This window comes from Papio anubis, chromosome 3, assembly GCF_008728515.1.
Source record: "Papio anubis isolate 15944 chromosome 3, Panubis1.0, whole genome shotgun sequence".
In the NCBI taxonomy this organism is placed as follows: domain Eukaryota; kingdom Metazoa; phylum Chordata; class Mammalia; order Primates; family Cercopithecidae; genus Papio; species Papio anubis.
In genome coordinates this window covers 98,101,768-98,235,323 of record NC_044978.1, presented here as the reverse complement: position 1 = coordinate 98,235,323, position 133,556 = coordinate 98,101,768, and the positions used below count along the sequence as shown (strand labels likewise).

The window sequence follows — 133,556 nt, the reverse complement described above, 5'->3', positions numbered from 1 at the left end:
GATTTCTCCTAATGGACTTATGCTTTAATGGTTCCTTACATTAAGTTTTAGTGATAGTAAATGTCACTAGGCTGGTGTCTTCTCAATGCGTATTCTCCAGGTTTGAAGTCTTCTCCATTTTCAAGACTGTGTTTTAATTAAGAGGTTGTATAGGCCAATATTTCTCCAATATATTTATAATTAACATCAGTTAGTTGTTTCTATTGTGTTCATGTTTTATTTCAGTCTTGTAATTTTGCGGAAATTGACATTACTTCTGGCTCCAAAGGAGAACATGTGATCTAGGCTAACCAATCATTACACATTATACCTTCCACAATGATTGATTGGTTTGGTAAAGGGCATGTGACCTGAAAAGGTACAATAAAGCAAATTTTAGAACTTTTTGGGGGATATTTCAAGAACACTAATCCTCTCTTATGCTCTGAAGAGTGTAATGTGTAAATGACAGGACTGGATCTTCTGCAGTCATTTTGCAGAGAAGAGAGAAGAATCTGACACACAGATATAGAGCCTAGAGAATTGCAAAGAAATGGAGCTGGAGGCCTGATAATATCGCACCTTCCCTGTCCCACCTCTGGAGTTCAACCATCAGTGAAGCTTTTTGTTTATTGAGACAGTTGAATTGAGTTTCATTAATTGCAACTTAAAGCGCAGTAATTGACACAAACAAAAACCTTATTACTCTGCCCCCTTGCTTTTTCTAGAAGCATGTTAGATTTTTCTCAGAATAAATTCACATTGGAATGTGCTGATTTCGACAGTTGATAATTGTTAACCAATGTCCCAGAGAGGATAGAATACGCGTCACTTTGACCAATATTTTTCTTTTTTTTTTTTTTTTGAGACAGAGTCTCACTCTGTCACCCAGGCTGGAGTGCAATGGCATAGTCTCGGCTCACTGCAACCTCCGCCTCCCAGGTTGAAGTGATTCTCCAGCCTCAGCATCCCGAGTAGCTGGGACTACAGGCACGTGCCACAACACCCAGCTAATTTTTGTATTTTTTAGTAGAGACGGGGTTTCACTATGTTGGCCAGGGTGGTCTCGAACTCCTGACCTCGTGATCTACCCGCCTCGGCCTCCCAAAGTGCTGGGATTACAGGCATGAGCCACCGCATTGGGCTTATTTTTCCTGTTTTTAAGAAATATTTTTATATCTGTTGCTATGCAGTTTAAATGTGAAGACATTTTCTTAAACATTAATCTTCAAATTTTAATTTTGTTTAAATTTAACAAAGTTTTCAGTGAGCAATTAAAACACCTTTGAGATATTAGTAAAAGAAATAAGAAAAAGAAAAAAGATCACTACGATTATGGTGAAAGGAAAGAAAGAATGTATTTCAGGAGAAAGAGAATATAGGAAAAAATGGGACAAAAAGCAAAGGATAAAAGTCAGTTTTCTAGAAGGGGAAGTTTTGTTGTTTGTTTGTTTGTTTGTTTGTTTTAAATAGAGTCTTGCACTGTCACCCAGGCTGGAGTGTGTGGTGGCTCAATCTCAGCTCACTGCAACCTCTGCCTTCCAGGTTCAAGCAATTCTCCTGCCTCAGCCTCCTGAGTAACTGGGATTACAGGCACCCACCACCATGCCCAGCTAATTTTTATATTTTTAGTAGAGGCGGGGTTTCACCATGTTGGCTAGGCTGGTCTGGAACTCCTGATCTCAAGTGATCCGCCCACCTCAGCCTCCCAAATTGCTAGGATTACAGGCATGGGCCACCACACCCGGCTCTGTAAGGGGAAGTTTTAACACTAACTTGGAAAAGAAAGTACACAGTAAAATTTCAAAGATTTTATAATTTAATGTCATGCAGGAAAACGTAAAGGTAATAGTTTACAAATCATAAGAGAGGCCGGGCATGGTGGCTCACGTATGTAATCCCAGCACTTTGGGAGGCCAAGGTGGGCAGATCACTTGAGGTCAGGAGTTTGAGACCAGTCTGGCCAACGCAGCGAAACCCCATCTCTACTAAAAGTACAAAATTAACATGGTGTGGTGGTGCATGCCTGTAATCCCAGCTACCTGGGAGGCTGAGGCCAGATAATTGCTTGAACCCGGGAGGTCGAGGTTGCAGTGAGGCAAGATCGTGTCACTGCACTCCAGCCCTGGGGACAGAGAGAGACTCCATCTCAAAACAATAAATAAATAAATAAATAAATAAATAAATAAATCATAAGAGATCTTTTAAGGTTGCGTGACAGAAAGATGAAAGACCAGCTCAATACAGACAAATATAATTCAAGCTTTATTAATAAGATTGTTCCTATATTATTTTAATTATGATCCAGAAACAAAAGAGGAATTAGAAAAGATTGCGGAACTGTTCTCTAATGGTATGATCCTAATCTGACTGGATTAAATCTGACTGGACTGCTGTGCTCTGTGATGCTCAAAATGTTGGTTTTTGACCATCCTAGCAATGAGAATAAAAAGCAACACCTGACCCTTTGACAGTGGCATTTATAAAAATGAAATCTCACATATACATGAGGGTAGGGTCCTGAGCTACCTAAAGTTTGTAAACTCATTTCAGTAACTTGAAGAAACCTCTGTTAGTAAGCACTAATTATAGAATCCACATGTGAGAAACATTACATTCATGGGTTGATTGGCATCACTCTTAGTGGATCTGAGATTATGATAAAAAAAATTTTGACTTAGAATTTCTTTGCCAAGTTACATCATTCCTAAAGCATCTCAAATCAGGAAGGGCAGAATAGAATCACATGCTGATGTCACAGGGTGTAGGTGGGTTTGAATGGTCTCTGGTTTAGTCAGCATTCATGCTGTAATTGTGAATTGACAGCTGCTCTGAGACACTAATAAGAATGCTCACCTGCTCATGTGATATGCCCTTGAACAACAGGTCACCCACTGGCAGAGTGGGATCTTCGGGCCAAAGTGGGATCATGTCTAAGGTAAGCAGTAGTCTCAACAGCCTTGCAAGTACATTTTGAAGAAGCATATTCTTGTGGAGAAACCTCTTACAGGCTAGTGACTATGCTCATCCTCAGCAAAATAATCTGTCTGTTCCTTAGATGACAGGTGCATTGCCATCTCAATGAACCTCTCATAGATAGTGTGAGCTGTTCATACAAATCTCAGAAAACAATAAAATCATGCTGGCTGTTCTTTCCAGTTCAGCCATTGAACTCTTAAATTGCAGACAGCCATGTAAGTCTGAATGAATGACCATTCATATACCCTTTCTACCACCCTGCAGTATGGCTTTGCTCAGAATGGCAAGGAGAAAGACTGGAAGAGAAAAATGGTTGCAGGATCTTCTTGTATTTCTACAAGGCTTTGACGGTGCTGAGAACATGATTCATTCTGGTGAATTTTTTCTGTGAAGGAGGCAACTAGAAAGGAATATTGCCTTCATTTTCTAGAAAAAAGAACTGAAGAAAGAGAATTTATAGTTGGCTGATTATAATAGCATGAAAATGCATATCTTCTCTTTATCTAGAATTTTGTCCATCCTGATTAAAATAACAACATCCTCAATAATAACAACTAACATTGAGTACTTGTCATATATTATCTCATTTTAATCCTCCCAACAACTTTATGAATGAGTACTATAATTAGCTGCATTACACGGATGATAAAAAGGACAAGTGTTGAGTTAACCCAGTTTCCTCAGTTTCTTTTTTAAAATTTGTAATTGTTTATTTATCAGTACAAATGATTCCTTAGCCCACATATTCATGTTTCATAGTTCAGGAACATAGGTCAGTGACAAACTTCTGAGGAACTCAATCCCAAAACATTCTTAACATTCCAAAGTCACTTTGCACTCTGAAAGATACCAGCCCTCTTCATCTCCTCAAAATCTTTCATGGAATCATAGTTTCTGTAGAAATCTGCACATGTCTTCTTTCTTGGTTCAGCCATGTAAACTTTAAAAGAGCTGCAACCCCCGGCATTACAAGAAATGCTCTGACAATATGAAATCACAGACACCTGGCCAGAAGTCTGTGCATCTGAAATTTCTTCAAAACAGTGGAAGCCATGGTAGTTATTGTTCTCAACATCGATGTCCTTCCTGGCTGATGGAGAAATGCCCAGTTTCTTAAATATCATCATGGGATTGTAAAATCTTTGGGGAAGCATATAGACTTTAAAAATAACCACTCAACAATTGCTCATTATACTGAATAAAACCAGTTAGCTTTATTTTCTTGTTGCTCATATTTTTTCCTTCTTATTTATCTTTTGTCCCTTGCAGTGGAAACTTTTACCTACAGCAGAAGCCTTAGGCCTTAGCTGTATTTCAGCTTTTAGGAGTCATTTGAGCTTGAGTAAGTCATTTTTTAAATTAATTTAATGTAATTAATTAATTAATTTTATTTTTTTTGAGACAGGTTTTCACTCTATTGCCCAGGCTGGATGGAGTACAGTGGCATGATCATTGCTCACTGCAGTCTTGGCTTCCCTGGCTCAAGCAATTCTCCTGCTTGAGCCCCCCAAATAACTGGGACTACAGCTGTGCTCTACCACGCCTACCTAAATTATTTCAATTTTTAGTAGAGACGAGGTCTTACTATGTTGCCCAGGCTGTTCTTGAACTCCCGAGCTCAAGCAAACCTCCTGCTTCAGCTGCCCAAAGTGCTGGGATTACAGGTGTGAGCCACCATGCCCAGCCTGAGTAAGTCATTTAACTTCAGTTTTCTCTGAAGTTTATAGAATGGGATGAATATTTCTCTGTTTACAACGCTGGGGTATGGTGAGGGTCAGAGGTGACATTGCAAATGAACATGTTTTGTAAAATATTAAGCACTATGTAAACACTGATATAAATATGGCCAGCACAGTGGCTCACACCTGTAATCCCAGCACTTTAGGAGGCCAAGGCGGGTGGATCACTTGAAGTCAGGAGTTCGAGGCCAGCCTGGCCAAAATGGTGAAACCCTGTCTCTACTAAAAATACAAAAATTAGCTGGGCATGGTGGCAGGTGCCTGTAATCCCAGCTACTCAGAAGGCTGAGGCACAAGAATTGCTTGAACCCAGTGGGCAGAGGTTGCGGTCAGCTGAGATGGAGCCACTGTATTCCAGCATGGGTGATAGAGTGAGACTCAGTCTCAAAATAACAATAAAAATAAATAAATATTATTTCTACTTTTTTCTTTGCCTGATTTTTCCCCTTATTTTTCTGAATAAAGATATTGTATTCCTTTATATGTTCATATCCAAATGTCCTCCAAATGGTGTGATTAACTACAGCAGAAAAAGTTAATAGCAAGATTTCTGAAGATGTTCACTTAAAACTCTTTTGTTTCTCCAAGACTAAGTTATTCTTCCAGTAACTAACATGTATTTAGTTTTCTAGACCTTCAGATTACCTCACAGTCCATTACAGCTTCAAAGGACACATTGATATCTTTAAATATATCAAGTGCTGAGTCACCAGATGATCCTCAAAGCTTGAATTCAGGTATCTCTTTATGTGCTTAAAGTCACTGAGAGCAAGGTAATACCCTGGATATTGACACCTTAGAGTTAACTGACTTGAGAGAATTTATTTTATTTTTATATATTTTTGGAGCCTAGGTCTTGCTCTGTTGCCCAGGTGAGTACAGTGACACAATCACAGCTCACTGCAGCTTTGACCTCCCTGGCTCAAATGATCCTCCCACCTCAGCCTCCTGAGTAGCTGGGACTACAGTTGCATGCCACCACGCCTGGCTAATTTAATTTTTTTTTTTTTTTTTTTTTGCAGAGACAGGGTCTCACCATGTTGCCCAGGCTGGTCTCAAACTCCTGGGCTCAAACAATTATCTTGCCTTGGCCTCACAAGGTGTTGGGATTATAGGCGTGCACCACTGTGCCCAGCTGAGAATTTTTAAAAATGTTTTAGTTCTACATAAGAGTAACTCAGGTTAAGAAGAGGTTGAGACATACTAGCCAATAAAGTAGAAAAGAAAGACATTTGAAAAGTATGAATTCAAAAAGTAGACATAATCAGAAAAAAATCATATAAATATAAGAAAAAATTAAAAATAGGGGAAAAAACGCCATAGCAAGGCCTGTGTGTGTGCACGTGTGTGTGTGTGTGTGTGTGTGTATTGTAGGTGGAGGTGGCAGTGGCAAAACATAGAAACAACTTCTCTTTTGAGTTCCCAGATGAAGCTGGGCACTTCCTAATCTCAATTAAGTGAGGCCAACATGATTATAACTATTAAATCCAACTTTTCCCTGTACCATGTGCAAAGAACTACAGAAAATCTTAACACTGGTGTGTAAGAAGGCCCATTGGCTCCAAGTGACTGTTGCAAAGAATAAAGAGTAGATTTTCCCAGCATGCATTCACGGGCCAAAAAAAATTGCTTGTGCCTCTCAGATCTTAAAAGTGAAAACTAGCGTCTTAAAAGCCATGTTTTAAGTGTCTATGTAAATTAAGTATGGCACTTACAGAGACATAAAACAACTTAATTAAAAATATCCCTTAAGAAATTTTACACACAGACACACAGAAGAGAAAAAAACCTATGACTTTTTTTTTTTTTTTTTTTTTTTTGAGACGGAGTTTCCCTCTTGTCGCCCAGGCTGGAGTGCAATGGCGCTATCTCGGCTCCCTGCAACCTCTGCCTCCTGGGTTCAAGCGATCTCCTGACTCAGCCTCCTGAGTAGCTGGCACTACAGGCGTGCACCACCATGCTCGGCTAATTTTTGAATTTTTTTAAATAGAGATAGGGTTTCACAATGTTGGCCAGGATGGTCTCGATCTCTTAACCTTGTAATCTGCCTGCCTCAGCCTCCTAAAGTGCTGGGATTACAGACATGAGCCACTGTGCCCAGCCTAAAACCTACGACTTTAAAAATTAATAGTTTGATCTATTTTTCTTTGTCTTTCTACTGTTTCTTATGATATCCAGGGTCAGGAAGAAAGGGCTAAGTCCCTCTTTCTTCTATTCTTGCTGTATTAGTCATCTATTGCTACATAACCAATTGCCCCAAAACTTGGTAGCTTAAAACAGCAATAAACATTTGTCATTTCTGATAGTCTCTGGAGGTTAGGAATTGGTGAATGGCTGCGTGGTCTGGCACAAGGTCTCTTGTGGGGTTGCAGTCAAGATGTTATTTGGGGCTGCTTAGCTGGGGCTGGAGGATCCAATTTTAGGGTGGCTTACTCCCATGAGTGGCAGAAAGCCTCAGTTCCTGTTCATGTGAGTCTCTCCATAGGCCTGTTTGAGTGTCCTCATGACATGGTGAGTGGCTTCCTCCAGAATGAGTAATTTAAGGGAATAAGATAAAATCTGTCATGTCTTTTATAACTTAGCTTTGGAAGTCACACACTGTCACTTTCACAAATCCTGTTTGTCACACAGGTCACCTCTATTCAGTGTGGGAGGGAACTACAGAATGGCTTGCACACAAGTTGATAAGTCTCTCAGGGACCATCCTGGCGGCTGGCTATCACACTAGTTAAGTCACACCATCTAGTCAGAGCTCCAAATGTTAAGACGGCTGTTGACCAAACCAAGGCTGATGGGAGTGAGAGACCGCCTCTGCAAAGAGGCAGAGACTTGAAATTCCCTTCCAGGAGGAAATATGGTTGAAGTAAATGGGCATGTTTAGCCCAAAACAAAAAAAGATTTGGGATGCAAACATCTTTATTTTATTTATTTATTTATTTATTTTGAGATGGAGTCTCACTCTGTCGCACAGGCTGGAGTGCAGTGACACGATCTCGGCTCATTGCAAACTCCGCCTCCCGGGTTCACGCCATTCTCCTTCCTCAGCCTCACAAGTAGGTCCTACAGGAGCCTGCCACCGTGCCCGGCTGATTTTTTGTATTTTTAGTAGAGATGGGGTTTCACCGTGTCAGCCAGGTTGGTCTTCATCTCCTGACTTTGTGATCCATCCGCCTTGGCCTCCCAAAGTGTTGGCATTACAGGTGTGAGCCACTGTGCCCGGCCACACACATCTTAACATATTTGAAGGACCATCATATAGAAGAAGTAGACTTGTTTTGTGTGTCCTCAGAGACAGGAACCAGAACTAACAGATGACGATGTGGTGAATGACTCTTGAATTCCAGGCAATAATCAAGGGCTTAGATTACAAGAATAACTAAGTCATAGTTCTAGACCTTAAGGAATCTAGTCTTTTATGTGGAAGAACATAATACTTTTGTATATGTTCAATATGCTATAGATATCTAATACAACTATTGTAGTTGTTCAGCTAAAGAAGGAAGTACCGCATGATGTAGACTGGTACATGGTTTTAAAGGCGAGTGTGGGCCAGATGACTTTTGGGTTCATTCTGGTTTTATGAACCTATGGTTCTAGTAGTAATCTCCAGATGGTCGTGAACTTAAAAGATCGTAGTGAAGACAGCTAAGTACAACTTGTATTTTATATTTATGGTGTTGGTTTAAAAGATACTTTTTTTTTTTTTTTTTTTTTAAGATGGAATCTCGCTCTGTCACCAGGCTGGAGTGCAGTGGCGCAATCTCGGCTCACTGCAACCTCCGCCTCCCGGGTTTACGCAATTCTCCTGCCTCAGCCTCTCGAGTAGCTGGGACTACAGGCACGTGCCACCACGCCCAGATAATTTTTGTATTTTTAGTAGAGATGGAGTTTCACCATGTTGGCCAGGATGGTCTAGATCTCCTGACCTCGTGATTGACCCGTCTTGGCCTCCCAAAGTGCCGGGATTACAGATGTGAGCCACCGCACCCAGCCTAAATTAGATACTTTATAGGTATCATTATTATTTAGATTTAGATATTATTCTAGGGAAATCTAAGAGAAACCACATGGATTTCATAGATTTATTATAAAAATATTTTAGAGACCAACTTTGAACCAAATGTGTACACACAGTGTGAAATGATCTGGAAAATACGATTTTATGCATGTAGCCATCCATTTAGTATTTATTTTTAGCAGAGTTGGGGTTTCACCATGCTGGCCATGGCTGGTCTTGAACTCCTGACCTCGTGATCTGCCTGCCTCGGCCTCCCAAAGTATTGGGATTACAGGCGTGAGTCACTGCGCCTGACCCCATTTAATATTTATTAAGCACTAATTATATGGCAGGCACTGTTGTAGGTGTTAGGAAGACTGATGTAAGGAACCCAGATATTTCTCTGATAGTGTTTAAGACTGATGTAGCATAGTGATAAGATTATGGGATGAGGAAAGATCCTATTTTAGTTCAAGTTCTGGCTCTACCACTTACTAGTTGTGTGGCCTTAGCCAAGTTACCTAACTTCCTTGTACTTCAGTTTTATAACGTCTAAAACAGGGATGAAAACGGTACCTCTGTTATAGGGATCCTTATAAGGCTTATAAGGCTAAGTGGGTTGATTTGTACAAAGTGCTTAGAATAGTGCTTGGAATACTATATGTGCTATACAGGTTGTGTATCCCTAATCTAAAAATCCAAAATCCAAAATGCTTCAAAATCTGAAACTTTTTGAGTGCTGACATGACACTCAAAGGAAAAGCTCATTGGAGCATTTTAAGTTTTGGATTTTCAGATTAGGGATGCTCAGTCTATGTACACATTCAGCTTTTTCTCCAAGCATAATTGGTTCTGCCCTCAGGAAGCTCCCAGCCTAGTTTGGATCATCTTCCTTCCCTCTCCCTTAGTGGCCACAGTTGTATGGAAGCTGAAGAGGATCTCTGTTGCTCCCTAAAGGCCTTTTGCATAGTTGTATTGCACACACATTAATCCTAAAGCATTGGAGCAGTAGTGCTACTTTCTATCACTTATATCATGGGCACCAAAAACTCTAAGGTTGGGGCACAACCTGCAAATTTTGGGTCACACGCTCACTCTTGGAACTGGGGATATGGTCAGCTTAATCTAATCACATGTACTGAGGATGGAGCGGATATGATTTACTGAAAATCCTGAGGGTGTCGTTACAGAATGTGTGCCGTTTACACAACAGGCTAGCAAGTGGTGCATGCAGGCTAGGCTGGACTACTGGTCTCCCATTTGGGGATTTAAAAATACACATCTGGCCAGGCATGGTGGCTCGCGCCTTTAATCTTAGCACTTTGGGAGACCGAGTTGGGCAGATCACCTGAGGACAGGAGTTCAAGACCAGCCTGGCCAACATGGTGAAACCCCGCCTCTACTAAAAATACAAAAATCAGCCGGGCATGCTGGCGCGTGCCTGTTATCCCAGCTACTCAGGATGCTGAGGAAGGAGAATCGCTTGAACCTGGGAGGCAGAGGTTGTAATGAGCTGAGATTGTGCCATTGCACTCCAGCCTGGGCGACAAGAGTACACTCCATCTCAAAAAAAATAAAATAAAATAAAAAATAAATACATACATACATAAAAAATAAAAATGCACACCTGATAGTGTCACTGCCTGGCTTCACATCCTCGGCTCCTTTGCTTTTGGCATGCATTTCAGATTTCTTACAAAGGCCACCAAGTTTCCACCAGCCTCTTTGACCTCAACTCTAGTCTGGCTCTGCCTTCCTCACTATGATCCACCCACACTGGGTTTGTTTTGTACCTCATTTGAGCTATGCTCTTTTCTACTTCAAGGTCTTTAAACATGCTATTCCCACTGTCTGGAGCTTTCTCCTCTCTTCTCTCTACTTCCTTACCTCCATACCTTTGCTTAGCTCATCAGCTTACATGTCATTTTCCCAGAGAATAAATCCTGATTTTTTGGAGTGAGTTAGGTGGGTTTACTACTCCCGTGGACCCTTGTGCTTCTGCACAGAACTGATCACAATTCTAATAGTTATTTATTTTTATAATTATCTGTCAGTCCTCCCCAATGGACTTTATGCTCACGAAGGCAGGGGCTGTGTTTGGTTTACTGCTAAATCCCTAGTTCCTGGCACAGTGTGTGCCACATGAGAAGCATTCAATGCAGGTTTGTGGAATGAATGAATGAGTGAACAAATGAGGGTTTATATGCTTTCTCAAGTCAGCTTGGGCTGTGTGATATTGTGAAATACGTATCTGGTTTTTGACTCTGTTTCCTGGCATACAACACCTAAAATGCTTAGAAACTCCAAAGCAATGTCTTTCTGTATGCTAGTGAGTTGACTGTAGGCTGGCAGCTCCTAGGTAGCTTCAGGATGAGAGCTGGTCACCAGAAGGGGCTGAAGATTAAGTCAATGGCCAGTGGTTTAATCAATCATGCCTACATAATGAAGCCTCCATAAAACCCAGAAGGAACAGGATTCTGAGAGCTGCCAGACAGCTGAACACATGGAGGATTACAGGGAGGTGAACAAGAACTCATCCATGTGCTGGCAAAGCAGAGCACCCTGACTCTGTGGGGACAGAAGCTCCTGCACCCAGGACCCTTCCAGACCTCACCCTCTGTGTCTCTTCATCTGGCTGTTTATTTGTAACCCTTAAAATATCCTTCTTGGCTGGGTGTGGTGACTCATGCCTGTAATCTCAGCACTTTTGGAGGCCAAGGTGGGCAGATTACTTGAGCCCAGGAGTTGGAGACCAGCCTGGGCAACATGGTGAAACCCCATCTCTACAAAAAATGTAAAAATTAGCTGGGTGTGGTGGTGCATGCCTGCATTCCCAGTTACTTGGGAAGCTGAAGTGGGAGCATTGCTTGGGCCCAGGGAGGTTGAGGCTGCAGTGAGTGGTGATTGTACCTCTGTCTCAATAAATGAAATGAAATGAAATATCCTTCTTAAGAAACCAGCAAACCTGTTTCCCTGAGTTCTGTGAGCCACTCTAACAAATTAGTTGAACCTGAGGAGGGTGTTGTGGGAACCCCAATTTATAGCCGGTCAGTCAGAAGTTCTGGAGACCTGGACTTGTGACTGGTGTTTGAAGTGGAGGGTGGAGTCTTGCCCACTGAGCCCTCACCCTGTGGGATTTGATGCTATCTCCAGGTAGAGAGCGTTGGAATTGAATTAGGACATACAGCTGGTGCCCCACTGCAGAGTTGAGATTGCTTGCTTGTTGGTGGGGAAAACCCCCCACACATCTGGTCACAGAGGTCTTCTGTGTTGGTTGTGGTTGTTAAGTGGGAGAACAGGAAAAAGCACATTGAGTGTATTTTGTTCCACACAAACAGGCCGCTGTACAAAATACCATAGACTGTGTCTTAGTCCCTTTGGGTTGCTCCAATCAAATATCATAAACTATGTGACTTATAAACAAACATTTATTTCTCACAGTTTTGGAAACTGGGAAGTCCAAGATCAAATGGCTGGCAGATTTGGTGTCTGGTGAAGGTGTTCGTCCTTGTATAGATGGTTGTCTTCTTGCTGTGTTCGAAGATAGTGGAAAGGGCAAACCAGCTCTCTGGGGCCTCTTTTATAAGGGCACTAATCCCATTCATGAGGACTCAGCCTTCATAACCTAATCACCTCTGAAAGGCCCTAATATTTCCTAATACCATCACCTTGAGGGCCAGGATATCAACATACAAATTTGGGGGGATATAAACATCCAGTACATTGTAGCCTGGGTGGCTGAAACAACAGAAATTTAGCTTACAGTTCCTGATAATTTGGGTCCTGGTGACAGTCCTCTTCCTGGCTTGCAGATGACTCTCTTCTTTCCATGTCCCCATGGCACAGAGAGATCGCAAACTATCTAGTATTTCTTCTTATCTGGGCACAAATTCCATCACGAGGGCGCCAGCCTCTTGACCTCATCTCAACCTAATCACCTCCAAAGGCTCCATTTCCAAATACATAATATTGAGGGATAGGACTTCAACATATGAATTTGGGGATGGGGACACAATTCAGTCCATAGTACATGCATGATCTCATTTGATCCTCCAGAAACCCATGACATAGTTTCCATTTGAAGATGAAGAAAAGGAAGCTTAGAAAGGTGAGGCTGCCAATGGCCATTCTGCGAGGTAGAAATGGAACTGGGAAGTTTTCAAATCTAGGGAATTAACTAAGGAATATTTGCCTTAAAAACAAGTCTTGCTGACTCCCGAGGCCCGGAGACGTTATCTAGTTTGGTTTTGAGCCATTTGGTCTGAAGGTAAATATAAAAATATGTGAGGCGAGAATGTAAAGAGAAACTCCAATGAAGAGGAGGCTATGGAGGCATGGGCATTTAGCAAGGTGCAGGGGAGTACCTGGACACAGAGTGAGAGGATCCTGGAAAAGCGGCTTGTCTCCAGGAAGCAATTGGGGGAAGGAGTTTCACAGGAAACTGGATCTTGGAAGGTTGGTGGGGCGGAGGGGAGGTGGGGGGTTGGAATTATGATGTCAATTCTCATCAGGAAAATGTTTGACTCATGTTCACTCACCCCTTTGGCCTTGTTCCTAGGTCCCACACCCTTTTGCTGGCTCTGACAGGTTTTTCAGAGCAGAAAAAAGAAGAAAACACACACACACACACACACATACACAGAAAGGAAAAAAGAAAAAGAAAAGGCATTTCCCTCCCTGCACCGTATACCCAGGCAGTGGGAGTTACAAAGATCTCTCTGCTAAATAGATCTTAGAATAAGAACATTTCTCCCACATCGAGCCAGTGTGAAGATAAGGGTGAGGTTCTCACAGTCCTCTGAAGCCTAATTAAGTCACAGTGTTCTGGAAAGAGCACTAGTAACACTATATCTCAATTCAGATAACATTTATTAAGCTCCTTTTCTGAAGCAGGAACTGTGGAAGGTGCTAGAGTTTTAAGGAGCTCTGTGTCGCTTCCTCCATCTTTGGGAAGTTGTCAGCTATGTGATGATTTAGATACTTTGGGGCACCAGCCCCTTATCTTGACCACAGGTGTGGGCTGTGCCAGGATATACTGACCCTTCTTATTCTCTTTCTTATCTTCCCATTTGCAGCTCTTCCATTAACTGAGTGCAGCCACTAGTCTCCTGACTCCTGCCAAGAAAGAAATTCAGAGGCTGAGGAGGGAGGATGGCTTGAGCTGAGGAGTTCAAGGCTGCAGTGAGCTACGATGGTGCCACTGCACTCCAACCTGGGTGAGAGAGTGAGACTCTGTCTTTAAAAAAAAACAAAAAGACATTCAGGAAAGCTTGGCCCACTCAATTAGACCATTAAATCTTAAATTGTCACATGGCCTTGAGAAAGCCACATAGCATCTCTGAAGTATAGCATATCATAGCATCTCTGAAACATAGCATATCTGAAAATAAATACACCCTTTTTGCTCACCTCACAGGTTCTTAGGGGAATATTAAATGATGTATTATGCACGTGCTTTATAAGCAGTAAAATATTACATAATGCTCTGGTGACCCTCATAGGGTTGATAAGCTGCAGAGCCTTAAGCATCACCTATTATCACCCTGTATTTATTGTGTGCTGGGCCCTCTTCTAAGCACTTCGCAGATCTTAAGCCCTTGAATCTGCTGAGCATCCCAAAGGGGCAGATACTGAACAGGGAGGTTGAGTGACTTGTCCAGGGTCGCACAGTAAGTAGCAGAGCTGAGATTCAAGGCCAGGTAGTCAGGTTCCAGAACCCACATTGTTAAATACCAGACCAAGCTGCCTCCTGTGTGCCCCGCTGATACTCCCTGTGTCTTCCTCCAGGAGCCCCTGGCAGAGATGACAATTGCTTGCCTTAACAATAGATAAGCTACCGGAAGGCAGGGCCTATGCCTCATTCACACACACCCACAGTGCCTGCCACATAGCTAGAGTTCAGGAGATAATTGTTGAATGAACAAATATCCTCCAGGGAGGCATACAATAAGTCTGATACAACTACTGTGTTTTTCCTTCATCTTTTCTTGGCTAACCACACCAATTTCCTTCAGTTGTTTCCAATAGGAGGTTGGCATTTCTCACTGTCCTCATTGACCTCCTTTGCACTTTCTCCACGTCAACAGTGACCCATCTAAAGCTGACTACTGTGACATGAACACTGCACTTGGAGAATAGCCTGACCAGCGCTGGGCTCAGTAGAACTATCCTTTCTTCTCCCATGATGTGTCCTCACTGTCCAGGACTCTCTTCTCAGAAGCCCTTCCCCTGTACTGTTTATATGCTTAATGATACCAAGTACCCGAAGTGACCCTTCAACTGTTACGAGGCAGATAAGTAGACTCCATTAAACCTTTTCCTTCCTTCTTCCCCTCCTTCCTTTTTTCTCTCTCTCCCATTCTTCTTTCATTCTTTCTCGTCCTTCCATCCTTTCTTCCTTCCCGCCTCCTTTTCTTCCTTCCCTCCTCCCTTTCTTTCAGGTCTTTTTTTGTGGTAGGAACTGGTAAGAAAAGGAAAGGGATTCCCTAAGGTTTTAAGGAAACAACAACACAAACCAGGTTATGTTTGGTGAGGGAGCTAGGGCAAGAAACTGCGTCTTCTAATACGGAATCCAGGTAATTTATCAGTTTTTTTTTGGTTTTTTTGTTTTTTTTTGTTTTTTTCATAGCATGATTACTGTGAGATTTCTTGTAAGAAAAAAAAAAAAATACCAGCATCGTTGGCCTCATATATTGGATTAAATTTAAGGGGATCAAGGGACAAGATGTTTGAATTTGGAGATGTCTTGGAAAATCCTGTGGTGGACACAAATGTTTGCAATGTCTCTGCTGGACTCCTGAAATTGGGAAAAAAGAGACTCTCGTACTCATCATAGACTCAAAACCTGAGAAAAAGCGAGATGCGATTATTAGAGAAACCGGCATGGCACGCACAAAAATGTGTCTATTCCAGCCAGGGCTTTTTCTTTTCAGTTGTTTGTTTTGGTTAGAGATGACTTTGGGGAACTGAATGTCCCACTGGACATTCCGAGCTGCGTTGTCGGAGTCGTAGGTCACCGCTTCCAGTCAGCGGAGCCGCCGCCCCCCGGGTCCGCGACCCAGGAGCTGCGGGCGGGGCCGCGCCGGCGGGAGCGCGCGCCTCGGGCGCCGTCCGCGGGTGGAAGCAGAGGAAAGACGGCGGCCTGGGAGCGCGCGAGGCCGCACGTGCGCGCGCCCGCCCGCCCGCCAGCCAGCCAGTCCGCGCGCCCACGCGCCCACGCACGCTCCCGCCCACCCGTAGGCCCGGGAAGTCTCGCGATGCCGTAGCCGGCTGCTCCCGCTGCGGGTGGCTCAGGCTGTTGCTGTGGTTGCCTGAGTTGCTGCTGCTGCGGCGGCGGCAGCGGCGTCTGTGCTTGTGGAGGTGTTGGCCTCTGGGCGGATGTTGACATTGTGTTGTTGTTATTGCTGATGGTAATGGCGGCGGCGGTGGCGGCGACGGTCCCGACCCCATCTCCTCTGTAGCGGGAGCCGAGAGAGCCGACAGCGAACTCCGCGGCCTCGGAGCCGGCGGCAGCGGCGACCCCCCTCAGCCTCCGCCGCCTCGCCCGCGGGTACCCCGGCGCCAATCCCGGGAGTCAGGCCCCTTTGGGCAGGGGCTCTCGGAGGTTCAGGATGGCGGATTTCGACGAAATCTATGAGGAAGAGGAGGACGAGGAGCGGGCCCTGGAGGAGCAGCTGCTCAAGTACTCGCCGGACCCGGTGGTCGTCCGCGGCTCCGGTCACGTCACCGTGTAAGGCCCGGAGAAGGGCGAGGGCGGGAGGTGCGGGCTGGGGTGGGCCCCGTTACTCCACGGGAGCGCGGTTTCCCCTGTGTCCGTCGGGTGTCGGTGGCCTTCGGAAAGAGTCGGCGACCAGGAAGTGAGAACTTGGCTTATTTTCATTTGTTTGGGTCTCCGAAGTGGGGACGGACGCTGTCCTTCCTCCTCCACACACCCCTTTAGCAGGCCCTACAGGCCCGGGCGATGTGACGATCCCAGTAGGCACGGGTTTTCATTAGGGTCTGTCCTGCGGGCCACCCTTCCCTTTCAGGTGTATTGACGGGGAGCCTCCTTGTTTTCTCGCCCAGTTATCCTGTGGTTCTCTGTGCCTTTGCACCCAGTGACATGGCTCAGAGGCCAGATCTGGGTCGTGTGAGACCCCAGTGACAATTGGCAGCGAAGCTCCCTGTCGTGTCTGTTTCACACATACCCACAGTTCTCCCAGTTCTTCCACACATTTCCGCACAACTAATGCAAGTTCTTGTAGTTGTACGTGATAAAAATACATAGTTGAACACAAATTTAAGATGTGCAGAAAGAAATATGTTTACAACAACAACAAAAAACTACGTGAGGGACATACACTCTGCTCAGGTTGCTGAGGGAAAACTGTCCTGAAGTTCCTCCTTGGGGCACGAACTTGGGGCTTCTTAATTTGGAAAGTCCCACTAGTAACATTAAAAGTTTGGTATTAAACAATAAGGAATGAAAGCTTTCAGAAAGACCATGACAAATAAAGGAATGTGAAGACTTGAACCAAATAATGAGCTGTCCGGAAGCAGGAAGTTTTGTAATGTTTCTCTATGAAGTCCACAGTTTTGTACCACTTGATGTATTGATACTCTCCCGTTTTAGATCTCTTGTTCAAATCATAGATCAAACTTCCATACTTGCCAGGTATCTCTGTACTTCTTCACTTTTTCAGTAAAAGAGCCAGCAAGTCTGAAAATATCTGGAATAGTCTTCATTGTATTTTGGTGAAGAGTGAGTGGGATGTGCTGTGAATAACTTAGGGAAACAGTAAGACTTCTCATACAAGTTTGTCAGCAAAATAATTGCATTTCTCATATGACCAGCCGTATTGTTGTTTGAGTATGCTTATGTAATGCTTTGATTTCTTTAGCACCTGTTAGTTTATATTCAGGTGACTTAACAGGGTAAAAACACTGCATAATTGCCATCACAGCACCATGACAAGACAGTGGAATTTATCACCACAGTAGTACTTTCTAAGTGTTGTCACCAGCCTAAGAAATACAACCAAATATCATGGATATTAAACTTTTAACATATATCACAGAATTCATAACCTGCCGTTTCATTTTATTTTGACTTTTATGACCTTTTTGCATTGTTTTAAGCCTCAGGAGTATGTGGATGCTTAAAGAAGTGATTTCCACACTTTGTCATGCCGTCTATATCCCTCCTTCCACATTCCTCATATCAAAGAAAAGCTAAATCTTGTCATTTAAAAAGACGCCGCTGTGGTTGTAATGTTACTTCTGTTAAGGAGAATAAAAACTAAGCACTTTGTTGAAAGTGGAAAATGTAATAGTGGACAAAGTGCTCAGAACCTAAGTAATCAGTAAACTTGATTGTGGTTGGCTACCTGGAGAGATTAATAGGGTAGCAAAGAATTATTAGTGGTTTTCAAACTTAGCTGTCCATTAGAATCCTGGGTGACTTTAAAAAAAGACCCTTGTCTTTGCTCTACCCCAGGCCAGTTGAAGGCCAGGTACTAAGTGAGGGTCCTAGGCATGGATAGTTAAAATTATAAATAAATAAATAATACAATCTCACAGGTGATTCTCATGTGTAGCCAAGATTGAGAACTATCTAGGTTATAGGGAGGGACTATCTATCATCAATAAACAGTATGCCTTTTTACATTGGGAGTTAAATCTCTGATCTTCCTCAGCAACTTCCTCCTTCTCCCATTTATCTTGGTTCTGGGCTCTGGGTTAAAATCTATCTCAGCTACTTCCTGGATAAATTGTTTATTCATGACCTTTAGTTGAGATGGGGGTAGTTACAGTCGATACCTTTTAAGATTATTAAGGATTAAATGAGATGGTACATGAAAAGAATTTATTGCCGTGTGTGGTACTATGTTCAGTAGATACTAGTTTTTATTATTCTCCTCAGATATAGTTTTACACTTTGAGAAACAGGTGTAAAACAAAGTACTAAAAAATTAGAATTGCCGTTGTCAAACATAACAGTGATTCACTTTAGTGTTATTTTTCCATTTCTAAGCAATGTGTATGTGCTTAAATTACTGTTTGAAGTATTTTGATGACAATAAGGATCTTTCTGCATTGAAAACTTAAGCCTGTTTTGTGGCACATAGGTAATAATACAAAACTTTTTTTTTTTTAACATGGCTCTGTCATGCATAATTCCCAGGCACACCAGCACACTATGCCAATGGATAGCCCAGTTAGCACCTATAAAGGTTTTTAGAATTGGTGCATATGTGTTACTATGACTGTTGAGGACATTCCGTTTTTCTTGCTTTAAATATAAATGGGAGGAGCTATTAGAACAGTTGTAGTAAGACTGGCTAAATTTGTCACTGCCCCTCACACCCCCTCCCCCACCTTTTTTTTTTTTTTAACTGAGGTGCTGATCAGAGCAGTCTTCCCTTACCAATTTGAAAGTAATTGACCATGTAAACTGAATCATCTGTAGTCTAGATCAGTCTGGAAGGATATAGATTAATCCATATGTTTTTCACAGATGTAACTTTGAGTAGGCCTTTACAGTTGACTATTTCTGCTCTTTTTTTCTACTTTAATATATTACAATACTACTGTTTATTTTTAGAAACTATTGTATTCTCACGTGACATGATTGGCATGTCATTGTGGTGATGTGAGAAAGAAAGTTACCTTCCATTCTCTAGGTTGGTCTCTAGGCATAATCAGATTTTTGTGACATAGGATGCAACATGTCTAATTTGCCTAAAGTCTGCTTTAAAGTGGCTTTTAATACAAATATTTTCCTTTTTTAAAATACAAATGTTTTCATCCTGACCCCAAATCAGACTTATTTTTTATACTTCTCTCATGATCAGTATTCTTTTCTGACATTCTTCTGTTAAGTATAATATTTCCCTTCATTGTTAGATTTCTATGTAGCAATATGGAGAAATCTTGTGCAGAAGCATATTTTGAGGAAAGTGGTATTGGAAGGAAGGAAGATAAATGATAAATTCCTATTATTGCATAATATTTTGGTACAAGTAACCTAAAATACTTACACTTACGATTCAATTAAAAGTAGATTTTCTTTTTGCTTTCGTGGTGACTTCTCATATAACTGACGATGAGGAAAAATAGTTTCTAAAAGCAACAGTAATACTGTAAAAAGACTGTTAGGTAGTCTTGATCAGATTGGTTAATATTTTAAAATTATGGAGTTCCTTATGTTTCAAAATATATTTGCAAAATATGTTGATCATTTATTGAAGAGTTTCATTTTTCACAGTAATAACTCTAAAAGATGTGTCAGTCTAAAAGTTAGAATTTAAAAGTAGTTTTAGGCCAATATTTCCTAGGTAATCTATCATTATAACAGACATTATTTGCTCCCATCCCCACTTCTACCCTTGTTATATCAGAATCAAACTTGGGACTTTCCTAGAGTATGTATAATCTTTGACTTCTAACTCAAGCCCTGTCATAGAGCCAAGTTATTTTGCTGAGATTTGTTTCTAATGATATTCCCTTGTAATTTTACTGTGTCTTCATGTACTCTCTTCTGAGGTGTAATCTTACCATCTCCACAAATAATTCCTTATCCTTCAACACCAGTTTTTATCAATGGCTGTCAGAAACCACTTTTTGCTTGTTTTCCTTCCAGATATGTTATGGAAGATTAAAGATTTAGAAATGTGACTTGAAAATGTTTGGAAAGTACATTGGGATGATTTTTGAATAAGAGACATCACAAGAACACCTTAGTGTTTATCGATTTTTCAAATGGTAGAGTTAGTAAAAAATTGTCTTGAAATGTGTCAGTATTTCGGGACTGCTACTAGATGCTGTGGTTAGCAGTAAGAGACCTGAATGTGAGTTGCCAAATTACAGAATCATTTCAATAAAACAATTTCATTAAACTTTATAATTCCTACCTCTTTCTCCCACCCAGCATAATATTTAAGACATATTCTATTTATTTCTAAAGCTTAAGCTTTCTGTTTTCAAATTTTTGAAGGCCTCATTAATGTATCTCCACAGGATATAAAGTTCTTGCGGGCAGGGGTTGTGTTTATTGATCTTTCTTTATTCTTTAATATAGTGTCTAGAATACTATAGTTCCTATAATATTTTCTAAATGAACGAAGTAATTGTATACATCTTTGGATTTTGTCAGAATTGCCAAATGAATCACTGTTTTCTTCTCTTTCTGCGTCTCCTAACAAAGGCAAACGATATTCTGTAACTACTTATCACATTGAAAAGATAAATGCCTCCTCTGTTTTAAAAAATGGAATCTGGTAATTGTGAGGAGATTATCAAATTAAGGTAGATTTTTTTTAATAACTCTTTTTGGTTTTTTTTCTCAAGAGTTGTTTTTTTTTTTTTTTGAGACAGAGTCTTGCCCTGTCATCCAAGCTTGTGGGCAGTGGCCCGATCACAGCCTACTGTAGCCTTGACCTCCTGGCTCTAGTGATCCTCCTTTCTCAGTCTCCCAAGTAGCTAGAACTACAGGTACATGCTGCTATTCCTGGCTAATTTTTTTTAAAAAATATTTTTTTGGTTTTTGTAGAGATGGGGCTTCACTGTGTTGCCCAGGCTGGTTTTGAACTCCTGACTTCAAGTGTTCCTCCTGTCTCAGCCCCACCAAATGCTGGGATTGTATGTATAAGCCATCATGTGTGGCCTCCCAGAGATTTTTCTTATTCCATATAGTTTGAGAGGAAATTAATTTGATTATAATTTGGACATATCTTTGGTAATATGAAGAAAAAATTCTGTGCGTTTTGTTTGGACCAACTACTAAAACTTCTTAATGCATAGATTTTCTTGAAGAAATGAGAACTATGATAATTAACTGAGGTTTCAAAGTTTTTACTGTATTTGAATTTGAGAATTTATATGACATTTTGGTCCAAAGAGTTCAGTGTTGGATTTTTACCTACCAAGGGATATGAAATTGATTAGTACTTAAAATTTTATATGACTAGCTAAGTAGAAAAGAGGGATTAAATGGTGAAAAGTGAATTATATGTAATTATTATGATAGTAAATAATCAAATACTATTCTAAATAATTTAAATAAATAATATTACTCTAAAGAATAATACTATTAAGTTGAGATCTACTCTTGATTTCCAGCTGGAGTTTATACTGTTAACAGGTTAAAGGCCCAGGATATTAGGCTAGCTGTATACTCAGAAAGAAATCTTTCAAATATCTGATAGCTATGTCTGGCTTAGATTTCTAATCTGCTATAAAGCTATTTAGATTTTATTCTTAATAAAATTAAGCTTTAAATATAACATGTAGCAACAGATGCTCTTAAGTATCCTTTTAGTGTCTTCCGTGTAAGATTGTGTGTGTGTGTGTGCTGTGTATGTGTGTGTGACTTATGACCCAATCAGAATCTTGGGTCTGGAAGGGAAGAGTTTAGGGATTTTTAGTTTTGGTAAGAGTGCTATGTGATTCTGTCAGACATATTTGGGAAGTAATATATGGTAATGTGGAAAAAGTATGGTCTTTGATATCAGGCAAATTGGTTTCAATTCTCAGTCACTTCCTAACAGTAACCATAAGCAAATTAACCTTTCCCAACTTCAGTTTTTTCTTCTGGGAAAGAGGATAATATCCACCTTAGAGGTTATGTGTGAGTCAGAATTTATCTAATTAATAGGCATTCAACAAATTATTACTTATGACATACTTTGATGTTTAACCCTGCATGCACATTTTTTGGTTACTCTTTACCATTTTGTGGGATGTCAGTCTAAAATGTGATGTATGCTTTTCTGCTTTAAAACAAGATTCTGAGCATAGATCAGAATTATCTAATTGACTAGAGGAATAATTTAATCAAAAATGGCTGTGAGATTGGTACACAGTGATGCATTAGTGGCCCTGAGGTATGTTGGAGTTTGAGAACCTTCTCTAAATGGCACTTTCATTTAAATTTCATATGTGGGCTGTTCTTTTTGGTTTACTTTCCTCTCTCTTTGTAATTGATCAGCTGTACTTGGAAGTAAAACAGCCAGCCTTATTAGAACTGCATAGAAAGTAAGACAAGTTCATTCTGATTGTTGAATGTAGATGCTTGGGTTTCGATGCTTGGGTTTTAGTACTTGGGTTTTACAATATTTATTTTGTTTTATCGGAGTATATTTTGCTTAATCTTTGATTATCAGCTGTCTTATTGAGGTTTCCTGATAAGTAATTTAATGAGTATTTGTTAAATGACCATTTTTCTGCCAGGTATTGCACAAGGCTCTACGTATACAATGAAACCCAAAATGAAACACACATAGTTTCTGCCTTCATGGAGTTTACAGCTAATAGACAAATTTTGTCTGATAAAATTGCAGTGAAGGAAATGGATGAGATCCTGTGATTGAAAATAATGTGATTAGGGAGAACCTCTCTGAGGAAGCTAACATTTAGGAAGGACGAGAGTCCTGTCAAGAGCCCCTGGATCTGGAGAACAGCAGGTACCAAGACTCCAAGCCAAAACAAGCTTGACTTGCCTGAGGAACTGAAAGGATACCTCTATATTATGGCTAGAATATAGTGAACAAAGGGGATAATGTCTTGAAATGAGGTTAGAGAGTTCAGTAGGGACCAGAAAGGATTGTAAAGGGATTAAGATGAAATTTAGAAGGTTACTGAAGTAGCCTCCATAAGATGTGATAGTGGCCCTAGCTAGGGTGTTGATCTCTAGATTAAATGAGTTATTACAATTCTGGGTATAAACTATCAAATTTCACAGCTTTTCCTATGATGTATGGAAATACATAGCAATGGCCACTTTTGCTGTCTGATTCCTCAGTTGTTGTGTGTGTTTTGGTCTGTTTATTTTTTAATTTTAGCTTTGTGTAGGCTGACGTTAAATAACTGGCTACTTTTACTGTTCACTGGGAATTATTTTGATGGCATACCTGCACTTTTTGTTCTGCTGCTGGGGCAGCTAGTATGCCAAGAGAATAGCATGTGCTGGAATTAGAGGGAGTCCCACAAGGTCATAGATTTTTGAAGTGGGAACCCTCGTAAACGTGATATCCTTTAGCTATAAGGTGTGTAGTATGTGACAGCCCTCAGTACATGATCCGTTAGATTTGAGGAAAAAATTGTGTTTTTTATATCTTACATTTAAAACTCAGTTGCATCCACAGGAGCTGAAATGTTCTCACAATGTCCCTGAAGAATATTTTTTTTCTCCTTAAGCTTTTTTTCTGTCCCACTATCTACTTGGATAGAGTTGGTTGGATTTGAAGGTTACCTAACTTTGTTATTTTGATTGATAAAAGGTGAATGTACTATACATAGTGAGCTTCCTGCAAGAGCTTCTTGTTTTATTCTCTTTGATCTTGCATTGTAGTCATAATGTGGGCTTTGGTTAGTTCAGTGGTGGAGTTCCTATGTACCCAGTCTCCTTTCTTGGTCTTTTCTAAACTACTCAATTATAAATGTTACTTGAAATGAATATTTTTGTTAGTCTGTATTGTAAATCAGTTCAACCATATATTTTGCTTAAGTGAACATAATTTAGCATCATTATTTTGCTCTTGAGTTATAGAATTATTAAGAATATTCTAAAATATGTATAAATCAGATATACAAAAATTTTTTTCTTTAGTACAGAAAATTTAAAAGTTGTTTAGATCAGCTGCATCCCTATATCATCAGAAGTTAGTTATACTGTGCATTTTCGTGGGTATACACTTGTATAACTTTCACTGCTTAACAACATATGTAATCTGTTAATAATGGATATTATAACCTTAATAATTAAAAATGAATAAAATGCTAATGCTAGGTTATTATAAGACTATGTATAATGGTGAGGTTTATGATAGAGTAAATTTAACACATGCTTTAGAGAATTAAGTCTTTGATTTCACTAGTTTCCTGAATGAGATTAAACTTTCATGAAACCGGATGAACTCAAATATTGTTCAGAATGTGGTTACAGAGTTAAAATTTTTAGAATTATTCTGAAACCCAAAAATGTGTCTCTAACTCCAGGGTTTCTGTATCTTTTGGATAAATAGAGTATACTTTCAATTAGATCCCATCCTCTTTGAGCTACATTGATATTCAGACATATGTTGAATCAACCAGATAAACATAAAGCATGATTTATATACATCAAAGCCTGTTAGTTTTTTTCCGTAATTATGACTTTATCTCCAAAAGTAGCTAAAAATTTGAGTTCATTGAACTCAAAGTTCAGCATTAGGAAATAAGCTCTCTCTGCATGTGCCATCTGTATAACCCATGTGTTCAGTTTGAAATTTCTAGTTCATATGCTCATAGGTCTTGTCATATCTATAGGAAGATAAAAATTCTCTGTATCTGTGGATTTGTACAGGTTGAATGTCACATAATCCAGAATATCCAAAATGGAATTCATGATCTACACCCCAAATCAACTTCAACGGCAGCCTTCCATTGTCAGTTGATGGCAGATTGAGGACACTATTTGTTTAGCTCAAAAACTTTTTGATATGTTCTTGATTTTCCTCTTTCTCTTTCACTGCATCCATTTTGTCTTGACATTTTGGCTCTGTCTTCAAAATCTGGCCCTATTTTGCCACCTACACGGCTGGAGTGAGTTGCCAGTATCCCTTCTGCCTTACACTTAATATATTTCTTAAGTCAGGCATGCTGGCATGTACCTGTAATCCCACCTACACGGGAGGCTGAGACAGAAAGATCACTTGAGCCCACGAGTTTGAAACTACCCTGGGCAACATAGCAAGAATCCATCTAAATTACAAAAAGATATATATATATATATATTTTCTTCCGCCTGTCTCCACCTTTCCACTTTTGCCTCTCCTCTTATACAGTCATTTTGGTACATCTGCTATAGTGATCCTTTAAAACATAAGTCAGTTCAAGTCTTTTCTCTGTATCAGGCCCCTCAAAGGTTCCCCATCTTCTTCAGAGTCCTTTTAATGTTCTACAAGACCCTCCCTGATCTGGCCCATCATTACTTGTCTGCTGATATCAGTTTCTTCTTACTATTGGCTTCAGTTTATTTTGACTTATAGTTATCGATGGCTTTACTACATCTTGACTTCAATTTAAGCCCTCTCTGTAAGCCCTCTCTCTGTCAGCTCTGCATGTTACTATCTATTTGTCTTATGTTCAGATACCTCAAGAGAGAGCTGATTGAGTTAGTTAATGTTATCTAAGTTAGGCAGGACTGTTTGGCCTTGCCATTCCACGTGCTGCTAGCCAGCCCAGGGATTAGCTGTTCTTAAAGCAGATGTCCACTTGTGATCTAGTTAGCCAAAGTATTGGGAGTTCCTAGTTAGGCATGCAGAGTAACAGACTACACTCTCTAGTATACATGGTTTTCAGCTGTGTAGCGTCTTTTCAGATTGTTGTATTATAATTAATTTAATTATAAGATATTTCTGTTTTAAAAATTTCACTGTTAAAAATATCACTGTAACTCAGAAGAAAAGAAACATCGAACATATATTTTTGATTAAGGGCAAAACAAGTTGAAGCAGCAGATTCTTGCATTTCTACATTTAAAAGGCAAAATTCATTATGAGTTCAAAACATGTCTTAATTTAAAATGATAGTTCAGTAGTGAATGCCAGGAGACATTGTTAATATAAGAAGATACAAGGAACATAGAAGACGTAAAAACTGAAGTAAGAGGGACAGAGGATTATATGGACTTGAACTATGGAAAAAATTGAAATGCATTCAAGAAAACTGTTGATTAGTGAACCCAAATTTCCCTGTTTACTTATCTTAAAATACCTAGTTAATGCCAAATAAAATATTCAAATAAGAAAACAAAATTAGGATGGTATTGTACGTTATAAAATATTTGTCTGCTGGGTGTGGTGGCTTACGCCTGTAATCCCAATACATTGGGAGGCCAAGGTGGGCGGATCACTTGAGGTCAGGTGTTCGCGACCAGCCTGGCCAACATGGTGAAACACTGTCTCTACTAAAAATACAAAAATTAGCCTGGCATGGTGGCAAGCACCTGTAATCCTAGGTACTTGGGAAGCTGAGCCATGAGAATCACTTGAACCTGGGAGGCAGAGGTTATAGCGAGATGAGATCGTGCCACTGCACTCCAGCCTGAGCAACAAAACGAACCTGTCTCAAAAAAATAAAATAAAATAAAATACTCATCAATTATTTAGTTAACAGCAACTATGCATTGCTGAAAAATAGCTGTTATTTAAAAAAACAACAAATGACACAAAATGTCTTTAATACCCCCTACGTAAAATAACACTACAGAATACTTGATTATTCATTAACATATCTGTGCCACTGCAGCTATTTTCTCTTGATACATTTCTGGAAGTAGAATTACTGGATCAAAGGGTAGGAATTTTTTTTTTTTTTTTTTTTTTTTTTTGGAGACTCAGTCTCACTGTTGTTGGCCCTGGCTGGAGTGCAATGATGCAATCTCGGCTCACTGCAACCTCCGCCTCTGGGTTCCAGCAATTCTCCTACCTCAGCCTCCCGAATAGCGGAGATTACAGGCGCCCACTACCACATCCGGCTAATTTTTGCATTTTTAGAGTGACAGGGTTTCACCATGTTGGCCAGGCTGGTCTCGAATTCCTGACCTCAGGTGATCCACCTGCCTCGGCCTCCCAAAGTGCTGGGATTACAGGCATGAGCCACCACACCCAGCCAGGGTAGGAATATTTTTTAAGACCCCTTTTATGTACTACCAGATTGCACTCCTGAAAATTCTATCAACTTGTGAGATTTTTGTTCTTTTTAGTTAAGATCATGATATACTGAATTTTCTTCTTCAACATTTTCCTCCATTGAGAAAGATGGTAAAAATACTGAAGATATATAAATAAATCTAAAAATGAAAGGGAGGGAAGGTGAAGAAGTTTATGTTCAATGATATTTCCATGTTTTTGGTTTACAAATTTCATATTTAATGGTTGTTTAATATTCTGTTATATTGAGATAATTAACCATTCCTAAAATGTTGTAGATACATTTTTATATTTGTGAATAAAGATTCAATGAACTTGTTTATGCATAAATTTAATCCACATTTCAAGTTATTTTTTAGGTAATATTACATTTCTAAAGAGACAAAGATATAAATATTTTCAGTGCCAAATTAATCTGAAATGGTTGTAACAATTTATAGTTCCATTGATAGTGTGTGATATTTTTCCATCTTGACCTTCTTGCCAACATAAAATATTTTTTAAATGTAATTTTATTAGTCTTGTAGATAACTGGATTAAGATGCCACCTACTTTAAATCATAATTTAAAAAATTATCCAAGTGCTACTTCTAGCTTTTTGGATTAGTAGAGTGTTTGGTTATTAGAGTCTGAAGGGGGTTCGGCTTCCTACTCAGTGCAGGAATCGTTGCTCTTCTTTCAAGTACATCAAATTATTATTTTATTGGATGAAACTTGGCCTTTCTAATACTGTGCTAAGCCAATTGTACTTTGTCTTAGAATAAAGGAAATTATTTTTACCATATTTAAAAACTTTTATGTAAACTTGTGGGTACATTTATAATGCTGTCAATTGAAAGCAAAACATATATGCCATTTTCATTCTAACAGTCTCTGCCTTCTGCTGAACTTAAGAAACCAGAACTAAGGTATTGTCAAAATTAAGTGGTTTGTGTCAAAAATAAATCATTAGAGGTGATATTTTACAGTTATATTATCAAACAAGAAGTGTGACTTTTCTTATCCATTTAATAAAATAGGATGGTCTTGCTAAAATTCTACCTGATACTATTGTTTTGGTTGGTCTAGATTTGGAAAAAAAAAGAGAGAAGGTTTTGGCAGGGATGAAAACCATAGCAAAGGAGATATTTGCTGTGGCCTATGCCAAATAAGAAATTCTGACGTTCAAGCTCTTTGCCTGGAGAAAGCATGCTATATGAAAGAAGACTTGCTGAAAAGAGTGATTTTCTACTACTCTGATGAGAACAGTCTTATTAGTAAAGAAGTGTGTAGGAAAGCCTGGATTGTGGTAGTTTGAATAATGAATGAGAGGTAACGTAAAGATGGTTAATGTAAAGGAGTCTTTCAAAACATTAGTTGAGGAGGGAAAGAAATAGATGCCATCAGACATTGAGAGAGAAGAAGAAATAGGGATTCACAGTCTCAGGTGGATAGACTAATTCAGGTTTGTAGGCTGTGTTTAAGTAGCCTGAAGCGAGGTAGAAATACAGTGGATTGCAGTGAAGACTAGAGGAGATGCAACCAGAAGTAAATGGTTGGTTTTTGGAAGTTTTCCTCCATTGAGAGATGGTAAAATTACTGAAGATATAAAAGTAAGTCCAAAAATAAAAGGGAGGGAAGGTAAAGCAGTTGATATTCAATGACTTTTTTTTCTCTCAGAGTTGACAACTGTGGTTATTTGCAAAAAAATGTTGTGAGGATAAAGTGGAGTACCTAAAGACAGGTGCCACAACTACGGAGTATGGAAAAGGGAACTTATTGGGGATGAATAAATATTGTTAAAATAATACTCACTGAGGTTAGAAATAAGATATATATTTTATATATATATTATTAATGGTGATGCATTTGTAAATGTGATTTTTCTTCAGTAGCTCCAGGCAGTGTGAAGAAAGTAAACAATTTAATTGAACCTGGGTTGGCAAGGGACACTGTAGAGATGATTAAGGGTGTTTGTTGGAGTACGTTCAAAATGATTCACTGTAGTTCTGGCAAATAAGGAAGGAAATGGAGTCATAGGGAGCTATGGAGGGGTAGGAAGTAGTAAATTACAACCAGAGGCCAAAAAACAAATTTAGTAAGGATGGGAGAAATGAAATGATTGATGGCAGTGGTAAGAGGAGAATTTTACAGTTCAGAATTTCAGAGGTGATACAGTCCCAAGTGATGACAATATGCAGAATATATCACAGTGAGTAGGTTGCTGAATTAGATGGAGGTGCAGGAGGTAAAGTTATTTAGAATAGATAAGGTCAGGAGTGAACTGTAGTTGAGGATTTCTAAGAAAAGAGTGGCATTTCAACAGGGTTTGTGGTTAAAGTGAAGATACGTACAGGTATGTGGTGCTTAACTATGGGGACTATTCTGATAAATGGGTCGGTAGGCAATTTCATCATTGTGCAGACATCACAGAGGGTGTGTATACAAACTTAAATGTTGTAGCCTACTACACATCTAGGCTATATGATATATAGCCCATAGCCCTTACGCTACAAACCTGTACAGTGTGTTACTGTACTGTGTATTGTAGGCAGTTATAACACAGTGGTAAGTTTCGTGTATCTAAACATAGAGAAGATACAGTAAAAACACAGTATTAAAATCTTGTGGGACCACCTTCAAGTATGTCCTGACTGAAACATTGTTATATGGCACATGACTAGGTTTAAGGTTTGTTTTGTTTTTTAAGATAAGATGTAAGGAGGTATCCTGATAGCTGCAGATCAGCAGATTGAGGGTTTCAGAGGAAAGTGTTAAAGGAGTTTGGAATGGAAAAGGTCTATCAGGAAAGATAAACCTGAATTTGATGATGATGAGAAAGCTGGATAACAGATTGGAGTGGTTTGCACTGAGTTATGACTATAGACTGGAGGAATGTAGAGATAGTGAAATGGGTGTATGTAGGATATGAGTAAAACAAGCCTGTTTCAAGATTCCGTTTAGATTTAGGTATAAAGTTGGAGTTCCCCCTTCGAAACTTTACAGTGTATATTACATGAACTTTCAAAATTATCTCAAATTACATAAAAGTAAAATTGGTCTCATATGTGATTTCTCAAGGAAACAAAGGAAGCTGTAAAAGCCATAAAAACCTGTATTGAAATGTTGCATGGAATGTGCTCCATAGTTGTAATTTGAATGAATTCTCTTTTCTCCAAGTACTGGTAGACTTCTGATAGATAAAAGCAAAATAGGTTGTTTTTGTTATGTCTTTTATCTTCTTGTTATATTTACCATTCTTTGAAAATAGTTTAAATCTTTTATCAATTCTAAAGCCATGGAATATTTTAACCATGATTCAAGAAAAGATCTTTTAGGTAATAGGAATAGATATAGGTATAATACATGTCTACATTTTCTTTCATACCATCTAATGCACTGACAAATAGGTATTGAATGGAACCTAAGAGAGTTCTTGGTAGCACTTTGTCCGTTCCTACTTTTTTATTTTTTCTCTCCTTTTTTCCTTATTCTTCCCCTTCCCCACTCTTTTTCCTGCATTTTGCTTCTCATCTTATTGCTTGTGTAGGACACCTGCTAAAATTCACAGCTATTGTTTGTTTCCACCAATAACATTAAAAGTTGGAAAAAATTGCTATCCCACCCATTAAAATAATATGCTTTGTAGTTAACTTTTTAAGATATAAAGGTGGTAGCTCAAATTAAATGAACCATTTATATTTTTGTTTACATACTGCTGGTTAATTAACATTCAGCCCCTTATCATTATGCAAAAGTTTCCCTTTAACTGCTAAAATAATTGCTTGTTACATTTCATGAATTGCTTATTACAGTTATTTTATCTCAAACTTCCATTTTATGTCTCAAACTTCCTCCGTATGTGAAAATGCTTTCTATTGACTTGACCTTTAAATTAAATGGTCTATATTTTTGGCAGCAATGACATGTAATAACATATTCTTCTTATTTTTTAAAAATAGATTTGGACTGAGCAACAAATTTGAATCAGAATTCCCTTCTTCATTAACTGGAAAAGTGAGTGTCTCATTTTTGTACTATTTATATGCCTCAAAATGACAGTTTTCTGAGAAAATTAGAAAAAAGTATGCTTATCAGTCATGTTTCTTGACATTAATATTGCATTGTTATTATTTCTTAAAATTTTTCTTTAGGTAGCTCCTGAAGAATTTAAAGCCAGCATCAACAGAGTTAACAGTTGTCTTAAGAAGAACCTTCCCGTTAATGTACGTTGGCTACTTTGTGGCTGCCTTTGTTGCTGCTGCACGTTAGGTTGCAGTATGTGGCCAGTTATTTGCCTCAGTAAAAGGGTAAGTTGAATTATATATTATAATTTAAATTTAGAAGTGGACAAGCAAGTCTTGCATTTATCTAGTTTTTATTTTTATATTGAATGAATCACCTATCCTGAATATAACATGAATCCAGGAGAGGAGTGAGTCAGTAAAGTTACTATATATCCAAGTGCTGTTATTAAATAGCCATCTAAAAATTATATTTGTAATTTTAGGAGCAAAGAGTAGTGTATAGCATTGTCTCTATCTGTACATTGATGGTGGTGTGGTATAGTGATCAAGGATGCTGGCTTCAGCTCTACCATTTATCTCTATGACCTTAGGCATATTTCCTAACCTCTTTCAACCCTACTTGACAAAACTGTAAAATATTCACACGTTCATCTACTACTTGAATAGGATTATTGTAAAGGTATAATGGAAATGTTTGGAGAGCTCTTAGCTGAATAGCTCAAAGGAAGTGGTTAATAAGTATTAATTAATAGTATTCTTACTAATAGTAAGATAGTACCCATACAAGAAATAAAATGGTTATGATGGTTGTTTCTAGTTGGTAAGATTATGGGACATTGTTTTCTTCTTTTTATATTTTACAAGTTTTCTGTAGTGAGCACAAAGTGATTCTGTAATAAAAAAAAAGTAATTTTAAAGACTCATTATTTTGACTACTTATAATAAAAAATTCTGGCCAGGCACAGTGGCTCATGCCTGCAATTTCAACACTTTGAGAGGCCAAGGCAGGAGGATCACTTGAGGTCAGAAGTTCAAGGCCAGTCTGGCCAACATGATAAAACCCTGTCTCTACTAAAAATACAAAAAATTAGGTGTGGTGGCAGGTGCCTGTAATCCCAGTTAGTCAGGAGACTGAGGCAGGAGAATCGCTTGAACGTGGGAGTCAGAGGTTGTAGTGAGCTGAGATCGCGCCGTTGCACTCCAGGCTGGGCAACAATAGTGAAACTCTGTCTCAAAAAACAAACAAATATAATTTTAAGATGCTGGTAGAGATATGACAAATTATTACAGATTGAATGCATTATATTTTTGTTAAATTTTTTAAAAATGGTATTTATATGTATAAAAATGATATTTTTTTATTTTTTAAAAAACATATATTTAAAAAAAATAGAGACAGGGTTTCACTATGTTGCCCAGGCTGGTCTCGAACTTCTGGGCTCGAGCAGTCTGCCCTCCTTGGCGTCTCTAAGTGCTGGAATTATAGGCGTGAGCCACTGCACCCAGCCAAAATGTTATTTTGTTAAGATGAAAATGAATGAACAGTTTTTTTGTGGCTACGTTTTGATAACCAGTAAGAGTAGGAAGTATGGATGAGCTAATTCTCTTTGTCCCTTGATTTCTGTTACAAAATAGAAGACATATTCCTACTAAAAGTTTTTAAATTGGTACATTCTATTGATAGGAAGGAGTTAATGCCTTTGTAATAGAATGACTTTTGTGATATTTACTTCAATATTTCTAATATTCCTTTTTTCTAAAAATGGTTATTTTTTTCCATCGTTCTTACCAGATTACCTTTACACCACAGAACATTTTTTCATCTCTGGATCCACAGTTGATTTTGTTGCTCTTGTAGTTTGGATCCCCTCACTCCCTTCTGCTATGTGGGCATTTCCATTGTTTCAGTGCCTGCTATGTCTCACTTGATTGGTAATTGCTATCAGGTAACCCAAAAAATCATAAGAGTTTTAATACTGTAGATACCTTTGAGATCTGACTTTTTTGTTTGTGCTTGGTTTTGTTTTGATACCCTTTTTTTAAACCTTTAAATGAGTAGCATAAGATACTGCAGTGTTTGTACAGTGTATTTAGAAAATAAAGGTAAATGAGTTAAATTTTGCATTCTTATCAACTTGAGATCCTTTTTGAAATGTCTTCATTAAATTCCTTATGTGAGATGTAAGATTGACTTTTTTAAGCTAATTTCATCTGTAGTTTCTGAAAGTACATTTCATTTAGCATTGTAGTGTTCAGTCTAAGGTCTCTCTTTGTATTTTATATGACTAGATGGAATATTTATTTGATACATTTAATTTTATACGGACCACTATCCAGGGAGCATAAACAAACATGACTTGCTTTTTAAAAAAGGCATACATATCTGTGTCTTGGGTGTAAACTGTTATATAACCATGGTAAGAGTGACACTTCATGCGTGTGTGAAGGATATTACAGGCCCTGGAGAAAGAGGTGCTTTGTAAGATGGGAGCAAAATAATTTGGATTTTTTTCCTTTTTTTTTTTTTAATTATACTTTAAGTTCTGGGGTACATGTGCAGAACGTGCAGGTTTGTTATGTAGGTATACATCTGCCATGGTGGTTTTCTGCACGCATCAGCCTATCATCTACATTAGGTATTTCTCCTAATGCTATCCCTGCCCTACCCCACAACCCCGACAGGCCCTGGTGTTTGATGTTCCCCTCTAGAGCAGGGATTTTTAATGTTTTATTTGCCATAAATCCTTTTGATGGTTTAGGGAAGCCTATGAATACTATCTTAGATGCTTCATATATATATTTAAAAACATTTAATGTATTCTAAATGTATAAGGTAAAATACATGGGATTACAAAGGAAACCGATTATATAAAATATAGTTATCAAAATACTAGAAAACTTCAATGTGATTTATAAATATGTTTATTAATGCATACAAAATAAGATAGCAACAGATCCATGGTAATAATATGATAGGAAGAATCTGTGATTTCTTTAAGTGATGAAGGTACACGTCCTGTTTAGTCTATTGCAGTTAGTTACATACATGCATGACCTAAGGAAATGTAATGCATTTCAGTTAGTGGTTAAAAAGATGTGTTTTCATTTCACTCACTTTCACAGACTGCCAGAATTCTGTCTAAGTACTGCATGTTAAGAACCCTCGATTGAGAGGCATGAGATAAAAAATTGCCAGCCTGTGAATTTCTGTTTTCTTACTTGTGATGGGAAATCGTTTTATATGCTTAGAATGGTCTCCGACTCTAAGACATATCAGGACCAAAGGCATACTTGATACGCAGCTCAGTGTTTTTACTTTCTTGATATTATTCACTGATTTGGAAAACTGCAGTTCTGTCTTGCCTTTAAAATCCATCCCCTCACAAGGTCAGGAGATTGAGACCATACTGGCCAACATGGTGAAACCCCATCTCTACTAAAAATATAAAAATTAGCTGGGCATGGTGGCACGTGCCTGTAATCCCAGCTACTTGGGAGGCTGAGGCAGGAGAATCGTTTGAACCACGGAGTTGGAGGTTCCGTCTCAAAAAAAAAAAAAAACAACTATCCCCAACTTAGTGCCCTCTTTTTATGATCTGTTATTATTCCCAAGACCTTGTTTTTATTCTGTTCTATTATTATTATTGTTACTATTTTTTTTTTTTTTTGAGACGGGAGTTTTACTCTTGTTGTCCAGGCTGGAGTGCAAGTGACATGATCTCCACTCATGGCAACCTCCTCCTCCCAGGTTCAAGCAATTCTTCTGCCTCAGCCTCCTGAGTAGCTGGGATTACAGGTGCCTACAGCCACACCCAGTGAATTTTTTTTTTTTGAGACGGAATTTCACTTTTGTTGCCCAGGCTGGAGTGCAATGGCGTGGTCTCAGCTCACCATAACCTACACCTGCCCAGTTCAAGTGATTCTCCTGCCTCAACCTCTGGAGTAGCTGGAATTACAGGCTCCCGACACCACGCCCCGCTAATTTTTGTATTTTTAGTAGAGACGGGGTTTCACCATTTTGGCCAGGCCGATCTCGAGCTCCTGACCTCTGGTGATCTGCCTGCCCTGGCCTCCCAAAGTGCTGGGATTACAGGCGTGAGCCACTGCGCCCAGCCTGTTCTATTATTTTGATTGTTTTTTAGACCTGCCAAATTGCCTTTTTTCTTAACTACCTTTGCCTATTTTTGAAAATTGTTTTTTAATATACAGTAAAATTTTTGTATACAGTTCTGTGATTTTTGATAAATGCATAGAGTTTTGTAACCACCACCAGAATGATGATACATAACAGTTTTCCGTAAAAAACTTACTTGTGCTGTCCCTCTGTAGTTGAACCCTTGTCAACTCTTAAACCCGGCAACCAGTGATCTGTTGTCTATCCCTACAATTTTGTCTTTTCTAGAATATCATATAAGTGGAATAAAATAGTATATATAACTTTTTGAGTCTGGCTTCTTTCATGTAGCTTAGTGCATTTGAGATTTATCTATTTTCTCTTATGTATTAATAGTTTATTTTTTTTTATTGTTGAGTAGTATTCCATTGTATGGATGTATCACAGTTTGTTTATCCATTCATCACTTGAAGACATTGAGTTGTTTCCAGTTTTTGAATAAAGCTTGCCATAAACATTCACATGCATGTTTTTGTGTGAACACAAGTTTTCATTTTTAGGAAGGGGATTGCTGGGTTATATGCTAAGTGAATGTTTAATTTTATAAAAAAATTCCAAACTGTTTTCCAAAGTGGGTGAACCATTTTGCATTCCAGCCAGCAATGCATGAGAGATCCAATTGCTTAGCATCCTTGCAGGACTTGACATGGTTAGTTTTAGAAATTATAGTCATTCTAATAGATATATAGTAGCATCTCATTGTGGTTTTAATTTGCATTACCATCATGAGTAATGATGTTGAGCACCTTTTCATGTGCTTATTTGCCATTTGTACACCTTCGTTAAAGTGCTCATTGAAATATTTTGCCCATTTAAAATAGTTATTTCTTGTTGAGTTTTGAGAGTTCTTCATATAATTCTGAAAATAAATCCCCTAGCAGATATGTGCAAATATATATTTACAGTCTGTAGCTGTCTTTTCATTCTCCAACAATATCTTTGGCAGAACAAAAGTTGTTCCTTTTGACAAATTCATCACTTTAAAAAAAAAAACAGATTGTACTTTTAGTGCTGTATCTAAGAATTTGCCTAAACCAAGGTCATGAAAATTTTCTCCTATGATCTCTTTACTTTGCTTTTAGGTGTGTGACCCATTTTAACTCAGGTTTTAATATGGGTGTGAGGTATGGGTCAAAGTTTTTTGGTTTTTTTTTTTTTTTTTTGCATATGACTTTCTAGGTTTTCCAGTACCATTTGTCGAAAAGACTATTCTTTCTCCCTTGAATTGCCATTGTACATTGTTAAAAATCAGTCAACGATACCTGTGTAGGTCTCTTTCCATACTCTATTCTGCCCTATTGATCTATATGTCTATCTTGATTAAATATCACAATGTCTAGTTTACCGTAGCTTTTTTTTTTTTTTTTTCCTGTTTTAATTAAAAAGGAGACAGGGTCTTGCTATGTTCCCCAGGTTGGTCTCGAACTCCTGGGCTCAAGCAATTCTCTCATCTCGGCCTCCCGAAGTGCTGGAATTACAGATATGAGCCACTGCGCCCATCCTACTGTAGCTTTACAGTAAGTCTTGAAATCAGGTAGTTTGAGCCTTTCAAATTTTTTCTTATTTTTCAAGATTGTTTTGGCTATTGTGATTTCTTTACCTTTTTGTATAAATTTTAGAATTAGGTTGTCAAATATCTATAAGAAACACTGGTATTTGATTGGAATTACATTCAATTTACAGATGAATTGGAGAGAATTGACATCTTAACAATATTAAGTCTTCCAAACCAAGAATATGACGTAGTCTCCATGTATTTAGGTCTTTGACTTTTTTTTTTGTTAGAGCTTTGTAGCTTTTTGCGTAGCATATAGATTATGCTCATGTTTTATTAGCTTTATACATAAGTATTTCTTTGGGTTTGTTGCTATTGTAAATGGTAATTGCTTTTTAAATTTTGGTTGCCAATTGTTCACTGCTAGTACATAAAATACAATTGATTTTTGTATATTAACATCATGTCCTTCAACCTTGCCAAACTCGCTTATTAAATTCCAGGAACTTTTTTGTGGATTCCTTGAGGTTTTCTACACAGATAACTATGTTGTCAGAAAATAATGACAGTTTTATTCCCAATCTGTGTACTTTTTCTTTTCCTTCCCTTTTTCACGGTGTAGGACTTCTAATAAAATGCTGAATAGGAGTGATGAGAGCAAACTCCTTGCTTTATTCTTGATTTTCTCTGTTTTTCTGTTTTCACTTCCATTGGTTTTTTGTTTTTGTTATTTCTTCTTGATTTGGATATAATTTACTCTTGTTTTTTAGTTTCTTAAGATAGAAGTCATTGATTTGTCATTTCTTTTTTTCTTATATGAGCATTTAATGCTCTTTCCCTCTGTTTTTCTGTTTTCACTTCCATTGGTTTTTTGTTTTTATTATTTCTTCTTGATTTGGATATAATTTACTCTTGTTTTTTAGTTTCTTAAGATAGAAGTCATTGATTTGTCATTTCTTTTTTTCTTATATGAGCATTTAATGCTCTTTCCCTCTAAAGCACTGTTTTGACTATATCCTACACATTTTTATATAGTATTTTTGTTTTGATTTGTTCAAAGTTTTTGTGATTTTCTGTCCGACTCGTGGATTATCAAGAAGTTTGTTTAAACCTCCAAATATTTGGAGATTTACCAGAAACTTTTCTGTTACTGATTTCCAATTTAATTTTATTACTGTTAAAGCATATACTTTGTGTGATTTCAGTTCTTTTAAATGTGTTAAGTTTTATTTTATGGCCTTGAATACAGTGTATTTTGGTAATGGCATGTTCAGAACTTCTATTTATATTTTACTAGCTTTATTGAAGTGCAAGTGACATACAATAAACGGCACGTTTAATGTATATTATTTGATGAGTTTTGTCACATGTATACACTTGTGTGCATCAAGATAGTGAACATATTCATCATTTCCAAAAACTTCCCTGTGCAAGTGCTGATCTGCTTTCTGGCACTATAGATTAGTTTGCATTTTCTAGAGTTTTATCTAAATGAAATCATACAATATGTATTCTTTTTTGTCTTCTTGTTTTATTTTTTATTTATTTAATTTTGAGATAGGGTCTCATTCTGTCACTGAGGCTGGAGTTCAGTGGCGTAATCATGGCTCACTGCAGCCTTCCCAGACTTCCCAGGCTTCACTCATCCTCCCACCGCGGCCTCCCAAGTAGCTGGGGCCACAGGTGCACATCACCACGCCTGGCTAATTTTTGTATTTTTGGTAGAGACAGAGTTTCGTCTGTCAAACTCCTGAGCTCAAGCAATCCACCTACCTCAGCCTCCCAAAGTGCTGCGATTATAGGCATGAGCCTCCATGCTTGGCCGGCCCCTTTTTGTCTTTTACTTACTGTGATTTTGAGATTCAACTATGTTGTTGCATCGGTAGTTCATTCCCTTTTATTGCTGAATAATGTTTATTATATGGATATGCCATATTTGTTTATTTACCTGTTGATAGACATTTTGGTCTATATAAATAAAGCTGCTGTGAATATTCTTGTTCAGGTCTTTTTATGGACAGACACTTTTTTTTTTTCACTTGAGTAAAAATTACTGAGTGGAATGCCGTGGTCATATGTCATGTGTATGTTTAGCTTTCTTTTTTTTTTTTTTTTTTTTTGTGGTGGTGGTGGGACAATCGTGGAAATGCATTTAAGGAACTGAGAAACTGCCAAAAGTGGAGGTACTATTATTTTATGATCTCATGGTATTGTAGGATAGATTCTGTTCTGCTACATCCTTGTCAACATTTAGTATAGTATTTTAAAGAGTTTAGGTATGTGTCCCCTCTATATCTCATGTTGAAATATAATCCCCAGTGTTGGAGGTGGGGCCTTGTGAAAGGTGATTGGATCATGGGGGCAATACTTCATGGCTTTGTGCTGAGTTCTCTGAAGATCTGGTTTTTTAAAAGAGTGTGGCACCTCCTCCAACCCCCTTGCTCCTGCTCTGCCATATGAAATGTCTGCTGCCTTTCATCTTCCACCATGATTATAAGCTCCCTGAGTCCTCCCCAGCAGCTGAGCAGATGCCAGTGCCATGCTTCTCGTATAGCCTGCAGAACTGTGAGCCAATTAAACCTCTTCATTATAAATTGCCTAGTCTCAGATATTTCTTTATAGCAATGCAAGAACAGCCTAACGAGAGATTTTAGTACCACTCTGTTGATAACTGATAGAACTAGTAGACAGAAAATCCCTGCAAATATCAGCCAACTTAACCGAATTGACATTTATAAAACACTCTAACCAACAATAGGTAAATACACATTCTTTTGAAGTACATACAGATCATTGAGATAGTTCTTATTCAAAGTAATTAAACAAGTCAATAAATTTAAAGGGATTCAAAACATACAAAGTATTTTTAATTTACACAATAAAAGTAAATTAAAAATCAGTAAATGAAAAATCACTAGAAAATCCCCAAATATTTGAAAGCTAAATAAAATGCTTCTAAATAACTCATTGGTCAAAGAAATCAAAAGGGAAATTTAAAAGCAGAATGAATTAAATGAAGATTAAAACACAAAATGTCAACATTTGTGTGATACTCCTACAGCAGTGTTCAAGGAAGGAAATTTATATCACTGAAAGTCTACACTAGAAAAGAAAGCCTCAAATCCATGACCTCTGTTTTCACCTTAAGAAATTAGAAAAACAAGAGGAAATTAAATCCAAAGTAAGGAGAGGGGGAAAAAAATAATAGTGGTCAGACTGAAACCTATGAAATATAAAACATAAAATCAATAGAAACAATCAGTGAAACCAAAAACTGATCTTTGAGAAGAACAAAAAAATTAATAAATCTCTAGCCAGAGTGGGGAAAAGAGAAAGAAGAGATAAATTAACAATTTTAGGAATGAAACAGGTGACGAGACTAAGAGGTTTTAAAGATAGTAAAAGAATGATTAATGAATACTATAAACTGTATGCCTATAATTCAGCACCTTAAAGTGGACAAATTCCTTGAAAAAGAGAAACTATAAAACTTAACCAAGATAAAATAGATGACTTGAAAAGTCCCATATCAATTAAGTAAATTGAATTTGTAATTGAAAAACTTCCAACAAAGAAAATTCCAGGCCCAGATGCCTTTACTGGTATATTATTACAAAATTTAAGGAAGAAATAATGCCTATTCTACACAAACTCTTCTAGAAAATCAAGAGAAAAGAACTCTTCCCAGCTCACTTTATGAGGCCATCATTACTCTGAGGCCAAAACCAGACAGAGATATTATAAAAGAAAAGACAGAAGAATGTTCCTCATAACATAGATATAAAATTTCTAAAGAGACTTTTAGCCTATCAAGTCCAACAAAAACATGAAAAGAAAAACACATATGGCCAAGTACATTGTCCTTCCCAGGAAGGTAAGTAAGGTTGGTGTAACAACCAAAAATGCAATGAATGTAACTCAACATATTTCTAAACTAAAAAGAAAAACCACACAACAATCTCTAAAGTGGCAGAAAAGGCATTTGACAAAATCCAGCATCTATACTTGATTAACAGTCTCACAACCTAATAGAATAAAACTTCCTCAACCTGATAAAGGACATCTACAGAAACCATACAATTAACATGACACTTAATAATGAAAGTCTGAATGCATTTCTTCTAAGATCAAGAACGAACCAAGAGGATGTTCTCACTACTACTAATCAGTGTTATTCTGGAGATTCTAGCCAGGCAGTAAGGCCAGAAAAAGCAACAAGTATAGTAATAATACTGTCTTGATGGGCAGATGACATGTTTGTCTATGAAGAAAATTCAATAGAATCTTTAAAGAAACTCCTAGAACTAACAGGTGAGTTTAGCAAAGTTGTACCCTATCAACAAAAAATCAAAAATTAAAATGAAAAAATACAATTTTTAAATAGCATAAAAATACTAAGTACTTACAGAGAAAGCTGAAAAAAATATATAAGACACATACACTAAAATCTACAAAATATCACTTAGAAAAAAACTTAAAAGACTTAAGTAAGTGGGGGAAAATATTGGTTCATGTGTCAGAAGAGGACATTTTTTGTTTGTTTGTTTTGAGACGGAGTTTCACTCTTGTTGCCCAAGCTGGACTGGATTGGTACGATCGTGGCTCACCACAACCTCTGCCTTCCAGGTTCCAGTGATTCTCCTGCCTTAGCCTCCCGAGTAGCTGAGATTACAGGCATGCGCCACCACACCTGGCTAATTTTATGTTTCTAGTAGAGACAGTGTTTCTTAGTGTTGGTCAGGTTGATCTTGAACTCCCGACCTGAGGTGATCCGTCCGCCTCAGCCTCCCAAAGTGTTTGGATTACAGGCATGAGCCACCGCGTCTAGTGAGGAAATACTTTTAAGCGGCCAATTTCTCCAAACTGATCCATAGATTCAGTGTAATCCAAAGTAAATTCCCAACAAGACTTTTTTTTTGTAGAAATTGACAGGCTGATTCTAAAATTCATATGAAATACAAACAACCTACAAAAGCAAAACAACTCTGAAAAGGGAATACAAAGTTGGAGAACCAAAACTACCCAATTTCAAGACATAATTATAAAGCTACAATACTCAAAGTAGTGTGGTACTCGCATCAAGATAGACAAACAGATAAACAGAAGAGACAGAGCCAAAAAATAGACCCCTTTATGAACTGATTTCCCCCAAAGGTAGAAAGGCAATTCAGTAAAGAAAGAACAGTCTTTTAAAGAGAGATAATTGGTAAAATTAAATACCTATACATTTTTTAAAAATCCTTTAATCTATACATTAAACCGTATTTCAATAGAAAGTTTTAACTCAAAATGTAAAACCTAAACCTATAGAACTCTAGAAGAAAACATGGGAGAAAAATTCTTGTGACCTGGGCTTAGGAAGAATTACTAGGTATAACATTAACAGCACAATCCCTAAAAGAACACCAGACAAATTGGACTCCATAAAAATTAAAAATTTCTATTTTTGAAAACTATTGGAGGATTTAAAGACTAACTACTGACTGGGAGAAATCTTTGCAAAGCAGATATTTTTATCCAGAATATATAAAGAATTCTCAAAACTCAACAATAAGAAAACAATTCAAGAAACATTGAGCAAAAATTTAGAACAGACACCTCACCAAAAAAGATATATAAATGAAAAATTAGCATCTTTTCAGATGCTCAACATCACTAATCATTAGGAAAAATGCAGATTAAAACCATAATGATAACATTGCATACTTATTAGAAGGACTGAAATTAAAAAGACTATGTTAGTCTGTTCTTCCATTGCTATAAGGAAATACCTGAGACTGTATAATTTATAATGAAGAGGTTTAATTGGCTCACGGTTCTGCAGGCTGTACAAGAAACATGGCACTGGCATCTGCTCAGCTTCTGGGTAGGACTCAGAGAGCTTATAATCACAGTGGAAGATGAAAGGGAGCAGGCATCTCATATGGCAGAGCAGGAGCAAGGGGGTTGGGGGAGGTGCCACACTCTTTTAAAAAAACATCTTCAGAGAACTCAGCACAAAGCCATGAAGTATCTGCCCCCATGATCCAATCACCTTCCACCAGGCCCCACCTCCAACACTGGGGATTACATTTCAACATGAGATTTAGAGGGGACACATACCTAAACTCTTTAAAAGACTATACTCACTGTTGACAAGGATGTAGCAGAACAGAATCTATCCTACAGTAGTATGAGATCATAAAATAATAGTACTTCCACTTTTGGCAGTTTCTCAGTTCCTTAAATGCATTTCCATGGATTGACTGTAATTGTGGGTTTGTGTATTTATTCATGCAGCTTATGCTGTATGTATTTTGGTATTCTATAATTAGGTATATAAATTTTCAGGATTTTTGTGATTGACCTCTTTATCATTATAAAATTGACCTGTATTTTTCTCTGAAATTTGCTTTGTCTAATATTCATAGTCATTCCATTTCTTTTGATTGATGTTAGCATGGTATATCTTTTTCCATCCTTACACTTTTTTAGCTCATTTGTAGCTTTTATTTAAAGTTTGTTTCTTATAGGCAGTGTTGGGTCTTACTTTTTTATTCAGTCTGACAATCTCTGCCTTTTAATCAGGGATTTTGACCCATTTACGTTTCTTGTGATCATCATCATGGCTAGGTTCATCTTTCATTTTGCTGTTTTTTCCATCAGATTTTTAATTTACATTTTTTTCTCATTTTTTGCCTTATTTTCGCTTTTCTTTTTTCTTTTCCTTTCCTTTCTTTTCCTTTTCCTTTTTCTTTTCTTTTCCTTTTCTTTTCTTTCCGTTCCTTTTCTTTTCTGTTTCGTTTCGTTTCGTTTCGTTTCTTTTTTCTTTTCTTTCTTTTTTGAAACAGAGTCTTACTCTGTCTACCAGGGTGGAATGCAGTGGCTCAGTCTCAGCTCACTGTAACTTCCACCTCCTGGATTCGGGAGATTCTTTTGCCTCAGCCTCTTGCGTAGCTGGAACTACAAGTATGCGCTACCATGTCTGGCTAATTTTTGTGTTTTTAGCAGAGACGGAGTTACGCCACGTTGGTCAGGCTGGTCTCGAACTCCTGGCTTCAAGTGATGCATTTGCCCCGTTCTTCCGAAGTGCTGGGATTACAGGCGGGAGCCACCACACCCAGCCTCATTTTTTGCCTTCTTATTTATTTATTTATTTATTTATTTTAGACAGAGTCTCACTCTGTCACCCAGGCTGGAGTGAAGTGACTCAATTTTGACTCACTGCAACCTCTGCCTCCCGGGTTCAAGTGATTCTCCTGCCTCAGCCCCCTGAGTAGCTGGGATTATAGGCATGCGCCACCACACCTGGCTAATTTTTGTATTTTTTTTTTAGTAGAGATGGGATTTCACTCCTGACCTCGTGATCCACCCGCCTCAGCCTCCCAAAGTGCTGGGATTACAGGTGTGAGCCACCGTGCCCGGCCTGCCTTCTTATTTTTGAAAATAATAATTAGTAAGGTAACGTTCATGTAACATAGCCATTTAAAAGTGAGCAATTCAGTGATGTTTAGTATATTCACAGTATTGTGCAACTCCCACCTCTATCTAGTTTCAAAACATTTTCATCACTCCACAAAGGAATCACACCCTTACCCATCAAGCAGTTTCTCCCCATTATTCCTTCCCTGTAGCCCCAGGCAACCACCAATCTGTGTTCTATCTCTATGGATTTATTGATTCTGGATATTTCATATAAATGGATCATACAATATATGACCTTTTGTGTCTAGCTTCTTTCACTTAGCATAATTTTTTGCAAGTTTGTCTACATTGTAGCATGTATCAGTACTTCATTTTTATGGGTTAATACTCCATTGTATGTATATCTCACAATTTGTTTATTTATTCATCCATTGATGGGCATTTAGGCTGTTTCCATTAGCAGTTGTTGCTGTTAACATGGATGTGCATGTATTTGAGTACTTGTTTTCAGTTCTTTTGTGTATATACCTAGAAATATGGTAATTCTGGTTTTCACTTCTTGAGGATCCAGAATAGTGTCCTCGTGAAGTAAGACCCTCCTGGGTACTCTGAATTATAGCATCTTCTAGTCTTGCTGGTGGAAAGAGGCACTATGCTAGAATTTTTATTTTTTATTTTTTGTAGAGATGGGGTCTTACCATGTTGCCCAGGCTGGTCTTGAACTCCTAGGCTCAAGCAATCTTCCCACCTCAGCCTCCCAAAGTGCTGAGATTATAGGCATGAGCCACCATGCCTTGCCTTACACAGGATCTTATCTGCCTCTAATAGTTTCTTTACTTGCTCAGTACTCACCTTGATATTCAGTAAGGACTATCTGCAGATCCTAGAGTTCGTTCTCTGTTCAGCACTCTCCTCTGGTACTGTGCTTTGTGACTTCTAGCTGCCCCAGTCTTCCTATTCTTTCACTTCTGTCTTTTTAACTTAGGGAGTCCCTAGGCTTTGCCTGGTTTCTCCATCCATTCATTGTGGCCTAGAAGCTCTAAGTCAGTGAGTTTGGGAAATTGTAGGGCTTGTCCAAATTGTTTCTGTTTTCTCAGGGATGACTGTCTTTCATTTTCCATGTCCTGAAAACTATTTCAGATGTTTTGTCTTTTTTTGATTGTTTCAGATTAGAAGGTAAATCTGGTGTCCATTGCTACATCTTGGCTGAAAATGGAAGTCTAAATATCCTGTTTTTATAGAGATGCTCTTGACATATAAGTACCCTGTTAGGTGCCAGGGATAGTATAAGTCTCTACTAAGGCTGGGCGCGGTAGCTCATGCCAGCAGTCAGCACTTTGGGAGGCTGAGGTGGGTGGATCATGATGTCAGGAGTTCGAGACCAGCCTGGCAAACATGGTGAAACCCCGTCTCTACTAAAAATACAAAAACTAGCCAGGTGTGGTGATGCGTGCTTATAATCCCAGCTACTCAGGAGGCTGAGGCAGGAGAATCTCTTGAACCCGGGACACAGAGATTGTGGTGAGCTGAGATCATGCCACTGCACTCCAGCATGGGTGACAGAGTGAGACTCCATCTCAATAAATAAATAAATAAATAAATAAATAAATAAATAAATAAAATTCTCCTCAAAGAGCATATAGTCTATTTGGAGAGTCTATTTACAGGGTAAGCTTGTAGGCACTTTTCTTGTTTTTCATGAAGTAGCTCTGATAGCAGAAGACAATAAAAATGTATCCTGGCCGGGCGCGGTGGCTCAAGCCTGTAATCCCAGCACTTTGGGAGGCCGAGGCGGGTGGATCACAAGGTCAGGAGATCGAGACTATCCCTGGCTAACATGGTGAAACCCCGTCTCTACTAAAAATACAAAAAACTAGCCGGGCGCGGTAGCGGGCGCCTGTAGTCCCAGCTACTCGGGAGGCTGAGGCGGGAGAATGGCGTGAACCCGGGGGGCGGAGCTTGCAGTGAGCCGAGATCTGGCCACTGCGCTCCAGCCTGGGAGACACAGCGAGACTCCGTCTCAAAAAAAAAAAAAAAAAAAAAATGTATCCTTAGGGTCTGGAAATATGAAATAGCCACCAGCAGTCACAAAATATATTTGAAATCTCATATATTAAACATTAATTTGAATTTTACATTCTATTACCTGGTATATATTTGTGTTAATAGGCTATTTAAAATGACTTAACATTGAGTAAACTGATAATCCCTAGGAAGATAAGCATATTCATCCTATGAAATTGCTAGATTTGGCTACCATTTCTTTATGCTGCCAGTGTGCTATTCTCTGGATTTCGTTTGTTAATTCAGTGAATATTCCTGAAGCAGCACTGTGGGCTTGGTACTGTTTCAGATGCCTAGGTTAAATGGTTTCTCTTGTGGATTTAAACGATAGACAAAAGCAGGAAAATAAATTCAAGGTTTCAAAGAGTAATCAATGCTTAGAAGTCAGTAAAACAGGAAACTTTGATCTTTTAGTAGGTTTCTTTGTAAGAGCCTGAGAAACTTACAAGTGAATAAAATGCTTCAGCTTTATTAAATAGGTTTTATGACATTTTCTTTGCAAAGCTTATTTTTGTTATACTTTGCTTCTTGGCTGTACCAGAATTATAGTATTATAGCTTAGAAAATTCATATTCAAGTAAATGGATATCACATATTGTATGTGCCTTCAGTCTGCCCACTTTTTGAAGAAATGTTTCATAATTTTACTATATACTGTGCCGTAGTATGTTTTTGTTTTGGTTTGTCTTCCATCCTAAGCAACTGTTAGTTTCAGTCTTCAGTCTTCTAAGATTTTGCACATATATTTTCTATCGCAACTTTAATGACTTTATAGACTTTGTTTATATCTGCTTTCAGCCTTCCTCCTGTCTGAATAAAGAACCCTAAGTTTTAGACTGTTTATACACCAACTTCTTAACCTTGTTAGTTGTCTTATCTCCTTTATAAAAATGCTTTACTCTTTTAGATACGCTAACCAGAATTATGCCACTTTCTAAAAGTGGTCTCTATATGGATTTGTTAAAAATATTGCATATTTTCGTTTCCTTTGTGCTTTTATTTATATTTAAAATTATATTAGGAAATCATTCATTTAGGAATAGGGAAATGGCCTATAACATGTGGTGGCTAGAACTTACATTTTGGTGCTAGAACTAGCTGCTTTGGACTGTGACACTTATCAATCCACTCACTCTAAACCCTTCCTTGTAGTGTTGTTTTAAGAATTACAGCAAGTGGGCCGAGCCCTGTGGCTCACTCCTGTAATCCCAGCACTTTTGGGAGGCTGAGGCAAGTGGATTGCGTGAGGCCAGGCATTCAAGACCAGCCTGGCCAACATGGTGAAACCCTGTGTCTACTAAAAATACAAAAATTAGCTTGGCATGGTGGTGCGTGCTTGTAATCCCAGCTACTCAGGAGGCTGAGACAGCAGAATCGCTTGAAAACCCAGGAGGCGGAGGTTGCAGTGAGCCGAAATGGCACCGCTGTACTCCAGTCTGAGGCAACATAGTGAGACTCTGTCTCACACACACATACACACACACACACACACACACACACAAAGGTAAAATACATGTAGGCTACTTAATATAGTATTTTGCTTATAGCAGGTGCTTAGTTCAATGTAGTTGCTGTTGTTATCATTTTAGTATTATTATTCCCAGTGTTTGTCTTCTTAACTACTGTATCCTCAGTGCTCTCACAGTGCCTAGCATCTACTTGGTGATCAATAAATATTTGTTGAATGAATGTATTCATCTGGCCTTTAAAATCCTGGCATTAGCAAGATCATAATGTTTCATAAGATATGGTACTTACTAATCAGAAGAAGATTCCCTGATAAATAGAAACATCTTGCCTTTTAGAATAAGTAATAGGAGTTCCTACTGCTGTAGGAGCAGTGTGATACAGTATAAAGGATAGTAAACCAATGTTTGAAGTTGGGTGACCTTGAGAGATTCACTTAAAGCCTCTCTCAGCGTTAGGTTTTTTTTTTCCCCTTTCCTTTTAATCTGAGCAAAGGACAGGCCAGCTAATTTCTCAGATACTTTCCAGTTCCAAAAATCTGTAGTCCTCTTGAAAATTGAGCTTTGTAGGTCTATAAACTATTTCTATAACCATGCTTTAAAAAGAAGCCAGGAGTGGTGCATGCATCTATAATTCCAGCTACACAAGAGGCTGAGGCAGGAGAATTGCTTTAACCCGGGAGGCGGAGGTAGAGGTTGCAGTGAGCCAAGGTTGTGCCACTGCACTCCAGCCTAGGCGACAGAGTGAGACTTCATCTCAAAAAAAAAAAAAATTCTCAATGTTGATTTTTATTTTAAACCTTAAGAATTAGCATTTTAGGCCAGGTGTGGTGGCTCAAAAGCCTATAATCCCAGCACTTTGGGAGACTGAGGCAGACTTTGATTACCTGAGGTCAGGAGTTTGAGACTAGCCTGGCCAATGTGGTGAAACCCCACCTCTACTCAAAATACAAAATTAGCCGGGCATAGTGGTACATGCCCGTAGTCCCAGCTACTTGGGAGGCTGAGGCAGGAGAATCACTTGAACCTGGGAGGCAGAGATTACAGTGAGCTAAGATCGTGCCATTGTACTCCAGCCTGGGCAACAAGAGCAAAACTTTGTCTCAAAAAAAAAAAAAAAAAGAATTAGCATTTTAGTAAATATAAACATATATGTGTATATATATTTTATGTAGATTTATAAATTTATTTTATGTATTTTATATTTTTTTAATATATATATATTTTTTTCTTTTGAGATAGGGGCTCTCTTGCCCAGAGTGGAGTGCAGTGGCATGATCATGGCTCACTACAGCCTGGATCTCCTGGGCTCAAGTGATCCTCCCACCTCACCCTTCCAAGTAGCCGGGACTACAGGCACACACTACCATGCCTGGCTAATTTAAAACAAAACATTTTTGTAGAAATGGGGTCTCTCTGTGTTACCCCAGCTGGTCTTTAACTCCTGGGTTCAAGCAGTCCTCCAGCCTCGGCCTCCCAAAGTGCTGGGATTACAGGCATGAGCCACCGCACCTGACCATCATTGTAATAAATATTTTAATATAGGTTTCTTAGGTTTTTACTTTTCTGAATTTTTTAAAAGATAATTGCTATTTAGTTTTTGAAATGTTGGCTAAGATGCCTATATTTCTCTCATGTCAAGTATTTTGTATGCATACAAATAAATGGTAATACAGTTCACTATGTTTTTTTTAGTTGAGATTCTAGTTATGTTTCTTCTGAGTATCTTTACTCTCAAGTTCAAGTTTAGTTATCCAATAATTGTGACTTACTCTGGCTAGGGGTATAGTAGTGTTGAGAATCTAAATGGGAGAAGTGAATAGTAAAGTTTTGTTTTAAGTTAGAATGCAACATTGTAAGACTTAAAGAAATTCAAAAGAAAGTGAACCTGGGGGAATCATAAGCAGAAAGCTAAGAATATTGGTATATGGGAGGAATATAAAATATCCTTACTCAGTCATACCGATGTATTAAAAGTTATCCAAAACTTTCAGAACTGATTTACTCTGTGTTTGGGATTGACCATTTATAGTCAGTAACTCTGAGTCATAAAATGAGAAAGGAATTGAACATTTGGATGAAGAATCAGATAAAGAAAAATACCTCTAACATACATCATATTACAGATATTGAAACAAGGCAGAACAAATTCGAAACTATATTGAAATTCTAGTGAAGTGGGAATCCCGAAGAATTTCTAGTGAACAAGGAATGATGGATGAAATACAGTCTTATAACTGCTATTATTATTGATTGAAGATGTGGAAAATCAATGACTTTTTTTAGAATGCTATCCAAGTTGCCTTATTTTGGTAAATATAACAAATATTCATGTGGTCAATAATGGTCTTAATCTTCATTACCCTATATTTCTTGACTTTCATATGATTTTATTACAGAGGTTTTTCAGGAACCTGATCTTTCTTGTGCAGGGGATATTTATACTGTTCTAATGTACAGATAGACCCAGCAATATAAAATACAACTTAGAGAAATTTCTGTCGAGTAAATTTAGAGAAACAAACTTGAGTTATGGTTTGTATTAAATCAGAAACATCTTATTTTTACATTTAATAAAAACTTTCACATCATATTTGATGTTTGACTTTTTTTTTTTCTTTGAGACGGAGTCTTGCTCTGTCACCAGGCTGGAGTGCAGGGGCGCGATGTTGGCTCCTGCAGTCTCCACCTCCCCGGTTCTAAGTGATTGCCCTGCCTCAGCCTCCGGAGTAGCTGGGGCTACAGGTGTGCACCCACCATGCCCGGCTAATTTTTTGTGTTTTAGTAGAGACTGGGTTTCACCACGTTGGCCAGGATGGTCTTAATCTCCTGGTCTCATGATCCGCCTGCCTCAGCCTCCCAAAGTGCTGCGATTACAGGTGTGAGCCACTGTGCCCAGTCGATGTTTGACTTTTACACCTACTTAAATGTAATTTAAGATAGAAACACTTAGTTTATAATACCAGTTATTCCAAATTGCTAAATTCCTGGTGTTTAACTTGAAAGATTTTGCTATAAAATGGAAAATGTATGTTGATATGCAATGAAATAATAGACCACAAGGAAAAAATGAAGAGAAAGATAATTATTGTATACTGGCTATTAGCAAGGCACATTATATACATTCTCTTTTGATTTAATCTTCATAACACCCTGTGTGGAAAATATGGTAATATCAGTAAATTATTGAGTCCTTACTTACTATTTACCAGGGATGGAGTTTATCAGTTTATGTGTACTGTATTCTTACAAAATTATGAAAGCAGATATTCAGATTATTTTAAGGATGAGAAAACTGAAGCTCAGAAGTCAAGTAACCTATTTGAGATCCCCAGTTTATAAAGTTAAGCCAAACTAGAATTCCAATCACTGGGCTCAAAATCTCATGCTTTTCCCACTATTTTAAAGAACTACAAAAATCAAGCTATTTTTTATTAAAATTTGACGTTATACCTAGCAGCAGAAAGATAGGTTTTAGAGCTTTGGAAGGAATTTAAAAGATTTCATGAGTTAGGAAATTCAGGCCTATGGGCTGAATTAGGTTATAATTTACCTAATTTGTCCAATTGATTGATAAATGGTAACACTATCCAAGCATTATTATATCAACTTTTGCAGTACTTTAGTTTTTCAGCGGATTTATCTTTGTATTTTTTCCTAATATTTAAATAAGTTTGTATTTCCTGAAGACACAGTAAAGGAAAGAAGCTATAAAGCAAGTAAAGTGGGTATAGGAGAAAAAATGTACATTTTAAGTAGATTTTATACAAAGTTATAGTTGGACAACCAGGAGTTGATATATTGCTTTTGCTTCTGTTTTGCTTTTATAAAAACAAATGAAAATCAACATCTTGTCTTTGAAAAGTTATTTATTAGGTTCCTACTCCCTAGCAAATAAGTTTACATGACTTCTGGTAAAGTTATTTTTCTTCTAGTGTTAGATCCTTTCTTGAAACTTGTGTATTTACTTTTAGAGAGATTGGGAATGACATGTAATGAGTTAATGCAGTGAAGGTGGGACGGGAACTCTGAATGAAAGAACTGGGTTTTCTGTATCTAGCCCTAGGCATTTAATTTGTGGTTTCTTGCCCCTTCTTCACTATCTTCTCTATTATAAGATACAGAATAATGAAATAGGTTTGACCTTTTTGAAATCTTATTTCAGTCCCTTTACAAAAGGGATCCTACAGAAAAGATTTCTCATAACTAGAGGAATACATTTACTACCGTTCCATTTTAAAGCATGCTTTGGCTTTGAAACTTAAACGAATTCTTACGTAAATTACTGCCATTATTATGAACACCAGTGAAAATTTGTTTTTAATGAAAATTAAACTGTGTTACTAAGTTTTCATCATAAAAATGATACTCATAAAAGTGTGAACTTTGAGCCTTAAAAATGCAGAGGTAGCACTATAAAGATATGCTAGAATCCTTAGAAAATGTGTTTTGTCAACAGCTGGCTGACATTCATTTCTCTGTAAATATTTAGAACATAGTATTGGTGTCGTGGTTTATACAAAGATTTGCACCTATCTTCTTCTGTGACCTCAGTTTTTAATATGAGATACTGTATTTTTCAATTCTAGGGTGTCCATTTGCTGTTTTTTAAAATAGATTCCAGTTCTCTTTTGAAATTCTTCATTTTTTTTCATCCAGCTTTCTACTTTCTTTTCTTGAACACATTAATCATAGTTTTAGAGTAACTTGATTATTCAAGGCCAATAGCCTTGTTAGTGGCTTAGATAACTTGCATGTCATAGATATGTTATTTGTCTGAGGATAATATTTGTAAAAAAGTTCTGACTTATAAAAATTTTTCTTTACAAAGTCAGGAATGGCCTTGAAATTAAGAACAAAATATAATTGAAGTGAAACCATTAAGATTTTAAAAATAAGGGAAGAAGGATGGATTCAGTGAAGTGACTGCATTAGTCAAGAAGAGAAAGGCATAAAAGTAGACAAGAAAGAGAAGTAAACAGATTAAAATGATACTTAAAAGACAAAAACTCAGAATTTGGTGTACTAGTAAATAAAAAAGGTGAAGGGCAGAGGAGGAGGTATATAAAGAATTATTATCTCTATTTTCCAACTTTGTTTAGTAGATGTATACTAGGGCCATTCCTTTATTTGCCTCAGGATATCTGTAAAATATCCATAACATATCTGTAAAAAAAGAAAAGTTCTTGATAAAAATTCTATTTTTTTTTTTTTTTTTGAGTCTCATTCTGTCACCCAGGCTGGAGTGCAGTGACACACTCTCAGCTCACTGCAACCTCCACCTCCCGGGTTCAAGCAATTTTCCTACCTCAGTCTCCCAAGTAGCTTGGGCTACAGGTGCACACCACCACACCTGGCTAATTTTTGTATTTTTAGTAGAGATGAGGTTTCACCATGTTGGCCAGGCTGGTCTCAAACTCCTCAACTCAAGGGATCCATCCATCCACCTCCGCCTCCCAAAGTGTTGTGATTACAGGTGTGAGCCAAGGTGCTTGGCCTACAAAAATTGTTTTTTTGTGATAGTATTATGATAGTTCTGTAGCATGATGAAAAGAACAGGAAATTGAAGGACATTTAATCCTGGTTTCAAATCTGAGCTCTACCATTTCCCAGTACAGATTTATATTTCTTCACCTCTGTAAGCTTTAGTTTTTATATGTAAAAAGAAAGTAGTCCAATCTGCCATATAGGCTTGTTGTGCAGATTAAATAAGGTAATAAAAGACACTTAACACGGGGTCAGACCCAAAGTGAGGATCCACAAATGCTGGTTCCTCATCTCTTCTTGTTTCTCCAGTTGTCTGTTATCATCCATCAGCAGGTGATTTTCTTTTACTCCTTTCTTTTTGCTTTTAAAATAATTCCTTTTTTTTTTTAGACAGGGTCTTACTCTGTTGCCCAGGATGGAGTGCAGTCACACGCTCACTGCTACCTTAACCTCCCAGGCTCAAGTGATCCTCCCACCTCAGCTTCCCAAGTAGCTAGGACCACATGTGTGCACCATCACACCTGGCTGATTTTTGTAGAGATGGGTTTTCACCATGTTGCTCAGGCTGGTCTTGAACTCCCAGGCTCAAGTGATCTGCCCTTCTCAGCATCCCAAAGTGCTGGGATTACAGGCATGAGCTATTGCGCCCGGCCTTTACCCCTTTTCTACCTGTTGGCCCTAAGTGTCTCATGTGTCCATGTGAAGAGACCACCAAACAGGCTTTGTGTGAGCAACAAGGCTGTTTATTTCACCTGGGTGCAGGCGGGCTGAGTCCGAAAAGTGAGTCAGCTGGGTGATGGGATTATCATTAGTTCTTACAGGTTTTGGGATAGGCAGTGGAGTTAGGATCAATGTTTTGGGGGCAGGGGGTGGATCTCACAAAGTACATTCTCAAGGGTGGGTAGAATTACAAAGAACCTTCTTAAGGGTGGGGGAGATTACAAAGTACATTGATCAGTTAAGGTGGATCAGTTAAGGTGGGGCAGAAACAAATCACAATGGAGGAATGTCATAGTTAAGGCTATTTTCACTTCTTTTGTGGATCTGCAGTTGCTTCAGGCCATCTGGATGTATACATGCAGGTCACAGGGGATATGATGGCTTAGCTTGGTCTCAGAGGCCTGACATTCTTGTCATCTTATATTGATAAGAAAAATAGCATATAATAGTGTTGAAGTGTTGGGGCAGCAAAAATTTGCAGCAGGTGGGGAGATGGTATGGAGAGATAATGGGCAGTGTTTCTCAGGGCTGCTTTGAGCGGGATTAGGGGCGGCCTGGGAACCTAGAGTGGGAGAGATTAAGTTGAAGGAAGATTTTGTGGTAAGGGGTGATATTGTGGGGTTGTTAGAAGAAACAATTGTCATATAGAATGATTGGTGATTGCCTGGATACTGTTTTGTATGAATTGAGAAACTAAACAGAAGATACAAGGTTCGAATAAAAGAAGGAGAAAACAGGTATTAAAGGACTAAGAATTGGGAGGACCCAGGACATGCAATTAGAGAGTGCCTAAGGGGGTTCAACATAATTACTTGCTTGGTTGGTGAGTGTTTGGGCTCTATCCTTGAGTTTTTTTATGTTGTCATATACCAGGCCAGATTGATTTAGATAAAAACAAGACTCTTCATTTAAAAATATACAGAGTCCCCTTTTTTTTAAGCAGTGAGTAAGTTGGGCCCTCGGTGATTTTGGAGGAAAGAGAAATGCAAAGCCAGCAATTGTTTGTTAAAGAAGGATTAGAAATGGCTAGGAGAGAGTGAGTAAGATTGATAGTGTGGTGGAGATAGCTGAGGAGAAGTAGTGGGTGGCATAAGAAGGGAACGAGAATAAGAGTAAGTATAAAAGTAAAGAATAGGACTTCATCAGGGTAAAAGTATTGGAGTGTGTCCTGTTAGCAAAGATAATGTATCCACTGCAAGAGGAAGTCAAGAGTGGCGAATTAGGGATAGATTTTCACGATGGAAAGGCAATGAGAGGTTTTAAGAGACAGGCTAGCGGCTTGTAACCTATATGGAAGAGGTTATGAAATGACGACAGAATAGAATGGATGGGCCTGTGAGGCTGGAAGGAGATATTTTCCTTGATCCAAGAATTTGCCTTGTGTGGGAAGAGATTGATAGGTGGAAGTTTCGGTGGCAGAGTAGGTGGGAGTGATTGATGAGAAGGAGAAAAACTGGCCAAGAGGGACAGAAGTTGGAACACTAGCTACTTTTTTAGCTACCTTATCAGCATAAGTGTTGCCCTGAGCGATGGGATCTGACACCTTTTGATGGCCTTTGCAGGAATGACTCCAGCTTCCTTTGGAAGTGGCCTTGAGAAGAGTTTTTGTTAAAGAGGCATTAATGATGGAGGACCCTTGCATAGTGAGGAAACCTCTTTCAGCCCATATAACAGCATGGTGGTGCAGGATATGGAAGGCATATTTAGAGTCAGTGTAAATATTGACCTGTAGTCCTTTTGCAAGAGTGAGGGCTTGAGTTAAGGCAATGAGTTCGGCTTGCTGAGAGGTAGTGGAGCAGGGCAGAGCAGTAGCCTCAATGATAGATGTGAAAGATATAGCATAGCCTGCGTTTGCTGGTGAGTGGCGATTAGGCCTGGTGGAACTGCCATCGATAAACCAAGTGTGATCAGGATGAGGAACAGGAAGGAAGGAAATGTAGGGAAAAAAAATGGAGTGAACGTCAGGTGGATCAGAGAGATACAGTCATGGGGGTCAGGTGTGGTATCCAGAATAATGTGGGAGGCCGGATTGAAGTCCGGATCAGGAACAATGGTAATTGTGGGAGACTCAGCAAAGAGTGAATATAGCTGAAGAAGCTGGAGCAGAAAGTCTGCGTGTCAAGTGTTAGGAAGAAAATAGATTTTGTAAGTTATGAGAACTGTAGAGAGTGAGTTGAGTATAGTTTGTGATTTTTAGGGCCTCTAAAAGTATTAGGGTGGTGGCAGCCTCTGCACGGAGATATGATGGCCAGCCTAAAACAGTAAGGTCAAGTTGTTTGGACAGAAAGGCTACAGGGCGCGGTCCCGGCTCTTGTGTAAGAATTTTGACCCAACAGCTCTGTACTTTGGCTGTGTGTAATGAAAAGGGTTGGGATGAGTTCGGGAGAGCTAGCGTGGGGGCAGCTTCTAGGGCTGTTTTTAAGGAACGGAAAGAGGAGTGGCGAAAGGAGTTAGAATCTAGGGGCAGCTAGGTTTGCTAGAATAGAATAATGGGTTGTGGAGGGAGGTATTGAGGATAGGAGAGAATATGGGTTTGGCACCACGGCGTGGGTAGGCAAGACAATTTGGTTGATAAGGCGCAGAACCTGAACTAACCTTACAAGACTTGTGTGGTTTTTGGACAGGTAAAATGGAGGAATTGTAAGGAGAGTTTATAGGCTTTAAAAGGCCATGCTGTAACAAGTGAGTGATAACAGGCTTTAATCCTTTTAAAGCGTGCTGTGGGATGGGATATTGGCGTTGAGCAGGGTAAGGGTGATTAGGTTTTAATAGGATGTTAAGGGGCATGTGATCCATTCCCAGGGAGGGAGTAGAGGTGTCCCATACCTGTGGGTTAAGGTGGCGGATACAAGAGGAAGATGCCAAGGAGGCATTGGGTTGGGAAAAAGGGTGGCAATGAGGTGTGGCTGTAGCTTAGGAATAGTCAGGGAAGCAGATAATTTAGTTAAAATGTCTCGACCTAATAAGGGAGCTGGGCAGGTGGGGATAACTAAAAAGGAGTGCATAAAAGAATGTTGTCCAAGCTGGCATCAGAATTGAGGAGTTTTAAGAGGTTTAGAAGCCTGGCCATCAATACATGGGGGGCAAGGGAAACAGGTCGTTGAAAAGAAGGTAATGTGGAGTGGGTAGCCTCCGTATTAATTTAGAAGGGATTGGACTTACCCTCCACTGTAAGAGTTACCCAAAGCATCTGTGATGGTCCAGGAAGCTTCTGAGACAATTGGACAGCGTCAGTCTTCAGCCGCTAAGCCGAGAAGATCTGGGAAGGAGTCAGTCAGAGAGAACCTTGGGCCAGAGTTCCAGGGGCTCTGGGAGTGGCTGCCGGTGAGTTGGATAGTCTGATATCCAGTGGGGTCCTATACAGCTGGGACACGGCTTAGGAGGAATCCCAGGCTGTGGGCATTCCTTGGCCCAGTGGCCAGATTTCCGGCACTTGTAGTAAGCTCCTGGGGGAGGAGGTTCTGGAGGAACCCCTGGCAGCTGCGGTTCGGGCGTTTGATGTGCTGGAGATGTGGCTGGAGTTTGTCTCACAGTGGAGGCAAGGAACTGCAACTCAGAAATACATTGCTACTTGGTTGCCTGTACTCTATTATTTTACACCTTGAAGGCGAAGTTAATTAAGTCCTGTTGTGGGGTTTGAGGGCCAGAATCTAATATCTGGAGCTTTTTTTAGTGGTGGGAGTGGGTTGGGTAATAAAATGTATATTGAGAATAAGACAGCCTTTTGGCCCCTATGGATCTAGATCAGTAAAACGTCTAAGGGTTGTTGTGAAACAGGTCATGGACTGGGCTGGGTTTTTATATTTGAGGTAAAAGAGCCTAAATGCTAACTGATTTGGGAGAGGTCAGATAAAGAAAAAGGAGCATTAACCTTGACTATGCCTTCAGCCCCAGCCATCTTCTTAAGAGGAAATTGTTGAGCACGTGGGGGAGGGCTAGTTGCGGAACGAAACTGTAAGCCATACCAGGTGTGAGGGGAGGTGATAGAAGGATTATAGGGTAGGGGAGCGGAGGCTGAGGAAGAATTGGGACCTAGCTCAGCCTGGCGAGGAGCAGTCTGGGGAGGAGAGGTCATATGGGTCTGTAGAAAAGGAGGATTCAAAGGACGCAGAGCTTGGAGTGGAGACTGAAGAAACAGGAGAGAAAGAAGAAAAATTTGGGATGAGTCGCATTGGGAGCAGAGACTAGGGAGGGACCAATGTGTAAAAGAATGCCTGGACGTCAGGCACTTCAGACCATTTGCCCATTTTTCGACAAAAATTATCTAGATCTTGTAAAATGGAGAAATCAAAAGTGCCGTTTTCCGGCTGTTTAGAACCATTATCAAGTTTGTATTGGGGTCAAGTGGTATTGCAGAAGAAAATAAGGCGTTTAGGTTCTAGGTCAGGTGTGAGTTGAAGAGGTTTTAAGTTCTTAAGAACACAGGCTAAGGGAGAAGAAGGGGGAATGGAGGGTGGAAGGTTGCCCATAGTGAAGGAGATAAGAGAAGGTAGAGACACGGAGAAGGGAGGTAGGGAGCAGCCCTTGGCTGCAATTTGGGTGAGCAGCCAAAGCTGGCGTCCCCGCAGTTGACTTGCCACCAAGGGAATGTGGGTGAATGACCAAGGCAGGCGTCCCCGCGGTGATCAGACTCCAATGAAATGTGGGTGAAGAATCAGGCAAGAGTCTCCGCAATGATTAAACACCAAGGGAAGGCTGTCTTCCCAAGTGCGTGACTGGCGCCAGAGTTTTGGGTTCACAGATAAAATGTGTATCTTTTGTCTCTACTAGAGAGGAAAAAGAACTGGAATTGGACAGGGAGATTGAAGGGTACAGAGAGAGGCTGGAGAAGAGAGTGAAAAGACCGCTTACCCGATTTGAAATTGGTGAGATGTTCCTTGGGCTGGTTGGTCTGAGAACCTGAGGTTGTAGGTGGATCTCCTCATGGAGTGAGGGTGAGGACAGGGGACTGGTGTCCCAAAGGAGTACCTCTGACCCGGGTCTTCGGCACCAAATGTCACACGCATCCTTGTGAAGAGACCACCAAACAGGCTTTGTGTGAGCAACAAGGCTGTTTATTTCACCTGGGTGCAGGGGGGCCGAGTCTGAAAAGAGAGTCAGCAGAGGATGGTCGGATTATCATTAGTTCTTACAGGTTTTGGGATAGGCAGTGGAGTTAGGATCAATGTTTTGGGGGCAGGGGGTGGATCTCACAAAGTACATTCTCAAGGGTGGGTAGAATTACAAAGAACCTTCTTAAGGGTGGGGGAGATTACAAAGTACATTGATCAGTTAAGGTGGATCAGTTAAGGTGGGGCAGAAACAAATCACAATGATGGAATGTCATAGTTAAGGCCGTTTTCACTTTTTTTGTGGATCTTCAGTTGCCTTTGGCCATCTGGATGTATACATGCAGGTCACAGGGGATATGATGGCTTAGCTTGGGCTTAGAGGCCTGACACTAAGCACTGATTCTTCCTTTTGTAATTACATATATTTTTAAAAATTCCTGATAGCCGTACTTTTTATTTTATTTGCTTAGTGAAATTCCTTTGTCTTATGAACAGTTTTTCTAATATTCTGTGATCAGTTGAAACTTTTTTATTTTTTGATTTTTTGGATAATTTTTTTTAAACAATAGTGGCAACATATTTGCTGCCCAAATTCAAGGAGACCATTCCTGCACCCTGCCCCAACCCAAGCGCATTTTTATTTGACTAGATTATTGAAAGCAAAAAAACCCTTTGAGGCCAAGTGGGAAGATTGCCTAGTGGAAATAGGTCAGGCAGAAGGTGGGTCAGATGGGGACCTCAAAACTTAATTTTAGTTTTTTAAAATGTTAGTACTTTCTGAAATATTACTCAGAGTTAGTAGATAACAAACACCCTTTGAATTGTGCATGTTTGTGTACATGTTTCTTTTTTTCTGGAGAGAGAGAATCCCCATCTTTCATAATTCATAGCCAGTATAACCTAAACAAGTTAATATTCTCTCACTAGCCTAGATTGTAAACTTGATGAAATTCTATTTAAGATTAGCACCTATTAAGTCACTGCTCAGTACTAAGAGGTTATTTTTGATTCACAAAATGTTAGCAATTTTTTTTTTTAGTGTATTTCCATCTAAAAATATTACTTTTAGTAAATAGTATATGATACTTCAGTGGGTGTTTTAATATATCTAGATTATGTAAAAGTTAATGTTCATATTAAAATTGTAAAAGGTGCTTTAATGTACAGGAAGGGAATTTGTTTAAAAATCCTTTTGAGAAATCATATTCTAGTTTTTTTGTTTTTGGTGAATCCAAGTTTTTCACGTATAATATTGTGATATGATTATCCAATTTTCTGCACATCACTGGAATATAAAATTTCAAATTAATCCAGAATGAACAGAAGCGAATAATATAATTTCTTCTTAAGTTCTCTTATGTTAAAATAATTCATTTTAAATTATATATGGTTTCTTCCTAATAACTTACAGCTAAAAACGTTGTTTTACTTAACAAATTCAGTTTACACAGATGTCTAAAGATGAATAGCATTCTTATTTGAAAAATGTAAGTTAAAAACAAGATTATGAATACATTGAAAGCATTGTTTTAAAGGTTAATTAATGCATTATAGATTCAGGAGTTTAAAATTTGTTTTAAGTAGGGAATTGAACATTTGAAATTTTTCTTTCCCATTTTGTGATGGTATGAATAAATCCAATTCAAATACATTTTAATTATAGGTTTAAAATAGATGAACTTTTATAAATCGTTGTTAGTGAGATATTCTATATATTTTGTTAGCATATCATAGCATCTTTTTGTGTAATGACTGATAATACTATTTTATTGGGAAATATTAAGAGAAACTTTGTTACAGTTTCTACACTTAACTTTTTTTTCTTTGGCTCTTAGTACTCTAAAATTCATGAGATTTCCATTGGTTTTATTAGTAATGTCTAGAAAATCACTTCTTTGTAAAACCATGTTTTTAAACAATTGATTGTGAATAAATGAGTCATTGGGAATGAGGAAACTCTTAAGTAATAGTGGTGGCAAAGTAGGAGATTAATACCCTAAAGATTTTCTGAATGGTTCTTTGCTGTGCTGGAAGACATTTATGTCTAATGGCATTTAATTTGTTTATAGGGAATAATATTAATAATTTATTCCTAAGAAAGTTACAGTATTTAGGAAAAATTACAGAAGAACCTAATAACTCAAATTTGAATTTTCAGGAAATCTTAGTTTTCTATTGCAGTAATTGAGTTTGTCTAGGTGTATGTGTGTTTTGCTGTTATAAGCTTACTTTAGATGCTTCTTTGGAAGATATGTCTTATATGGGTATGTCTTATCTAATATTGTTGATTAATCATTACCTTATTAGCCATTTTATGAATTACTGAGGCCCTTTTAGTTCTCTTTCAGTTTTCATGTTTTTCCTTATTTTCACAGTTCTGCTAAAGATCCAAAAGGGACCAAAGGCAATATAAGTAGAAGCCACAATTTCTATTCTTATGTTTCTACTACTTGTTGCTCAACTTAAGTCTGTTTAATACCTGTTTAGTAATTGAAATGATATTTTTTAAATCTCTTGTTAATTTTTACTTTCACAAAGCTGAATGGCTGTATTAAAACTAGTTCACCAGTGAGAAAAATGTAACCACTAAGGTGTGGAAATGAAGAAAGGGTTTTTTTTTAAAAAAAAAAAAAAGAAAGAAAGAAAAAGGGTCATTTAAAGTGAGCTGAGGGAAATGGGTGGGATCCAGATGCTTGGAGCTGTCTACTTCCAGACCAGGTTAGTAACATGATGCCATTCACACAAAAAAGTTGTTTTGCCTGCATGTTGTGAGTTGGTGGTCTTGGTCCTTTTAATTAGACATAAGAATACATCATAAAATTACGTTTCTTGTTGATCATCTTTTGCAGAAAGACTGAGAATTCCATTGGTAAAGAACCTAACCTGTCCCCTCACCCCCAGGGTGTGAACAGTGAAAAGGATTAAGGCCCACTGTAGGGAAGCTTGCACTAAAGCCTGCACTGCCCTTTCCCCTGTTCTTTCAGCTAAATAGATTTTTAGTTCCCATGACTATCAGTCTGGTGCTTTTCACAAGCACTAAATTCTCGTAAGAAAATTAAAAATGACTTACTTTTTTAGAAACTGGCCCGGAATACTGAAAGATGGTGTTTTTTTGGTACTTTGTTTCATGTTGATAGATCCCATACATATTATTTTTTTCTGATGCGTGTTAATTTGCTTCAGCTTGTTTTGAATTTGGAGTTGAAATAAATATTTAAAAACCAAGGACAGGTTGTTATATGATTAGGTTTGCTTGCCCACAGTTAGCAATTGTAGAGTTTGACACTATTGAATCTTATATTTCATTAGAAATAGCTACCTGACATCCTTGTGGACATAAACTCTTTAAGTTTTATCTGGATGACTACATTTATAAAGTGATTTCTTTTCATGTTTAAAAGCTTTTAAGTAGCTTTTATAAATGCCGAAGTGTCATTTTTTTTTAAGTATCTGCCAAATTGGTATTGTATTTAATCTTGAAACTATATTTTGGTTTTCTTAACTAAAAATAATTGCATAGTATTAAACATTCTCAGTAGCTAAACCTTTTTTTTTTTTCTATTTAATTTGAGCTTTTGTTGTTACTAACAAATAATTTTTGGCACAGTTTCTTTTTTTTAAATGACTGCTAGAATCTATATACTTGTCACCTTAGTGTGCTAGAAGTGTTCCACTCAAATCAAGGGTTCCTTTCTGGTTTTGTATGTTCTCACCTGCTCCTCACTGTAAATCATTGAGATGTCAAGTTCAATGATTAATTAAGCTGCACGTGCAAGTGCTTTTTTTTTTCACCTGTCAAGCAGGAAAGAAGTCTTATAGCAAGATTAGATGGTGCTAATTCACAGCTTTTACTTCAGACTGTGAAGTGTGTAGCAATATTTTATATTTATATGCTTATTCAGAATGTGGCATATCAGGGCTTATTTGTTTTAGAATTCTTAAATATTGTAAGATACAATTATTATACCAAGCCCTATCATTAAACTCCTAATTATAGGCAAAGAAGAAATTGAGAATTCCTACATAAATATTTTGGAATTTAAGATTTATACTTTATAATTATCTTTTATTCAAATACTAGTAGTTGATTTAAGTTAAAGTAAATATTTTTAAGTTTTAAAATTGTGTGTATGAAGGTGTCTATATATCATAATGAGATCTATCCTTATTATAGCATGGGTTTAAATTTCTGATGAAATGATGGTGGTAACTACAGTTTTTTCTTTAATAAGTATTTGCAGAATGTAGTGTTAAGCTTTTTGGTACTATTTTATACATTAATATAAGACAATGGACTTGGAAAGCTTGTTCCACTCTAGTTCTTTCATCATCCACCAACCCCCAAAATCATCAGTAAAAGTAAAACCTCAAATTGTATAGTAATCTTAATCTATTATTAAAAGGCCCTAGAAAGAAAGATTACAAGGTAGATTCAGGTTTTGAATCGGTTTTGCCATTGGTTTAGCAGCGGGTGGGCAGGCAGATGCCTGCTCAGAGTAGAACCTATTGCCATTTTTCACCATTGATAGAGTAGCCTTTCAGAGTCAATGAGCTCTGTCAATGTGAGCTTGTCAAGGCTACAACTTCATAGACCTGAGAGGCGGTTTGAGAGGTCAGCCCTTTTCAGGTTCGCTGTGATGCAAATGAACTTTAATGCTTAAACAACTATTGGAATTTTTATGTCTGCTCCTTGTTCTTTTTTCTTCACAAAGTCATTGACGAGACATTCAGTGCTTTTTAAATTGGAAGTTGCATTGTGCTAAAGACCTAGTACAGATTTACGGAGGGCTGAAAGCAGTTAGATCATGTTCTTTTCATGGTGCGATTAGAATCAAATCGATTTCCCTACAGCCTTCAGCATTCAGATGGCAATTTTAACAAAGCTTGGGGGCTAGACAAGGGACAAAACGACCGAACTGAATGTTAATTACACTCTGCAGCCTTATTTTCTTTTGATTTGGGGCTGACTGGCAACTAAATTAACAAAAAGTGTGACCATAACTGCTGCCCTATTTTCATTTAAAAGGAGAGCTGCCTCTAAAAGGCTATCTTTACAAAGAAACAAGTGAGGTCTGCTGATCATTGTTAACAAGGGCACATTTTTTTCTTTAAAATTCTTGCCAAAAAGACTCTTCAAAAAAAGTAATGTAATAATAAATTAGTCATTGGCATATTATTACCCAGAGAAGTAGCTGATTTTCTGAGTTTTGTGACATAAGCTTGGAAAATGTAAGGCAGTAGTCGTAATTCATTGGTAGTTATGAATTATAATTGGCACCTATGTGACTTTGGTGTGTCTTTAGCATGTTTAATATGCTAAAAGGTAATGTAACTATTTAAAGTAGATATTTTAAATACATGTTAAAATTTTATTGTGTAACATTAAACTGTTCAAACCCAGCTTGATCCTAACAGTTTTGCACCTAGCTAATCCTTGCTTGACATGCACATTTTCATATTTGATTACTACTACTTCCTTATACCACATTAATAGTGGTAAGATGTTTTTTTCTTTCCTTTGCAAGAAAAGTGCAGCTGAACCAAGTTGCAGTTGATCCTGGTGGCAACACTGTCATTTTTGCACCTGCAGCTGTGTCAGTCTCATCCTAACACCTGGCACCATGAATTATCTTCTTTTATCCATACTCCCAAGCAGGAAACATTTCTTGCAGCATAGCGTATCTTGCTTGCATCAGTCAACTGAAGTAAATTCTCAGTTGATTCCTGAAACAGTAATATTGAATTAAGAGTTTGATTTTACTATCAGATGGCACTTTTATGTTGGTTTAAATAAAATTTTGACTCTTCAAAAAAAATCTATTGGTAGAATAATCAGTAAGCTGTCTTTTAAATATGGGCATTATTTTAAGCATGGTGTGAAAATTAGTTTGATTTTATAATTCATTGATTTAATATTAACTTCCAATTTTTTGTTTTGGAACTTACTGAAAGGCAATTTGCATTTTGTTAACTAATATTTACTTTTGTTGTAAAATAGGTATTAAGGAACTTCTGTTACTATTTAAGTATTGGAAACATATTTTTGAAAAAAGTGGGGATTTAATTTTATTTGGCAGATGACATTAGCTTTTAAACCTTGATAGTTTTAAATCAGAGGCTAGTAAAAAAAGATTCATATGATAGAAATAAAGCCGTATCTTTTTAAAGAAAGAGAACTCTTTGTGTTCAGGTTACCATTTAGTGCTTAGAAAATGGATAGTGATGCACACCACACTATACTCAGTCACTGTCTTACACCTCTTCCCTTTTCACAGAAAAAGCAGCTGCAAAACAAAGTTTTCTAAAACCAGTCAAGAGTAAACTTTTTTCTCATTTGTCTTCCAGACACGAAGATCGATTGAGAAGTTATTAGAATGGGAAAACAATAGGTTATACCACAAGGTGAGTACCACAGGGAGCAGCTTCGTACTGTTGGGGTCTGAATTGCACAGTATGGAAACAGATGCTTTTGTTGAACTAAAAATATGAAAGGTGGACAAATGGGTTAGTCTGTGTGCTGCAATAAAATAGAGCTCATTTTTCTTCTTTTACTCTCCTACTTGTCTAGCTGTGCTTGCATTGGAGACTGAGCAAAAGGAAATGTGAAACGAATAACATGATGGAATATGTAAGTTAAAGGGCTGTTTTGTGAGTTTCGCTATTAAATGATCATTTATTTTGCTTCTGATCTTATTCTTTCCATGATTATTAATCAGCAAAGGTGTCAGGAGCTTAATCTCCTGAGTGCAAGGATTTTCTACGGTTCACAGATGCATGGTTTCATGTGCAAGACTGATTTATAAAGTTATGAATGACTTGAAAACAAGGCTTCACTGTGTTCTGAAAAATAATAAATTAATTGCCAAGATAAAATAGCCTGAACATGTGTTGATGGAGTGTGAAATTTTAGATGCTGTATAAAGAATAACCACAACTTTGGTTACGCAGCAAGTCAGATATGGCTTTTTCATATAATGCTAATCAAGTTTCCAAGTATGGAAGAAAACCTTTCAGCCAAGCCATTGGAGCTTAAGAAACCTTTAGCCTTTATAGATTTTAACTGCCCGTACCTCAGTGCCCTTTAAAGAATCTGTTTTAAAGTGTTATTAGAATATCGCTTTGTAAAAATTAAAAGTAAGCAGGAAATGAGATGTTGATCATCTTGTGTTTACTTGTTAAAAAATATCTAATTTGGCATATATATACAATGATTTTTGTACTTACTCAGCATGGGATTTAATTTACTGACTCCATGATTTACTTGAGCAGTTTTTCTCCTTTTGAAAATTTCAGAATATTCTAGAAAATTAAGAATTTTAATTTTCTTTTGAGCTTGGGTACTGTACTTTAAATATGGCCAGGTTGTTACTTTAGAAGAAAAAGATCTAAGGAAAAATTAATTGTTGAAAGTAAAACTCAGAGCCTTTGTGAAGTATCTGTTATAACATTTCTGAGGAATTTTGCCTATTCTTTAAAACAATATAGCCATCATAGATGTGTGTGTGTGTATGTGTAAAATATTGATTAAAAGAGTGTTTTGTTGTAAATTATCATAAAATCATTTTTCTCTGTTAGCATTTTCCTGTTCTTTCATTATCACACAGTCAAATCCCATTTCTAGCCTTGAACATAAAAAATATTTTTAAAATGTCTTAGACTAGCTTTATTCAATGAACTAAATAATGTAGATTTTATCTTTATTATGTCAACATGTTAATTTATGATGATGAGAAAGACACCTGATACTTCTTTATAATCGTAACACATTTGAGTAACCCATTTTGAGGTGAGAATACTAGTCTTGTATTTTCACCTTCGATAGTAAGAGGGTTTATGTATATATTTTGGGGAGAAGGATGGATAGGAGATGTAAAGAATTTGGTGAAAAAAAAGTTACTACATTTGTAACACAAACACTAAGCTTAAAACTAAGTTATTAATTTTTTGTGCATTTCTAAATTTACTTTGGAAAGGAAAACATAAAAGTTGTCCCAATGCTGTGATTTCCAGATAGAACTGTATGACTATAATTTATTCATAAAGTAATTTAACCTTCCAAAACATTCTGAACTATATGCTTTGTTTGTAAAATAAGTTTCCTTGAATTTTTAGATAATTAAGCACTTCTACTAAAGCCATTATATTATTTTCACTCCATCATAGAAGATATCCAGAAGAGTAGTAAAGATAAAATAAATATTTAAATTGCTAGGAAAAAGCTGGGTGTAGTGGGCATGCCAGTAGTCTAGCTGGGGAGGCTGAGGCAGCAGGATCACTTGAGTCCAGGAGTACAAAGACAGTCTGGATAACATAGCAATACCTGCCTCTCTTTAAAAAAAAAAAAAAATATATATATATATATATATGCATGCTGGGGAACAATGTGTTTTGCTAGATTTTCTTAGAGTATATATATATTTTTGATAGTTGAAAGTGAGAATAATGTAGCTTAAAAATTCATAAAAATGAATTTTCAAAGTTAAACTAGCAAATAAAATTCATTTTATCTAATGAATTTGGGCCTTTTTAACCATTTGTCCCTCTTTCCCTCAACTTTTCTTTAACTTAAAGAAATTTCATTTTGTTAAAAGAAAATAATTATCCTTGATTAAATTTGAACATTGGAAATACTAAAAAAATATATATATATATGTATATAAATATATACACACACACACCACCTTGGTGCTAACTTTTCTTTGTTCAGATATGGTAGAGACAGATGATTTAGAATAAATGAGACAAGTGGCTTCTGAAGGAAAAATTTGTAGGATGTATTATTTAAAAACTAATAGTTCAAATGTAGGCAAAGATAGCCTTTATTTTATGTTATGTATTAATAGTATATATTGTAAAGTGTGGGTATGCCCACAACTGGGGACTAAAATTATAAAGACTGATTGAGGACATATTTGAAATACAAAAGAATTTGTTTAATGCTGACTCTTAAGTAGTTTAAACATTTAATTGTCAAATTTTAAAGCTGCAAAGAATCTTGTCATCTAGTTCGATGCCTTTGTTTTATAGATAGGGAAATGTAGCCCAAATGAAGAAGCTAGTTGGGAGAAAATATTTTAACAGGGAGCTAGTGAATATTTTGTAGGCAAATCACAGGTCAGGAGAGTGGCAAATGTGACAGCTAAGGCTTAGTGCAGGATATCTAGAGTAAGACAGGAATATTTTTGAGCCAGGTATAGAAGTGTGTCTTCTTTATTGAGGCAGATCAAAACCCAGGAGAACTGAAAAGTGAAAATGAAGATTCCTGGCCCAGACAGCTAATCTGTAGAAGTATTGAAATCTAGAGGTCATATCAAGCAAGACACAGTTTCTGAAAAAGAACGATGAGTCACTAGACTTAGAAACTTTTAATATCAAATAATTTTTAAATCACCATCTATTTCATGCAAATTTGGGGCAAAAGAAAGAGTTGATTGTAATTTAAGAAAATTCAAATTTGGAAAAACTAGCTTTGGTCACCTTGTGTAACTCTGTGTTACCATATTTTGTTTTCATTGATTTTCCTTTAGTTTCCTATTGAAAGGCCTTTTGGAACAAATTTTGGCCTGTAATTTTGCTAACCTAAGAAGAAATGGACTTTTTAAAAAATTAAGAAATAAAGGACCTTTTATCTAAAGATTACATATTCTGGTAGAGTAAAATGAGAGCAACTCTAGAACTTAGAGAAGACTCGTGTAATTGGGTTGATTAAAAAGGAGAAAGTCTGAAGAAAAATGTTGGGTGAGCTGCAGTCATGTAGGGTGGTAGAAAGGGCAAGTCTTTGGAGTTAAAGACAGTCTTTTATTCAAACAGTGAGTCCACAATCAATTGTGATACAACTTCTCTGGATCATCAGTTTCCTCATCTGTAAAATAGGGATTATAATACTTACCTCATAGAAAAGTTGTTGGGTTTAAAGAGACCCAATGTAGTATGGAACACCTGGTATACAGTTAGTTCTAAATGCATACTAGCCCCTTTTCTCATGAGCACAGGGGAGCGTGCATGTATGCATGTTTGCTCCTCCAGTGTGTCAGGGGCACTATCTATATCACCCTTCTCAGACTTTGGTGATTTTACTTGCTTATTTGTCTTCCTTTTCATAGAGCCGAGGTATTTCATGTATTTGGTAAAGGTCCAGAAATAGAAAAATTCTCAGTGATGGAGCTCTGCATTATCAGATAAAGATCTGTTTTAGTAATGCAAAGTTGCAGTTTTAAAATGTGAATGGATTTTCAAAAAAATTGCGATAGCATATAATTGAAGTTTTAAGAAAAAATTTTGTTCAAATCTTTTAAAAACTTTTTCTTCTCCTTTTACAGGTCATCCTCATAGAATTTTTACCAAAGACACCGATTTTTCGACCAGATTAGCATTTACTTTATTTATAGAGACTTTCCAAGTATGTTGTCTTTCCAATGGTGCCTTGCTTGGTGCTCTCCTGGTGGTGACATAACATTGGTTCTACAGAATCGTGTGGTGTTTTGTTTGTTTGTTTGTTTGTTTGTTTTTAAATAACCGCATGTTCTAAGTGTGCATTTTTGTCAATCTTTGCAACAGTTATTTCATATAGATGTTTAATACTTAAGTTATTGTGCTCTTTTCTGTTATGTATTCTGATTTTCAAGGATTACTTTTTTGTATTATCAAAAAAATACATTTGAACTTAGCATAAAAAGTGGCCAGCCTTTTTTATTTTGTCACCAAGGTACACACAGTCCTTTATTTATAAATTCCTTAACAGAGAAAAACACCTTTGTAAGGCTCAAGTTATCTATTCCAGCAAGCACACTTTTTGTATCATTTTTTCTTTCTTTTAAAATTTGATATTGTCATTATTTTAAAATAGTAAGTTTTCTTTAATAACCTTTTGGAATCTAACATATCCTTTCTCATACAATTTCTAATGCTCTGTTTATGGCAGATAATCTGTAACATTATGAAGACCTATCAAAAAGTTTTAAGAGTATTACTGTCTTCAAAGGTAGTAAGACAGGATTAAATGTTTATTAGAATAGACAAATCAGTGAATGGTATGCATGTATCTAGTGGTTACTAGAACTCAGGATCACAAAATATAGTAGCATCACAATCTGTGTATATTTTTGATCAAGATGATAATAATGGCCTTACTTGGGTTACTTTTATTGTTTATCAAATCTTATTTACAAAAGAGTGGAAGTATTCCTTTACACAATTTCTGAGGAAAATATTTCTTCCAATCTATCACAATTATAGAATGGATACATGTTTCTGAAAAGTTTTTGAAAGAAAGTAAAAGTTCTAAAACTAAAAGTAAGCTGGTATTTAATATCCCATTGATATTTAGAACCGATTGTTAATAAGAAATGGAGGATGCATTTAGTACTGTTTTTATCCACTAGTTCACTTTCAGTACAGTTAGGTATACTTGTTTTGATTGAGAGTGTGACACATATGTTAAATCAGATTAGCTTGTTTCTTTTAAATATACATATACACGCATACATATTTTTTTTCTCCTTTTTGTTGTGCATATCTCTATGCATTTTTAAACTTTTAAATTTGTGAATGACCTATATGTAAATTTTTGTTTTATGAACCAGAAATTATACAAGTTTTAATGTGTGTCAAGAACTTGTTCTATACAACTGTGGTATCGAGCAATAATGTCAATAACTTTTGGAATTATATAAACTATGCTTAATAATTTGTATTGAGAATTGGTACCACTATACAATACTTTTTTCCTTGTATTAAATCTTTTAAATACCAGTTTCATTAATTTATATACCTGTATTTTTAAAAGTATTTCTTTGTACTTCTTCAAAGTACTGTAATCCTTTATAAATTTGAATAGTCAAATGCCAGTATCTCATGTCCTATATCCTGTCTTGGATATTAGGAGCTCTTAAAAACTAGGATTAAAATTTTTTTTTTTTGGTTTGGGAATTATATGTTTTCCTTGCCCCCCAAATAACAACTTGAATTTGTGGAACACTTTTCCTGTGAAGAGCTCAAAGTACAAAGAATTCAAATACTTCTTATTTTATTTAACTTGTATCTAGGGTGTGTCCTACCACCTTAAAGTAGTGCAATTAAAAATAATGCCATCTAGAAACTTCAGTATTCCTCTGTGGTTTCAGTGTGAAAAATAATTGTATCTTCATACAATGCTAAATCTGCCTCAGGATTCAGAAAGATCAGAAAAATATAATGACTGTGTAAACTATGCAGCACAGTGTTCCGTGTATAAAATTGTATAAATCCATAGAGCACCATATTGATCAGCTTTATAAGAAGAACTTATCTATTTACATAATTTATTCTCCTATTATTAGTCTACTGTGGATAATAATTTTAAAATTACTACATTCCCTTAAGGATATTTTAACGGTAAGATAATTTTCATAGTCGATGATACTAAGTGTAGAATTTTTAAAAGCGTTTTTGATTTTATTCAGCCATGTGCCATTTACTTAAAGATTTCCGTACATTTCCAATGTATATATAGAAAAGAACTGTGAATACTTAATATGTGGTATTATCATAAGCCAGTTATGCCTTGGGCATTTAGATTTTCATGCTTGGATTTTCGTTAGTAGCCTATAGTATAACTCTATCCTTTCTTGAATCATGAATTTAAGTGCCCACATTACTGGATATTAGAGATGCCCATGTTAAGTAAACATCAGTCTAAGGGAATATTTAAAGTGATAATTTTTCTTCAGCTTCTGTTTTCTGACTTAAAGTTTGTGGGACATAAACTAGAGCTTTTTAAACTGGCCAAGAAAAAATATTATTGGCAGAAACTTTGGTATATGGATTCTACATAGGTTGAGTAAATAACTTATGGTCTTTTTAAAATACATTAATGGCATTTTACAATCAGTCACCATTTCTGTGTAGAAACATTCTTTTCTCAGAAAATGTACATTATATTTTAATATTTAATATTAATATTAATATATAACTCTGGCTATCTGGGTTAAAATGATACTCCAAAGCCTAATGACTATAGTAAAACTGATGTGATACATTTAGCTTCTAAGGTAGATGTTGGCCCTCCCTTACATGGAGATCACCTTACCTATCTAAAATGATCATCACTCTTTAATGACTAGGTTTCATTTATTTAAAATATAAACATGTAATTTTACCCTAACATCAACAAAATAAATTCAACAAAGTCTTGAATAATAGTAAACAATGATTTTCTTTTCTTATTAGAAAAACTAGTTTTGTAATTGAGTAATTTTAAATCAGGAAGAATCCAGCTTTCCCCAAGGTTTTGTCTTTAGTGTTATTTTTTCAGTGTTAGCTTCTGGTTTTTTTTTTATATTAATAGACCCAGGCCAACCATAAAAATCTTTGACAATATGCTGCCCTATCTTTGGATGTAAAAGGACATTAAATAATAATACGTACAGTTGAACGCACAGTTGCATGAGTTCAAACTACTAGTTTTGTATAACACTATGTACATAGTCAGACTATTTCAACTTTTGTGGTATTTAGCTTCACAATTATAACCTTTAACTGCATGCAGATATTTCACTGTAAATATTTGCTTTGACTTGCTGTTGATCAGTAGTACTAAAAACTACACTACAGTGTGTTAAAAACTGCCTTGGACTGAACTCCAGAATCTAGTCCTGTACCCTCTTTTCTTTTATCCTTTTGGACACCATGGATCCTTTTGCTGTCCTCCTGATGTCCAGAGTCTTTACCTAGGCCTGAACATAGTTCAGAATTGCATTTTTATCTTTCTTCCTCAAAGCTCGCAGTAAGAACAGTAATTCTTTTTTTTTTTTTTTTTTTTTTTTTTGAGACAGTCTCACTCTGTCGTCCAGGCTGGAGTGCAGTGGCACCATCTTGGCTCACTGCAACCTCCACCTCCTGGGTTCAAGCAATTCCCCTGCCTTAGCCTCCTGAGTAGCTGGGATTACAGATGCCTGCCACCACGCCCAGCTAATTTTTTGTATTTTAGTAGAGACGGGGTTTCACTATGTTGCCCAGGCTGGTCTCAAACTCCTGCGCTCAAACAGTCTGCCCATCTTGGCCTCCCAAAATAAGAACAGCAATTCTTTTGCATTCATAGGTAGGTGTTTAAAAGACCAATTAAAGTAAGTCGCATTAAGTGATGAATGGCTGACACCCTCAGTTCTGCTACGGTGGTACTTGCATTTTAAAAAGAGATTTCTTAATTGATGCAGTGGTGCAATTGATGTTTCCTTTTGAAAAGACCCTAATGGTCCACACTTTCTAGGGAGGGAACAATAGGATGGTTGGACATGGGGTTGCTTCTCAAACCTCTGTTTTTGAAAGAAGGTGATTAATAATTAGTTTTTGGGAGGAAAGAATAGGCTAATTTTAAACCAAACTATTAATTATCCCATAGCTGTTTGTGTATAAATATTTAACCCTTTCTTAAATAAAGTAACTCGTAATTTTTCCTTAATATCATAGTCAACTTTATGTTGTTTTAGGACTATATCTTAAGTTGAGGTTTGAAGAATGTCTTTAAATCTTGAGTTATCTTGTTCTGCACTTCTGTGGAGAGCTTTAGATAATAATTAAGAGAAGCCTAAATATTGATATTATTAATCATAATTCTATCAGTTTCTGTAATATGGAGCATTATCTCCCCCACCCCAATGGCATATTGAACTAACAGAGGTTGTTTATAATCTTAATAGGTAGTTCAGGATGTTGATCCTGATTTGGAATTCATTTCTGATATTCTACAAGACCATCCAACTACTTGGCCTTTTTGCTTTCATTTTCATTTTCCAAGCAGGAAGATACTATGACTACCTCATGGTGTTATCTTGTGAAGCAATATTTTTCAATAGTTTATATCCCTGTTATTAAGTCCTATATAAAAGTAAGTAGTTAGATGTTTAATAATAATGATTGAATAGGTTTTTCAACTTATTTACAAAGTCAGCACAAACTTGAATTACTGTCAGGTTTTGCATTTAAAATGGAAGAGACTGGGTATTCCCTGTATGTACTTAAAATGCTTTACATGTTTAAAAATCAGGGAAACATTAAATATAGTACTTTGAAAAAAGTTTCTAATAAGATTTTTTTAAAATGTAGTTATGTCTGAGATACTTAAAATCCTGCCTTTTTAAATATCCCCTCTATTTCATAAACATGGTGCTCTCATATTGAGTTGATTACTTTCTTCTCTTTGTGAAAACCAGTATATTGCTTTCCTAGCTCTTTATCTTAGAAAGTATTTTGATGAACTGACCATACCAGGCATCCTTAATTTTGGCAAATAAGGTGTATATTGCTTTGTTGTTTTTTATTTAAAGAAACGCAGTGTCAAGCAGCCTTCAAGAGACATACGTGATGGGTCGGTGTTCCGTCTACTTTACTTTATTGAGACATAACGTACCCTCAGACTGCAGTTTGTGTCCTATTGTGTCTTCTGCTGGTTCTTAATTTAGTATATAACTGGTTCCATTTCTTTTTTTTTGGCATAAATTCTGTATAGATTTAAAATGTTCTAGAAGGAAAGAGTATTTCCTCAAGAAACCTTTTGCTCTAAATTAAAGAACTCCTCTTCCTTTAGTAGCAGCTATTTAATTAGGTAATTACAACAATCTCATTACATGGCCACCAAGTCTATAAATAGGAGCTTGTTTTAACTCAAGTATCAAAGCACTTTTAAATTCTGTATTTTTATGTTTGTTGAGGTTACTAGCATTGTGCCCTCTCAGAAGAGTTAAGTATTGTGAAACTTAGCAGTTGTGGCAGTAGAAGCAAGGCAAACATGATTGGAAGGCAAGATGCTGAAATCTACTGGCTGAGAGAAATAACTGCATTATTATCCTACTCTTTAGTTTACAAGGGTGAACGTTATGCAGTGGTCAGGAATTGCACACAGCTTTTTGCTTTCTTTATACGTTCTTTATATATTAAAATGGAAATTATTTTTAAAGAAAAAGAAAAAATATTATTCTAGATAGAATTTTCCTTTATCATCATGTCCTTTGAGAAGATAATGGGAGGCTACCTTGAAACAAATATACTTAGATTTATCTTTTATAATATAAATGTGACCATTAAAAAAATAAAATAAAGGGTTCCAGGAATTTGTTCCTATATCCTTAAATGAACATGGAATAGTTTTCATATAAGATAATCAGAAATTTCTGATGGTGAGCAGTTATGCAGAACTAAGAGCAGGGTCCCTAAAAATATGCTTTTGGATAATTATACAGCATTCAGATAAGTCTAATAACATTAGAAAATGAAGATAACTGGTAAAATATAAAGTTGAATGTGAAAGGTAAGTATTACGTTTTTGCTTTCATTATTAAGATATTAATCCCACTGCCAAATAAGCATAGTTTTTCTTTTTTGGAGACGGAGTCTCACTCTGTCACCCAGGCTGGAGTGCAGTGGCACGATTTTGGCTCACTGCAGCCTCTGCCTCCCAGGTTCAAGCAATTCTCCTGCCTCAGCCTCCCAAGTGTTTGGGATTACAGGCATGAGCCATCACGCCCAGCTAATTTTTGCATTTTTAATAGAGACAGCGTTTGGTCATGTTGGCCAGGCTGGTCTCAAACTCCTGACCTCAGGTATCCCGCCCACCTCAGCCTCCAAAACTGCTGGGATTACAGGTGTGAGCCACCACACCCTGCCTATTTTTCTTAAAATGAGATTGTTTTGTTAGATAAAAACTTGTTGGCCTTCATAATTACGAAGAAATACATATGGGTTATATTTAAGGTGACTCAGTTTTTGGTCCTGTGTTGGTTGTAGTATATTTAGTCTTGTAAAATTAACTCTTCATTGATTGTATTGATTGTTCTTTTTTTAGTAAACAAATGGAGACTAATTTGAGTTAGGGATTTTTTTTTTTTTTTCCCCACATTTGGCTTGCTTTGGCTAGTTTTGTTGCTTTTAAGTGAGTCTACTACAACATGTCATTTCAACACACGATTCCATATTCAAAAATAAAATATGGGCTAATTCACATCATTTTGTCTTTAAAGAATATGATATATTAAATAAGATCTTAAGCTGGTGTATTTGGAATTGGAAAAGGGAATCTGGAACTTAGATCAAATCACTTTAAAGGAAATTGGCCAAACTAATAATGTCTGTTAAAATGACCATATGAATGAATGAGTACATGCACACACACCTGCTTCTGTAGATATGACCTGTACAATGTGTGGGGAAAAGCTAATTAAATTGACGTCATTACAATATCAGTTTAGAAACTGTGTACAATGAATTTAAAGGTTTATATTATGTGTGTTCATGAACTTGAATCATAGTTGGAAGAAAAAAATAGGGCAAAAATGTAGCTTATATAATATTACCTTTTTTTTCCCCACAATGGTGTTTTAGTTATCTCTTAAGTTTAAAATTAATGCAGCTTGTAAATAGGATTCTCAATTATCCTGTTTCAGTTTTTAAGCTTTCAGTGGGAGGCGGAAATAATTCCAGTTGCCACTTCTGTAAATAGACGTTCAGCACTATTTAAAATAGCTTATCTGTGGCATTGTATCAAGTGACTATTTGTAATACAAATTTTTCGTTTTACTCAATTGACCCAGATTCTAGTATAAACCTTTACTAACATAGATCCATATATGGAAATACACACATACACACACAGAATCAAAGATGAAGTAACTGTGACTCAGTACACTAAGACATCTCTTTGCAGTAGACAGTAAAGATAACTCCATCACCTGGATTGTTTTAGTTAAAACACAGAATGACAGTTGATTCTACATGAAACATAAAAACTAAAGGGAAATTTTGTTTGTGAATTATTTTTGTTTCCTTGAGTCATCATACTATAGTTTTTAAAGAAAACTTATTTTCTGAATTTTTATTCTTTTATTCACATTTTTCATCCTGACCAGAAAAAACGTGAGCATTCTCAGAAGTGAATTGTTTCTTTTTTCACAAATAGAGATCTATGCAAAAATGCCATTACCGCTTGCACTAGTTACTATCTTAGAATCCATCGCAGAAAGCCTAAAAGATAGCCCAACCTTTTGTACCTACAGTCTTAGATATTGTTAGATAGCCATTCAATTTTCTTTCCATTGTGTATGAGATGAATATTTCTTGAGACTTTTTTGTTTGCTCTACTAAAGAAATCAACCAAGGGAAAAAAAATCCAAAAAACAAAACAAACAAAAAACACCCTGTAACTCATGTGAAGCATGCAGGGTGTTGTAATTTCAGTTTGCAAAGCGGTGTGATACAATGTTGCTGAGCCAAAAGCACACGATAGATTTAATGTAGCCAATTGTGTACTTTTGAAAAAAAGAGTAACTGTTCCCTGTGAGTTAATTTTGGATTTTTTCAAAATCTCTCTTTTAGGCTTTGTGCTGGATTCTTCCAGACAAATGCGTATTCCATGTGGGCCACTGTTCTGCTAAATGCTCTCAGTTCTCCTTTTGCAATCAAGATTATGTTGCTAAGGAGATTTTGCTTTTATTGCTGCCATTGATTTGTGTTAATACGTTTTGAATACCTCTCGGTATTCTTTCGTAGACAAGGCCAAAAGAAAAACTTCCCCGAGTTTCCCAATTTACATTACAAATGGAGCGGTGGTGTAATGAAGCCAATATAAAGTGGGCAGTTGAAAGGAAACTAAAGAAGGGCACTCAAGTGAGAAATGAAGAAATGTGCCGAGTGCAGTCTGTGGGCTGCCCTTGGTCCAGCTGCAGGAACTGGCTCTGGCCAGAGGTAGAGTGAGTGAGCACCTCCCTCGGCAAAGACCACCCACTTTTGGAGTGTAGACTGGCACACCAAAGATTACCTCATTGATTAATATAGGGCTTAAAAGTGAAAAATTTCTGAGGTGGCAAAATCACTTCTAAATCTCTTATTTGAGTCCTTCCTAGAGCATGACTGAGGCCACACTTCCCATGCCTTATGACCTGAGGTTGTCTTGTAAAGGATAACCTATGGATGGAACTGTTCTTTTGGTTCTGAGGACTAGTGTATTCAAATGTTGGAATGTATTCCTAGGTGAGGAGGATATTAACTAGATTAAATTGGTTTTAGTTATATGCTTCTTACTTTGTATCACATTTTAGACTACAAAAACTCTCCCTACCAGAAAAACTCTCAAGTATTCCGTCTGTGAGTGGAAAGAGACCAACTAGATGTGTCTTTAACCAGTGAAGTGGTTTGCTCAGGTTGCAGTGCATGAAGGTGCTCAAGAATACCATAGTAGCACAGTCATCCCCTTCAGTGGCTCACATGGTTCAAACAGCATGATATTAACATTTTTTTAAAAATCAGCACAAATGCTTCATGCATATAACTTCAAGAGTTTTAGATATTTTAAATTAGAAATGCCAAAAATATAAAAAGCATGAAGAAAATTTTCTGTAGAAGTTAGGAAACTAAAAATCGATCATAAGGGAAGCATCTCAGGTTTTTATTGCAGTATTTGGAGATGAAAAATGACTTTCTATTTACACAATTTGTTAGTTATTTCAGCAAAATAGAAACCTGTCAGTCTAATGTTGGATGATCTGATAGTCTCTGCAAGAAATAATTGCAGAGACTTTCCACAATCACTGGGAAATATGAAATCTATAAAAACATCTGAAAAAGGGCAAGACTGGGCCACTGCCTAGGGGGATAGCCCTGTTCTTTCTGTGGAACGGGGAGGGGGGGGCAACCTCCGAAAAGGAAATTCTTAATTCCTGTATTTACAGTGTCTTTTCAGTAGATTTTTCCTGCAAAAGGTGCTTTCAATTACTTTGCTTTAATGGATAAAATATCAATTTCCAGACCAAATGTGGTAACTGTTTTTGGTCTTATATCTTGATTTACGTATACTTACCAGGTTTTCTCTCCCTGTGATATTTTTAAAGCTTTTAAAATTAACTTCAGCTTAAAGACAAAAGTTGGAAAATATAAGTATGAATTTCTGTTTCAGCCTTGTAGTTCTGACTGTATTTGTCAATGGTTTCTATATTAATGATGCCATTGTTCCGTTGTGTAATCCTAAAGTTAAGAATTCTACGAATGAGAAAAACAGCTATGAATTATAAGTGAAAGATTGTGAGAAAAAACACACATATTTCTGTACTAAATATTGAGAGCTTTGTATTTTTTCAAGTTGGAATTAATATATTGAGAACTGACTTTAAATTTTAAAACTCTTATGCTGAGAAAGCCTGACAGGTAGGTAAACCAGTTTGTGTACATAAAATGTTAGCAATATATTATTCTGCACATCAAGCATGTTACAAAAACTCTCACTAAATTATTCTCTGAAGATATATAAATTTTACTAGAGGTATTCTAGATTTATTAGTTCTGCAAAGCCAGCTTTTTAGGGTCTTCTGTTTGTAACATATCTGCTGGGTGGTAATTTCTGCCATGATCATCTGACCAGTGTTTCTTCTATATATATTTTAGAGCAAAGATGAAGTAGGTCCTCTATAAACAAATGCATTACATGTTTTAAATCTGTCTATCAAAACTGTCAACAGGTGTGTCAAGAAAGAGAGCTCTGAAGAAAGAGTGGGAGAGGAGGAGGGAGAGGCATTTTTTGTTTGTTTCCCAAATTCTGTTAGCATTGGGTCTTGCTGCTAAGCTATAGGCCACATCCATTTAAAAGAAAGTGGAGTCTCAGAGCTGGAAGAAACCTCAGAGGTATCTAGTGGGGATATGCACTAAAATCAGCTGGGAAGTTTTTATTTATTTATTTATTTGACAGAGTCTTGCTCTGTTGCCCAGGTTATAGTGCAGTGGTGTGATTAAGACTCACTGCAGCCTCCATATCCCAGTCTCAAGCAATTGTCCCACCTCAGCCTCCCCTGTAGCTGGGACTATGGATGAGCACACCATGCCTAGCTAATTTTTAAAGACTTTTTTAAGAGAGTCTCACTATGTTGCCCAGGCTGGTCTTGAACTCCTGGGCTTAAGCGAACGTCCTGCCTTGGCCTCTCAAAGTGTTTGGATTACCTGCATGAGTCCTTTGCTTGCCCTTTAAACAAATTGTAACATACTATTCAAGTATCTAGGTTTTACCAGGGTGAGCTCCTTTGCTGTATCTTCCTCTTCAATTAAAACCATTCTCCAGTTGATTTTGAATGATTTAATGAATGTCATTTTGATCTTGATACAAACGCATTCCAAAACTATAATTTTGATGAGTAAATTAGAACTTTAATATGGACTTACTAAAAAGTAGGGGTTTTTTGTTTTTGAGACGATGTCTCAGTTTGTCACCCAGGCTGGAGTGAAGTGGTGCAATCTTGGCTCACCACAACCTCTGCCTCCTGGCTTCAAGCGATTCTCCTGCCTCAGCCTCCCGAGTAACTGGGATTACAGGCACCTGCCACCATGCCTGGCTAATTTTTGTATTTTTAGTAGAGATGGGGTTTCACCATGTTGCCCAGGCTGTTCTCGAACTCCTGACCTCAGATGATCCACCCGCCTCAGCTTCCCAAAGTGCTGAGATCACAGGCATGAGCCACTGTGCCCAGCCCAGTAGTTTGGTTTTTAAAATACACTTGGCACTACCCTCCACATTAGAATTGGGAGGAAGGAAAGGAGACCATGTGTATTTTGAATATTTTTATCAATTATAAGACATCTTTCAGCTGGGAGTGGTGGCTCACACCTGTAATCCTAGCGCTTTGGGAGGCTGAGGTGTCAGGATTGCTTGAGCCCAGGAGTTCAAGACCAGCCTGGGCAACATAGCAAGAACCTGTCTCTATTCTTACTTTAAAAATTTTTTCTAGAAAGCTATCTTCCCTTCCCTCTCTAACCTAATTTTATAATGACAATAAGGCTTACGAAGTTTATCACTTATCTTAAATCGCAGGTTGTTAGTGATTTTTAAAAATCCTAAACGTGATCATTTAGAATCCTTGTAAGAAAGCATGACCACAACCGGTTCTCTGTAACTGAGAGAGCATTGCCTATGCTTGGGGCACTGAAAGGTAAATTGTTGGATTCCAGCCACTCAGAAATTGTTTATCTGTCTCTGTAAGTGGTTAAGTTTTAGTTCTATCTACTGCCCAATCTGAGAACTGTGACTTAGACATTTAATTATTTATTGCTTGTCCGTGTGAAAACATTTAGAATGGCTGGCAGCCTACCAGACCCGGAGTTAAACATTCGACAGCTTGACTAGACTGCCGGTAGCCAACTTCACATCAGATTAAACACATTCTCTTCATGATGAATAGCTTGGAACCTAAAAACTTAACTTCATTACAAAAAGTGCAAGGGGTGGGTTGTTTTCTGAATTAAAATTATTTTATGTTTTACTGCCACCATCCAATTGCGGTTGTCAAATGTATTTTCTTTGGTGCTGGTGGGATGGAGGGGAAAGGGACAATGAGGGACTTTTGGGACTAATAAAATTTAAAAAAGGACTCCTACAAGGTTGGACACAATGCCGCCCAGGGATGAACATTCATGAATTTTGCACTGAAAAAATTTACATTTCATTAACATTTTAAATTACAAAGGCAGGTCTACAAATACCGATGTGTGTGTGCACACGCGCACGCACTCATTGCATTTTCCAAGCAAAAAAGTGAATAATGTGCTAACCATATCCTTTGTTATTTTTGATTTTTCTTCTTATTTTAAAACGTAAGCTGTGATGTGTAGTGACATTAATTTTAGTAAAACCTACTGCGTCCAGAATTGGTGGGTTCTTGGTCTCACTGACTTCAAGAATGAAGCCACGGACCCTCGCGGTGAGTGTTACAGTTCTTAAAGATGGTGTGTCCGGAGTTTGTTCCTTCAGATGTTCAGATGTGTCAGGAGTTTTTTCCTTCTGGTGGGTTCGTGGTCTCGCTGGCTTCAGGAGTGAAGCTGCAGACCTTTGCGGTGAGTGTTACAGCTCTTAAAGGCAGCACATCTGGAGTTGTTCATCCCTCCTGGTGGGTTCATGGTCTCATTGGCTTCAGGAGTGAAGCTGCAGACCTTTGCGGTATTAGAGCTCATAAAGGCAGCGGTAGACCCAAAGAGGGATCTGCAGCAAGATTTATTGTGAAGAGCAAAAGAACAAAGCTTCGATGCCCTGGAAGGGGACCCAAGAGGGCTGCTGCTGCTGGCTTGGGCAGCCTGCTTTTATTTCCTTATCCCACCCCACCCACATCCTGCTGATTGGTCCATTTTACAGAGAGCTGATTGGTCCGTTTTGACAGGGTGCTGATTGGTGCATTTACAAACCTTGAGCTAGACAGAGTGCTGATTGGTTCATTTACAATCCTTTAGCTAGACACTCCAAGTCCCCATAGATTAGCTAGACACAGAGCACTGATTGCCTTACAAACCTTAAGCTAGGCACAGGTTGCTGATTGGTGCATTTACAATCCTTTAGCTAGACACAAAAGTTCTCCAAGTCCCCACTAGATTAGCTAGACACAGAGCACTGATTGGTGCATTTACAAACCTTGAACTAGACACGCAGTGCTAATTGGTGCATTTACAATCCTTTAGCTAGATACAAAAGTTCCCCAAGTCCCCACTAGATTAGCTAGACACAGAACACCAATTGGTGCATTTACAAACGTTGTTCCTTTACAAACCTTGAGCTAGACACAGAGTGCCGATTGGTGCTTTTACAGTCCTTTAGCTAGACATAAAAGTTCTCCAAGCCCTCAACCGACTCAGGAGCCCAGCTGGCTTTCCCTAGTGGATCCTGTGCTCGGCCACAGGCAGAGCTGCCTGCCAGTCCCCTGCAGTGTGCCCACACTCCTCAGCCCTTGGGCGGTAGATGGGACTGGGGAGCAGACGGCTGCCCCCGTCAGGGAGGCTAGGGCCATGCGGGCACCCACGGTGGAGGGGGAGGGGACTCGGGCATGGTGGGCTGCAGGTCCCAGCCCTGACGGCAGGGAGGTGGCCGAGGCCCAGCAAGAATTCAGCGTGGCACAGGCGGGCTGGCAGTGCTGGGGGATCCGGGCACTCTCTGTAGCTGCTGGCCCGGGTGCTAAACCCCTCTCTGCCTGGGGCCTGCGTCGCTGGCAGGCACTCTGAGTGTGGGGCCCACCAAGCCCACGCCCACCTGGAATTCACGCAGCCCTGGTTCTCGCCCATGCCTCTCCCTCCAAACCTCCCTGCAAGCAGAGGGAGCCAGCTCCGGCCTCGGCCAGCCCAGAGAGGGGCTCCCACAGTACAACAGCAGGCTGAAGGGCTCCTCAAGCACAGCCAGAGTGGACGCTGAGGCCCAGGAGGTGCCAAGAACCAGCGAGGGCTGCTAGCATGTTGTTAACTCTCACTACTTTACATTCTCTATAGATATATGCACATAAAGTCTACATAATGTTTTCTTCTGTAATAATTGCTTTGGGATAATGAAGGGTACTTCAAGCATCATTCCTCAGCTGTGTAGTAAACCAGCTCTACAGAGACTTGCCTTTCTAGTTCTGCAGCTACATGGGTAGAAATTAATCTACCTGAAAATGAATTGGCAATGTAAAAATGTAATATTTTATGATTAATATTAGCTAGAAATTGACTGAATTATTCAACTTCAGGTTGCCATTCTTTGAAACAAGTTATATTTTGGGAAGTTCTGTGAAGTTAGAAAAAGTTTGAAAGTGTGGTGCGGGAAATAGTGGCTGACTAGTGTAATGAATTGAAATGTTGGAATCAAGAACTCTATGCCCAAGGGACCTGGCTGTCCAGCAGGCTGTCAGTTGAGGGTAAATGACAAGCAAGTGCCTGAGAAATGACAGGAAAGGCCCTACTTTTGGTCATTGGCGTCAGTAATAATAACATTATGGCTTTAGGCCATGATTGAGGAATATATTTTCTGCAAGCACAATTGTGTATCATATAAATTGCAAGTGTGTTAACTACTAGCAGAAAACTACAGTATCTAAAATTGTTTTTGCTGACTGAATGCCCTTTGACCAGAATCTCTCATTTAAGGGCTTCTTGTTATGCAGTTTGAAAATTTAGCAACTTAAGAAAAAAACTTTAGATATATATTTGATAAAACGATAAAATATACTTTAAAAATCACAAAGTCTTAAACACTTTTTTTTCCATTAATTTTCCTTCTTCTTTTTCTTTTATTTTTTATTTTTAAAAATTTTTTATTATACTTTAAGTTCTAGGGTACATGTGCATAACGTGCAGGTTTGTTACATATGTATACTTGTGCCATGTTGCTGTGCGGCACCCATCAACTCGTCAGCACCCATCAACTCGTCATTTACATCAGGTATAACTCCCAATGCAATCCCTTCCCCCTCCCGCCTCCCCGTGATAGGCCCCAGTGTATGATGTTCCCCTTCCCGAGTCCAAGTGATCTCACTGTTCAGTTCCCACCTATGAGTGAGAACATGCGATGTTTGGTTTTCTGTTCTTGCGATAGTTTGCTGAGAATGATGGTTTCCAGCTGCATCCATGTCCCTACAAAGGACACAAACTCATCCTTTTTTATGGCTGCATAGTATTCCATGGTGTATATGTGCCACATTTTCTTAATCCAGTCTGTCACTGATGGACATTTGGGTTGATTCCAAGTCTTTGCTATTGTGAATAGTGCCGCAATAAACATACGTGTGCATGTGTCTTTATAGCAGCATGATTTATAATCCTTTGGGTATATACCCAGTAATGGGATGGCTGGGTCATATGGTACTTCTAGTTCTAGATCCTTGAGGAATTGCCATACTGTTTTCCATAATGGTTGAACTAGTTTACAATCCCACCAACAGTGTAAAAATGTTCCTATTTCTCCACATCCTCTCCAGCACCTGTTGTTTCCTGACTTTTTAATGATTGCCATTCTAACTGGTGTGAGATGATATCTCATTGTGGTTTTGATTTGCATTTCTCTGATGGCCAGTGATGATGAGCATTTTTTCATGTGTCTGTTGGCTGTATGAATGTCCTCTTTTGAGAAATGTCTATTCATATCCTTTGCCCACTTTTTGATGGGGTTGTTTGTTTTTTTCTTGTAAATTTGTTTGAGTTCTTTGTAGGTTCTGGATATTAGCCCTTTGTCAGATGAGTAGATTGCAAAAATTTTCTCCCATTCTGTAGGTTGCCTGTTCACTCTGATGGTAGTTTCTTTTGCTGTGCAGAAACTCTTTAGTTTAATGAGATCCCATTTGTCAATTTTGGCTTTTGTTGCCGTTGCTTTTGGTGTTTTAGACATGAAGTCCTTGCCCATGCCTATGTCCTGAATGGTATTACCTAGGTTTTCTTCTAGGGTTTTTATGGTATTAGGTCTAACATTTAAGTCTCTAATCCATCTTGAATTAATTTTTGTATAAGGAGTAAGGAAAGGATCCAGTTTCAGCTTTCTACATATGGCTAGCCAATTATCCCAGCACCATTTATTAAATAGGGAATCTTTTCCCCATTTCTTGTTTTTCTCAGGTTTATCAAAGATCAGATGGCTGTAGATGTGTGGTATTATTTCTGAGGACTCTGTTCTGTTCCAGTGGTCTATATCTCTGTTTTGGTACCAGTACCATGCTGTTTTGGTTACTGTAGCTTTGTAGTATAGTTTGAAGTCAGGTAGCGTGATGCCTCCAGCTTTGTTCTTTTGACTTAGGATTGTCTTGGAGATGCGGGCTCTTTTTTGAACTTTAAAGTAGTTTTTTCCAATTCTGTGAAGAAAGTCATTGGTAGCTTGATGGGGATGGCATTGAATCTATAAATTACCTTGGGCAGTATGGCCATTTTCACAATATTGATTCTTCCTATCCATGAGCATGGTATGTTCTTCCATTTGTTTGTGTCCTCTTTTATTTCACTGAGCAGTGGTTTGTAGTTCTCCTTGAAGAGGTCCTTTACATCCCTTGTAAGTTGGATTCCTAGGTATTTTATTTTCTTTGAAGCAATTGTGAATGGAAGATCATTCCTGATTTGGCTCTCTGTTTGTCTGTTACTGGTGTATAAGAATGCTTGTGATTTTTGCACATTAATTTTGCATCCTGAGACTTTGCTGAAGTTTCTTATCAGCTTAGGGAGATTTTGGGCTGAGACAATGGGGTTTTCTAAATATACAATCATGTCATCTGCAAACAGGGACAATTTGACTTCTTCTTTTCCTAACTGAATACCCTTAATTTCTTTCTCTTGCCTGATTGCCCTAGCCAGAACTTCCAACACTATGTTGAATAGGAGTGGTGAGAGAGGGCACCCCTGTCTTGTCCCAGTTTTCAAAGGGAATTTTTCCAGTTTTTGCCCATTCAGTATGATATTGGTTGTGGGTTTGTCATAAATAGCTCTTATGATTTTGAGATACGTTCCATCAATACCGAATTTATTGAGCGTTTTTAGCATGAAGGGCTGTTGAATTTTGTCAAAGGCCTTTTCTGCATCTATTGAGATAATCATGTGGTTTTTGTCTTTGGTTCTGTTTATATGCTGGATTACGTTTATTGATTTGCGTGTGTTGAACCAGCCTTGCATCCCAGGGATGAAGCCAACTTGATCATGGTGGATAAGCTTTTTGATGTGCTGCTGGATCCGGTTTGCCAGTATTTTATTGAGGATTTTTGCATCGATGTTCATCAGGGATAGTGGTCTAAAATTCCCTTTTTTTGTTGTGTCTCTGCCAGGCTTTGGTATCAGGATGATGCTGGCCTCATAAAATGAGTTAGGGAGGATTCCCTCTTTTTCTATTGATTGGAATAGTTTCAGAAGGAATGGTACCAGCTCCTCCTCTTACCTCTGGTAGAATTCAGCTGTGAATCCATCTGGTCCTGGACTTTTTTTCGTTGGTAGGCTATTAATTATTGCCTCAATTTCAGAGCCTGTTATTGGTCTATTCAGGGATTCAGCTTCTTCCTGGTTTAGTCTTGGGAGAGTGTAAGTGTCCAGGAAATTATCCATTTCTTCTAGATTTTCCAGTTTATTTGTGTAGAGGTGTTTATAGTATTCTCTGATGGCAGTTTGTATTTCTGTGGGGTCGGGGTGATATCCCCTTTATCATTTTTTATTGCATCTATTTGATTCTTCTTTCTTTTCTTCTTTATTATTCTTGCTAGCGGGCTATCAATTTTGTTGATCTTTTCAAAAAACCAACTCCTGGATTCATTTATTTTTTGGAGGGTTTTTTGTGTCTCTATCTCCTTCAGTTCTGCTCTGATCTTAGTTATTTCTTGCCTTCCGCTAGCTTTCGGATGTGTTTGCTCTTGCTTCTCTAGTTCTTTTAATTGTGATGTTAGAGTGTCAATTTTAGATCTTTCCAGCTTTCTCTTGTGGGCATTTAGTGCTATAAATTTCCCCCTACACACTGCTTTAAATGTGTCCCAGAGATTCTGGTATGTTGTATCTTTGTTCTCATTGGTTTCAAAGAACTTCTTTATTTCTGCCTTCATTTCGTTGTGTACTCAGTAGTCATTTAGGAGCAGGTTATTCAGTTTCCATGTAGTTGAGCGGTTTTCATTGAGTTTCTTAGTCCTGAGTTCTAGTTTGATTGCACTGTGGTCTGAGAGACAGTTTGTTATAATTTCTGTTCTTGTACATTTGCTGAGGAGTGCTTTACTCCAATTATGTGGTCAATTTTGGAATAAGTGTGATGTGGTGCTGAGAAGAATGTATATTCTGTTGATTTGGGGTGGAAAGTTCTGTAGATGTCTGTTAGGTCTGCTTGCTGCAGAGATGAGTTCAATTCCTGGATATCCTTGTTAACTTTCTGTCTCGTTGATCTGTCTAATGTTGACAGTGGGGTGTTGAAGTCTCCCATTATTATTATATGGGAGTCTAAGTCTCTTTGTAAGTCTCTAAGGACTTGCTTTATGAATCTGGGTGCTCCTGTATTGGGTGCATATATATTTAGGATAGTTAGCTCTTCCTATTGAATTGATCCCTTTACCATTATGTAATGGCCTTCTTTGTCTCTTTTGATCTTTGATGGTTTAAAGTCTGTTTTATCAAAGACTAGTATTGCAACCCCTGCTTTTTTTTGTTCGCCATTTGCTTGGTAGATCTTCCTCCATCCCTTTATTTTGAGCCTATGTATGTCTCTGCATGTGAGATGGGTCTCCTGAACACAGCAGACTGATGAGTCTTGACTGTATCCAGTTTGCCAGTCTGTGTCTTTTAATTGGAGTATTTAGTCCATTTACATTTAAGGTTAATATTGTTATGTGTGAACTTGATCCTGCCATTATGATATTAGCTGGTTATTTTGCTCTTTAGTTGATGCAGTTTCTTCCTAGCCTTGATGGTCTTTACATTTTGGCATGTTTTTGCATTGGCTGGTACCGGTTGTTCCTTTCCATGTTTAGTGCTTCCTTCAGGGTCTCTTGTGAGGCAGGCCTGGTGGTGACAAAATCTCTAAGCATTTGCTTATCTGTAAAGGATTTTATTTCTCCTTCACTTATGAAACTTAGTTTGGCTGGATATGAAATTCTGGGTTTGAAATTCTTTTCTTTAAGAATGTTGAATATTGGCCCCCACTCTCTTCTGGCTTAGAGAGTTTCTGCCGAGAGATCTGCTGTTAGTCTGATGGGCTTCCCTTTGTGGGTAACCCGACCTTTCTCTCTGGCTGCCCTTAAGATTTTTTCCTTCATTTCAACTTTGGTGAATCTGGCAATTATGTGTCTTGGAGTTGCTCTTCTCGAGGAGTATCTTTGTGGCGTTCTCTGTATTTCCTGGATTTGAATGTTGGCCTGCCCTACTAGGTTTGGGAAGTTCTCCTGGATGATATCCTGAAGAGTGTTTTCCAACTTGCTTCCATTTTCCCCCTCACTTTCAGGCACCCCAATCAGACGGAGATTTGGTCTTTTTACATAATCCCATACTTCTTGCAGGCTTTGTTCATTTCTTTTTCTTCTTTTTTCTTTAGGTTTCTCTTCTCGCTTCATTTCATTTATTTGATCCTCAATCGCTGATACTCTTTCTTCCAGTTGATCGAGTCTGTTACTGAAGCTTGTGCATTTGTCACGTATTTCTCGTGTCATGGTTTTCATCTCTGTCTATTCGTTTATGGCCTTCTCTGCATTAATTATTCTGGTTATCAATTCTTCTACTCTTTTATCAAGATTTTTAGTTTCTTTGCGTTGAGTACGTAATTCCTCCTTTAGCTCTGAGAAGTTTGATGGACTGAAGCCTTCTTCTCTCATCTTGTCAAAGTCATTCTCTGTCCAGCTTTGATCCGTTGCTAGCGATGAGCTGCGTTCCTTTGCAGGGGGAGATGCGCTCTTATTTTTTGATTTTCCAGCTTTTCTGCCCTGCTTTTTCCCCATCTTTGTGGTTTTATCTGCCTCTGGTCTTTGATGATGGTGACGTACTGATGGGGTTTTGGTGTGGGTGTCCTTCCTGTTTGTTAGTTTTCCTTCTAACAGTCAGGACCCTCAGCTGTAGGTCTGTTGGAGATTGCTTGAGGTCCACTCCAGACCCTGTTTGCCTGGGTGTCAGCAGCAGAGGCTGCGGAAGATAGAATACTGCTGAACAGTGAGTGTACCTGTCTAATTCTTGCTTTGGAAGCTTCGTCTCAGGGGTGTACTCCACCGTGTGAGGTGTGGGGTGTCGGTCTGCCCCTAGTGGGGGGTGTGTCCCAGTTAGGCTACTCAGGGGTCAGAGACCCACTTGAGCAGGCAGTCTGTCTGTTCTCAGATCTCAACCTCCGTGTTGGGAGATCCACCGCTCTCTTCAAAGCTGTCAGACAGAGTCGCTTGCATCTGCAGAGGTTTCTGCTGTTTTTTTTTGTTGTTGTTGTTGTTTAACTGTGCCCTGTCCCCAGAGGTGGAGTCTACAGACACTGGCAGGCCTCCTTGAGCTGCTGTGAGCTCCACCCAGTTGGATCTTCCCAGGGCTTTGTTTACCTACTTAAGCCTCAGCAATGGCGGACGCCCCTCCCCCAGTCTCACTGTCACCTTGCAGTTAGATCACAGACTGCTGTGCTAGCAATGAGGAAGGCTCCGTGGGCGTGGGACCCTCCCGGCCAGGTATGGGAGATAATCTCCTGGTGTCCCCGTTTGCTTAAAGCGCAGTATTGGGGTGGGAGTTACCCGATTTTCCAGGTGTTGTGTGTCTCAGTTCCCCTGGCTAGGAAAAGGGATTCCCTTCCCCCTTGCGCTTCCCAGGTGAGGCGATGCCTTGCCCTGCTTCAGCTCTCGCTTGTCGGGCTGCAACAGCTGACCAGCACCGATTGTCCGGCACTCCCCAGTGAGATGAACCCAGTACCTCAGTTGATAATGCAGAAATCACCTGTCTTCTGTGTCGCTCGCGCTGGGAGCTGGAGACTGGAGCTGTTCCTATTCGGCCATCTTCTCTTTTTCCTTAAACACTTTTATAAGTGTACTTTTGCTTTATTGAATGCCTGGAGCAGTTTCAGTAACTTACATAGTTTGGGAGTTCTCAAAGAAACAGCCATCAATGATGAATATAGCTTTTTTATGTTCCAGTAGTACTGCACTCTCACGGTTGTCTTTCTTACACTGTCTTCTTCCACCACTATGGTGTCCCTATAATTATGCTTCAAATGTGCTGTCATTTTTGAATGCCACATTTTCAAATAAGAGTAGGTAGACATGAATAATGTTTTGGTTCTTTCCTTTGGTCTACCTATCGAACTACTTTTTTAGTAAGTCCACGTGAAAATTCTAATGTTCTCATCAAAATTGCATTTTTGGAATAAATTTGTGTCAGGATCAAAATGACATTAAATCACTCAAAATCAATTAGAGAATGGTTTTAATTAATTGAACAGGAAGATGAAATAGGAGCTGACATTGTTAAAACTTATTTATTGATAATTTAATAGTATGATAAAATTTGTTTAAAGAGCTGGGTACAGTGATTCACGCCTGTAATCCCTGCACTTTGAGAGACTGAGACAGAAGGATCTCTTGAGCCCACAAGACCAGCCTGAGCAACACAGTGAGACCCCATCTCTAAAAAAACTTTTAAAAATCAGCCAGGCATGGTGGTATGTGCCTGTAGTTCCAGCTACTTGGAGGCTAAGGTGGGAGGATTCCTTGAGCCCAGGAGTTTGAGAGCAGCCTGGGCAACATAGGGAGACCCCATTTCTATGAATAAAAATAACATGTAAAAAAACTGGGAATGATAGTGCACACCCGTGGTCCCAGCTGCCAGGGAAGTTGAGGCTGCAGTGTGCCGTGATCATGCCACTGTACTCCAGCCTGGGCGACAGTGAGACCCAGTCTCCCCACCAAAAAGAAAAAAAAATTATTTAGAGTATTTTGGGTTGATGTATAAAAAAATCATAACAGCTTAAAACAGAAGGAGTACAACAAAAAAGACAATTTTTGTTTTTAAATAGTTAAAAGTGTTGGCGAGATAGAGGAAGTCAGTCATAGTCTTGTCTTGGAATAACATTTAGATTTCAGAATTTGAGTTTTGTTTTTATGTTTGTTTTGACAAAATGGTTCTTTTGCTTTCTTCAACAAGAGGTTTAAGGCTTTGGACCTTTTGAAACTTTGATATAATTGTTAAAGTTTTTTAAACAAATCCTATATGAATAAGAGAATGCTAATACAAACAAGATAGAACATATTATTACAGCAAATTTATTTACTCACAAAAATTGCCTTTCAAAGATAATCTTTTTCAAAAACCTACTGACATTTTAATGCCACTTTAAGTGAGTTTTCTTTGTCCCTAGTTTTATCAGTTTTAAAATACATGATTAACCCTTTTTCCTGAAACTAAAAGGAATCTGGAACAATTTTTTAAATCTATGCTCAAAAGCCACTCTTTTAATATATTTTTCTTCATAGGACGGCCCATTATATTTAAATACATAAATTGTCTCAGTTATTTTACACTAGCTGTATGACTTTATTTCTGTTATCCCCAGCAGCTACATTTTTTAGCTTTAAAGAATATTTTTTATTGCTTTTGCATCAATTTCAAGTTTCAATATACAAAAGAGAGTAGTAGCTAGTTTCTATTCTCTTCAGTCTGCTTTCCCACAGTAATCATTCTACTGTGAGGTGTTTTGTTTTTGGTATTGGCATTTTGGTATTAGGATTTATTATTACTAGTTATTAAGGAGACTCATTATTACACTGTGTCCCCTAATCATGTATAACCAGTGGCCTGGCAAAGCAGATGAAGACTTCCTCAAAAAAAAAAAAAAATAGAAATCATAGTTTACTTCAAGAGTTGACACTGCTATAACCTAAAGACCTATTGAACTTACATTGCTGGTTGAGAAGCACACACCCAAAAAGTCCAGTTATCTTCTGATCCACAATGAATTTTTGGAAAATAATCTGAAAACCAATTATCCGCCATTATGACTAATGCACAATTTATTAAACTTAGATTTTTTGAGTGAAGTAACGGAACTAGAAATGTGTTACTGTGTTACTCTGTTCTTGTACTGCTTTAAGAAGTACCTGAGACTGGGTAATTCATAAAGAAAAGAGGTTTAATTGACTCATAGTTCCACAGGCTGTACAGGAAGCATGACGGCTTCTGCTTGGCTTTTGGGGAGGCCACGGGAAAATTATAATCATGCCAGAAGGCGAAGGGGAAGCAGGCACTTCCTACATGGCTAGAGCAGGAGGAGGAGAGAATGAAGGGGGAGGTACTACACACTTTTATAAACAACCAGATCTTGTGAGAACTCACTATTACAAGAATAGCAAGGGAAAAATCTGCCCCCATGATGCATTCATCTCCTACAAAGCCCCTCTTCTAACATTGGGGATTACAGTTCAACATGAGATTTGTGGGGGAACACAGACCCAAACCATACCAATTACTAAAGAAATTGGAGACATTTGAATTTGGTGAAGAAATGGTTTGAGATCTAAGCTTGGCCCAATCTTGGGCATCATGCCAAGTGCAAAGGATGGCAAAGAGAATAATGCCTTTTGGTTTCTGAAGAGTTGAGGCTGGAGTAATAAGCATGTAACATGGTATGAAAAGTGCTAATAATCAAGGAAAGTAAGCGATAGGGTGGAATGACAAAGGAGCAACATGGGGTGGGAAGGTCATCAGTTGCATCGGTTGAAGCTTAACACATGCAAAGGCTGTGTTAAAAAAGTACTGAGGGTTTCTGTATGATTGGAAAATATGGGGAGGTGGTCTGGTACAAAATACCTGTTTAATGAATTGTGCAGAAGCATCAAGAGATAAAGTCAGAAAAGGGAGAAGGGACAAGTGTATCATGCTGACATTTTTTTAACTCTAGCCTGAAGCTATTGAAAGATTTTGAGAATGTGAGTGGACCTGATCAAATCTGTCATTGATGACACTCATTCTGACCCTGAAATAAGCCAAAATTAGCAAGCTCTGATGTTAATTTGTTTTAATCTGTAAAGCTAGCAAGTAAAAATTCCTTAAATAAAGAACTCACTGTTTAGCAATGAGGCCAAAGAGTAGGTAAGATGGAAGGAATAGAGGTGTAGAAAGACTGTTTTGCCCTTTGTTAAACTGAAAGAGTAACCTACTAACAATTCTAAATAATTCTCTGGAACATTATCAGGGAATCCCACTGGAGTCAGACTGGAATCTAATTCTGGTTCTGCCACTCTCCGGCTGTGTGACTTTGGAAATGTTACTTAACAGCCCTGTGCCTCCATTTCCTTATTTGTAAAATGGATTTGTTAATAGTACCTCTTTCAAGAAATACTTGTGAGGATTACACAATTTAATGCATATATTCCACTGGTAATGCCACTCAACGCAGAGACCACTAGGAACACACAAGAAGTTGAACAAAGTTGGGTTTTTTGTTTGTTGAAGCTAGAGAATACATTGTAGGGAATTCTGAGTGCTGGAAAGGTGTTTTAGGATTTGGGCTTGTGTTGAGTGATTTGGGAAGGATTCAAGCAAGAGTTTGCACTGGATTTCGATTATCTCAGGAAGCGGGGTAATTTTATGATTGGTCTGAATAGATCTCATTTAGGAGGTGGGAGACATGAAGCTAAGTTAAAGCCGTAATTTGTAAAGAAGCAGCAGTCACTCATATTAGATGCTAGAAGGGGATGTTTAGTATTTTGTGCTTTGCACTGTTACTTTGTTTTTGTTTTATTACGCAAGATATGAAGAGGTCTTTTCTGTTTCATCATGGTCACAGAGTAACCTTGACTGATGGTCTTCTGTGAGATAGTTTATGTTCAACAGGAGAACGCCAAGGCCTAGCTGGTAATAACAACCCAACTCCTGGATGCCAAGGGTTGCTTTTCTCTTTCTGTCACTTAGCACAATGCCTGGCATAAAGTTAAAGCTTAAGAAATATATCCTAAGGAACAATTCTAAAGGAATTGAGCCCAACTCTCACATGCATTCTGACCCTAACATAAAGGCAAGTTTGGCCCATTTTTGAGATTAATATGACAGTGTTGTTTCAACTTTATTAGTCAGTACCTTCTTATTCCTTTTCTATATGGATAGATTTGCCTTATGTTGTAGATGTTTACTTTGAGTTTGTATTTTTCATGTTCAAAACAGATAAATCAGAATGTTAAACTTCTAACATCAGATTCTCTTTGAAAATTTTTACAAAAGTTTAAAAGTTTTAAAAATCTATTTTAAACATATCCCTTTTATATAAATATAGTGGTCAATCTTCACAGTGTTTATCACAACTGAATGTAAATATTTATTAAGTTTAGTTATTTGTAAAATGTCTGTTTCCCCTGCTATACCATGAAAGCAGGTTCTTATCAGCCTTGCTATTATATCTTAGCACCTAGTATGTGGCTGGCACAGACTGTTTTGAAGAAATGATTGTTGAGTAACTGAATGAGGAAGAGAAATTTTACTTGGGAAGTGGAGTTGAAAACTAACATGTATTGAATGATTGTTCAATGCCAGGTCCTATTTTAGGCACTATACAAAAATTATAATTAAATCCTCTCAGAAATTCTATAAAGGAAGCATTGACTTAAGTTCAGCAACTTACCCTTTCTAGGAAGGGGTAAAGTCTGATTCCAGTCTGTGTCATTCATCAAACATTTAATAAACACATGTCTTGGGAATTTATCATAGCCTATCATTAGCAATTGCTTTTTTGTAATCGTATCAATTTCATCTACTCTCTGTCATAGTCTCCTACCTGCAGGTCCTAACTTGTTTTAAGCACTGCTCCATCTCTTTACTCTGCACTTATACCTAACAGCTGAATGGGGCTGGAGAAAAATCTAAACCCAATGCTGGCTAATTTCATTTTAAATCTATTACCACAATTTTCAAATAGGTACTACCCAAAGATCTTACTGTGCTTCACAAACATGTTTGTTCTCTTACTCTCCAAAATTACTGTGTCATAACTTCCCTCTTCAACTTTCCAACACCAACCTGTGACTACTGGACCATTCCATCAGCATATAAACATTTTCTTCTGCCTCCCATTTGTAAACAAAACAACAACCTCCCTTGACCTCTCATCTTCTTTTGCCACTTCTCTCATGCCTTCACAGAAGCCTGCTCAAAACTTTCCTCACATTTCCAGCTTACCCCTATGGACCCTAACTAGGTTTTGTATCCCACCATTCCCTCAAACTGCTCTTGTCAAGATTACAAACACCTCCACTTTGCCAAATAAGTCATCACTCTCTTAACTCCTGCGGCATTTATGCAGCTGGCCGTTAAGTCCTCTTCATGCACTGTCTTTTCTTGGCTTCTCTAACAACATGCTCTCCCGGTTTCTTGCTTCTTGTTCTATCCATTGGCTCTAGGTCTTCCTCTTAAGCCTTAAGTGTTGGTGTGCTCCAGGCTCAGGCCTAAGATTTTTCTCCTTTTCTACTGATCTCATCTAATTGCATGGTTTACATACTATCTTATGTGCAAATTTATATTGCCAGTTCTGACCTTTCCACTGAGCTATAAATTTAGATACCTAAAAGCCCACTTGACCCTTTGCTACTTGAATAATAAAAAGGTGTTTCATATTTAAAATGACTAAAACAGTACTCTTGACTTTCTCCCTATGAAAATGGTTCTTTTTTTCATTCTTCCTCATCTCACTATATGCTCCTTCTCCTTTCACTCATATATTTCACTCAGACAAAAACCCAGGAAGTGTCATTTCTCCTTGATTTCCCATAATCCCGTAATCTACTTCAAAAGTACACCTACAGTACATTAATTTTTCCTCCATATCCATTGCTTTTCCTTTTTTCTAAGTTTCCATTATCTTCTACCAGTTCTTACCTGAATTGCAATAGCCTCTTTAGCTGTTCTCCCAGCATTCTACACAGTCTTGCCATTGCCTGCCTTTTGACATCATTTCTTATCGTCAGTGTCCCATCCACTCCAGTCTGACTGCTTTGTCTTTTTTTGGGTACTCAAAAAGGCAAAGTTAGTTTTCCCATGGGGTTGTTTATTCATTGTTGTCTCTACCTAGAATGACCCCTTACTCTTAGGATTTCCGGTCTCAGCTCAAATGTCTCTTCTTCAGTGAAACCTTTCCCAACCTGCCAATCTGAATTAGCTCCTCTACCCTGTCACTGTCACATCATGTATTTTCTTCATTACACTTTTCACTGTCAGAATTTCTTACTCATATTTTTGTCATTCTCTATTAGAATACCAGCTCCATGAAACGGGGTGCCCTGCCTGGCCACCTTAACTTTCACCACTATATTTCCAGAATCAAGAATATTGCCTGACACATGATAAATGCACCATAAATGTTTGTTCAATAAGTACATTTTGTAATCAGACTTGTTTTAATATAAAATGGTTTTAACCCCACAACTTTAACCTGAGGAAAGTCGTGTTTCTCCCATGGCCTTGTTTCTCCCATGGCTCTGTGTATCCATGGCTTCACTGCCTTATTCCTTCCTTTGAGAGGCTTTGTCACTGCTTTCACTTATACCAGCCACTGCTAAAAAATAATAACCCCCAAATCCCTTAGAATGAAAAGAAGGATAATAATGTCTTTGAATAAACATCAGGGAGGAAGCTCATCATTAAATTATCAATACAGGCCAAAACAAAAGAAAGAACTCCTCCCACACACGTGAGTATTTGGTTTGACCCTTGATTTAAATGAACAAGTATACTTCCCTGATGTGGCTGATAAAAGGTAATACAGTATCACGATGAAGAGAGATGAGACTGAGGCTCCAGTCTACTTTAAAAATACGTAAATCTCTGACAGGTCATGATTTTAGACCAACACAGGCTGTCCTATGAGGAAAACACAGGGAAGAAAAGCAGCATAAACCTTTTTAGCCTTTATTGTGTTTGTCCAAAGCAGAGTCAAGAGGGTAGCCTAAGAGTATAATACTTGCCTTTCCAACTACGGAATAACCTTTTCCTTTCTCCAAATTGTATAAGATAGATTTTTTTTTTCCAGTGAGTGAAACAATGAAACTTAGATTCACTTAACTCAAATGTATTTCCTAATGTAAGAATGTGTGTGTGCCAAGTAAATTTACTAAGCATTAGAACATGGAAAGCAGAGTATGATTAATACCCTTGTTTACCTCACTTTTCCCCCGTTTTCAAAATTTGTTTTCAAATATGGAAACTATTGTGTACACTAAGATGATCTTAGCTCATGGTCTAAAGTTTAGCAGTTCATGATTAAGGGTTGCTGCAATCTGTTAATGCACTGACTTTTGCCATTAATTTTTACTAGGTCTCTGCTTCCATACCTGTAGAGGTCAATATTGTTAGGATACAAAATACATGGTACCAAGGCATATTAGAAAAACTTTAAAAATTGGTCATTTGGATTTGGCCTACCCACTTGATTGTTATCCATACACAAATGATGTTGATATGATTTGGAATTTGACTATGCATTCCACACAATGTTTTTGTCAAAAGGGTTGGGTCATTCTACAGAAAGAGAGAAAAAAAACAGAGATTAGCAATTAGTCATGAGGCGGGTATAATTCCAGCACTTTGGAAGGCTGAGGTGGGAGGATCATTTGAGGCCAGGAGTTTGAGACCAGCCTGGACAACACAGGAAGACCCTGTCTATACAAAAAATAGCTTTAAAAATTAGCCTGGCATGATGGTGCATACCTGTAGTTCTAGTTACTTTAGAGACTGAAGTGGGAGGATTGCTTGAGCCCAAGAGTTTGAAGCTGCAGTGAGCCATGATCACACCACTGCACTCCAGCCTCAGTGACAAAGTGAGACCTTGTCTCAAAATTAATAAGTCATGAAATTTTAGTTACAACAAAACTGTTTTTTACCAAATAACGATGGAAGATTAACATGTTTTTCTTCTTTTTTCAGTTATTTGCTCGTTATTAATGAGTTAGAATATACATACCAAAAGTAAATTAAAAATAATTCTGAGTGTCATTGTTAGTCCTCACTTTAGTTAAAGAGTAGTGGAATTACCACTATGCTACAGACCAAGTCCTACTTGCTAAATAATTATAGATAGTTAAAGGGGAAGGCCGGGCACAGTGACTCACACCTGTAATCTCAGCACTTTGGGAGACTGAGGCAGGCAAATCAGTTGAGCTCAGGCGTTCAACACCAGCCTGGAAAACATGGCAAAACCCTGTCTCTACAGAAAATACAAAAATTAGCCAGACATGGTGGCATGCTTGTAGTCCCAGCTACTTGGATGCTGAGGTGGGAGGATTGCTTGAGCCCAGGAAGTCAAGGCTGCAGTGAGTCAGGATCGCACCACTGCACTCCAGCCTGGGAGACAGAGAGAGGCCCTGTCTCACAGGAAAAAAAAAAAAAAAATAGCCAAAGCTGGAAGGGACCTGCTTAGCTTGTGGCCTGAGCTTTAGCCATCTCTTCCAATACCAATTGCCTAGTGTTATTATGTAAAGCTAATGTGGCCAGCTCTGGTCCTTATTTTGCACTCATTCCAGTAAACCATACCACCATGGCACTTAATACTGCCATTGTCAGTCAGTCTGCAGTATTGATTGACTGCCTTTAGAGCTCTCTTCTGCGTGCCGTGTCCACTCTTCACTTACTGCGAGAGACACCAAAGAACAGAGACCAACACCTGTACTCGGCATGGCCTTTTACAACTCTGCTAAGGAGTCACTGGAATTAGATGAATCACACTGTATCTAAGAGAGAAGACTCAGGGAGAAGGGCTTAGCACAACACAGAAAAGCTTTAAACACTCTTACCTTTGACTGGAATTACACACACACACACACACACACACACACTCTCTCTCTCTCTCTCTCCCTCTCTCTCTCTCTCACTAAGGCTTTCCCACAAAGCCATGATGCATCCTCAAAAATAACACACAGCTCTGAAAAGTGAATGTCGAGGGTGAAGGGAGCCCTCCTACACTTTTCCTAGTGATGACAACGTTGTAGGGGCATGCCTGACTGTGAGGAGCAGAAGATGAGAGGGAGATATCGTTTTACCTCTTTGTACTGCAATGATAAAAAGAACAGATAGAATGGAACGAAGAGGCCAGGGGCGGTGGCTCATGCCTGTAATCCCAGCACTTTGGGAGGCCGAGGCAGGTGGATCACCTGAGGTCAGGAGTTCGAGACCAGCCTGGCCAACGTGGAGAAACCTCGTCTCTATTAAAAATACAAAAATTAGCCAGGCATGGTGGTGGGCATCTATAATCCCAGCTACTGGGGAGGCTGAGGCAGGAGAATCACTGGAACTTGTGGGGCGGAGGTTGCAGTGAGCCAAGATCACGCCATTCATTCTAGCCTTGGTGAAAGAGCGAACTCTGTCTAAAAAAAAAAAAAAAAAAAAAAAGGAACGAAGAAGCCAGATTGAATCTTCTTGCAGTGAGGCGGAGTATACAATATTATTTTTAAAAATCAGTCTAGAGTTTCTGAAAACAAGGACACACTAGGAGGAAATGGTGGAGGAAAGGAGAACACAAAGTAAAAGTGACATTGCCTATTTCTTCACGAGAACAAGGGCCACTTAGGCTGGGACCCTTTTACTGGAAATGCAGACCATACAGAGCAAGGCCATGTGACTAAGAATCCACAACAGAAACAAACACAAGACACATATGAGTTAGGAAAGTTAAGGAAGCAGTTCTTCCTTTCGGCCAAAACTGCCACCTTCCAGTAATTGGCCACAATGATGAACACAAATGGAAAGAGGAGAGGCACCGATACACATTCTCTAGGCCTTTTAGAAAACATGGACTTGTTCCTTTGGCCACGCATATGCGAGTCTTTAAGAAAGGTGATACTGTAGACATCAACGGAATGGGTACTGTTCAAAAAGGAATGCCCCACAAGTGTTACCATGGCAAAACTGGTACAATGGTCTGCAGCATGCTGTTGGCATTGTTGTAAACAAACAAGGGGAAGATTCTTGCCGAATGAAATAATGTGCATGGTGAGCACGTTAAGCGCTCTAAAAGCCAAGATAGCGTCCTGAAATGTGTGAAGGAAAATGATCAGAAAAAGAAGGAAGCCAAAGAGGAAGGTACCTGGGTTCAAGTGAAGCACCAACCTGCTCCACCCAGCGAAGCACACTTTGTGAAAGCCAGTGGGAAGGAGCCTGAGCTGTTGGAACCTATTCCCTATGAATTCATGGCATTATAGGTGTTAATAAAATAAAATAAAACAAAATACCTCTGGCTGTAAAACAAAACAAAACAATCAAAAAAACAACAAAAAAGGAAGCAGTGGAGTGCATTTGTAGATTTGGTACATTAATATTCCAGGCCCTCCATCCCACTTCTCTGAAAGCCTCTCTCCTGTGTGTGAGAGAGAAGGCATGGGGCAAGAAGGGGAAGGCCTTCCTTAAATAGCTGGTGGTAACATTGTCCTCAGCTCACCAAGAGAACTCTCTGAACAATGTGACTCCTATTAGAAATGAGAACAAGCACCTATTGTTTAGGCTTAAACAGCTCTAAGTGTTTCTTTTAGAGATAATTAATTTAATTAAAATGGTCCCTGAAGCCAAACTGAGCTTCATATTGAGCACTATACACATTCCTTCCAAATTCCAGCACAAAGCTATTCAGAACTTGTAGCTCACATTTACTTCCACTGGAATGGAGGCCCTAGCACAGGGGCTGGGATAGGAGGCTCTTCCTCAGCTGCGGGGAGTAGTTCTGATGCAGTTAGAGAAAAGATGATTTTTCATCTGTAGATTTAGTTCCAAAAATGATGTGGGCATTTTTTCGTTCATGGTAGTTTCAAGAAGAGAAATTTGATTTACTGGCTGCATCCAAATCAACCATCTACAGGATACCCTCAGCATGTTGGTGCTCAATAAATGAACGAATCAGTGGATAAATGGCTTGGCACAGAGGCTCACCCCTGTAATCCCAGCACTTTGGGGGGCCAAGTGACCTCAAGGCGGATCACTTGAGGTCAGGAGTTCGAGACCAGCCTGGCTAGCACTTTAGGAGGCCGAGAGGGGATGGATCACTTGAGGTCAAGAGTTTAAGACAAGCCTGGCCAACATGGTGAAAATCTGTCTCTACTAAAAATACAAAAATTAGCCAGGTGTAATGGTGAGCTGCTGTAATCCCAGCTACTGGGGAGACTGAGGCAGAGGTTGCAGTAAGCTGAGGTTGTGCCACTGTGTTCCAGCCTGGGCAACAGAGTGAAACTCTGTCTCAAAAAAAAAAAAAAAGAAAAAAAATAGATACATGAGTGAAACCAACCTCTTTGGCCTGGAATAGATGAGCTTTCAGACCTGTTGTCTTCTGGGGTCAGGAAGTAAATTGAGAAGCATTTGATGTTAGATCAAAACTACCAAGCTGTCATGTACCCCAAGAGGACACAGTAAAATTCTGTGGCATTTGATGATGGCTTATTGATGGTAGATGCAGTTCAACATGTTTATTCCAAACCTTGAGGCAAGCACAATATAGGGAGGCCACATGGCCTGGTCATTTAGCAAGTAGACTGTGGAATCAGGAAGACTGGGCTCCTGGCTGTCTCCCTTTCTTGTGACTTGACCATGGGCCTATTTTGAAAACTAGTCAGTTTCTTCATATATAAAATAAAGATAATATAAAACCTAACACATGAAATTTTTGTGAAATTTAAAGTATGACATTCATTCAGTATGGACTGAATGCCTACTATGTGTCAGGCATTATTCCAGGTGTTTGGGATATGTCAGTGAACAGAATACAAATCCTTGTCTTTGTGGCATGTACAGTCTAGTGAGGGGAGGGGGATGGGAAGCAAATAAAACACCATAACTGTAAGAAAATATATTAATATTTTAAAAGTTCTGTGTGCTAAGAAAATAGCAGAGCAGGGTAAGGGTTCCAAAGGCAGGGTTGGGGCATATGGGAGGCTGGTAGTGGGTTACAATTTTGTACAGGGGAGACAGGGTAGCCTCCACTGAGAAGATAACATGAACAAAGATGTGAAGGTGGTGAGGGAGTAAGCCACGTGGATATCTAGAGGCAGCAAGTTCAAGGCAAAGGGAAGAGCCATTACAAAGGCCAGAGGACAGGAGTATGCCAGGCATGTTTGACAGCAAAGATCAAAGAAGACAGAGTTGTTGGAGAGGCAGAAGTGAAGTAACTATAGATCAGGTTGTATAGGACCTTGAGGCTATTGTCAGAGCTTGGTGTGAAATGACGGAGCCCGCCTAACTAATCATTTAACAGATTGCTGGTGTGGGTGGGTGGCTATGGGAGGCTTGTGTTGATGATCCAACTCTGTGAATGATTGGGTGAAAATTGACGATGCGGGAGAGGAGGAGAAGAAGTTGCTACAGGGATGTGCTTGAGTATGTGAGAGGGGTTGGCTCCAGGGACTCATGGGGAGTTTTCATAGGGACTAGGCAGGAAGGCTGAGGGTGTGGGTACAGTGACTGGTAGGAGGGTATGTGGTTTTGGGAGTCTTTGGAGGTTTTCTTGTTTCTCTCACATTTCTTAGATAAATAGGTAGCATAGTAATCATATAAGAGTAAGTGGGGAAAGGAGTATTCTTGAAGGAAAGAAGGAAGTATGAGCTTGTTCTCTAGGAGAACAGAAGAGTGAATGGATGAGGGGAACCTCATCCTGCTGAGAACCTCATGCCTGGCTGTGAATGCCAGGCAGCATTAAGGGCCCAGTTAAGGGTTAATGATTATGAACTCAAAATGAGATCAGTCAGCATGGTTTTCACCAGACATATTCAACCATTCCAGTACAGGGAAAGAGGTGGGTTTCACCAGGGTTGTGGTTTTGCTAAACAAATAAGTCAAAGCCAGAGAAGGGCAAGGGATTTGAGGGATTTTGAAGTATTTACAGCATAATAATTGACCAAAGCATTTAAGTCAGGTAATTATAGAGAGAAGATGGGACCTCAAGTGAAAAGTGGGAGAAGGACCAATGGTGGAGAGACCCTTGGTTTAGAAGGTTTGGAACTGGGGTAATAGAATTAGTGAGCTGGAAAGATAGCAGGTGAGGTGAGAATGGAATGTGTCAAATCAAAGTTAAGAAAATGCAGCTATAATTGTAGGACAGTATGTGGTGCAAAGCAAATGCTCAATAATTAATGACTATTATTAGGGATTCATGAAACTTGTTATCCAGAACCCTTGAGACCAGATTTGTTTTGCAATCCAGAATTCTTTGGACTGTAGAAAAGCTTCATGGTGTATATACACCTCCATGGAGGTCTTGGAAAGTTTTCTATAATCAAGCATACCAGCATCTTCAGGAAAATATATGAATATTCATATTAAGTAGGATGTATAGCCTCATATCGGTGTAGGACACTTTTTGCTGTATAAGTTTAGGCACTAAATTTTTAAAAAACAAAACTTTGGATTTTAAGATTTTGACTTTGAGATTTCAGAATTGCGGCAAAAGAAGGTGAACCTGTACTGACATTTTCACTAAGCATCGTGAACTTAGGGGAAATACTTCATCTCTCTACAGGACTTTGAGTTTGGAAATTTCTGAACTGCCTTCCTGCTCAACATTCTGTGATTCCTTGATACCCTTCACTGGACTCAATTCCCCATAAGATAATTGAATAAAGAGGCTGGGCCTAAGTTGTATGCAGGTTGAGCATCCTTAATATGAAAACCCCAAATCCAAAATGCTTAAAAATCTGAAACTTTTAAAGTGCTGACTTGACACCACAAGTGGAAAACTTCACATCTGACCTCATGTGATGAGTCGAAGTCAAAACACAGATGCACAACACACAATTCCTTCAGTGTCCCTAAGCAAAGAAACACCCTCCCAGGCCCTTTAATTGTGATGTGTCTTTTCTAGGCATGCCCAGATTCCTTCATGGAAGCTCACCCACAAAAGGTAATAACATGGCATGTGTGAAGGCCAGATATGCCCAGATTCCCCATGATACCCCACACGGGGCCAAGACCCATGCAAATTACTTACTTTATTTTTGCTTTTTCTCTGTAAAGATATTGTTGAAAATATCAAAAAGCCCTACAGATACCCCTATGGGTAACGGTGATAAGAAAAAGAAGAAGCATATTTATCTATAGCACAGAGAGTCAAGCTATTGGACAAACTGGACAATGGTGTAAGTGTGAAACATCTTACAGCAGTATGGTGTTAGAATGACCACCTCGTATGACATGAAGAAACAGGACTGTTGAAGTTCTATGCTGAAAGTGATGAATAGGAGTTAAAAATAGAAAAACACTGCATAAAGCTAAAAATAAAGACCTCAATCATGTATTGAAAGAGTGGGTTTATCAGTGTTGCAGTGAACAAACACATGTCACTTCATAGTATGCAGATCATGAAACAAGCAAGACCTGTCATGATGAATTGAAAATTGAAGAGAACTGTGATTAGTCAATAGGCTGGTTGCAGAAATTTAGGAATAGACATGGCATGAAATTTTTAAAGATTTGTGGTGGTAAAACTTCTGCTGATCATGAAGCAGCTGAGCAATTCATTGATGAGTTCACCAGAATCAGCTGGGTACAGCAGCGCATGCCTGTAATCCCAGCTCTTTGGGAGGGTGAGGCAGGAGGATTGCTTGAGCCCAGGAGTTTGAGACCAGCCTGGGCAAAATAGGGAGACCCAATTGCTACAAAAAACTTAAAAAAAAAAAAAAAATTAGCTGGGTGGTGGTTCATGCCTGTAGCCCTAGATATTCCAGAAGCTGAGGCTGGAGGACCACTTGAGCCCAGGAATTTGAGGCTACAGTGAGCTATCATCATGCCATTGCACTGCACTCCCGCCTGCATGACAGACTGAGACCCTGTCTCTTAAAAAATAAAAAACAAAATAAAATAAAACACATAAAATGTATCCATTTAACAAGGTCATTGCTGATGAGAGTCTTATCCCAGAAAAAGTCTATAATGCTGATGAAACATCTGTTTTGGCATTATTACCCCAGAAAGACTCTGACTGCAGCTGATGAGACAGCTCCTGTAGGAATTCAGGATACTAAGGATAGGATAACTGTGCTGGGATGTGCTAATGCAACAGCTTCACAGAGTGTAAACTTGCTGTGATAGGCAAAAGCATGCATACTTGATGTTTACAAGGAGTGAATTTCTTATTAGTCCATTATTGTGCTAACAAAAAGGCATGGATCACCAGGGACATTTTTTCTGGCAGTTTCTCAAATATTTTGTACCAGTGGTTCATGTGCGCTGCAGAAAAGCTGAACTGGATGTCCACTCAAATATCTTGTTTTTCCTTGACAACTGTTCTGCTCATTCTTCACCTGAGATCCTCAGCAAAAATAATGTTTATGTCATATATTTTCTCACAAAGATGACTTTATTAATTTAGCCATATGACCACGTTATCCTTACATCAATAAACTTTTTGAACAGCATGCTAGCAATAGTGAACAGAGGCGTGACTGTGAACGTTTTCAAAAAGAGTTTAGCCTGAAGGATACTATATGTGCTATTGCCAGTGATTGGAACACAAAGACTAAACACATAGTTGGGCGTGTCTGGCACAACTTCTGGCCTGCAACTGTGTTCAGTGATGATGACGAGCAAGGTGACAAGTTTGAATGATTCTGTATGTCAAATGAGAAAAAAAAAAATGATGTCTAGCCTTCTTACATATGCAAAAAATATACCTTCAGAGTCCATTAGTAAGCTGGAAGAAGTTTTTTTTACTTTCTTCTTATATTAAAGAAGTTTTTTGGTTTGGCGGGGTTTATTTATTTATTTATTTTGAGACGGAGTCTCTCTCTGTCGCTCAGGCTGGAGTGCAGTGGCTCCATCTTGGCTCATTGCAACCTCCACCTCCCAGGTTTAAGGGACTCCCCTGCCTCAGCCTCCCAAGTATCTGGGACTACAGGCACTTGCTACCAAGCCTGGCTAATTTTTGTATTTTTAGTAGAGATGGGGCTTCACCATATTGGCCAGGCTGGTCTCAAACTCCTGACCTTGTGATCTGCTCGCCTCGGCCTCTCAAAGTGCTGGGATTACAGGCATGAGCCACCACGCCCGGCCATTTTTGGGGTTTTTTGAGATGGAGTCTCACTCAGTTGCCCAGGCTGATCTTGGCTCACTGCAACCTCCTCCTCTGCGGCTGAAGCCATTCTAGTGGCTCAGCCTCCCAAGTAGCTGGGACTACAGGTGCATGCCACCATGCCCCGTTCATTTTTTTTTTTTTTGTATTTTTAGTAGAGATGGGGTTTCACCATGTTGGCCAGGCTGGTCTCAAACTCCTGACCTCAAGTGATCCTCCTGCCTCAGCTTCCCAAAGTGCTGGGATTACAGGTGTGAGCCACCATGTCCGGCCTATTGAAGAAGTTTTGTTTTGTTTTTGAGACAGGGTCACACTCTGTTGCCCAGGTTGCAGTGCAGTGGTGTGATCATGGCTCACTACAGCAGCAACCTCCTGGGCTCAAGTGATTCTCACACCTGAGCATCCCAAGTATCTGGGACTACAGGTGCACGCCACTACACCTAGGTAATTTTTGTATTTTTGGTAGAGATGGGGTTTCTCCATATTGCCCAGGCTGGTCTCGAAGTCCTAGGCTCCAGTGATCCGCCTGCCTCAGCCTCCCAAAGTGCTGGGAAGACAGGTGTGAACCACCATGCCCAACCTGAAGAAATTTTTTAAATCAATAATGAGGCTCTACTTGTTCATTCACCACCTGATGGTAGAATAGCCAAAATGGTTCTGAATCAAGGTAATTGTCATAATACTCATAAATTTGATGTTGTTAACACTACAGAAAAAGTGCCTATAGACAACATGGTGAAAATGTGTGATGGGCTTATTGAAGGACTAAAGCAGCATGTATTCATCCAAGAACAAGAAATCATGACAGTTTACAAAATCGAAGAGACTTCTGAGACAACAACCTTTGTTAATGAGGCAGAAGAGGCTAGAGGAAACATTTTTAAAAGCCATTCAGCAGAATGCCTCCTAGTCCCTAGAAGACCCACTTCCTGGTCCTTCGACTGCTTCTGATGTTTCACCTAAAAAAAATAAAATATAGTGGACAGTAACCTTTTAATCAAAACACAGCATGATAGGTGGAGGCTGAAAGCCTGCTGTTGTTTGTTGCTACTGTTGTTTAGCAGCTGATGCAGGCGTTCTAGTGAAGCTACTGTGCTGCTGAGTTATCCTGAACATATTACTTTTTTTTTTTTTTTTTTTTTTGAGACGGAGTCTCGCTCTGTCGCCCAGGCTGGAGTGCAGTGGCCGGATCTCAGCTCACTGCAAGCTCCGCCTCCCGGGTTCACGCCATTCTCCTGCCTCAGCCTCCCAAGTAGCTGAGACTACAGGCGCCCGCCACCTCGCCCGGCTAGTTTTTTGTATTTTTTAGTAGAGACGGGGTTTCACGGGGTTAGCCAGGATGGTCTCGATCTCCTGACCTCGTGATCCACCCGTCTCGGCCTCCCAAAGTGCTGGGATTACAGGCTTGAGCCACCGCGCCCGGCCGAACATATTACTTTTTAACTGTATTAATGGGATGTTATTTTTTTACTGTTAAGTACTTATGTGTGAATAAGTGAAAATGATTGTTAATTTGTAGCATGTAAATTCAGAGTCAGGAATGAGGATGATGTCAAACAACGAGAGATTGTCCATGAGTGGCTGAGATGACACCTTTGCCTTCTGATGATTCAGTGTACACAACTTTGTTTCATGCGCAAAATTATTAAAATAGTGTATTAAATGAGCTCCAGGCTGTGTGAATAAGGTATATACAAAACATAAGTGCATTTTGTGTTTAGCCTTGGGTCTCATGTTTCATTATGTATATGCAAATATTTCAAAATCCCACAAAATCCCCAATCCAAAACTCGTCTGATCCTATGTATTTGGGAAAAGGGATACTCAACTTGTATTAATAAATGAGCTTATTTTGATTGATTATTATAATCCTGTTTAAACCGATACTAACAGAAGAATTTGGAAACTTCCTTTTTCACATTCAAAGCTAACAAAAACATAGGTCAGTCACAAGCAATTCAGGATCTATCAAATTTGCTAAAACCTTATAGGTGAGATAAATTAGATGAAGGTCAGAATAACTTAATATAACTTAATACAAAGTTACAAGGAAAGGACTTTTAAAAAGCTGCATTGTGTAATTAAATTCAAATTTATTTTTATAGTGGCTGTTTCCTGGTAGATGTTAAGCCATAACTTGTTTTGATGACTAGATGAGGTTGATTTTTAATTTTATGCATAATATAATTTGCATTTAATGTACTTACAAAATGCTGGAAAAAAAAGTGTCCTTGAAGTAGATTAGGTACATCTGCTTTTGGTTGCTCTATTAGTTATCATAGCAAATTCTTTCTTTGTAGATGCAGCAAAGGTAAATGTCAGCCAAGCTTTGTCCAGTTATCACATATTCCTCAGGGAAGCTTTCCACTATGGATTCACTCTCTAAAAGTAGGCATAATTGTAAAAAATGGAGCAAAACCTCAAATACTAAGACACAGAATGTTTTGCATGTCTCAAATTACCATTGCCACTTGAATTAATGACTTGTTCTTCAAATTATTTTACGCAATGGCTTTTCTCTTTCAGGATGTTCTCTTACCACCCTTCCTTTTTGCCTGGCTGTTATTTGTTCTTTAATATCCACCTTAGGTGATAACTTCTTAGGGAAGCCTTTCCTGTCCCTACCCCAATCCCATTCCCAAAACATGAGTGGGTGCCTTCCTCAATGCTCAGAGGAACACTGTGTGTTCCCCCATTGTAGTGGCCATACTTGTAGTGCCCAACAGCTTGTCTCCATCTCTCACTGGGCCATCTCGACGGGAGGGACCCTGTCTGTCTCACATGACATTGCTTCTCTGTAACCTATCTTTGTTAGAGTAATTAAAGATGAAGTTTATCATTCCAGAGGTAGACCCTTGCAATGGAAACCCAGGACTGGGTAAAACAAAGCAAGCTCTCATCCCTCTCCTTGTGAGGTCTAGAAAAAAAGGAAAAAGGTAGATTGTTGGCAAGAGAGAGAAGTTAAGAATGACAGTTTCTCAGACCAGGCATGGTGGCTCACTCCTATAATCCAGCACTTTGTGAGGCCGAGGCAGGCAGATCACCTAAGGTCAGTCAGGAGTTTGAGACCAGCCTGGGCAACATGGTGAAACCCCGTCTCTACTGAAAATATAAAAGTTAGCCAGTAGCTGTAATCCCAGCTACTCAGGAGGCTGAGGCAGGAGAATCACTTGAACCTGGGAGGCAGAGATTTTGAGCTGAGATCACGCCATTGCACTCCAGCCTGGGCAACAAGAGCAAAACTCCATCTCAAAAAAAAAAAAAAAAAAAAAAAGCATGTCAGTTTCTCACCACTCCAGGCATAGGCACATGTGTTGATGTAGAGGAAGGTGGAGTGGTTCTTGTAGCTGATTGGTCCCTTGGGAAACTGAGTCCTTCATCTAGTCAGGGCTGAGACAGCTCTTGTCTTAGAAGGACTTACCAGGTAAAAGGAGAAAAGGGATAAAAGATAAAGATTCTGTTTTCAAGGCATTCATTCCATACTATAACAAATATTCACAAGACACCTATGCCAAACAGTATGTGGTGGTATCTATTTAGAGAGCTCCAGAACATTCTGTTTTGGGGGTGGACTCCCAAAGCAAAGAATGTAGGGATTCAGATCAAATAAGTCACCTATCTAGTCCTATTTACAGGGTTACCTACATGTATCATGAGTATCCCTGATCCTTTTTTTTCTTTCTTTCTTTTTTTGAGATGGAGTCTTGCTCTGTCACCCAGGCTGGAATGCAGTGGCACAGTCTCAGCTCACTGCAACTTCCACCTCCTGGCTTCAAGCTATTCTCTTGCATCAGCCTCCCAAGTAGCTGGGACTACAGGTGCCCGCCACCACACCTGGTTAAGTTTTGTATTTTTAGTAGAGTTAGGTTTTCACCATGTTAGCCAGGCTGGTCTTGAACTCCTGACCTCAGGCAATCCACCCCCCTTGGCCTCCCAAAGTGCTGGGATTACAGGCATGAGCCACCGCACCCGGCCAATGTATCTCTGATTCTTAAGAAAGGGGTTGGGCTGTACAGGCATATACTTTTCAAGACAGATCATTCACCTATGTACAAATAGCTGAACACTAACCATTCTGTTACATTGCAAACATAACACTGGTTCCCAAACTCAAACTGCTGCATTACAAACAAATTGTTTCAGTAAGCATTATATTTAAAGCTCAAAGAGTTCAGCTAATTAGTTCAGGGGGCTATGAGGTGACTAGAGAAAGGACATTTCATTATAAAATGGTATTTTCTTAGGAGATCCAAGCCCTCAGAAGAGGATGTCCTGAGGTTTCATACCTAGATACTATCACATAGTGGTTTGTTGTTGATGCTTGGTGAATATTTGTTGTATTATTGAATGAATGCTTTGAAAATGGAATCTTTACCTTTTATATTTTCCTCCATTTAACATTGTTCCCTGGGTTAAACTGGCAAGTATGCAAGTCACTGATAAATGAACAGCTGAGATTTCCTCTTTGGCTGAATTATCCAGCCATGATCTCCATCAGCTATGACTATTATTTATGTGAATGAGGAAGCAGTGAAATAGTTTCTTTGCAGAGTAGCCTAGAGCCTTGCTACTCAAAGTGTGATCCTTTGGCAAATAGCATCAGTATCACCTGGGAGCCTATTTGAAATGAAGCATCTCAGGTCCTACTCCAGACCACCTAAAGCAGATTGTGCATTTTAACAAAATCGTTAGATGTGTAAGCACAGTAAAATTTAATAAACAGTCTCCTAGAGAGCCCAAGCAGGACCAGAACATGAACCCCCATATACAGATTACCAGGAAGACAGCTCAAAAAATCTTGAAGGAGGACCGGAGCCCAAAGATAAGAAAGGTAAGACAGTCAGCCCAAGGGTGGTGAAGGTGTTGGAGGCACAGAAAAATCAGAAGTGACATATGAATTATACCAGGTCTAGAGCTAGAACTCAGAGAGGAACAAGCAGGACCAAAAATCAGTTATGGACCACAAGTTAGGGTATGATGGGTCATGGCTTTGGACTCAGAAGAGTTTTAGAGCCAGACTTACTTGTAATTCAAATCTTAGCTGAGTTGTATATTGTTCCATAATAAACCATAGCATAACTTACTGGGTCAAAACAATAACTCTTTATTTTCCATAATGTGTAGGCAATTTAGACAGGGCTCAGCCTAGGATGGCTCACCTGGGCTCACTCATACGTCCACAGTTAGCTTGCAAATAGGGTGAAGGATGGTTAGTCCCACATAGCTTCACTTGCCTCATACGTCTGGTTTGGCTGCCACAGTGGGATAACTGGGCCTCTCTCTCTGTGAAGTCCCTCATCCTCAAGGAGGTGAGCCTAATTTTGTTCATGAGATAGCAGTGTTCAAAAGGCAAGCGCAGAAGCTACCAGCCTTCCCGAGGTCAAAGTTTGGAAGTCATTTCTGCTACATTCTATCAGTTAAAGCTACTCACAAGGCCAGCCTGGTGGGATGAGCTTCAGAGAAGTGTGGACATCTGCCACTCTGTCATGTACCAACTCTTTGACCTAAAACAAGTTACTTTACCTTTTTGAACCTCAGTTTTCTCTTCTCTTAAAATGGGACAATGATGCCTTTTTCATAGGATTATATGAGATAAATACTGCTTGTGACAAACATGTAATCAGCACATAATAAATGGTCATTATTATTAACACATAGCTGAAGTTTATGTTTACTATATGTATTAGTCCATTCTCACGCTGCTAGTAAAAATGTATTTGAGACTGGTAATTTATAAAGAACATAAATTGAATTGACTCACAGTTCCACAGGGCTGGGGAGGCCTCAGGAAGCTTACAATCATGGCGGAAGGGGAAACAAACACATCCTTCTTCACATGACGGAAGGAGAAGTGCTGAGTCAGGGTGGGGAAAAGCCCCTTGTAAAACCAGATCTCATGAGAGCTCACTCACTATCATGAGAACAGCATGGAGATAACTGCCCCCATGATTCAATTACTTCACACTGGGTCCCTCCCACAACACATGGGGATTATGGGAACCACAATTTAAGATGAGATTTGAGTGGGGACACAGCCAAACCATAGCACTATCCCAGTGTTCTCTATATATAGCCTTCTTTTCAAATCTGCATACAGAGTACTTTTCAAGTGACTAAAGCATTAGATTCTCACTGGTAGGTTTGAAAAGGGTTAGGAAAAGGACGTGGTGTGTGTGTGTGTGTGTGTGTGTGTGTGTGTGTGCATGTCAGAGAGAGAATACATGTGAAAAAATGAGCTGAGAAATCAAAACCAGAATAAGATACCATCTCACAGTAGTCAGAATAGCTATTATTATTTTTATTATTATTTTTCTGAGTCAGGGGCTTACTATCTCACACAGGCTGGAGTGCAGTGGCACAATCTGGGCTCACTGCGGAGAATAGGTATTATTTAAAAATCAGATAATAACAGATGCTGGTAAGGCTGTGAAGAAAAGGGAACACTTATACGTTGTTAGTGGGAATGTAAACTAGTTCAGCCACTGTGGAAAGAAGTTTGAAGATTTCACAAGAAGTTTGAAGATTTCACAAAGAACTTGAAACAGAACTACCATTCAACCCCAGCAATCCCATTACTGGGAATATACCCCAAAGAAAACAAATCATTCTACCAAAAAGACACATGCACTTGTATGTTCATTACAGCTCTATTAACAATAGTAAAGACGTGGAATCAACCTCGCTGCCCATCAGAAGTGACTAGATAAAGAAAATGTGGTACATATGCACCGTGGAATACTATACAGCCATTAAAAAGGAAAAATCATGTTCTCAGAAAGAACATGGATGCAGCTGGAGGCCATAATCTCAAGTAAATTAATGCAGGAACAGAAAACCAAATACCTCCTGTTCTCACTTATAACTGGAAGCTAAACATTGGGTACTCATGGACATAAAGATGGGAACAATAGGCACTGTGGGCTACTGGAGGGAAGGGAGGGAGGGGAGTGTGTGTTTGAAAACTACCTATTGGGTACCATGCTTAGTACCTGGGTGATGGGATCTGTACTGCAAACCACAGCATCATGCAATATACCCATTTAACAAACCTGCACTTACAACCCCTGTATCTAAAAGTTGAAATTATAAAGTAAATAAATAAAATGGTTAATTTCATGTTATGTGAATTTTACACCAATAATTTTTTTTAATTAAAAATATAAGCTGAGGACCAATGATTGACAAAAGAGACAGAAGGACTTTAGTGAAAGGAAACAAGATTTTTGCTTGCATAATTCATAGAATTGAGGTGCCAGGTTGACCCTACAGTTCATGTACCATCAACTATGCAGTCTTGCTGTTCAATGTGTGGTCTGAGGACCAACAGATCAGGGTTGCCACAGGATTGTTCATAAGGAAGAGTCTTGGGCCTCAGGCCAGACCTACTGCATCAGATTCTGCACTTGAATGAAATCTCAGTGGTACCTATGTACATTACAGTTTGAGAGTCAGTCTTTAAAGGAGAGCCCCTTTCCACACCTCACTTGATCCACTGTGTCTGAACTTGGGTCAATCCCTTTGGGAACAAAGGGACTTATGTGTGAGATGGACCTAATGGGAAAAGGAAGAGAACATGTGTCAACCTTCTCTCGTGTTGTGAGACCGGCTGGGTCATGTGAAGGGGACCAGTTTGGTTTGAGGCCATCATTTTGAGCAATGATGAGAGATATGCAGAATTTTATAGGATATCATTTAGATATTTATGAGTCAGAATGCAAGAATAAGAAAAACAGTTAGAAAGGAATCAAGCATAAATATTATTTATTCTAGCAAATAAAGTGGTAAGCAAACTGGTGCAGAGTCTGGGTTGCAGATACACCGGGTAAGGTTGTATCTCGAAACTGGTGATGTCTAAAGGGCATGGACTTGGAGTCACTTTTGCTACGGCAACTATAAAAAGAGTTCACTGTGTTGCAGGTCATTACCATGGAGAGAATCAAATCTTATGCCTCAGCTAAAAACCTCTGGCCAATATGAATGCTTGTTCTACTAAAGTAGTGATTTCTTTTTGTTTGGGGTGGTGTGGCTATTTTCTTAATCTGTCTTTTAATTTTGTTAAGGTTTAAAGTAGAGCAGTAGGGAAGTAAATCAAATCCATAGGGTTAGCATTTTTGTGTAAAGTCAGGAAGAGATTTTTATGATCTTGAAGATAATATGTATTTGTTTGGTATTTCAAATATTTGTAAGGGACGATTGAACCTTTTAGGGAATTATCCCAATTTAAAGAGTCTAATTTGTAATTTTTAATTGAAAGGCATAAGGAGGCCTTTAAAAACCTTTTGACTAAGGCTTTAAACCATTACTATAGTTACATTTTGCAAGAGTCACGTATTTGAGAACATTTTGCTTGATAGAAGCATTTGAAGTGCTAAAAAAGATCCAGTATATTAAGTATGTAAATGCAGTTTGAAATTTTTAACATAATTTAATTAACTCAATATGTAAATGAAAGTGTTTGGGAAAGTTAGTTCCTGAAGTTTTAGTTGACAGAGCTTTAATTTCCTTGAAACTGATGGTTAAACTCTACTCAATTTGTAAATGGAGTAATAAGGTTTCTATGTTGAACTTTAAGGTTTAAGAAAACTAGGTTTTATAATTAAAATGTGTTCCTTTAATTAATTTTATATTAATTAAAAAACCCAATGTATCTGCAAATAGTCTTCATTATGCTCTAAAATTTCCATTAAGGCCACCAAAAATTGATATTGACATAAACAATTCAAATTGTTATCAGTACCTAGTAAGTTTAGAGACATTTTAAAGCAAAGAACATTTTTTTAAGTGTGGGACACACATCTTGCGCTAAAACTTTCAAAGGCATAATCTTCATTTTATTCCTGAAATACTCCTGCATATGATCTGTAAATAACTGGCCAACAGACTCCACAAGTGACCTCGCAGTCACTGCCACCACCTGCTTCCCTCCCAGAAACCTGTCACAGGCAGAAGGGACAAGCCACCTGATAAACCAACAGGCTGAAGTTCCTCCAGGATGTCTGCCAATCCATGTATCAATTAAAGTTCCAACAATTTGTTCACTTTCTCCTCTCCAAAAGAGCTCAAGTCTATATTACAAATTGCAAATGGTCTGGAAATTCTATTTTTAAAATGATGCTCAGTTTTCTGAGGATTTATTTTCTTGGCAGCATGAGGCTGCTTTTCCCATGATGGGGAGCCAGCCAGATACCTGAATAGAAGGAAGACTCGGGCGTCCACAGACTGCCAAAAACTACCTCTCTTTCAGATGGAGGATTTTGATTCTGTTAGCTCTTCTGGAGTCTTAAAAAGAGAAAAAAAGATTCACCACCAACCCTTCCTATAGAAATTGCTTTGTCCCTGAGAGCAGGATAATCCAGCTGGCTTAATAATAGAAGTCCCCATGGAACTAGTCTACTGATGCCCCACTGGGTGCTTAATGCTGACAAGCCGGCCTCTTTCCTCACCTTTGTGAAGAATTTGAGCTAAGGAGAGAAGGAGGCTCATACAAAGAGCGTGTTTCTTCTGAAAGGCAAGATCTTAAGGCTTTTGCTTCTAAATCGATGTGCCCGGAGCAAGGTTATGTTGTGGTCCCCCCACTTCTTCCTGAAGGCTTTCCTTCCTGCAGCTTGTCTTCTTCAGTAGCTTGTCATATCGCATAATACTGGACTTTGTGTGTACTTATTTATCTTCCTCCCACCTCAGAATGCCTTAGAGCAAAGCCCGGGTTGTGTTCATCCTTGTATTCCCCTGTGGCTTCTTTCAGAGAAACCTGCACGTCATAGGTGCTCAAAACATATTTGTGGAATGAACAAATGAATGAGCTGTCATAGCCACTGATCACATAGGAAGGTTTACAGAGAGGAACATGGAAGTGCTATGTTCTCAGTTTGCTTCAAGTTCTGAGTTGTTTTTCTTTTTCCCTACTTTAAATTTTAAATGCAGGGACGAAGTGGAGTGGCTCCTGCCTGTCATCCCAACACTTTGGGGGGCCAAGGTAGGAGGATTACTTGAGCCTAGGAGTTAGAGACCAGCCTGGGCAACATGGAGAAAACCCATCTCTACAAAAAAACGCAACTATTAGTCAGGTCTGGTGGCATGCATGTGTGGTCCCAGCTACCCGAGAGACTGAGGTGGGAGAATTGCTTGAGCCTGGGAGTTCGAGGCTGTAGTGAGCTGTGATTGTGCCACTGCACTACACCTCTGGGTAACAGAGCAAGGCCTGATCTCAAAACAAACAAACAAACAAAACACAAACATTAAATGTAGGATTAACCATACCGTCATGACTATGGTGTATTATTAAATATGTGCATATTTTATATATAAAGTCTATTCTTAATTGTCTGCACTAATGGAGACAGAATTACAAACTTAATTGGAATAGGTCTTAGAAATTATCTAGCTGGCTAATAACTATTATTATTAATGTCTATTGTTCGTTAAGCATTTACTATATCCCAGGTCTTGGGTTAAGCACTGTATATACATATTTCATTTAATGATGGAAACAACCTCATACAGTAGATAGTATTATTATTTCTGCTTTACTGATTAAAAAACATGCCCCATGATATTATATAACTTACCTTGGGTGGCAGAGATAATTTAAATATTTTTATATCTGACTTTGGTTACAGTAGATTTATCTTTCCAATAAATTTCATCCAAGCTAAAATGAAAATCATTTATATGTTTAGAAAATAGAAATTGGCCGGGCGCGGTGGCTCAAGCCTGTAATCCCAGCACTTTGGGAGGCCGAGACAGGCAGATCACGAGGTCAGGAGATTGAGACCATCCTGGCTAACACGGTGAAACCCCGTCTCTACTAAAATATACAAAAAAAACTAGCCGGCCGAGGTGGCAGGCGCCTGTAGTCCCAGCTACTCGGGAGGCTGAGGCAGGAGAATGGCGTAAACCTGGGAGGCGGAGCTTGCAGTGAGCTGAGATCCGGCCACTGCACTCCAGCCTGGGCGACAGAGCGAGACTCCGTCTCAAAAAAAAAAAAAAAAAAGAAAAAGAAAATAGGAATTGATGATGGCAAAAAGTGGCCCAGAAGCGGTTGCAGCCAGCTGGAAGTTAAAATTAGCTTCAAGTTATGCATTTGTCCTTTTAGAGAATGCTATTGAATACTTAGCATGTGTAACACACTCTTCTGGGTTATGTGGATGGATATGGGAGGCATGAAATTATTTAGGACAAGGTTCCTTCCCTCAAAGAACTAAACATCTAATAATGGGATTATGCCCTGATTTCAAATAATAACAATACAAGATAGAGCCTGTTGGCCCATGAGGAAAAAAACAGATGAAGTGCCCAGGTTCTGATGAGGGAAATATCACTTACAGCTGGAGGAATTAGGGGGTCTTCAGAGAAAAGGGCGCTTAAGGGGCCTTGGAGTATGCAGAGTTTGGTTTGGAGGCGATAGGGGCAGGGGACGAAGGGGAGCCCTTGTGACAGGGAGAAGAACATCAGCATGTGCAAAGCCAGCCTGACACAGTCACCCAGCGCTTCAGTCACTCTCTTCCCAGCACTGCCACTTCTGACCCCACAGATAGCGTTTACTGCAGGAGTGCAAGGCCAGCTGCCACACCCGCACACTGATTTGTCTTTTCCTCCGTCTCTGATCTCTCTCTGTCTCCTGGTTCTCTCCCAGTAGCTCATACACATGTTCAGATTTTCTCCATCTTAAAAAAAAAAAAATTCTGCCATAATTTTGTATCTCTTTATGGATATTTGTTTTTTTCTATTACAGTCTTCAAAAGCAAGTCTGTTTGTGGTCTCCATGCTCTTACCCTGTATTCTCTCCTCATCCCAATGAAATTCAACTCTTTTACTAGGTGCCCTCACTCTACCCTACTGGGCACCCCACCTTCCACCCCGTGCACCTCAAGAGAGAGAACCACTTGCCAGGATGATCGATGAAATCCTCATTGCCAACTCCCATGGACACGGCCTGGCTGGCAGGTGACATGGCTGCTCACATTCTTTTTAATGAAAACTTGATTTTTTCTCCCCCGCTTCTGGCCTCGAGCCTGCTGTCCTTCGCTGGCGCTTTCTATGTACAAGTTTAGAGTGGTATCTCTAACCTTGGTATTCAGCCTGTGTTTAGTCTCAGTGCATACTCAGTCCTCGAGTGAATTTACCGAATCTGGTGGATTCAACCACTATCTCTGTTCAGATAAGTGCAAGAGAGCTCTAACAAGGACTCCCAAATCTGTGCTTCTTGAACTCCCTTTATGCACCAGGTCTCTGGTGCCTGAATGCTCATACTCTCTCCTGAGCTACCAGACCAGACATCTCCACCTACACAGGCCAAACCTGCCATGCTCAAATGGAGCAGATCCACTGTTCCCTTATTCCTTAATCTAGATTTCTACTGAGTTCCCCATCTATATTAGTGGTACCGTTCTTCACCCATGTGTCCAGGATGAAAATCTAGTCCCTCTTCCCTATATCCCATTGGCGTCTTGTTAAAGCTATGTCTTAAAGCTCTCTGGGAACTGTTCTTTCTTCTCCACTCTCACTGCTATCCCACCTGAGCATCTCCTACTTGGACTATCCTGAGTCTCCTATATCTTCCCATCTTCTGCATCTTTTCCTTCAAATTCATCTTCCCGTGTGCCGTAGGAGTAAATTTCACAATCATCACCAGCTATATTACTCTGCTGCTTACGATGCTCCATCACATCGGGAGCAAAGACCACAACCCTTAAAAGGACATTTAAGGCCCTGGGTGCTGGCTCAGCCTCCCCTCTCTTCATTCACCCATAGCCACCCACATTCTAGTCATACCCGACTACTTACAGTTCCCCTCTCAAGCCTTTTGCATGCCCTTTTTGTGGTTCTTTCTGGCTGGGATGTCCTTGACTCCTGCTCACCTGAAAAACTAATACTCCCCTTGAAAACTAAGACATTCCTGACACCTCCAAGAAGAGCTGGGGATCTCAGACTGTGAGGAGCCCCTAGGCGGTCAGACTCAGACTCATTTTTTAATATCTAGGGTTGGTACAGAGAGGCCTTAGTAGATACTGTTTTAGTTGGAACTGCTATGACAAATTACCATAGACTGGGTGGCTGAAACAGCAAACACATGTTTCTCACTCTACAATTTTAGAGGCTTGGAATGATCTGAATATGGATCCTTCCCAGCCTCAAGAGGTCCAAGATCAAGGGACAGACAGATCTGGTGTCTGGTGAGGGCTGCTTCATGGTTTGCAGATGGTTATTTCTCTTTGTATCTTCACATGGTAGAGAGGAGAGAATGAGCGACAAAGGAAAAGAGAGAGAGAAGACCCTCTTGTGTCTCTTCTTATAAGAGCACTAATCCCGTTCATGAGGGCTCTAACCTAATCACCTCCCAAAGATCCCACCTCCTAATACCATTGTATTGGGAGTTAAGATTTCAACCTATGAATCTTATGGACACACACAATCAGTCCATAACAGATGCTACAGGAAAAATGAAGAGTTAACAATCTCAAACTTCTACCTAATGCTTTAAGGATTTAAGCAGCAAGGCTCCATGAGGAGTTTTGTTTTGTTGTGTTTTGTTTTTAATTAATTCAAAGAATCATCTGATAAAATACATGATCAGTGATAGTAAAGTGTGGTTTTCACAGGATCTTAAACTTACTTTTTCTCTTGTTAGGTTTCTTACTGGAGCTTGGCATAAGGGAAGTGAATTCACTCTGGGTGGGAACAAGAAAGCCATTTAGGAGCCCTGCCATCCCCCGTGCAGCCTCTCTGATCTCTGATAGCAGCTCAAGGAGTTGGCTCCCCGCAACTCTCCCCCTACCCCCTAATATTAGAAATGAAGCTGAGATGGAAATTATTTCCTTTTTTGAAATCTCACTTCTGTAGGTGATCTGCCACCTTGCAAAGAGATCTCTATTGTTACACATCATTAATGATAGTAGCCTTGTGGAGGATTAAATTGTTATCGATCTTTCATTTTTAAAAACGCTTTAGATTTGCAACATAGAATAGTAAATTTGTGACATTATAGAAACCAAATAAAAGATTAGTGTGATTAAATGAAAACCACCACCAATTAATTTAATCTAGACTAAAAACTGCAAAATGGTTACTAATACTTATCATAATTACAATATCATTAAGGCGCCTTTTTGGGTTGTTTTTGTTTCTTTGTAAATGGGATTTAAGTAACATACCCTATGAAATAATAAATCTAACTGCGTGACTACCAGGTGCAAGAATTCTATTTGTGTGGCATGAACAGGGCTGCTAATCCCTCACTCGTTCTTTTCTGTTTGGCAGCTAAACATTTCCTGGTGTGCCCTGTAATAACAGGCAGCTGTCCTGTCAGCTCCACTGAAAAATGAGATAATAAGGCAGGCGAATGATGTCCTTTATGTCCCGAATCTACTACTTCCTGCAGTTTTCTTCTCAAATGCTTTAAGTAACAAGGATCTGTGCAATTTTCACACTGTTTCTTCTTCTCAAAAAGTTTGTCCAAATTCTTGGTGAATGTCATTTCCCTTTGGGACATTTGGTGGAAAAAAAGGCAGCCTGCTTCATTGCACCAGGACAGAAGGCTTCCAAAAAGCCTCTGAATGGGGTTTGTAAATGAAAATCCCTCCTCAAAAGCAACTGAGGTGATCGGAACTGTAGCTAGGGCCTGGAGGGATGGGTTTGGCTCTCATAGAAGACAACTGTTGTGGACCTTTCTGTTGTGCCACTGGAATAACTGGCCATTTTTTCAGAAGCTGCAGTAAGAGCAACAATATCCGGCAAGTGTTGAAAAAGGGCTGCCTGGCTGGGAAAATGGCGCCAGGTGGGAAGGATCTGCTCAACCCGGAGAGCTTGGGGCAGTGTACAATGTGTTTAAGTTTGAGGGATCTTGAAGGTCACCTGTGTCTCTGCCACATTTTACCAAAAAAGGAAGTTGAGGCTCACGCTGGGGGGCAATCTTGGCTTGAACCCAGGCATCCCAATGGCCAGTCTAGTGTTGATGCCTTTGCTTAAGAAAGGGGTGCATTTTACAATCTGTGCTGACCCAAGACTGATAACACAGTGGATCCCCCTGCTCTAAATCCTGTTCCTAATGTTAAAGATACTTGGTGTTCAGAGAACATACACGATAGAAATGGATTTTCAAGGACTCATTCAAAAATCATTCGTGAATCACTCAGTAGGCAGGGGTTAGAGAGACAAATAAGTCAATTGATTTTGCTGCTCAAAGTAGTCTCTCAGGAGGTGGCAATAACCAGAGAAACACTTTCCAGACAGCCTAGACACGGGGGCGGTGTGTTTGTGTAGCAGGAGGGGCTTGCAGTCTGAATCAGTAAACTCCTCTTAAACAACCCAAGAGAAAAATACTTGCTTCACTTCATCAACTTAGTCTAACTATACAGACTCCACTTTTCCTCGGGAAGGAGGATCCTGTTTCTGTGACAAAGTTAGATTCTTTTTTCTCACCCTTTGCTGGGATTAGCCTTAAAAACAGCTGCAGGACAGGGACTGCCCCGGGGGCTGGAGACACTGTGCCTGCTGTTTGCCACAGGCTCTGGGAGGCCTGTGCAGCCACCTGGGCTTAGAGGGTGAAGACAGTGGCTGTCCTGAGCGGGGCTTTGTCTGGCCTGGCCCCGGGCAGGATTCAGGCAGAGCCGCTCACAACCCCATCATAATTTAATAAAGAGCTGAAGAGAAAAGAGGAATTTAATAAAGAGCTGAAGAAATTCACTTTCCAGGCAATACTTTGCCTCCCCCAACTTTGTAAGACTGCAGTCAAGGTAAGATCTATACAATATTGAGAGGCTATTGTGGTTTGGTAGCACTCTGCCCTACCTTTACCATGGGAATAAAGCACCCTTTTATTCACTCACTACTTCCTTTCTCCATCCTTCTCCCCTTCCCAACCCAAAGTTTTCTTTCGTCTCCATTCCTGTTCTCAGGAAATAATTCTTTTTTTTTTTTTGAGACAGAGTCTTGCTCTGTTGCCCAGGCTGGAGTGCAGTGGCATGATCTCGGCTCACTGCAAGCTCCGCCTCCCGGGTTCACACCATTCTCTTGCCTCAGCCTCTTCCCAAGTAGCTGGGACTACAGGTGTCCACCACCACACCCGACTAATTTTTTTGCATTTTTAGTAGAGACGGGGTTTCACCATGTTGGCCAGGATGGTCTCGATCTCCTGACCTCGTGATCCGCCCACCTCGGCCTCCCAAAGTGCTGGGATTACAGGCATGAGCCACCACACCCGGCCCACTCAGGAAAGAATATACCTAGTATTTGTTAAGCTCTAATGGCATGTTCAAGCACTGGTTCAATTGCTGTGCAAGTATTAACTCATTGAATCCTTATAACAACCCAATAAAGTGTTTCTATTGCTATCCAAAGTCACACAACTGGCAAGTAGAAGGAATTAGGGTTCAAATCCAGGAAATCTGGCTTCAAAGTTTCTTTCTATAACTCTTTTGGGAGTAGATGATCGATTCGTCCAAAAAATATGCTGTCCAATACAGTAGTCACTAGTCACATGCAGCTATTGAAAGTCGCATCTAAATTAATTAAAATTAAGCAAATTGTACAGTCAGCTGCTCAGTCACACTGATTACATTTCAAGTATCCAGCAGCCACAAGTGGCTGCCAGCTACTGTATTGGACAGCACAGGTAAAGAACATCTCCAGCATCGCACAAGGCCTGAATGGACAACACTGCCCTAGACAATCCCCTACTTCCTATAATTTTATTCTGTTTAATAAAGGCCAAGAATGATGACAAAAACAAACAATAAAAACCCATGATCTTTTAAAAGTATAGTAAAGAAATGTAACTTTTGAAGATTTTTAAAGTAATATAGATAGACTGAAAAAAAACTTCTTCCTGGAAAGATGTTTCTAATGTTTCCAATGGGGGGAAAAAAACCCCAAAGACCACAGCAGTATGTGATGTGGAATGTCATTTTTGTTAAAAACAACAACAACAACAACACACAGACACACACTCACACACATGCACACACAGAGAAACATCTAGAAGAATAACCACACATTGTTAACCATGGTTATACTTCTCGTGAAGTAGATGCCAGGGAAATGATGTGTAGCTTTAGGAGTAGATTTCGTTTTACATTTGTTTAAATTTTTAAATAACATTTATGACTTGCTTTGATAATAGAAAAAAAATCTGAAAAGTAAAATTCATCCAATGAAAAAAGATAGGAAATGTGCTTTGTAAAATATTCTGATTTGGTGTTTGGATGATAAGATCTCCATAGTCATAATTTTTTTTTTTTTTTTTTTTTTGAGACGGAGTCTTGCTCTGTCGCCCAGGCTGGAGTGCAGTGGCCGGATCTCAGCTCACTGCAAGCTCCGCCTCCTGGGTTCACGCCATTCTCCTGCCTCAGCCTCCCCAGTAGCTGGGACTACAGGCGCCCGTCACCTCCCCGGCTAGTTTTTTGTATTTTTCAGTAGAGACGGGGTTTCACCGTGTTAGCCAGGATGGTCTCTATCTCCTGACCTCGTGATCCACCCGTCTCAGCCTCCCAAAGTGCTGGGATTACAGGCTTGAGCCACCGCGCCCGGCCCGTAGTCATAATTTTAAAAGTGCTATCCCATCCTGAGGACATTTGCATTTTTCGAGAAGACAAATTCTTTTAAGTTTAAGTCACAAGACAGAAGTTGTGAGGAGAGAATTTCAGGTGGCAGGAACCCGAGCAGGACCCAGAAGAGAACTGGGAACCTTCCTCATGCCTGAGATGCCACCACAGAGCCTGCCGCTTTGTCCTCCCTGATCCAGCCACACCTGTGTGTCCCTATGACATCCGGGACAGCTGTCAGAGGCTCCTTCAGCTTGTACTGGGAAATGCAAGGTACAGAGAGCTGGGAGAGTGACAGGCAGATTGGGGTACAGTCAGTACAGCGGCGGGGTGTGGGGTGAAGTCCCGGGCTTGGGACTTCAGATCCAGCAACACAGAGCTCATGGCTCCTGCTCAGGCCCTCACTGCTCTTAGCCACCCTTTCTTGTCGTCCCTTCACATCCTGAGCCAATCAAGACAGCAGGAGGACTGAGTCTTGGAGGTCAACAATTGCCCTCACTTCCCTAGCTGAGTACCTGGCCTCTTCTTTGTCTCTATTTACCCTCCTGCATTTTCTTCAGGTTTTTTTTTTTTTTTTTTTTTCATAAAGAAAATCCCAGTTGGGTGCAGTGGCTCATGCCTGTAATCCCAGCACTTTGGGAGGCCGAGGCAAGCAGATCACTTGAGGCCAGGAGTTCAAGAATGGCCCGGCCAACATGGTGAAACCCTGTCTCCACTAAAAATACAAAAATTAGCCGAGTGTGGTGACACGTGCCTGCAATCCCAGCTAGGAGGTGGCAGTGAGCCGAGAGCACGCCACTGTGCCACTGCACTCCAGCCTGGGAGACAGAGTGAGACTCTGTCTCAAAGAAAAAAAAAAATTAAAAAAAAAAGAAAATCCCAATACACACACACACACACACACATTTTAACACTTGCCAAAAATATTTGCAAAAACAATTTTTAAAAAGAAGAAGAAAATCTGCACTGTGATATGTTCCAACATTCCAAATTCATCTATACCGGCTGACTTTGGGGGCAAGCACAAGTGGGTGTTCTCCGGTTCATTTGTCCCTCCAGAGCTGGGCTGGTTCTCCTGTTCTCCCACATAGAGCAGTGGCTGGGTTTTTCTGCCTCACAGCAATGGGGCAAATGTGACGTCTCAGACAGAACTGTTAGAGGATGTGTTAAAAAGGCAGGTCATCTGTAAACAAGCGGAGAATGGTGCACATGTCTGGGGCCGGGGAGAGGGGCTGAGAAAAGGCCTGCTAGAGACCACCCGCCAGAGCTGATGTGGTCCTGATGGCCCCCTGGGGGCAGAGGACGCTTTCCCCCTCTTCTTTCCCCACCAGAATGGGCAGACTGCCCGAGCAGTCAGCTGAGGAAGACAAGAGAGTGCTGTCGGCACATACGACAGGCGGGGGCGTTTAGGGGGCAGAAAGCAGAAGAGAGTGCCGGTCACTTGCACGTCCTTTCAACATGAAGCACATTTGTGGTTTATAGCTTCTGTCGAGGGATTGAAAGGCCTGAGGTTCAAACCCTCATGTCTCAAGGGGAAAGAAAAGGACTCTTATTAAGAAAACGTTTCTAGCAGCTCATCTTGAAGGATGCACTGGTGAGGCCCTAACTCTTGACCCCTGTGTGAGAAAGCGTGTCAGTAAGTAGAAAACCGGAAGGCAGATGACCCCAGTCCCCAGCTACAAATTCCTCCCTAGGCTCAGCCACACAAACCGCTGTGCTTGGAGCTGCAGAGGCGCTGGGAAAGCCCCGAGGGAGGCTGGGCTGAGAGCGCCCCTCAGCAGGGGGAGGCCTCACTGAGAGGCCTTTCAGCTCTTTTCTGTGAGAAACGTGTGTCCGAGATGCGGTGTTCAGAATATGTGGCATTTACGAGTCTGGGGAGCAGTGAATGATGCAGAGGGAGCCTTCTTTTTATCCCATGAATTTAAATGCAAAGAAAAGAAATTCGCAACACTTAGCTGAAAAGAAAAATACAGGAGAAAGGGACTCTGTGTCACAGTGAAATGCTTTCCTTTCAGAAAAGCAAAACTTTTAGCTGACCTTTGCGCTAACAATTTTAAGACGCGACCTATCTGGTACTACTGCTTAAAAATAAACACAGGATTCCTGTTGTAGGCTGTGTCTCCTAAGGATGACGAAGAAGATTTACCAGGCTTCTATAGGAGCAGTTGTGTCCGGGTGTCATTGGATTGATTCTTGCCAGGCCATTGTCAGGTTGCAATTCCAGTCAGAATAGTTTTTCAAGGGATAGAAACAGTTCATACTGGCCGGGCGCGGTGGCTCAAGCCTGTAATCCCAGCACTTTGGGAGGCCGAGGCGGGTGGATCACAAGGTCAGGAGATCGAGACTATCCTGGCTAACATGGTGAAACCCCGTCTCTACTAAAAATACAAAAAACTAGCCGGGCGCAGTGGCGGGCGCCTGTGGTCCCAGCTACTTGGGAGGCTGAGGCGGGAGAATGGCGTGAACCCGGGGGGCGGAGCTTGCAGTGAGCCGAGATCGCGCCACTGCACTCCAGCCTGGGAGACACAGTGAGACTCCGTCTCAAAAAAAAAAAAAAAAAAAAGAAACAGTTCATACTAAGTGCCAAAGAAAGGTTTCCCTCTGTTGGTGACCAAATTAAACTCTCTTGACCAGGCACGGTGGCTCACGCCTGTAATCCCAGCACTTTGGGAGGCCGAGGCTGGTGGATTACTTGAGGTCAGGAGTTGGAGACCAGCCTGGGCAACATGGCGAAACCCTGTCTCTACTAAAAACACAAAAATTAGCTGGGTGTGGTGGTGGGTGCCCATAATCCCAGCTACTCAGGAGGCTGAGGCAGGAGAATCGCTTGAACCCAGGAGGTGGAGGTTGCAGTGAGCCCAGATCGCGCCAATGCACTCCAGCCTGGGCGACAGAGCAAGACTCTGTCTCAAAATAAATAAATCAATAAACCCCCTCCAGTTTGCCAGAGTGGGATGAACAGCGCCCTCTGGAAACCTCCATCAACGCATTTCTGGTCTGAGCCAAACCTCCTGCTCAGGATTCCACCTGGGAAGTCTAAGTGGAAACATTTTAGTGAAATTAGTCCTTACTTAGGTGCCTCTTTTTAAGAGTGTTGCGTTCACATCCGGAATCTGTTGAAGAGGACAGAAAACACAGTTCAGACAGAAAAAGTAGTTCAGACAGAATTACTACAGAGCTGCTTTTATCTCTGCTACCGGAACAGCACATCCAATCCTAAACGGGCCATCCCATTGGTGGCTTGTCAGTGAGAATTTTGGACCATGCCTGTAAAAAGGTTAAGAAGTAAAGATTTTAAAAAATGTTGCCAAGTATTTTCATTGTAATTCTTTGCAGCAGTCATGCAAGGGGCCCCTGTGAGCATTTCTTAAGAATGGTGTTAGGCTGAGCAAGTCACTGGGTGGAGATCCAGCACAGTCTGTTCTTGTTATTCAGGTAGTTAGGTTCTGTAGAGTCTCTGCGAATGCTGAATTAGAAAGTAGAGAACTATTACTTCTGGGAAAATACAGGGTTAGGTTCTTCAAGCCTCTGGTCAAACATTTTCATCAATGGATCAATACGTAATCTTGTTTTGTGTGTGTTTCTGTTTGGAGACACTTTTATTTATTTATTTATTTATTTATTTATTTTTGAAACAGAGTTTCGCTCTCGTACCCCAGGCTGGAGTGCAATGGCGTGATCTTGGCTCACTGCAACCTCCGCCTCCTGGGTTCAAGTGATTCTCCTGCATGAGTCTCCCGCGTAGCTGGGATTATAGGTGCCCGCCACCATGCCTGGCTAATTTTTGTATTTTTAGTAGAGACTAAAAATACATTTTGGCCAGGCTGGTTATGAACTCCTGACCTCAGGTGATCCACCGCCCTCGGCCTTCCAAAGTGCTGGGATTACAAGCATGAGCTACTGCACCCAGCCCACCTTATTTAATATATATTGTTGATTCATTAATGTTGAACTCATGGTCAATAGCACTATAACTCATGCTTGACTTAAGCTTCTCTAACACACATACTTTGTATTTCCTACATAAGGCCAGACAGCATTGCAGCCATACACTGTAGTGGGGGCCATTTTATACAGTGAAATTAACAAGAAGCACAAATATGGGAAAAATGTGACACTATGTAGACCTAGAAAAGGACACTTGTTAGAATAGGAGCTGAAACAAGAAGGCAGAGTGTTGCCTTGTTCAACCTCATCTTGGAACATTCCTATTGGGCAACTCCCTTTTTTTTCACAGTGCACGTCCAGGAATGATGGAAAAATCCCTGCCAAGTATTGGTTTTGCAGTTACCAATACATTTGAGCAAGTAGGCGAATTCACAAATATGAGATCTATGAATAATGAAGATTGACTATGTATCCCTCAGAGTAAGGGTCTATCAGCCCTGTTCCTGTTCCATAATATTTCCCTGACAGTTCTAAATTCATCATTGTTACCTTGCCTATAAAAAGGCAACAACCTCTAGGAAGGGAAACAAATTATGTTATTTTAATCATTGGTATCTTATTATGGATTTACTTATCAGCCTCTTTGCTGAGAAGGCCTTCTAGATCTAAATCTTTCTAAAGGGTATATAGAAAGATATACCCTTTCTGTATCTGAAGGCTGATATAGAAAACGGTAGTGTTTGGAGATGTGGCCTAGAGTTGGTAGAGAACTAACTGTACACATGAAGATGGGAAACTAAGAAGGCATTATTATATTAGAATGTATCTTCATTCCCCCTGAAAGATGGTGGGACACTAAAGACCACCTTCCTATGGCCAGAACACCCACCACCCCATCCAGTTCCCTTCCTCCCCTCCTCCACCCCCAGACAATTGCCAGAATTTGATTGCACTTCAGTATCTTGTCCTCAGTCAGCCAGACATTCTAGCTAAATGCCACTGGTTTGCTCACTTCTGAAAACACTTCCTGCTTATCCTGGGGGCTGAAAATATCTATTCTGAGACCAGGTTTACTCCGTGTAATGATCCCTGAGATCTTAACTCATTCAAGTCAATTTGATGCAACGTCCTTTCACACTAGGCAAAGACCTAAGGCCCCAGTGCTGAGTCAGTTGGATCTGAGTGGACAGGGAGAGAGTGGATGAGGGACCTCATCTTACCTGGTAACCTGTACTCTGAATTCTGTGTCCTCACTAGTGAGGCCTGAGTGCCTGTCTACATCCCTGTCTCCTTGTTTGACCAGAATTTTATGAACTGTAGATTCCTTGGCCTTAGGCTAGACTTCCTGACTTCTATCGCTGACTTGTGACTGACCTCTGCCCCCAGAATTCTCCGTGGTCCGTCCTCATTTTCCAGTTTCCTGACCTCTTGCTTGGGTTGATCTGTAGTGGCCACAGGCTTTGTAACTCTCAGCTTGCCTGTTCAGTGACTTCCTAATGACGCTAAGTCCTGCTGGTGTCATACCCTGCCCCCCAGGGTGATGCTGCAGTGGTTCAAGTCTCTACCTGGGAAGGGGTCTGGATTCTACACCCACCACAGGGCATTCTGCCAGATATGTTAAATCAAGGAAGAGCCAAGACTTGGGAAATAGCCTTGCTTCCTATTTTCAGTCTGTCATTGGCTTACTAGGAACTGCTGAGCAGGAAATCTGCATCGAGGGTGTTACATTTTCTTCTGTGTCAATGATAATCATACATTGTTAATGCCAGAAAAGACAATTTCTTCATGTCACAGACAGAAAACTGAGTCCCAGAAGGGTGAAGAAATTTGCCCAAAGTCATGCAGCTATTAAATAATGATTGGGACTAAGAAGCCAGCACACCTGATCCAAATCTAAACCCGGGTCCATTATATTATGTGGTGGGTCATTTTAGCTGAATGGGGCACATAAGAAAAGAAAGATTGCACATCTTATGATTATCTGAGTTCAAGTGCAGATAATAGAAACCACTTTAGATACTTCAGGCAGAAAGGGATTTCAGAAGGGTTCTAGGTGCCTACAACATTGCTGGAAGGGCTGGAAAAACAGACCATAGGTGGGCCTCTGTGAATGGCTTCCAGAAAGACACGATAGAATTGGCCTGTGTAGGGGACTGCCTTCTCCATCTTATTCTGAGGACTCAGAGAGCTGCTATTCCAGCCACTGGGTCCAGGTCCCCTGCCTTGACTGTGATCTGGAGATTAGAAAGCCATTCCCAGAACTGTAGGCCCTAGAACTGCACTACAACAATCTGCAAAGCAGAGTCTTGTGTGTCACTTCTCTCTGCCTACATCTGTCTCAAAATCAAGTCTCTGGCCAATGAAGCTTATTGATGCAAATCATATCAGGAATGCTATCTACACAAAAGTCTGGGATATCTGGACTTGAGTTTTTCAGGTAATCCAACACAGGAAGGAAAGATACCAGGAGGCTGCAATGGACTTTGTGTGAGCGAATCTACAGCGTTCTTGCCCCACAATACCTCAGTTTCCTTGTCTCTAATGGAAAAACTGATTTTACCTACTTCATAGAGTTGTTATAAACAATTAGTAGTTTATGTTGTAAGTAAAACACTGTTCCTGGGACATCATGAATACTCAATAGGTAGTAGTTATTATTTTTAAACCTTCAGCCCTGAACTTTATGCAGGTTTCCCAGTCCACTTATATTGAACTTGTTTTCAGTTCATTTTTCTGTGTAATAAACCTAAGCTTTCAATCTTTTTTTTTTAGACAGGATTTCACTGTCGCTCACACTAGAGTGCAGTGGCGCAATCTTAGCTTGCTGCAATCTCCACCTCTCAGGCTCAAGCTCAGGTGATCCTCCCCACCCATCTTCCTGAGTAGCTGGGACTACAGGCGCATGCCACCATAGCTAATTTTTGTATTTTTGGTAGAGATGGGGTTTCATCCTGTTGCTCAGGCTGGTCTTGAACTCCTGAGCTCAAGTGATCCACCTGCCTCTGCCTCCCAGAATTCTGGGATTACAGACATGAGCCACAGCACCTGACCACTTTCAATCTTCTTTAGCCTTGTGAATTTACTAGGTGTGGCTGATTTTGTAAAATTGTTTGACTAAAACAAATAAGTTTTTCTTAAAATAGGGTTTGGATTCTTACCCAATTGAAATAAATTTTTAGTAATTATCTTAACTCTTCATTTTACTAGGAGAAAACTGAGACCCAGAGAGGTGAGAGGACTTGATCAAAATAAAATCATTAACTTATTTTACAGCCAGGATTAGGAATAGCCTAACACTCCTTCTAATATGATTAACCAAAGATACTAATGTTGAGGGTTGAATCTTCAATTTTACAAATACTACTGAAAATCATAGTGAGTTCCAATTTTCAAAAATCACTCTGTTTTTGCAAATATATACAGATTGGGAAAAATATTCATTATGCTAAAAGAAAAAACACAATAAAGATTGTCTTAAGCAACAGTCAACATTCTATGTAAGTATTAAATGTTAGAGGAACTTTTAACATAAAAAATGAGACGAGGACATCTTCTATCATCATTGTAATTTGTTGTTGTAGAAGTCCAAGCTAATTCATAGAGATAAGAAAAAGAAATTACGTGTGACTGTCAGTAGGAAGCAAGCCAAATTATCATTGTTTGCACATCTTTAGTGTTATACAGAATGTGTAATTGTCTACCAAGAAAATCCAAAAGAATCAATTGAAAAATTATAGTATTAGATACACGTAGTAAGAATCCAGTTATATGGCCAGTTACAAAATAAACATTTAAAGTTAACTGCTTTCTTTTATCTCAGTAATGATGAGTTAGAAATTATAATACAAAAATAAGATCCTATCCTCAGTATCAACACAAATCATAAAATATCTAGAAGTAAGTTAGCAATGAACACTGGGCCCTGGAAACAAACAGACAAAAAAAGATATAGCTTAGCAAGAAATGTACTCGACCTACAATAAGAAAATAACAGTGTTTTACAAAGGGACAGAGTGGAGGCTTGAATAAATGAAAAACATACTTTAGCCCTTAGAGGAAAAAACTAATAATGTAAAGATGTCAATTCCCCCTAAAGTAATATATTCCTTTAATGCTTCTCCAATAAAAATCCAAAAGAAGAGTCTACAGGGATTTTGGCATGATTCTAAAATTCATCTAGAAGATTATTTATGTAACTGAAAACTCACAAAACAATACAACATTTTATTTATGGACAGATATATATGAAGTTAAAGTTTTAACACATGGCCTGGAAGCTTCCATGCCAAGTTCATGTTGGTGGTTACTTCCAGGGTGGGAGGAAGGGGAGTGAGTGAGAAAACCAAGCCTAAGGGACTTTGAATCAATCTGTTATATTTTATTTCTTTTCTAAGAAACATTTCTGAAGCAACTATGTTAAAATATTAACATTTAACAATATGCAGTAGGTGGTATCAAAGTATTCTCTGTGATTTTCTGTTTTTATTTTTTTCTTTTCAAAAAGAAGACTGAAGGGGATGAGACGACTACACTGCAGATATTTTGACTTCTCCATGATGAATATAGTAGTTTTTGCATGCAAATAAGTGTATGACACTAAGAAACAAACAAACGAAACAAACTAGAAACAGATAGAGGGGGAGGAGTTATTTTAAATCAGTGAGGGAATGAACAAAGGTCCCTACTGATGTTCACATCATCATACATCAATTTTTTTTCCAGAGAGATTTTTAAAAAAGGAAATAAAATTGAGCAAGAAGGAAATATCATTGTACATTTATCGGATTTCAGGTGGAGAAGGTCAAAATCTCTGAACCCAATATAAAGTTACTCTTTATAAAACAGGCTATCAAATCCTTGAAGTAGGACAAGAAACAGGTACATTTGAACTTTGTGAGCAAGAATGAATTTTGTATAATCTTTTGAGGGAAATTAATATTTTAATATCTTTAATGTTAATATGCCTTGGCCTAATAATTCCATTAGTAATTTATCTTAAAGTAGTAATCAGAGATGTACACAAAATGTTATGTGTAAGATCTTTGTTTGTATATAACTTAAAATACAGAGTTATATACAATAACAAATACTGGAAAAACAATCTAACTGTCCAATACTAAGAAATTGGCTAAACAAATTATGGCATTTAGGTTATACTATTTTGTGCCTTAAAAATTCATGTTGTAAGGTCGTACGTGGTGACTCACACCTATAATCCCAATATTTGGGAGGCCAAAGCGGGCAGATCACTTGAGCCCAAAAGTTTGAGACCAGCCTGGGAAACATAGTGAAAATTACAAAAATTAGCCGGGGGTGGTGGCACACACCTGTAGTCCCAGATACTCAGGAGGCTGAGGTGGGAGGATCACTTGAGCCTGGAAGGTTGAGGCTGCAGTGAGATGTGATTTTGCCACAGCACTCCAGCCTGGGCATAGGGGATTCTATCTAAAAAAATTAATTAATTAATTAAAAGTCATGTTGTAGAACAATTTGCAAAAACAGTATTGCAAACATGTTCATGACATTGATATAATTAAAATACAGATTACAAATTTGTTTTTCTGTGTGATCACAATTTTGTTTTTAAAGTGTTTATAGTATTTTTAGTCTGATAAGCTACATGACATAATATTAATAGTAATTGTTTCTAGTTGGTGGGGTTATGGATTATTTTTAAATGTTCTTC

The 133,556-nt window shown here is 39.0% G+C and overlaps 1 protein-coding gene across 1 annotated transcript; it reads left to right on the top strand.

Annotated features, from left to right (window-relative positions):
• The first annotated feature begins 15,957 nt into the window (after positions 1-15,957).
• On the top strand, positions 15,958-70,984 carry CHIC2 (cysteine rich hydrophobic domain 2). The gene is made up of 6 exons (XM_017958816.3): positions 15,958-16,423; positions 31,307-31,361; positions 31,499-31,654; positions 65,579-65,635; positions 65,802-65,861; positions 69,553-70,984. Exons 1-6 carry the CDS (start codon positions 16,305-16,307, stop codon positions 69,601-69,603), a joined length of 498 nt encoding a protein of 165 aa, XP_017814305.1. The 5' UTR covers positions 15,958-16,304; the 3' UTR covers positions 69,604-70,984.
• The last annotated feature ends 62,572 nt before the right edge of the window (positions 70,985-133,556 follow it).

Excerpts from the sequence above, each read along its gene's own strand:
- CHIC2 (XM_017958816.3), top strand. The coding sequence starts at position 16,305 with ATGGCGGATTTCGACGAAATCTATGAGGAAGAGGAGGACGAGGAGCGG. Across the intron at positions 16,424-31,306 it reads GGCTCCGGTCACGTCACCGT|ATTTGGACTGAGCAACAAAT; the intron begins GTAAGGCCCGGA and ends TTTTAAAAATAG. Across the intron at positions 65,862-69,552 it reads CGAATAACATGATGGAATAT|GTCATCCTCATAGAATTTTT; the intron begins GTAAGTTAAAGG and ends CTCCTTTTACAG.